Source organism: Anastrepha ludens, chromosome 5 (genome assembly GCF_028408465.1).
Source record: "Anastrepha ludens isolate Willacy chromosome 5, idAnaLude1.1, whole genome shotgun sequence".
Taxonomy (NCBI): Eukaryota; Metazoa; Arthropoda; class Insecta; order Diptera; family Tephritidae; genus Anastrepha; species Anastrepha ludens.
The window spans coordinates 102579973-102724151 of record NC_071501.1 but is presented as its reverse complement, the minus strand read 5'-3'; the positions used below and the strand labels follow the sequence as shown (position 1 = coordinate 102724151).

General features: G+C 36.4%; 6 protein-coding genes across 8 annotated transcripts in view; 2 read left to right on the top strand and 4 right to left on the bottom strand.

Moving 5' to 3' along the window:
* The window catches only part of LOC128862917 (disks large homolog 5), a 21071-nt gene extending 5469 nt beyond the window's left edge, over positions 1–15602 (bottom strand). The window contains exons 1-3 of the mRNA XM_054101742.1: positions 15146–15602; positions 2840–2936; positions 1–2773 (exon numbers count right to left, since the gene is read on the bottom strand). The exon at positions 1–2773 is cut by the window's left edge and continues 1532 nt beyond it. Coding sequence (XP_053957717.1) covers positions 1–2773; positions 2840–2894 — 2828 coding nt within the window. The 5' untranslated portion in view covers positions 2895–2936; positions 15146–15602. The remainder of the gene's footprint in view (positions 2774–2839; positions 2937–15145) is intronic.
* Positions 15603–15992: 390 nt separating this feature from the next.
* LOC128863796 (F-actin-capping protein subunit beta) lies at positions 15993–19224 on the top strand. The gene is made up of 2 exons (XM_054103146.1): positions 15993–16298; positions 16898–19224. The coding sequence occupies exons 1-2, from the start codon at positions 16296–16298 to the stop codon at positions 17723–17725; spliced, it is 831 nt and encodes a 276-aa protein (XP_053959121.1). The 5' UTR covers positions 15993–16295; the 3' UTR covers positions 17726–19224.
* A 4720-nt stretch (positions 19225–23944) lies between these two features.
* Positions 23945–33501, bottom strand: LOC128865267 (transmembrane protein 87A). 2 transcript variants are annotated; one of them, XM_054105422.1, is made up of 11 exons: positions 33394–33501; positions 33168–33320; positions 32991–33051; positions 32837–32919; positions 32514–32756; positions 31237–31407; positions 30886–31169; positions 30384–30593; positions 30182–30302; positions 29970–30123; positions 23945–24238 (listed from the first exon to the last, which is right to left on the bottom strand). In XM_054105422.1, exons 2-11 carry the CDS (start codon positions 33279–33281, stop codon positions 24009–24011), a joined length of 1671 nt encoding a protein of 556 aa, XP_053961397.1. In that variant the 5' UTR covers positions 33282–33320; positions 33394–33501; the 3' UTR covers positions 23945–24008. The 2 variants fall into 2 exon arrangements, with proteins under 2 accessions (XP_053961397.1, XP_053961396.1); XM_054105421.1 differs by having other exon boundaries at positions 33390–33497.
* Positions 33502–33767: 266 nt separating this feature from the next.
* Positions 33768–34739, top strand: LOC128865268 (39S ribosomal protein L48, mitochondrial). The gene is made up of 4 exons (XM_054105423.1): positions 33768–33878; positions 33940–34050; positions 34108–34241; positions 34300–34739. Exons 1-4 carry the CDS (start codon positions 33867–33869, stop codon positions 34604–34606), a joined length of 564 nt encoding a protein of 187 aa, XP_053961398.1. The 5' UTR covers positions 33768–33866; the 3' UTR covers positions 34607–34739.
* LOC128865266 (WD repeat-containing and planar cell polarity effector protein fritz) lies at positions 34737–40372 on the bottom strand. Its single transcript, XM_054105420.1, has 8 exons — positions 39214–40372; positions 38614–38914; positions 37420–37744; positions 36724–37349; positions 36088–36662; positions 35396–36018; positions 35170–35329; positions 34737–35111 (listed from the first exon to the last, which is right to left on the bottom strand). The coding sequence occupies exons 1-8, from the start codon at positions 39626–39628 to the stop codon at positions 34993–34995; spliced, it is 3144 nt and encodes a 1047-aa protein (XP_053961395.1). The 5' UTR covers positions 39629–40372; the 3' UTR covers positions 34737–34992.
* Positions 40373–42675: 2303 nt separating this feature from the next.
* LOC128865076 (mitochondrial carrier protein Rim2) lies at positions 42676–101950 on the bottom strand. 2 transcript variants are annotated; one of them, XM_054105023.1, is made up of 8 exons: positions 101712–101949; positions 100895–101086; positions 56622–56838; positions 56448–56518; positions 53513–53644; positions 49918–50191; positions 49624–49841; positions 42677–46288 (listed from the first exon to the last, which is right to left on the bottom strand). In XM_054105023.1, the coding sequence occupies exons 2-8, from the start codon at positions 100939–100941 to the stop codon at positions 46162–46164; spliced, it is 1086 nt and encodes a 361-aa protein (XP_053960998.1). In that variant the 5' UTR covers positions 100942–101086; positions 101712–101949; the 3' UTR covers positions 42677–46161. The 2 variants fall into 2 exon arrangements, with proteins under 2 accessions (XP_053960999.1, XP_053960998.1); XM_054105024.1 differs by having other exon boundaries at positions 42676–46288; positions 56643–56838; positions 100895–101950.
* Between the last annotated feature and the right edge of the window lie 42229 nt (positions 101951–144179).

The following is a 144179-nucleotide window of genomic DNA, read 5'->3' as shown; positions in this document are numbered from 1 at the left end:
TGAACGCGCTGATTGCCATACTTATCCGGCACCGGCGGCATCTTCACACGCATGTTGGCACCCATTATGGGTGCCGGCCGCTGGAGTGGCTTCGTCGGCTCACCCAATAGGCCCACATTGTCTATTTGTGGCTCCACATACACCGAATGTCGCATATAATTCGCATATACATTATTGCTATTGCCACTGCCGCCATTTACGCCTGGCATGCCCGACGCACTGGGCGTAGGGATAAAAAGCGCCGACGCGGGTATTGGATTCGAATTGCGATGCGGATTGGTTTTGATGGCGTTGCCTGCGTTAGTGATGCTACTCCGCATGTGCGCTTGCGGTTTAGCCTGCGGTGGCAATGGGGGCGGTTGTTCATCGGATGTTTCGCGCTCATCGTCCTTATCCACATTTATGGGACCGGCTGTGAAGAGCGCAAGTGGAGGACGTTTTTTCTCGCGTTGCTGCACTATAGTGCCTGTAGGATTCTCGTGAGTGGCGTTAAGAATATTGGCACGTGGCCAAGTGCCCATACTCTTTGCGGCCGCCTCCTTTTCTTTCTTGCTGCGCTTACCACGACGCGGTTTTTCTGACGAATTCTCACTTAACACCGAGTCCAGCTCTGCCAGCGCATCATGTTCCTGTGTAAAATGGTCAACGTCGGAACCGGGTTTGGAGATGTGTATCTTCTTGAAGATGCTCAGCATTTCCGAGAACTTCGAAGGATGCTTAGCGCTCGTCATACGATGCATGGAATCGATGGAGTCCGTTTGAGCTGATGAGGTGGTCATGCGGCGCTGACCATCGCCGTAACCTATATCCTGCACATTCTTCAATGCAAAGATGGTGATGGCGTCGTTGCGTTCATCGTTCAATAAACTCATGACATCATCCACCGAGTGTACGCCTTCCATTGACTTGTTATTGATGCTTAGCACCCGATCACCCACATCTAGTTCGGGCTCGTAAGCAGCCAAGGAGTTCGGTTCAATCTTCGAAATGAAAACACCCGTGTCCAGGCTCAGACCATGATTCATATTATTCTGCATATTTAGATGCACCGTGTAAAAGTGGCGCTTACTGTGGCGTGTGCGCGACACTAATAACTTACAGCGCGGGGCGCTACTGCGTATTTCGTCTAGCACCATGCGCTTAGTCATGGTTTGGCAATCGAGATTGTTCACTTTGCAAATTACGTCATTCATTTTTAGCTTTCCAAAAGCAGGCGAGCTATTGGTGACTCCACATACCAGTTGCCGATTGTTGCTGTCATCCAATATAATACCAATATCGCTATCCGAGTGGTAATTCAGTTCGATATCCAGCAGATCTTCCGCCTCGTATGTGCTCATGCGAAAACTGCGACGCGACGTGCTATCCATATTTTGATTTTCGATTTGTTCCTTCAACACGTCGATTTTCTTTTGTGCTTCATCCTTTTGCTTCTTTATTTTTTCGCTATCGCGTATAGCCGACAGCAGGTCAGATATTGCTTTGTCACGCTCTTTACGTAGGTTGTCGCACAGTGACTTTACTGAGTCGCGTTCCTGCACAATTTTTTCGCGCTGTGAAATGGCCCAATCACGCACACCCTTCGCCTGCTCGGCATCCTGCAGCGCACGTTCCACTTCCGAATTAGCTTTCTCAAGGCTCTTGCGCAGCTTTTCAACCTCCTTGAAATCATCTTTGCTATCGGAAAACTCTTTCGACCATGAATTGGACTTGAGCAAGCCACGCTTTTGCAACTCGGCATTGGCCTGATGCAGCTTATTTATCTCCGCCTGATATATCAAGTCGTTTTTCTTGTAGTTTTCAATTTCTTTCTTGGCCGCCGACAAATCATCGAACATCTTCTGATGCTCGTGCAACACATTGTCCTTCTCCGAAAGTAATTGCTTTAGCTCATCGTCAATGCGATTGCGTTCCACAGTGATCAGCAGCACTTTCTTAGACTCCTCCGAAAGCAGCGACTTCAACTTTTGTATCTCCTTTTCCATTATATCACGTTGCAAATTGAAATTCTCACGCGATTCACGATAGAAATTACGCTCCTTCTTCACATTATCCAATTCGGCTAGAGTAGAACCAAAGCTCTTTTTATACTTCTCACGCTCCGTTGCAATTGCGCTGCGCTCTTTCAGCAAATCGGCATTGCGTTCCTTGCACAAATGCAGCTCTTCAAGCAATTTTTCACTCTGCTCCATCAACTTTTCGCTCTCTGCACAGCTGCCATCACATTTATTCCCGCCACCGCCACTGCCACCTCGTCCGGTCGATACATCGCTGTAATAGTATGCATTCGGCGTATTTGACGTCTTATTCCCATTCTCACTCTCCAATCGTATCAATTGCCGCTCGAGCTTCGTATTCTGTTGCTTAAGACGCGCATTCTCCGCCACAACATCAATAAACTTATTACGTTCGGTACTTTCCAACTGTGCCATGGCACTAACATATTGCTCCTGATAGTAGGCCACCTGGCCACGCAGCTCTTCACAGCGACACAACGCATCGGCACGCTGGTGACGCAGCTGGCTCAGCTCCATGAAAGCTGGACTGTAAGGTGATTTAATCACATCGTATTGCGAGCCATTTGAAACACTGTTGTTGTTGCCGTTACCACCACCGCCGCCGGCGCTAACACTCACAACTCCGCTGCCTCCACCACTACTATTACCACTATTTTGGCCATTATTGTTCGCCAAATTTGCTGCATTTGTGCTGCCACTCGAATTCAATGACGGCCGAAGTGTACGATCGTAACCAACATATTCGGGACTTTCTTCTGTAGGCGAGAAAATGAAATTAAAAAATAATAGACTTTCAGAGTATAAATTAAAGTTAGACTGACCTTCTTGACTACTCGTGCTCGTTAAAGAGAGATCTCCAGATGCCATCTTCGCCATCACACCATTTTCTCAAGTCACAAGTGCCACTCTTAAAATAAACTAAACGGTGAAGAAAAAAAATATATTAACATTTTTTATTATATTATATATATATTATATATTTTTTCTATTACATAAAGACAATCGTTTATTGCCACATAATAAATGAGCAAATAAAAGATAAAATGATTTCTACAGTTTTAGTAGTAAAAATATGTCCATAACACAAATACATTAATTTAATAGTAAAATTGCCAAAATATATAAAAGAAAATTTTTTTCGCCGAGGTGCATACTCGAATTTTTTTTATATGGCAATGGCTAAAAATCAACGGTATTTGGTAGTCACTTGAAACTCGCAATAGACTAAAATTCAATAGACTATACAACTGCATACCCAGAAAAATTCGAAACACTTTGGTTGAAAAAGTAAAAAATGTTGGTGGAATTTTTGAGAACTTTTGAACAAAGTTTGAAATTTTGCGTTATTTGATTTTTGTTATCGTCTCAACTATTTTTTTTATAAGAAAATAGTGGTGTTTTTATAATTTTACAACGGGGTGTATACGAGAAATAATCGTAGGGGTACATTTTTAGAGTGGTTAGAGCAAATATCAGATGTTTTCAGGTGCATGGGAACTATCAATAACGATAACTATAGTTTGACAGCTAAGAATGGCAAACTGTGTTGATATTTCTGTTCGTTAAACGCCAGAAAAACGCTTCCAAATTGTGGAAATTTGCTTTAAAAAAATTAATCTGTTCGCGAATTCCATTGAACACTTCGTCTTGCAACAAACGATTAATTATAAAATCAATTTAGTGCCAACTTTCTTTCCAGAAGTGGTCCTGTTTATTGGCCCCTCGTTCGTGCGATTTAACGTTTCTGGATTCCTTTTTATGTTGCTATGTTAAATCATTGGTTTATGCCGACAAACTAGCAGCACTTGAAGCATTGGAAGCCAATATTCAAGCCATCATTGACGCCATACGGCCAGATTTCTTAGAAAAAGTAGTTAAAAATTGGACTAATCGAATAGACAGTGTAAACTTGTAGCCGCGGCGGATATATGCCGGGTATCATATTCAAAAAATAAATTCCGTGACATCTACCAGATTATAATAAAAAAAAATTCAGTTCAAAAATATTTGTTTTGTATTATCATTTTAAGTTCTTAAACGCTTAAAGTTCTTAAACGATATAAAATATTATTAATGTTACACCGATTTCTGAAATTATAGCAGCTATCAACAAAGCAAAGACGTCCATCCTCTCTTTTTGATAAGTTAAAACAGGGCGCATTCCCAACATTCACATCATTTTACTCTTTCATGCAATGTTTCAAAGAAACACCTGAAATCATAATCCCAGACGTTTATACCCCAACCGAGACTAGCCATGCGCCTGTTTATGACTTTTTCGTGGAGCAGTCCAGAAAAGAAAGACGCTAAGTTTTGCCACTACACGAACAACAATACTCTCTAACATTTAAACCAATTCAATTAAGCATTACAAGTAATTAACTCAAAAAGGCGAACTTTATACGCCGCCGTACATACATAAGTTGGTTATTAAAAAATTAGATAAAACATAAACGGCGGCGTTTACGTTCGTGGCACTACGCACTGAAGCAGTAAAAATAAAAATCGGAAAACAAGATATGAGAACTTATCTACGCCGCTAGTGCAGGGTGATAGCTCAAGAAGCAACAAGTGCTGTTACGGCGCTAACAACAAATACATAGACAGTTGAAAAATAAAATAAATAATAAATAAAACATTTATTAACTATTGACTTTTCGTGAACTAAATATGTAAGAGTAAGAGTATAATAGGAGACAGTGAACCCCAGTTAAAAACCTCCTTCACTCCTAATTGCCCACTTCTAAGCGTTTAGGAGCTCACAGTCAATTTTCAGACTATCTTTCACTTTCACTTACTTCGTTTATTTAGGAACGTTAGCCTTGAAATCCGACAGAGAATCTCTCTTGCCAACAAGTGCTACTTTGGACTAAGTAAATTCCTTTCTCGACGGAACAAACTAACACTTTATAAGGCTCTCATCATGCCTGTCCTATCGTAAATCGCAGAAGCTTGCACGATGACAATATCCGATGAGGCGTCCCTTGGAGTGTTTGAGAGCAAAATTCGGCGGAAGATTTTTGGACCTTTGCACGTTAGCGATGGCGAGTATCGTAGCCGATGGAACAATGAGCTGTATGAGCTTTACGACGACATAGACATAGCTCAGCGAATAAAGATCCAGCGACTATGTTGGCTTACGGCTCTGGAAGTAATCGAAAAGGAAGACCTCCTCTGTGTTGAAAAGATCAGGTGGAGGACTTAGATTCACTTGATGTGACCAACTGGCGCTAGTTAGCCCGAGAACAATTGGCGTTCTTTGGTAAAATCAGTCAAAATCGCATAAGCGGTTATCGCAACAATCAAGAAGAAGAAGGTTAATGAGGTGAAAAAATACATGTGATTTCTTGGCGATACACTTAATTTATTCAGTCAATTTCCATTAAATAATGCAGCATTTGAACAATACAAAAAAGTTTAGGAGCGCACAGCAAATTTTAAAACTATTTTGTTCGGAGAAATAGACATACTTTTAAGAATTTTTTTAACTTGTTTTTGTTACAAAACTTTCATTGCAAAATATTGAAAATTAAGCGAGTAACAAGGAATCTTCGGAAGCGACACGAAAATAAGTTTTTCTTAGCACTTGAAAACCAAAACAACGGATTAATTTTAAGGAAATATTAAATTTCAAATCAAAATTCAAGCATTGTAGCATCTAAGCATTAAGTTAGGTTAGGCTAAGTGGGTTCTTTTTCACGAGTCATTCGGCGTACTGCGAATATCCGGATGGTAGTAAATTTGCCCTATCAAAAGCCATACAGATAAGACCGCAGGCAAGGAAGGTGCCGTCTGAATGGGACACCCACGCCCGGTCATCCACATCTCCTTAATCTCCTCCATCTCCCCTTATTATTAAAGGGGAATTGCACACTACTTATTTCTCAGGAAAGCGCAGAACAAATAGAGCTCAATTTCTTCGTGGGCTGTTTCGAAAAACCTTTGGCCCCAGTACAATAGACACCGAAAATCCTGAGGATTTCACGCCATTCAATTTTCGAACTTGTAGCTGCGGCCGCCTATGTATGGCGCAGAAGCTTGGACGATGACAACATCCGATGAAGCGACGCTTGGAGTGTTCGAGAGAAAGATTCTGCGTAAGATTTTTGGACCTTTGCACGTTGGCAACAGCGAATATCGCAGACGATGGAACGATGAGCTGTATGAGCTTTACGACGACATAGACATAGCGCAGCGAATAAAGATCCAGCGGCTACGTTGGCTGGGTCATGTCGTCCGAATGGATACAAACGCTCCGGCTTTGAAAGTATTCGATGCGGTACCAGCTGGTGGTAGCAGAGGAAGAGGGCGGCCTCCTCTGCGTTGGAAAGATCAGGTGGAGAAGGACTTGGCTTCACTTGGTGTGTCCAAGTGGCGCCGGTTAGCACGAGAAAGAAACGACTGGCGCGCTTTGTTAAACTCGGCCAAAATCGCGTAAGCGGTTATAGCGCCAATTAAGAAGAAGAAGCTGCGGCCGCCTTAGCCGAATGGGTTGGTGCGTGATTACCATTCCGAATTCACAAAGAGGTCGTTGGTTCGAATCTCGGTGAAAGCAAAATTAATAAAAACATTTTTCTAATAGCGGTCGCCCCTCGGCAGGCAATGGCAAACCTCCGAGTGTATTTCTGCCATGAAAAAGCTCCTCATAAAAATATCTGCCGTTCGGAGGTGGCTTGAAACGGTAGGTCTCTCCATTTGTGGAACAACATCAAGACGCACACCACAAATAGGAGGAGGAGCTCGGCCAAGCACCTAACAGAAGTGTATGCGCCAATTATTTATTTTTTTTTTTAGCTGTGTTAACCGGACATTGGACGGTCGGCAAACACGCAGAAAAGCTAGGTTTACCATTTAATCCTTTCAGAGAAGGAAACTGTTGAGCGCTTTCTCTGTAAATGCCCGGGTTTGGCAGACATACGATTAAATGGTTACTCCTTTTTTCGACAGCCTGAAGCAATGCTCCAACCGAAATTCCATCAACCTTCTTCGTTATATCAATTGCTCTGGTTAGCTGTAGATATCTGCCCGTTGGATATTTCATAATGGTATCAAAACGGCACTTGGGGAGTACCAGACTGATACTTCAACCATTTCACCTACCTACCTGCCTAAGGCAGCATCAGTTCACTGATGATGGGCTTTGATAATTCACAAAGGAATGCTCGATAATTCCCCAGTAGTTTGCGAGGATTGTAAGATAACTCTTCTTGTGCTCTAGGTAGGGTACAAATTTTTCTGCTGATCAGCAACTCAAGTTCTGCGCAATCACGTATTTCGGCACCTCTTTACTTTTCTATGGATCGAACAGCAGTCGTACCTTAAGACTTAATTCAACTCCCTAAAAGGCCAGCTGATAACCGCAGCAAGTCTTTTCCCGAAGAATCCCACCCGTACACGAAACTATGTACATAAACACTTCATAACACCTCACTGATCCTCTCCTTATGCCCACTCGGAATTCTTCACAAATTTATTTGAGGCACTTCAGCAAGTTTTACTGTATGTTCATATGTAGTACGGACTTTCATACTCACTGCACATATGAAAAATAAGATATGTACATATGTAAGTTAAAAATATGGAGAAAAACACAAATAGAATGGTAGATAGGCGGTGAGTCAGTGTGGCACGAATATACCAGACTCAAGGGGGTTGGTAGTAACTGCCCACCAATAGGTTCACTCAAGTTGGCCATGTCAACTAATAGCATACGAAAACTAATTATTAATCTACGCAAGGGCGGTTTGAGTTCCCGTAGAAGTTGATTGAGGTTCAAAATGTATTTATTTTACAATCATTTATGTTTAAATAATTAGTTAATTTCAATGTAAGTGGATTTTTTGTGTTATTTATTACAGTCCACGCAATAGTTATTTACTTGTGTACGGTCTGTTGAATAAAATAAAAAATATTTGAACAAAAATTATACAGCCCAGCGAAGTAAAAATTATTTGCAATTAAAAGGTGTCGTGTTGGCGATTATTGAAAACAAAATTTGTAGTTCAGCGAGTCTGATTGTTTTTTTTTTTTTTTATTCAATTTATCTGTACTGTCTGACTGTCTGAGTCTGTGATAGAATTTTTCAAAGCTGGGATTTTAATTTCCGAAACTGAGATGTTTGAATATTACAATAATTTACCCCAGGCTTGTTATTAAAATAATTGGAGTTCTTCGTACAAGCTTTGGTATGGCCTAGACAGCGACTTCTACCAAATTCGACCACAAAAGTTCCAAAAATTGTATAAACTTTTAGTTTTAGTAAACTTTTAATAAAGGGTGATCAGATTGGAGGTACTTTTTCGAATAGGATTTTTTGACAGATCACGCGTGACCACTGTTAAACTAAATGCATAATTATTTTCAGTATTCATCGACATTTCATCATTGAAAGACTTACTCCTCAGTAACGTTTACATATCTTACAATTGTATGACGAAAATCGACGCTACGTGAAAATTGTTCATCGCGCGCTCAGGACAACTTAGCGATGTTCAGCGATGAGGCCTATTTTTTTTTTAACACATGTATGTATGTATGTAACGGAATCTTTGAGCTTAATTTTCACTGGCTTCTAAAAATCTGATCGACTAGGAATTTTGCACACCTATCAAGGACCGATGACAATGCAGTAATTTGATAAAAGTTTTCCATTATCCTTATTAGGATTGTCAGGATTAATATTTTCTTTTTTTACTTAGATCTTCGGTAGAAGAGTAAGAAAGACAGAGCTAACGCGCGGTCTGCGCATGCCTGCACTCTCCGAGTTACTCTTACTGATTTCGGGAGTCTACGACTTACTCTTTCGAATTCGAACTTGCTCGGGCACGCGGCACTGCAGTACGAATAGAAGGCTAAAACGTTTTCAGGGTAGTTGCATTCTCACTTTGTATAGTCTTTACACATGCGTAGATACTACAAGTCTCATACACGCAAATTTACTCTATTTAAGGGGGGAAGCTGGTCTAGAGCGCAAAAAATGGGCATATTTTATGAATTTATTTTGACTCAACAAAGGAATCAATCGAAAATCTGTGAAATAGGTTTAATAATATAGCTTTCATGGTACAAATACAAAATTTTTCGTCTGAATTAATTTCAAAATGGCCGCTGTCCAGCAGTTCTCCTAAGGCGCCTTTTTTTCTAGTGGGTCCATTGCCGAAGACGTAAACTCCTTAATTTTTGTCCTGGATCAAAAAATAAATTTTTTTTAGTTTCTATATAACAACAGAAAGAGACGTACGTAGGATTTTTTCGATATTTTGTTTTTTCGCGAAATGGTGCACGTTTGAACAAAAAGTTACAATTTTCACTATAAAGAACGACATAAAATTGTTGATTAAAAAAAAAACTATGTAATATAAATAAAAAATCCTACGTACGTCTCCGGAGAAAGGTATTTCGAATGTATTGTCAAAATTTCGTAAGAATCGGTAAAGATTTGTTCGAGTTATGTCTTCGGCCAGTTTAAAAAAAGTGATTTCGAGAAAAACGCGTTTAAAGTTGTAAGTAGCGTTCGGGGCATACCTGCGAGGCACTGCCGTCGAATGAAAAATTTGGGCATTTAGACATTTTTGCTGGCATCCCTCATTTGGTATATTATTTCTAAGACCCTAAAGCACCTTTTAAGACAAAAAAAATTTTTCGATTTTTTCAAAATTCTAGCTTCCCCCCTTAATGTTCATATAAGATGAAATAATTTTCATATAAGATGTAATTTTGTTAATTACAATAAAATAATCAAAATATAAATTTTGAAATTATTTTACGGAACAAAATTTTGGCAAATAAAGAAGGAATTTATCATTACATTAATTTCATTTATAAAATTTTATCGATTAAAGTACAATTCACAACAAAAATGAACTAAAAAAAAACCAAACTGGAACTTTACATCTCGTTTTGATTGTGTCAATATAATCCACGGTCTCCTTTTTCTGTGCTGAGAGTATCTATTCTGTGTCAAGGTCAATGCTGGCCTTTCTTTGAACATATAGTCGGTAAAGAAGATATTAAATATAACACAATTAAATCGAACTATAAATCACTGACTAAATGAAATCAATAATTTTCATTCAGAAAAACAAGGCTCGACCTTTAATCAATGATCTATATGGGAAAATGTATGTAATTAAGTAATTGATTATGTCAGTATATTTTGTTGTTACCTCTCCGTTTCAGGAGTGGGGTAGCCGTTTCTCAGGCTCCCTCCACGAAATAAGTTCTTCATCCCGATTACATCTTTATCACGGCCGATATCTGCATAGCTTTAGACTCACAGTCGATAAGAAAGGAATTAAATATAGCACGAATATATCGAATCATTTATTCACTGACTGCAATGATAACAATAATTTTCATTCATAATAAAAAATAGTTAAAAAAAAAACTAAAAAACACGCTTTTTTGCTAATCGAACTAAAAAGTAAAAAATAAAAAATAGTTTAAAAAAAAACAGAAGTATAACAAAAATTAAGATACAAATAGAATAATTCAAATTAGAGTTAAAAGCGTGGCATACATTTTGCTTCACTTTCATAACCTTCTGTACATAGGTAGTTGCCAATAGAATGATTGTAATATTTACTATATCAAGCATCCCACGCTTTTAACTCTAATTTGAATTATTCTATTTGTATCTTAATTTTTGTTATAATTCTGATCTGAGGTAGTTGACTATGACTGATCGTTCGATTTGCTATTACTTCATTATAGGTCTTTTTGTCATTAAAATTTATTTTCTACTTTTTAGTTCGATTAGCAATAAAAGCGTGTTTTTTTAGTTTTTTTAAACTATTTTTTTTTTGGATTAATGACTACGTTAATTAGCACGATTGCCACATTTGAGCTAAAGAGTAACCCAAAGCCTTTCAAGAACAGTCATTACATCCATTGAAAAACCCCGGTGGTGCGGCCTATGGGCTGGAGGAATAATCGGCCCATATTTCTTCAAAGACGAGGCTGGCGCCATGTAACAGTGAATGGCGAACACTATCGCGCCATGATAAACGACTTTTTGATGCCGGATGCCGGAAATTGAAGCCCGTGATCTCGACACCGTGATCTTCGGTGAGCAATTTATCTCTCGAACAAGAGAATTGCCCACCAAGACCGTGTGCTATCACTCCTTTGGACCTATATTTGTGGGGGTATGTAAAGTCTAAATGCTTTGAGGATAAACCCTCTTTAATTGAGGCATTGAAAGTCAGCATTACTAGAGTTATTCACGAGATACCGGCCGAAGTCCTACAGCGAGTCATTCAAAATTGGTGTTTACGGATAACCGAATTACGACGCAGTTGCGGACAACATTTAAAGTGATTATCTTTAGAAAATACACAAAAATAATAAAGATTGTTTAATCAATTTGAATTTTCGTTGTTTTATTTCATTTTAAAATCCGATAACTCTAAATTTATCACCCTTTATTTGTCCCGAAGAGTGGGCAAAAGCTTTACTCAGCTATGAAGAATGATTCAATCGCTTTAAATAAAATTGGCAAGGCAAACTATTTGAAAAATAAGTTTATTTCAGCGGAGCGTTACCAGGTGGGAGAAATAATGATATGGGCCGAATTCACCTCAAATATTACGGCTGAAATAAAAAAAAATAACTCCTCCATCTATTTTGATGTGTTGACTTTGAAAACGGCACCACTAAAAATAGTTGGGTTATTCAATCACGAGGCGTATACGATAACGGAGACATTTGAACCCAGTCAAGGACTTGAAAGTTGCGATTAAGGGGCATAAGGATGCCATATTTTCTGCAAGCATTACAAAACCTAGTTCTATTAATATGCAATGGATTAGAAAACGATTAGAAGCAAAACTTATGAGTTCTTAAGTAATTTAGTATTTTTTTTTTTCGGTAGATGGCTGTAGTGATCGATATCACTTAAAGTAGCGATCAAACAATTTAAAGTTTATTGTACAGTTTTTTTTTCGATAAAGGCGGAAATGCAAACCAATTGCCGGTGAAATTGTGAATGGTGTTTATATGTCAATAGTGTAACAGCTGATTGTTAAAGAAAATGTTGATAAAATCACAGAAATGAACCACCCAGGAGCTAAAGATCGGCCATAAAACAGTTTTAAATCATTGCCCAAAATTTTTACGCTAAAACAATGGCGCACGCGTTGCACGTATTCGAGGATCGCAAATGGTTGCATGCCAAATCTTCAGCCTGTGTCGCACCACTTCCTATTCCGCCAGTCCGATTTGGCCCAAATTAAGGAAAAGTATTACTTATTAGGTTTCTTTTCTGGCCCATTTTTTAATTTATCTATACATTTTAACAAACAATTAACAAACTACTTTAGCTGTACGCATAATTTAAAAAAAAGGTTATCTGCAAATTTTATATTAAACATTTTTTTATTATTATCATTTATTTATTATAAATTCATATAAATATAATATATTGGACTGGCTGGTCTACGAGGTCATAGTGCCCCCGAATAACAAAGTGAATTAGTTTTACAAAAATTTCCGCCTAATGCTGTTGTTGAGCTCGACTTGTTTTAAAATGAAAAAAAGGCAAATAAGAAATTGTATTAATCTGTAGCTGAGGCTGTTGCTTTCTTAATTTGATTTCTTTATGAACGGACAAGGTCGTGTGCATATTTTAAAACGAAATATCGACTAAAATAAAAGTGTACAACTATATAAATTATAATTTTACATCAAGCGATTTATCTATGTATGTATGTAGCTTTTTTCTGAAAAAAAACCAAAACTTTTGAATTTTATTACTTTTTTATTGAACAATTATTGCAGCATTGAGCTGTATTTTTGCGAATATTAACTATTTTGAACAAAAACAAAAAAACACCAACAACCATATATAATATAAGTAGATGCACACATATAAAGCAAATCAGAAATAAATGATTGCGTTAGCAAGAAACCTGCATACACACGCACTTTGGCAAATTAAAAATATGAGATTAATTTATTTTATTTACTACAGGCCCCAGCAGCAGAAACACAAAGCCTTTGCTTTTTGTTTTATTTAATGTTTTTTTATTTAGTTGTGTTTCTTTGTTGTTGCTTTGGGGCAAATGAACTGTGGTAATACTCAATATAAAATGCAAAAACAAAACAATGCTCATACCCGTGCATGAAAAGCGGCTTAAATCCGGGTAACTGGTTACACACGACAACCAACAACAATAAAAAATTTCAAAACCAACGTCAAAGTGGAAGTGGAAGTTAAAAGATGATGACTATGACTACGGTAACCATACGACCACGGCGTTGATGATGACGATGTTGACCGTTTCGCACGCCACGAGCTTTAATGCGATCAGAAATTAGCCGAAATTCGCACAATCTTCTACAACACGCAATAAACCATAAAAAGTTACAAATTTTAAGTATAAGTATACAAAGCACAGAGTATGCCTATGTATGTATGTACATATGTACAGATATATAGAGCAATGAGTAACCGCACTGCGAATTTAAAAACGTGTCCGTTTCACAATGGGAGTGCAAAGCAAATAAGCAACCACCAACAAGGCTGGTAAGTGACCAACAGTCGGCCGGCCAATCTAACTAACCAATAAACCAGTCAAGCAAACGGCAAAGCAGCAGACGCAAACAACGAAATCACAAAACAGAAATAAAAACAATAACAACAACTACCAACTAGCTGTGGTACTCCGGAGGCGAATAGGCGATGATGCAAAGAAGCACAACTGTTGCGCACACAACACACAATGGTTGAATGATTTGAATGGAGTAACTCTCGTGTAATTAGTAAAAACGAAAATAATTACTAAGTAGTTTATGGTCGATATTTGTATGTTGGGGGAGGGTGGGTGATATTAAGATAATGGAGCGTTGCATGTGGCATAGCACAACTGGGTTTTGTGAATCGAAAAATGTTAAACTTACAGTATTGTGCAAAACAAAAGCAACGAATATGAAAAAACTAATTCCTTTACGACCTTCACAAAATGCACTACAAAACCATTGTTTTTGCTGTAAGCACAGTAACATTCACCATACCAGTTCTCCATTACCGAAACGACCCGGATTTATATACAGCCAATCTATGATGCTGCAACAACAATAACAGCACAATCTTCACTTCAATATTCTCATCAGGGGTTATATGGAATGAAATCGGCTAATTTTACGGACAATGAAGAAGTTGAATTATTTTGTAATTTAAAAATTCTGGCAGTTTTATTTGTATTTTCAATCTTCGTCATGTTGTAATAACCAAACAAGTGTCATATTTCGCTCTGCGTTTTGCAGTATTAGCATCAGTATTATATTTTTTGCACATGCTTTAAATCTAGCTGATCCTTTGGCATGTTGCAGGATTTTGACATACAAAAAACTTTCGACTTAATTCAAAAACGCTCTTTACAAGGAGTTGTCACATAGAAAAAGTACCGTTATTTCCACAAATTTGTTTTCCTCCTAATTTGAGAAAATTCATTACAGAACTTAAAATACACATTTTTTTATTTAAAATATAGAAACAGTAGTGTCGTCGAAGTATTTTTTTGTTTCTTATTAAAAAATTTTAGGAATTGTTAGTTTTTTTGATTTGATAATCAAAGTATATATTACCGAGTGTCTTTTTTACGTTACCAGAATGACCCGGATTTATATTTCGACACGGACTGTCATTTCAGCAGCATTCCCAAAGATATTTGCGAATTTTTTATGCTGTCTCAGCTTTCATTTTGCACAACAATGTATGCTTTGCACATTCAAGTTTGTGAATGCCAGTTGGAACCAACTGAGGAAAGGGGTAACGATTAGAAAGGGGAAAGCTTTCGATGCATATGAGCTTAGCTGAATAATTTAAACGTGCAATGCCTCCTTCAATTAAGGTTTATTAATGTTATTAATATTTTGCAGGCTGGTTAAAATATACTAATATATATACTATACGATTAGACTGAGTCAAGTCTTAAGCAAAAAACCTGGGTGTCCAGAAACAGCTAATCAAATAATTTTACAACATCCATTGATCACCACTATTTGGTTGAAAAATACGAATGCATAGTAATAGCATTAATGTACGAGTCACTCCTACAACAATACTTTCTATGCTATATCATTTATACTTTCTAATTACCAGGATCATCATTGCTATCAACACGTACCTTTTTTGTAGTCGTCCTTTCTACACTACGTTTTTATTTGCAAAGAAAATTTCGCCTTTCACTTTGAACTCTTTCCAAGTGAGCCTACTAGCGCTAGCGCTACGGTTTGCTGCCTTCTGCTGTTGCTATTAAATTTTGTTGTTGTATTTGTTGCTGCTGTTGTCGCTGTTTTTGTAATCTTCTTTCTGCGCTTCTCCACTTTTTTTTATTTTATTTTTCTTAATTTTTTCACTATTTGATTAACGCCCATTTCTCACACCAATTTTCTTCATATAATAACACTTATTCACATTATCTTTTATATAATTCATATACTTTATAACTTTATCTTAGATTTTAACTATTTTCAATCGCGAATTTCACATATTTCTCAACAATAAGGCACTTGAAAATTTTTTCAGCAGAGAAGGTGAAATTTTTTATTGCAACGTACAAAAGTAGGGAAGTAATAAAATAAAAAGATCCAGCACACTGATGATGACAGATTCCCATTATTCGCTTTTTGACAATTGTGCAATTGATCGAAAAATACTGGCAAATTGGGTCAAATGTCAAGACACGTCGAAAGCGCAGAGATGCACGGAATAATCGTTGTTGAAACTGTATGTTCAAATATTTGTACAAATATAAAAGCATGTGTAAATTTTAACCATAAATTGAAAAAAAACTGAATAATGTACATGATATGTTTGATTAATAGATTTTTTCCATTACAGTTATTAAATTTATATTAGTTTTTTTATAATATCATTGAGAATTTGATTTCATTTAAGATTTTAATCATTAACATGCTACACCCTGTCTCAACCTATCATTTTCTTCTTCGCAACAATTTTGTATCATCATTGACAGCTGTCAAAAGGTATTGCTCATTCGCCCACCTCTACTTGAAAAAAACAAGGCCTAGCAAACGTATTAATACACACGAATTCCCTGGAATATTAGTTTAAAAATAACTAAATTTTTAAATTCCACCCACATATTTTCTCACCCATATTCAGGCTTGCGTTTTGTATACGAAATTAGAACTAAGAGTAATCAAATATAAGTGTGTGTTTTGCACAATAGGGCCAAGTTGAAAGTGAAGCAAAAACTCGGAAAAAGAAGTAGAAGCAAAGGGAGATAACGTCGAACTACCGGAGCAGCCAAAATGGTGAGTAATAATTTGATATTTTTGCAATTTATACTAAAAATTGTGGCTTAATGTTGACTATTAGGCGCCATTTAAAACAATGCGATACGACTTAAAACTGGCCTTGAAGGTGTGCCGGTGCACTGCGTGTATAAAAGCAATGGGCAGGCGCAAGAGTGCTACGCGTAAAACCATGCCCATATATGGTAATCGTTCAAGCTAATGTTGTGATTACTGTCGTATTGTAATAGTCATATAGACTTTAGTGAATAATAAACCAGCTTAATGACGATATGCATATGGATCGCTGAAAACCATATTTCGAATTTTGGAAGTCTTTTTCGATAAGTAAGTTCGATGCAGTGTTGTCAATTATTGAATCCTCCGCTTGTTAAATCCGTAGTTCAACCAAAACTACATAAACAATCATGCCAGGTTCTACATTTCCGGAGCGAAATGGATTAATGTTCGGCGGATAATGGTCAAACAAGTTAAGGTTTTTAGAACAAAAACAATAACACAACCTGTCACCTTTTTTATTTTCTGATCTCAAAAATACAATAACCATTTTCAATAACGCTTAATTAATCTATTACATTTATTTCCAATTTTTATTTCAGTCGGACGTACAAATGGACAGTGCGCTTGATCTGATGCGTCGCCTGCCACCCCAACAAATTGAAAAGAATCTTATTGATTTAATTGACTTGGCGCCGGAGCTATGCGAAGACTTGCTTTCATCGGTGGATCAGCCACTGAAAATCGCAAAAGATAAGGAATATAACAAAGATTACCTCCTGTGCGATTACAACCGCGATGGTGATTCTTACCGATCACCATGGTCAAACACTTACTACCCGCCTTTAGAGGACGGTCAAATGCCGTCCGATCGATTGCGTAAATTAGAGGTTGAGGCCAACTATGCTTTCGATCAATACCGTGAGATGTATTACGAAGGTGGCGTATCCTCAGTATACCTGTGGGACTTGGAGCACGGATTCGCAGCGGTAGTGCTGATTAAAAAAGCAGGCGATGGTAATAAAAAAATACGTGGATGCTGGGACTCCATTCACGTCGTTGAGGTGCAGGAGAAGCCTACGGGGCGAACGGCACATTACAAACTAACATCCACAGCTATGCTGTGGCTGCAAACAAACAAACAAGGTTCAGGCACAATGAACTTGGGTGGTTCGTTGACACGTCAAACGGAACAAGACGCCAATGTGAGTGAATCGTCGCCACATATTGTAAACATTGGCAAAATGGTAGAAGAGATGGAGAATAAAATACGTAACACGCTTAATGAAATATACTTTGGCAAGACGAAGGATATTATAAATGGGTTGCGAAGTGTTCAGCCGCTAGCCGATCAACGACAAGAGGTAGCCATGAAGCAAGATTTGGCTGCGGCGATCCTAAAACGTAACGTAAAACCAGAATCGAACTGAATCGCATGTGTAGTGGGGGAGTATGCCAGTGGCATTGTAGACGTAGTTTGAGTTGCAAACGGCGAGAAACGGCAGCAATAGTACGGGGCGGGAAGGAATTAATAATGAAGCGTTGTATAAGAAGTTGTACCAGCAGATATAGAGTGCTTGGTTGGCATGGTCTACATACAAACACGTAGATGCCATTCTTTTAATTACAAATAACAATAAAATTATACAACACAAGCAAGGAACAAAAGAACAAAATCTATGCAATTATATAAAAATTATATAAAATAAACCAAACCAAGTTTTGAAGACCTAATATGAATAAGAAAGAGTAATGAACAGACAGCACGCGCACGCAACTAAAGCGCTTAGTTTAAAAGGTGGTTGCTTACGTTTAAGATATGACAACAAATAAATACCAATCTACAAACTGATTCACAAATTTTTCTATTGCATAATATACCTTTACGATTTTCCTCTTGCATGCATGTATTCATATATTTATAGGTATGTGGGATCACATTTTTAAATATGGCATTTACTTGCGTGTGCATACTGTTAAAAAACAAAAATAATAATAATAATAAATAACCGCATCGAAATATAATGGAAAAAGTAACATTAACACGTAAGCTAAAGCATTTGCGTTATTGTTCAGTAGTGGTGATTTTTTAGTAAACAATTTAAATGTAGCAATTGTTAAACTTGTTGAAATAATTTGAAAAAAAAAGAAACCAAAATGCATTAAACAAAAAGGGAATGCAGCAAAGTTTGAGGGCGAGCTATGTAATTATTAGAGAATATACATTGATGTATCTTAGTTACCAGGCAAAACATTTTATTTAGACGTACATAAATATCCCATGAAAAGAATCAAAATGTATTATAAAGCGCCACAATCTGATTGTCATTTAGCTACTAACAAGAAAAATTCGAAACTAAACAAAAGCACTTCTTGTCAATTGGTTTAAGCGCCCTCCCCGCCCTACGCATTCGTGAACGCCTGTGTTGTATCGTTTATTCTTTCTCTTATTATAATTACTTTTTTCTCTGTCTACGATGGTAAATATACATACATACATACACATATACAATAAATATTTAAGTTACTGTGGATATGTGTGGAGCTCTAATCCACTGTTAATTTCTAAATAATTTTAATTAATATATTTACATACATAAAACTAAAAACAAAAAATAAAGAAAAATAAAAATAAAAACCAAACATCTGATTTGTGTATTTACCATGATAAGTTTATGCATTAGCGGCAATAAAATAAACTCTATTTCTACAAACTATTATAAATATAACTATTTACTTACTGAGCGTACATACATATACATACATAGTTTGCTTTATTACGCGCCTGTATTAAAAAAAGAATTAATATACTTTAACGAATGTCTACATAGTTTCGAGCGTATTAATTTGTATTTGATTTAATTAAAAACCGCAAAACAAATGTGCAAAATTTTATACAAGACACTAATAAAACAATCAAAAAATTAAATTTTAAAATACTATTTTATATATAATATAAATATTGAAAAAAAAAAAATACTGCCAGTCTGATGACTTATCGCATGCAGTACCGCCAGATCCCGGATCAACAAGGCATCAACGGAAACGAGGAACTAAGAAACTACTCCAGCATGCATCTATTTAGAATGTTTATGCTGCTGCAACAACAACAAGAATGGATAGATAAATAAACATTCCCACGGCAGTCGGTTCTATGTTACCGAAACGACCCGGATTTAATAATTTATAACCGGCCAAAGACTATCACTTCAGCCGCATTCTCCGAAAAAGTGTATGTGGTAATAACAAAATTCATATTAACTATATCGATACAGAGGTACAATGTGGTGCTGCCAAAGGCTCAATCGTGGTCGAACTCTGAAAAAAGCTCGGCAAACACTGTTTTCGCATTTTCACTGGTGGTTCCAGGACCGAGCACAGTGCCGGCTTTCGTGTATACGTGGAATCCGGCGGCGCAAAACTACACTTTCCTCTGGGAATGTACGCCTCTGTGTTTCAACCGAAGCTGAATGCTATTTAAGAATCAATGAACTTTGTTGTGGAAAACAGGTTGAGAGGCATATTAGCGACAGCAAAGTCGGTAGACATAATATTCTGAGGCTTTCCTGGTCCCAGCACACGTGGGTATCGCGGGTAACGAGACCTCTCTTTTAGCTAGGGTGGGTTCTGAGACCAAATTCTTTGACCTGGAGCCCGTTCTGCCACTCCCTTTTGCAGACATCAAAGACACGGTTAGCAAACGGGTTACTTCAACCCAAAAGCGAGCTGAGAGAGGCTGCAGATGTACAAAACTGATGTTGTGTGTCATGTCCGACCGATTGTCGCAGATCCTCCTGTCAGTAAGCAGAAGTGAATGTAGGCAACTGTTTGGACTGATGGCAGGCCACTTTCTATGGGCGAAGCACATATAAAGAGTAAGCATCTCAGAGAATGCACTCTGCCCAACATGTGGAGAGAAGGATGAGACGGCAAAGCTCTTTCTGTACGTCTGCCCGGCCTTCCGCTTAAATAAGGCTAGAGGTGTTTGGCACTGATGTGTTAAGAAGTGACCACCTCGGCTCCTTGGCAACTTGTGGTGTACGTTAAAGCGGAGTATAGTGAAGAGAAGAGCGCACAATAGATCTCAACATCTCAGACCACAAATGGATGGATTATTTCCTACTTATTGTAATCCTTGCCTTCTATACTATAATTCGGTCTGAGTCATGAATCATTGAACCTTACCTGCTGCAAATTTAATGGGCTGTATCTACATATGTAACCTCAGGCAAATGATAGTTACAACTCCAACCACAGTTAAGTCTTAAGTTACGACGCACATTCATATCCGGCCAAGGACTGTCGTCTTAGAAGCATTTGTCAAAAATGTAAGCGGAATGCGCTGCTGACTGTGTCTTCATTGTTCATCCATGTATCGGATGTTTTTTAAAGCTTGGAAACTTAAAATGATACAAATAAAAATAAATACAAAACAGAAATATTGTTGGAATGAATTTTATTTATTGTAATCCGGTAGATAATTCCATGGCATTTATTTTTTCAACATGATATCCGGCATACATATGTCCGCCGCGTCTACGAGTTACATTCGATCAGACTACTTTTTCCAATAAATCTGGCGTCAATAGTGCCCTGAAGATTGCAATCAACCGATTGTTAAGCGCGATGTATGGCAAGTTCCGCCGTCCTTGTTGTAGCCAAATGTTATTGATGTTTAGCTGATTAAATTTTGGAAGAAAAAAATTCTATTAGCAGCGCCTTCCTCATTTCGGGAGGAATAAGGACCGATGATGCTCTATGAACTTTGCGAGCTTCTTTATTTTTTCAAAGTAAATTACCACAAATTGGAAGCGGGTTTCTGGCGTAAAACGATTCATCACGACTTGTCAAACTTTATATATTAACTCCTATTTTTCCACGCGGGTAGCATAGGGCCACAAACTTTACTGAACAGAAATGTCAGCACAGTTTGCCTTTCTCAGCAGTCAAATCATAGTTATCGATATGGATAGTTCTTATGCAGCTAAAAAAACACCCGATACATATGTACACCAGCACTTTATAAGGCTCTTATCATGCCGATGAGGCGTCCCTTGGAGTGTTTGAGAGAAAGACTCTGTGGAAGATTTTTATAACTTTGCACGAGTATCGTAAGCGATGGAACAACAACATAGACATATATATACATACATATATATAATTGGCGCGTACACCCTTTTCGGGTGTTTGGCCGAGCTTCTCCTCCTATTTGTGGCGTGCGTCTTGACGTTGTTCCACAAATGGAGGGACCTACAGTTTCAAGCCGACTCCGAACGGCAGATTTTTTTTTATAAGAAGCTTTTTTCGTCACAGAAGTACACTCGGAAGTTTGCCATTGCCTGCCGAAGGGCGACCGCTATTAGAAAAAACGTGTTCTTCTTTTTGGTCATTCGAACCTACGTTCTCTCTGAATTCCGAATAGTAGTCACGCATTCGGGCTACGGCGGCCGCCAATGACAACATAGACATAGCGCAACAAATTAAGATTCAGCGGTTTCGTTAGATGGGTCATGTGCAAATGGATACAAACGCTCCGGCTCTGAAAGTATTCGATGCCGTACCAGTTGGTGGTAGCAGAGCAAGAGAAAGGACTCCTCCCAGGAGTCTCACGTTCCCACGACAGTCGATTCTACGTAACCGGAACGACCCGGATTTATATCCGGCCAAGTACTGTCACTTCAGCAGCATTCCCAGTATACATATCGCACCCTAAATACAAAAGGGTCACAACTCAAAATTTTCCACACTCGAGCTTGACTTGTTTACAGTAGCACAGAAAACAAACTATGTGACATATCACGCTGAAATTTGCCATGTAAGCTTATAACAGTCCTACCAAAAAACAAAAAATTTATTTTTGCCATATGTCATCCGCGGACCGTTTTATTGATAAAGTCTCGTTCATATTTGAGCAGAAAGTACATTTTGAGTTGTGACCCTTTTGTATTTAGGGTGCGATATGTATAGAGAATGTTTATGCTGCTATAACAACAACAACAACAAAGAACTCCTCTGCGTTGGAAAAATCAGGTGGAGAAGGACTTGGCTTCACTTAGTGGCGCGCTTCGGTATCTCGGCCAAAATCGCATAAACGGTTATCGCGCCAATAAAGAAGAAGACTTATGTATACTCGCTTTTCTTAATAGAGATTTGAAAAAATGCACCAATTTATATTTAGATATTCAGCATATATTTATAAACTTTAAAGGAAATAGTATAAATTGAAAAATAAAAATAATAAAAATAAAAGAGCATATTCACATATGTATGTAATTTTTATCTATATACAAAAATACTTATTATGTGTGTGTGTGTGTGTGTTCATATAGTAATGGCCTTTCAATTCTAAATTACATACAACATTTTTAAGTGGGTGCATGTGTTTATGTGTTTTTGTATGCGTATTATTTTTAAAAACTAAAAACAATTATAATTTATAATGCCACAGCATTTTACAGTTATCTAAAACTTACAAAATATTTTACGTCTCGTTTAATGGTTACATAAGCATTTAGATCTAAATATGTAGTACACGTATAAAATGTAGTTTTTAGTTATTGATTTACAACATATTTTTCTTCACTCCTTCCTTTTTTGTCAAATATGTAGTTGTGTACTACTTTTAAAACTGATACCTCGACTAGGCATTTCTTACGCTGTTTTCTTTTTTCTTTTGTTTTTTCCCATCGCTTTTAGACGCTTGCAAACGGTTGATTTATCAACGCCCAATGATTTAGCAAGCTCTTCTTGGGTTTGGCACGAGTCCTCGTTTACCAATTCCCCCAATTCCGCGTCCTCGAACTTTTTGGGCTGGCCAAGACGCTCCTTGTCTTCGGTGTGAAAATCACCACTTTTGAATCGTCGAAACCAGTACTCACATGTTGAAATCGACGGAGTATGGTCTGGGTAGGCCTCCTGCAGCAATTCACGGGCTTGGGCTGCATTTTTTTTCAAATTGAAGCAGAAAAGCAAAGCTTCCCGCAAATTGCGTTTCGACGGCACGAAAGTTGACATACTCGGAGCACGAAAACACTGCGTTGTTTATACTTCAGCGAAATGACAGATACTGATAAACAAAGCCTAGGGATGAGGCTTTGTCATGAATATATATTCAGTATTACCAACGCGATAAAGTGATAAATAGCGCCATCTGTGTGCCACCTTTAAAACTAATTCAACCTCCCAATAGTATAATATTTCTATTAGCATTTGTAGGAACACACATTCGACTGAGTGGAAGGTGTATAGCGAAATATTTGGAAAGAATAAAGTGTGTTGAAAAAAATTGAAAATCAAAGATTTTAAAACTCTTAAGATGTGTGAGAAAATTATCGAAAAAATTGTAAGATGAAAAGTACTTTAAACCCAATTTTTTATATTTTTGCTTACACTTCGCGCATATTTTGCAAATTTACTAGTTTAATTTGTGCATACTTAAATATTTTGTCGGCTTTATATTTGAAACGACTGTTTTTTGCAGTCGTTTATCATTTAATTTAAATAAAGATAAATTAAAAGTTCTTTCAATAAATACAATCAATAATAGTAATGAAAGAAATGCTGCATTTGCAATGCTTAGACGTCTCATGATTAATGTAACAAATATTTTAGCAAAAAATAACATAGAAAATCACAAATATCTAATGGTATTTTGTTTTTATTGTGTGTGTCGTGCTGTTTTTTTTTTTTTTGTTTTCTTACTATAGTCTAACTCTATTGCATTTTCGAAACTTCGAATTTCGTAGTTATAATTTCTTCGTCCGAATCCAAAACTGGCAACGCTGGGTCCGCTATTGATGATGGTATATTATCTTCTACCCAACGCAAATCATCCTCCTCGGTTGTTGTAGCGCGCTGTGAATTTGGTGGAGTTTTGGTACCGCCATTTGTATGGGAATTGCGCATTTTTACGCCATACGCATCGGCGACAAATTGATCTTCCTCTGTTGGGATGGAAATATTATTCACATTTTTTTTTAGACATTTATTAGTTTTTATTTATGTTTCCATAAGAAGGAGTGCTGCTATAGGATGCTAATGGTAAGCACAAGAAATACCATTTATGAAATATTAGAAAGTGTTTTTGAACACAGGGACTAAGCACTAGCGTATTTCAGTAATAGATGTCGTGCGAATGCTCCAATTTGGCCAAATTATTATTATTATTAGGCTACTGCGCACTGCGACCAAAAGAGACCATTCCCATGGCAGCCGGTTCTACGTTACCGGAATGACTCGGGTTTTTCCCGATCAAGGGCTGCCGCCCCAGTACACTAGCCCTGTCTAGTGTATCGTATATCACCCCACCCCTTACGTCACAGGAGCAAACTCTCGCAGCAAACCTGCTCCAAATACTTCTCCTCAGGGCTGGAGTCGAATCCAACCCTGGGCCAGAGGTATTCTACTGCTGCGTCTGCCATCAACGGCTCCACCCGAACTCCACCTCGGTTAGGTGCAATAAGTGCAACGGGTGGAGCCACCTTAAGACCTGCTCAGGCCTTAAGTCGCACAGGGAGTGGTCCACACGGTATGTGGCCACGTGTTGCTCCCGCCAACAGGCGTCTGATGCCTCCACGGCTACCACACCCCCTGATAGGCCGGCACTACCAACCACCACCACAACCCACACCTCCACGGTGAGGAGCCTATCGGAGCAACACAACTCCCCTTTAACCCCTCCTATCCCTTCCTGCTCCAACCCCAGTGCGGGAACAAACCAGCAGCTCCTGGTCCCCCGTACAGTCTGTTCCGTGTGTCAGACCGTAATACCTCGGAATCTGGTATCAGTCCAATGCAATTCCTGCAGTGGCTGGTGCCATTTTCGGAGATGTTCCGGCCTGCGCACCACCCGTGAGTGGACAACTGCCTACGTTGCCCCCTGCTGCAGAGCTCTGCACCCACTACCTCCCCCGGAGGCGCGGCCGCCCACCACCATCAGGCCGCAACAACCACAGTGGATTGCACAGCAGGTCCAACGTAGACAACCCCACGCGTCCCTCACCCCCCGGATTACACTGACCTCACCGAGAAGCTTCAAGCTTCTCCAGTTTAACTGCAACGGACTTACGAGTAAGGTCGACGAGATAGTCGACTTCATGAACCGGCACAGTATCAAGATAGCTGCGGTCCAAGAAACAAAGTTGCACGCTAGGTCATCTCTGATCACCAGGGATGGCTATAACGTGCACAGACACGATCGCGAGCGAGTCAACGGTGGTGGCCTAGCGTTTATAGTCCACCACACTGTGCAGTATCGTCTTATCGATGAAGGAATCGACCCCAGGGACAGCACCTTAGAATGTCAAGGCATAGCGGTCCGGTCAGGCGATTCCGAGCTCGAAATTTTTAACATATACATACCCCCTGTCACCTGCTGCCCGGCAGGATATCACCCTGATATAGGTGCGCTCATCAGAGGTGAAAACCGATTGGTTGTAGGTGACTTTAATGCGCATCACGATCTTTGGCATTCAAGCCTGCCAAATAATCGTAGGGGACAGCAATTGGCAGAGCAGATAGACGACTCGACATTCAGCACAGTGAACGACGACGCCCCCACCAGGGTAGTGGGCAATTGTAGCAGCTCGCCTGACCTAACAATAGCTAGCGCGGGTCTGATAAATAGCATAACGTGGCGACCTATGCTATCGCTTGCATCAGACCACTTGCCCATTATCGTCTCGATCGAGAGACCTGCCGATTTCGTTTCCGCGAATCACCGGTCCTATTTTAACTTTAAAAAAGCTAATTGGGCCGGCTTCACGGAATTCACCAAGGACACCTTCGCCGCTCTTCCCATCCCCACTGATGTGCGCGTCGGCGAACGCGCATTCCGCAAGGTGCTCACAGCTGCTGCGGCTCGCTTCATCCCAGCTGGATGTTATAAGGACATCCGTCCTCACTTCCCAGCAGAAGCAGCCAGTTTAGCAAACGAGCGTGACCACCTACGCCAGGCCGATCCCGGGGATCCCCGCATAAGGGATCTCAATTTGGAGATCCGGCAACTGGTAAATCAACATAAGCGGACTAAATGGGTTGAGCACCTGAAGACTTGTAACCTCACCTCCGGAGTGAGTAAGCTCTGGTCCACCGTTAGGTCCCTGTCGAACCCGACGAAACACAACGACAAGGTGGCTATCACCTTCAACAGTTGTACTTCGTCGGACCCGAAGAGATGCGCGAGCTATTTTAGCCGGCTGTTTACACTGCATCCTCCGGGCGACAGAACCAAACGTCGTGTTACCAGAAGGCTGCACAAACTGACGAACGACAGTGCGCCACTTACTTTCTCCGGTGATGAGGTTCAGGGGGCCATCAACAAGTCGAAATCATCGAAAGCCATTGGCCCTGACGGACTAAACGCGCTGATGCTGAAGCATCTGGGACCCCTGAGAGTAGGATACCTCACAAGGGTCTTCAATTTGTCTCTGGCCACTCTCATCATCCCTGACAAGTGGAAAGCAGGGAGAGTGGTCCCACTATTGAAACCTGGGAAACCCGCCAACCAAGGGGAGTCTTATCGGCCGATAACTCTCCTTTCCCCAGTAGTGAAGACACTTGAAGCCCTCCTACTCCCACTCTTCACGACACATCTGGCCCCAGCCCCACATCAGCACGGATTCCGACGAGTGCACAGCACCACCACGGCACTCACCGCCATAAACGCCCAGATAAATCGCGGGCTTAACCAAAACCGCCCCTGCGAGAGGACTGTCCTAGTAGCGTTGGACCTAAAGAAGGCTTTCGATACAGTCAGCCATTCCACGCTACTAGATGATATTTATCAGTCGACACTCCCGCCAGGGCTGAAGAGGTGGTCCGCGAACTACCTGAGCGGTCGGCACTCGTCAGTGATTTTTCGAGATCAAATGTCAAAGCAGAGGAAGATTAAGCAAGGCGTACCGCAGGGTGGTGTCCTTTCACCCTTGCTTTTTAACTTCTACATCTCGAAGCTCCCCCAACCACCAGCGGGAGTTTCCCTGATCTCATACGCTGACGATTGCACGATAATGACGTCGGGCAATGACATCGATGGCCTGTGTTCCAAAGTGAACAACTACCTCACCGACCTTTCTCGCTTTTTCACTGCGAGGAATCTCCAACTTTCCCCCACCAAGTCCACGGCGACCCTTTTCACCACCTGGACAAAGGAGGTCAAGCTGTCCCTTAAGGTAAAAGTCGACGACACACCAATTCCGACTGTGAATAACCCCAAAATTTTGGGTGTAACCTTTGACAGCTTGCTCTCCTTCTCTGCGCATACAACCGCAATTGCCACTAAAGTCCAAAATCGCAACAAGGTCCTCAAATCGCTGGCCGGCAGCACTTGGGGCAAGGACAAAGAACTGTTGCTTTCGACATTTAAGGCAATTGGCCGGCCGGTTCTAAACTATGCTGCGCCTGTCTGGTCGCCTGGTACTAGTGATTCGCAGTGGATAAAGCTTCAGACATGTCAGAATACCGCCATTCGGACAGCGACCGGGTGCCTCCTGATGTCACCCATACAACACCTGCACAACGAGGCACAAATGCTCCCAGTCGCGGAGCACAACAAATTGCTCAGCAAGCAGTTCCTGCTGGGGTGTTACCGCAGGTTTCACCCCTGCAGACACCTGCTTGAGCCTGAGCCGCCTCCCAGGCACGTCAGGAGCCACCTCCTCGACTACGCTGACGAACTCCAGGACAAAACTGACCGTAACCTACTGGACCGGACAGTATTCAGACAGTCAATAAACGACATCCACCGGGAGACCGTTACCACCTTCATGAACTCCCGTCCCGTGAATGCCGTAATCGGAGTCCAACCACCACCCATTGCAGATGAAGAGCTCCAGCTTCCCCGTGAGACTCGTGTAACATTGGCACAATTACGTTCTGGATATTGTAGCAGGTTAAACTCCTACTTATCCAGAATTGACCCCGACATACCAAACACATGTCCGGCATGTGAAGGTACCCCGCACGACACTAACCACCTCTTCACATGCCCCCTTAATCAGACTCATCTAACCCCCCTCTCCCTCTGGACCCAACCTGTCGAAACAGCATGTTTCCTGGGCCTACCCCTAGATGAGCTAGACGAAGATGACAGATGATATACCTACACTGACAGGGCAAACTATGCTGTTAAAACAACAACAACAATAAAAGAGATCTATTGTGGAAAGCCTGCTGAGGTGCCCTCTATTTTAAGGCTGTTTAAAAGTTTAGCACATTCTGGGGTTTATTGTTCCATATTTTATATGATTGCACATCAATACCACCAAGGTAGTGTAGCCCTTTTCTGCATAGTGCAGGACATTGCCAAAGATGAGTTCTGAATTTTCAGTGTACATTTCACAGAATCGGCAGATGATGGTCTCAGAGAGATCAATTTTGTTTAAGTGATATGTCCGGCTACACTGGCCTGTAAAGTAACCAGTTAAAAGTCTTAAGTCTACTCTGCTCAGTTAAAGTATGATAGCTTATCGAAAATTCCTGTGTTCGGCGTTAGGAATTTTTTCGCTTGTCGATGCCCGATAGAATTTCGCCAGTGTTCAACGAACTTCTTCTCCTTCCACCTTATGAAAATTTCGTTGATGTGACCTTTTGTAAGTCCACAGAAAGGCTCAGGATCAATTAAGAATAAGGTCAAATTATAATCGGATCTTTAGACAAATGGTACAGTCAAGTCAACACTTTAATCGTTCGTCGAACGGCCTCTAAGACTGTTTTCGCCTTATGAAGGGTATTGGAGGTCTTGCACAGTTAAGAGAAATCTAATCTACAGCATGAAGTAGATTATGTTGAATTGAGAAAGTGCTGTATTTTGATATTTGATCTACGTTCTACGTTACCGGAACGACCCGAATTTATTTCGGGCCAATGGCAGTCACTCCAGGGGGAATACTTGTTAAGCTGCTGCAACAACAACAATATTGTAGGTCAGAGAGGTTTCGCTCATTAAACTCCTTTCCAATAGGCGCTACCGATAGCTGAGTTTTAAAGGACAAATTTAAAAAGGTTATCTCTTGTGGATCGTCTTGATTCGTATGCCAGGATTCATTTAGGATTAATAGATATTTAAGATGCATATACAGGGCTGCGCAGGAATGTTTGAGGCTTGATTTATTAAGGAAATAGATTTCCAAGCAAAAAAGAAACTTAAATAAACAAAAACCAATTTGAACCTTTTATTGCTGTTGTAGCAATATACGTATTAAGCCCTGCTCTGTGCTTCACTAACTTTTGTCATCGAGGTCACCTAATGGTACGCCGAGAAAACGTAGTGTTTTTACGCGGTTGGACGAGTTGGATAGGTATGTTAGATGAGATGGGTAAATGGGCATGATCATCTTTTGCATAGTTAACCCTCCGTTGGGCACCTGGGTCTGGCCAGACTGGCTTATTCAACTTTTAACGTGAATTTAACATATTTCTATTAAAGCTAACGACTTGAGCTTCCAGGTAGCTTCCTAAAATTTAATTTTCTATCGATTTATGGATATAACCTTTCAAAAAGGATCCTCGAACAGGACTAAAACAAGCGAGACCCTGGTGCCCAACGAAAGGTTTTCAAAAAGGTGTCCAACGGAGGGTTAATACAAAATTTGACTTCCTATGGCTGGTATTTACCAAAAGCAAGCTCAGCTACCAAAACTACTGCTTATTTGAGCTCAGTTACTGATTACTTACCATCGTCATCCTCATCTTCGGGGGCATCAAGCAACGGTGTGAAGGCATAGCGTTGATTATTGTTTGTGGGGCGCCACAAAATCATAATCACCAGCAATAACACCGAAAAAAGCACATGCCAGAAGGCGGTATCTAACCAAATATTACGCCAAACCTGTAAAACGAATTAAAAATAAAATTTTTCTTCGAATTTCAAATTCACGCCAGTTTACCGGTGTACAGTTTTGTGTCTTGCGCACATGCAATGCATACAACATAAACATCACTGATGCAATCACCGAGAATATCAGTGTGTTTGTGAAGTGTCTATACAACGACAATTTAACCATATTTCTGAAAGAAAAGAAATATTAAGCAAAGGCAAAACAAATTAGCGCATTTGATTGTATGCTAAACGATGCGCGAATTGCACACCTTCTCAAGCGCAGCGTTCTGGTGGTCTGTACCAGCGAGGTGAATATCCACCAGCAAATGCCTGTGTCCAGCACAGCCAAGGGAATGGCGGCAACCAGCTGCTCATCGGTTTTCGTGCTTGTCACACGCAAATAACTCTCAACGCAGGCCAGCACAAAGTAAAGCGCACCAACACCGACCACGCGATGAAGCATTGGACCCAAACGCGGTCTAAAACAAACGAGATGAGAACAAAGAAAAAATTAAAAAATGCATTAAATTATTAATTCATATATGTATATCACAAATGTGGGTGTTGGTGTACTAATAAAGTACACCTTGTTACCAAAATGCAAAAGCCAGCAGCTAATATTTTTGTTATTCGCACGCGAAGCAAAAAACAAAACTTATATAAGCTAATTATCAAGTCATTGTCCGTTAAATGACTGTCTAAAAATCTAAATAGTATTGACACAAGTGTTTGGAAGTAGTTCGCGCTGGATAGCAACGTAGATATACTCACTTTACAATGCCAAATCCTAGACTCATAATAATGACAAGCATGCGAGCCAAGGTGCGTTTTGCGCACGAAACGAATTCCGCCACCAGTTCAGCACCCTGCACGGGAACACCTGTCGTGTTCAAACTGTAGTACTGTGCGTAGAAGAAGGCTTTCTCTAACATGCCCAGCAGTATGACGCCACCAATCCAGAATTGTATGCGCAACAGATCACGCCATTGCATGAACGACACAGAGAGCCAGATAACGCCGAAAATCACATAGACAACGCACATTATGCCATAGAACTAGCGGTGTGAAAAAAGACGAATTATTTTTGTTTTTAGATTATGTATAATATGGGGTTTAACTTACCGCCAACAATGGGTGATCAATGGCTGAGAGGTAACCGCCATCGGGGCCAACAATATCCAGTTGAACGAGCGAGGAAAAGTCTGATGCGTCGGATGTTTTGGCAGCCTCAATTTTCAGTGTCAAATCGTAGATGCCATCTCTGCCGATAGTTATGATAGTTTTTGCATATGGCTGGAGAGAGAAACAAAATATTGAAAAAGCACTAAATACGAAGTTGGCACATTATGACAACTGAATATTTGACTAACTTAAGAATTCGCTAGAAAACGCATATATTTTAAAATTAGAAATATAATACCTATATTATTCGACCAAGGACTGTTGATCAAACAAAAATGCTCTAGAATAGGGGATTTACTAAAGCTTTCTTCGACACAGTCAGACAAACGCTCCTTAGTGGGAATACTAAGATAAGGTTTTCAACATAGGGATCAACTGTCTATGATTTACGTACATATACGTTTTGTTACTTGGGCCGAAAATTATTATTGCTACGCAGTTCGTATTCTCATGAATGTTGGTCTTCCTTATAAATCATAATTATACAAATTTTGGTACCACTGCCACTGATAACTTCAATATAGAGCTGTTTGTATTGTTATAATAGCATGAAAAATTTCCCATACACTTCACAGAAATTCTAGCGGAGCAAGTGCTTGATCAGTGCGACTTATGAATAGTCAAGGGAACAAACGATTTTGAAAGAATTTCTAATATTGTTTACTCGTTTTTAGCGAACTTATAACTAAACTAAGACATTATCATATACCTACTGATAAGTTATTACAAAAACTGTTTGCTAGAAACTTAGTTTAAGCAGGCTACATTAGAGGTTTTGTTTGTTTCTACCCATACCCCATTCTTTATTTTTAATTGCGTTCAAAAATTGTAAGTAATTTTTTTTTTCTTTTTAAACAAATTAAGTGTGCAAGTTCGTCTAGCTGCCGCTAGTCATAACTTCTGTTAGACTTTCTGTTAAAGTTTGATTAATTTTAGAACATATATACGTCTTATCGACACTGTTTTCTTTTTTTTTTCTATATGATAAACATGTCAACCGATAAAAATGTGTTATTCCCACTTTTATGGTATGTATGACACACAACCTGCGCCACACACCCATTTGCACGCATTTTCATATTTTAGGTTTTCTTATCGCATTAGTTGATGAGTGAATGTCAAAAAGCATTGCGAAAACAAAAGTTTTGGATATCATTCATTAACCTAGTGTTCGTAATAGGTTCAACAAATATATATAATATTATATTTTTATTTACCGCTGTAGGATGTTTGAATGTATTCGCTGATTGCAACGCAGCCGTGGCTGGTGATGACGTTGCAGCTGCGCCTGGTGCTTTTGCTGCTGCACCGGTTGTTTCTCGTATTGGCCATGGTTTTTCGGGTAGCAAAATTGGATGCATTGGACATAAGGAATTTTTCGTGTCCATGGTAATGAAACCGGAATCTGATTTGTTTTGCAATTGCAATTGCTGCTCATAAGCATTGTACAAACTTTCGGGCTGTAATTATTAATACATTATGATTGTTTTATAACCAAGGAGCTAAATCATATGGACATAGATTAATGGCATTTACTCACCAAGCGTTTATCATACCAACATGGTCGTTCAAAAAGTGTCCATGTAACGATAACATTTAACTGCTCATGGCTTTCACATTCGACTATGTGGAATCACGGAAAGCGGCTTTAGTTAAAAAATGGTTTTAATATTTCCCAAAAATATATAACTTACTGTGCACTTTTATTTTAGAGTTGGCTAGCAATGGTCGCTGTTCACGTGCCACATTTGCGCTCTGCGGGCAAAATGAAACAAAAGAAACAGATTTTGTTTTATGTTGAAGGAATTTGAATTGAAGATGTGCATATATACATATATTTCCTATATTTCAAATAATATTTTAGTACCTACCGGCGTTAGTATTTTCATAGTTTTGCCAGGATCAGATTTTCCATGCGTCACTGGCACAAACAAAGCCACCATTAGAAACGCTTTCACCACCACCAGTAGTTTTCTTCTCAACATTATTATTTATTTACCACTTCCTTATTTGAGATTTAGATTCTGCAATCAAATTGAATATAATATACATAAAAGTGATTATAATAAATTTTCTTGTTTAGAAATTTATACCAACAATCACAAAATTTTCACGGAAAATCGACGTCAACAAGCAGACTCAGCAAATAGGCAGAACACAAAACGAAAAACAAAAAATTCTGACAGTCTCCTTCGACCGATTGTCATTTTTAACATATTTATATGTGTGTGTGCTAGAAAAAAGCAAAATAAACAAACGACACTGTAAAAAATAATACGATATGGCACATTTTAATAAGATTTGCTTTCCAGGCTTGCGTTGGCTAGAGCCGCTCATAAATATAGTGATTTAAAAGTCTGCAAAACCAAAATCTAGTTCGGACGAATTTTCCCAATATTAAATAAGTTGCATTCCTCTAAAGGAGCATAAACAAACAACAGCTGTTTCATTTTGTCCCCTTTTTGCATGTAAACAAGTCAACATATGTTTTCAGGGCAAACAACGTAGTTTGGCATTATTGTCTGTGACATAACCTCCATTACAAAAGTTGAAGAAAAAATACGACAAATATGCTGAGAAAGGTAATTTTCTTATGATTTTCATTATTAATTCAATAGATAAATTAAACTTTTTATTTTACAGCTGAGTCCACTTGTCCCGCGTCTATTACACACTACTGCAGCCACCGTTAACACAGTTTCAACACGGCAGTACAGCGATGGACGCAGTGTCTATGAACCGGATTACCTAGAAGTACTCGAAAAGTTGCTTCTTAAAACAATGTAATACAAAATTAAATTTTATTTACAGTCATTAAAACCCACATATCCACAATATTCCTGCCTCAATGTGCAAATTAAAGGTTACGATTTTCCGATACTTGAGAGCTACCAACGCTACTTACACAGTGTTGCAGAATACCTAGAAATCGATGTGTCCGATTGGTGTGTATGTCCACAAAAACATAAAAGCAAAAATTACCAAACATCTTCCTTATTTTAGTTACGCTTTGCCCCCACAAACCACTCGTGTACAAAAACTGCGCCCTAACTCAGCTGTCGTCGACGCCGAGTACAAGTTGACTATTTACGAACGCACTCTGCAAATGATTGATGTGGCCGCACCTGTGTACCCTGTTTTCTTTCGCATCGCACAAGCTGCCTTGCCGGAAGGTGTGCAGCTAAGTGTACAAGAGCACTCTGAGGACTTTGAAGAGCGCCGCTATGTACCTGATCGTGATCTGCTCGATTTGAAGGCAGAATTGGAACGCATGCAAGCAGGCGGTATGGGTGGCCCCAAGAAAAAATAATTATCAAATAATTGTTTTTAGTTGTACTTGTACATGGATGGTACAGATAAGCGTACACGTGTACATACGCATATGTATTTGTTGCAGTTAATTTAAATCATAAAATGTGAATAAAAATACTAAATTCAACTTATTTCTAAATGGAATGTACTATTTAAAGCTTTCACTATTGGACGGCAATGGAATTCCTTAATCGACTTTTGATTCATCTTTAGCTAAGAGTAGAAGTCAAACTTTTACTTTTCGTGCTGGAGTGTCAAAAAATGTGGAGTACTTAAATCTATACAGCATAAACCGATGTTTTATTAGCACAGCTTCTATTGCAATGTTTTTATTGTGCTAGCACCTTTAGCGCCAAAGCGGAAATATGAAACAGAGATGATATGTTAAACCACTCCGAAATGGACCACTTTAATGGCTGGTTGCGAAGTAGTGTTCGGTTTGCGCGACTTTGAGGCTTCTTCACGATTATTGGACTTTATTGGCGGACGAGGCATTTCTTCGGCTAAAAAAATGAGCAACATATGAATTGCACTAATTTCAAATATCCATTTCAAGAGTACCTGCTGATAAAGGATTAAAATCTTTTAAATATTCATCGTGGGGATGACACAGTGGCAGACTATCGGCTAGTTCTTTTTTCGGATTTGTTATGTTGCGCGACAAAGGACGTGAATAGCCATTACGTTTCGGTGGTTGTGGCTTTTCCTTACGTGGGATCTCCTACAACGAAAGTGTAAACACAACTATAGAACAACTTCAACAGTATAAATTTGTTTCCCTACTTACTGGCACAACAGCGACCTGTACCGTGTCGGAGAACTTTACTTTATTCTTCTCGCCGGCAGCATTGCGACCATTTCCACCGCCACTGTGCAACTCTTTATGCATACCATTTGTAAGCGGTGTACCATTGCCACCGTTGACCAAATTACCACCATTTTGTTGCAGTTGTTGTGTGGAACTGTTCGATAGTATTGATGCGGTGGGCTTTTTTTGTAACAAACGCTTTTGATGATCCTCACTCGTCGCCGCCAAAGTAGGTGGTATTGTGCCAGATACCAAAGGGTGCTGATAGTACTTTGGTTTATAAATACCAGATTGCAACCCAATGGCAGCAACAGCAGAAGTTTGCGTAAGCACTGGCGGTGGAAGCGATTGCATATGTTTCTGTGGTAATGGCAAGGAGCTTTCAGCCACAACAGCCGGTGAAGCATGGTGCACGAAAGTTGTGGAGGTGGGTTGTGCATGCGCTGAATTCGCAGATGCCAGCACATGGGCATTGTTGCTATTAGTAGGGATCCGTGGTAGCATTGTAGCGGTATGCGGTGGTGTACAGTTTGGCGCCTTAGCATCTGCTGGCAATTGCTGTTGCCAAGGTAACAGGGTAACAGCTGGGGCAGCAATATGTCCTTAAAAAGAGGAAAGTTATTAGAAAGTGTGCTGTAAGAAGCAAATATTGATTTAAGGTTTATATGTACCACTTCCAGCATTATTCAAGTCGCTGCCACTCTTCATGGATAGCTCGGCCAGTGTGCTGTTTGTACCTGTCGCAATCATTGTATTTTGTGAAACCTTAATGTTGCGCAGCGATGGCAATGGGAGCGGTGGTGGTGGCGGGCGTGTGCGCAATGTTTCTTGCGTGTTTTCCATGCGTAGTTCTGGCTTTGGAATATTAATTTTTATCATTTCGGCGTTGAATATTTTCGATTTAAATGATGGCAAGGGTGGCACATAGTTTTTCGAATGTTCTTTTGTGTAGTTGTTGTGTTGTAGTTTACTTCTCTTCAGAATTTGTAGATCGGAATACGTTGATTGCGAGCAAACGGATTCCGAACGATAATCGGCAATCAGACTTAGGTTGCTAATTGCTAAGCCACCTACGCCATTGCCATGACCCTCCTCTTCGTGCAGTATAGTCGCAGCTTGGCTGAAGGCAGCTGTTGAGAATTCAATTAAATTCGTATTTGATTTCGTTACATTGAATAGATCCATAAACAGGTCATAGTCTTCAATATCCTCGGCGACTTCAAAAGCCTCTGCGTACATATGTTTCCTACAAATATGTAAGTTTTTACAAATTATTAATTCTATTAATAATTAATTTTATAACATACCGCAGTAGATAAAAGAAAAATCGTCGTTTCAGATCGAAGACTTGGTCGCTGAACTCATCTTTTGTCTCTTCGGAAAGTTCATCGGTGAATGTCTTTAGCGCTTTTCCCAACAATTCCACTCGCACACGTTTCGCATCGCCACGATAGAAGACATGATTCGCAATCTTGTGCAGTGATATCAAACACATCGCCCCGTATGTTTCCCAGTTGAGCGCCACCAGCAGATTTACCGCTTTCTCCAGTTGATTTAGCGACAAATATTTGTCAACTAAAACATCAGCGGTCAGGCCCGAATTGTGTATATCGCCACGCATACCGGCGCCAGCAAAAAGTCGCAAACAACCTAATGGTCCATGCTCGAAATGCAATAGTAGCAAACAATCGGTTTGCACATAAGGCAATGAATGCTGTGACATATCAGGCTTGCGGCTAAAGGTAATACGCAGCAGTGTTGGTTGTATGGTGAAGTAGTGTGAAAGATCCAATAAATTCAGTGGAGTGACATCTTCGCTCTGCAACTGATTACCCACTGCCGTTAGGGCGAGGTCAAAACATTGGAATTGTGCACGCTCATTGGCGACCATAACAATGCTGCTATCCGAGTGCCAGGCACATTGTGTGGGTATCTACAAGAGAAAGAGTTTGAAACCAATTAATTAAAGCAGATACATATTTGCATAAAAGTATAAAACTTACGATGTCAATTTGTGAGGCAACTTTTGTGACTTGCTGCACTAAATCGTGTAGGCAAAGTTTGCGATCGATCGAGCCCAAGAACAGTTTCTCTTGATCCGGACTGAAGGCGTGACAGCAGATTTGAGTACCCATTGAAATTGATGTGACTGTGGCGCGTTGCATTTTACCGGAGTTTATTTCGTAGGTACATACTTCGGCAGATATTTCACCCTTTCGTGACACTTTCTGCTCTACGGTGAGAATTTGACTTTCGGCTGAACGTAGGAAATCCACAGAGAGCGGATCATTTTCAGACCAACAATACGAAACGGACTCAATTTGCATTCTGAAAAAAAAAAAGAAACTATAAAGATGTACGAACTATACGATGTACGTGATAACTGACCCTGCTCAGGCAAACCGAATCTCAAATGATTATTACAAGAAAATGCTTCGTGTCTATGCGGCTAAGGGAATAATAATTGAATTGGGTTATGCAATAACCTTTAATTCTGAGGCACTCGTAATAGTTATAACAGATTTGAAATATTTTTTAACCTTTTAGACTATATCAACCTTTCGAAGTGGTAATCATAATTACAGATAGATATTCAAAAGTATGAACTACGGCCTTGGGCTGATAAAACAGTGACTACTTCAAGGAACTCTTAACCGATAATGGTTTGCTTTTTAAGTTCATTTCTTCAGAATTAGACGATATGTACCACGAAGAGACCAGCTTATGGGATCAGCTTATACAGTTTTTGAGATAAGAGATATCTTGCATGCATTATACGAATGATACAATCCTAGGTTAGATATGTATAAATCCGGGTCGAGGGAACAACTCGAGCTCTACGCGTTGTGATTGGCCTCAATCATTCTCGGAACTAGAGCTTGTGATACCAGTCACGTACATATGATCAGCCTTTGGCGCGTTGTTCGTAATTTAACAAATTTGTTCTTGTTGTTGTAGCAGCAAAAACATTCCCCACACATGTGCGGGAAGTGCTACTGGAGAGACAGTCCTTGGACAGATATATAGTAAATCCTGATCGTTCCGGTAACGTAAAACCGTCTGTCGGGAGAACGTGTAGAGCCATTTATCTTTCTTGTAATTGTGGAGCAGAATTTTTAACGGACATACATAAATATGTAATCTGGCTGTTGACTTCGTAGGTTAGAATTGTAGGGCTACAATTTTCCTATACTCACCCTTTTAATTTAAACACGTGTATATTCGCCCGATCTTGATCGCGTATCGTTGGTCGCCAAGGATAAACTTCATTTTGTGAGGATTTCGTCCATATGACAAATAGATCTGCACTGCTGTTCACCGTTAGATGTCGTGACAATTTTCGTTCCGACGGTCCCGGTATTATCACATGAAATATGCGCGGATCCATATTGTTAATTTTCTCAGGCCCTTGCTGCCGTGTATTCGGTTTCTGCAAATGCACCACCGTCAACTGGTTCGTGTTGTAGGCCAAGACGATGTGGGAACGTGTGAAAAACGCTACAACAGATATCAGACAGAAAACAACAAAACAAATTAACTACTAAGTGTAAAGCAAAAACAAGTGTAGAAGGAAAAAAAGAAACAAATCACAGCAAAGTTGTAGCGAAATTAATTAACATTAATTGCATGTGAAACTGTGTGAATGCGCGCATGCCCATGGGTATGCGCAAATGCAAATTTCTCCAGCGCGGCGCGCAACACACAATCTCCAGCTCTAGTGGCTGCACACAACCATCTACATAAATACCCCCCCTCCATACCACCAGTTTGTGATATTTGTACATTTTTTTACTTACCATCGGTGATGACTTCCGATGCAAGCTTACCAACGAAGTATTTCTCATAAACCATACGCAGTATGTCACCTGTTGCTGCGTCCACGCAAATGTGCGCAATAATACCATTTGCAAAGAGCAGGAGCACTTGTGCTGCATCTCGCCATTCGGAGTGCACGATTTTATATGTTCGCAGTAATTCCTCTAACCTTTTAATGTTATCCTTTAAGCGACCTGGAGCCTTGCGACTATTTTTCAGCACCGTAATACCACTGCGTCGTTCGATATAGTCTCGCTTAGCGAGCGCCATCAACTCAGTATTCTGCTGTTGAACTTCTCGATTGCGTGTGTAGCGGAAGGCTCCCAGATCGGTTGATTTGATGCGCACTTCATCCCGTAAACTCCACAGATGACACTCACCGAGGAGCGTCAGCATTGTAAGTGACTACAGCACTTACCGCTGCACGCCAAGCAGATAGCACTTAAATCAGTTACTTTTATTACTTTTTTTATTTTTGTTTTCGCAATTTTCTCACATCATTTATCGCTGGACGATTTACCCTACTACACATTATCTCTACACCGGTTGCACATGCCAAGCTCTCGCTGAATTTATGCACAACGGGAATTTAACAAACCACAAGTCCCGGTCGCACTCCCAACATTCGTTAATGCTAATGTTATTCCAAACTTATGGCGAACAAACGGCACAGCGCCACCAGCGATATTGTTGACGTTGTCGTCGTTCTCGCGGTTGGCGTCGGCGTCACTGCCAGAGTTTTGAATAATTTGGCTAATATAACCACTGTATTAAAGCTGGGTGTGTTTGGCTGGTGTTATTGATGTGGTTAATATTGTTGGAGTAATTGTAGTTGTTGCCTTATTGTTTTCAACTACCAGCCTTTTGTTGCCCTACTGATGAGCAAGCTTATCTGCGTCGTGTGGCATGCAGACAGACCTGTTGCCTCTGCGTATTAGAATTCCATACATTAAATTCGATACTTTTAATAGGGATTTTACATTTGCTCAAATTGTTCACAAATTTTGCACGCTTTTTAAAAGTTATACAACAGGTTTACAGTAAATTGTATAATAATAATTGCACACAAATTGACAATCAACAAATATTTGTTACCTTTGCGCGATCAGAGCAAATCGAAATGCAGGGTTGCATATGAAGCTCAGTTAAGGTAAACACTACACTGAAGAAAATTTCAGAAAGGCAAGATCGGTTTTTAAAGCATAACGGGTGAAGTATATCGAAAAATTGTATAAATTAAAATAATTAATGAAATAAAATAAAATAAGGGGCATCAGAGTTATTTATTTATTTATTGAAGTAAAAATGAGTCAACAGAAACAAATTGGCTTTTTACAGACTAATACTGATGTAGACTTCGTAATCATCTGCACATGATCGGTATATGGTGTACTGACTCCTGTCGTTTCTGCGACAAATCCGAGGAGACTCTAATGCATTATCTTCTGGAATGTAGCGCTATAGCGTGGAGAAGTTTGAGACATCTTGGCCAACTGCTCTATCTTAACTTTAATAAGGGAACAGGGTCTGAATCAGGGATTAAAATGAGTAGAGTGCATAAAAGGCCATTAGGTCGAATTACAAACCTCATAAAGAGTCTAGATTAATCTAATACAGATGTTTTAACAAATTACATAATTATCATCATCCGTAAAACATACTAAATCAAATTATTTATAGGCATAATTAAGAAGTTTAGTGAAAGAGTATTTAGAAGAAGCAAAATCAGTCCCAATATATTTGTAAATAGTATTAAATTCTATCAGAACTTGCATGATAGGTGCATTTCTTACATACAGAGTTCTTATAAAGCCAATATTGAAAAAAAATCTAAATTACGAGGCCCTCTAGATGGGGTATTAAGATAGATTCGCGAAAGATAATAATAAAATAGATAGTCGGATTGCAGAGATTTCAAACTGATTACCAGGGGTCTGAATAATATGAGAGTATGAGGTCATGAAATCTTACTGAATGTAGAGCAAAGCCAATGAAAACTTTCTGGATACTTTCCGTTCGAGTTACAGGGACAGGCATGCTAAGGCTGGCAGAGAATAAAGATGAAATTAAAATAGGTAGAATATGTTAGAGCTAAACAAAAAAACGCTTCAAATTGAATTCAGTTATATTGAATCAAGTTAGGATATAGAAAGTAATAGAATTAAGATGATAATGAGCTAAAATATCATGAAGCAAAATATAATAAAATTAAACAATGAAAAAATTATAAAAGTACGAGATATGTATAAAAAATGAAAGAAAAATAAAATTTAAATATCAAATTAACCAAAAACAAAAAAAAAACTAGAAATAATAAGAAAAAATTAACAAAACACATAACTGAATACAGCAATCAATCAAATTAAAACATTAAAAAAATATTACAAATATAATAGGTACGAAATAGCTCATTGCCTCATTCTATTATTTTACAGTTCAAAATTGGAGCTGATTCTGACGACATACCACCTTGATCAAAAAGTTCCCGAAACAATCGCCAGGTGACGCTTTAAGTCAACTGATTTGAGTTTTACTTTTTATTTTTTTTTGTTGGATTGCCACCTCTCTGATTAAGATTTCTACTAATATGTGGAGAGCTCGAGATGAACCAAGACCAAAAAAATCACTTCGTCAGTCAAAAAAGAAAACGACGCCCACGGTTTTTATGGATTACAACGGTATTGTAATTCACGAATATTTCCCAGAAGGTCAGACAGTTAAAAAGGACTATTATTTGGGTGTCATAAAACGGTGTGAGCGTTTTCGTGAACCAACTCGTCAAAAAAGGCATTTTTCGGAAAACTACACGTGGATTTTGCACCTTTTTAACGCATCGTCGCACAGTGCCATCATTATCCATGAAATTGTCATATGACTCCCTGAATTCACTCATATCAGGTGATTTTTTTCTGTTTAATCGAGTTAAAAAACCACTGCGGGGGACACATTTTAAAAGCCGAAAGGAAGTAATGGAAAAATCGAAGACGGCTCTGATGGCTATACCGAAAATAGAGTTCCGGAAATATTTCGAGATCTGGATTAAACGCTGGCATAAGTGCGTTGCATTTGATGGGGAGTACTTTGAAGGCGATAATATTACTTTTAAGGAATAAATTTGTATTTTAAATTTTCTGAATATATTTTATTCAATTCGGACTATATTGTGAATTGCAAAGATCATTGATTTTAGGGGCCCTGCAAAAAAAAGGTGAATTTTTCTTATAATTTTATATTTTGTGTTTTCTTCGCCTGTTCAACTTCGCCCAACTAAAAATGAAAAACTTTAGAATTTAAACTTTTATTTCATCATTTATTTTAGGTGCCTTGCAAAAAAGGAGAAACGTTTTTATTATAATTTTATATTTTGTTTTCTTCGCTTGTTAAATTTCTCCCTAAATTAAATTTCACTAAAAATGCAAAAAATTGAGAATTAAAACTTTTATTTTATCATTGATTTCAGGTGTCTTGCAAAAACAAAAGGTGAATTTTTGTTATACGTTTTACTATATTTTTATTTTGTGTTTTCTTCGCCTGTTCAACTTCCCCCCAACTAAAAATGAATGACTTGAAAAATAAAACTTTTATTTAAACAAAATTTTTATTTCATTTCAATTGTAGGTATTGTAAAATACACTGATTACAAATTAATTCACAGTTCTTTTATTCGCATTCATCGTTCAGTTTTCCAGCTAGCTTCCCAGTTACAATACAATAACATCTTCTGCCTATTAATTTTTAGTTACATCTTTTTTTTCAGTATTTCTTTTACTTTAATATAATTTTATAAGCAAATTTTGCTATAAAGCAAAATCGAAAAATACACGCTTACCACGCTAAAACAATTAACATGAAAATGTTCACATATATATGCATATATAAATGGGTGTGTATTAATTTTATACTTAAATTATGTATTTTTGTATGGAAATATGCATTAAACAGTTAAAAAACATCCAATTTCTATCAACTTAAAAAACACTTAAAAATGTGAATTTCTAGTAAAATTGAAAATCCACCCCCATTTTAAGGGTGGAAAAATGGTGAAAAGGTACATACACGAAATAAGCTTGGCTTAACAAAAAAAAAAACAAAGATGAAAAAATTCAGTTTAATTCTTATGGGCTTCCAATGTTCCTAAACCCTGCCAATTTTAGCATCAACTTTGTCTTGCCTATGTTTAAAACGCGTTATTATTATTTTTGCTGAATTAAACACTTTGAGAAAAATTCAGTAATTAATTTTACCTATGGCTACAGTTGTGCTTTAAGGACTTTGTGGTGTAATATTTAATAAGTTTCTTATATATATTTCTTTTTATTTATTAATCATATGTTATGTTTTTCAAGGCATTGCATTGCGATATTTTTTTAGCTTTTTATTATGCATTTATATACAAATCAATGACTTTTTGGACGACGTTGACTTTACAAGTAACACAAAGATTGTAGAACTGCAAAAAAGAATGTGAGCCTATAAGTAGATTTGCAGATGATTAAACACATTTTTCGTCAGTTATCGAACGTTCTTTTTTTTTTTGTTTTGCCTTTTCTCACAGTTCAGCCTTTGAAAGGCAAATTAATAAAGAGGCAAATTAACCAACATTTCATAGTTCAGCCAAATTAACCAATATTGCATCATTCCCATGGCAGCCGGTTCTACGTTATCGGAGTGACTCGGGTTTTTCCCGACCAAGAGCTGCCGCCCCAGTAAACTAGCCCTGTCTAGTGTACCGTAACTCCAACATTGCAATGCAAATGTAAATATTATATTTCCGTAATTTGGTTAAGACAAATTAAAATGCCAAGTTGCATGTTTTTCAATTATGAATTGTTGTCGCATTCAATTTATGGTTAGCAAAAATTTACGAGATCAACCGAGAGTGATGTCCCTACAACATTCGTGTCTCAGCTACATTAAAGGGCGTCAATTCAACCTATCAATAACATATCCGGTTAACCACGTCAACTTATGGCGTAGTTAATGATTTTTTCGCTAATGGTTAATCGAAATTCGACGAAAAATTTGAGTCAAATAATCCTGATCACGTATCATATGAACTTTTTTCATCTTGTAAGCAAGTTTTGCGAGTCTACTTTTAGGCGTTTTTAGGATTCTAAAAATCACGTTATGACTTCAAAAATTAGCATATATTCAATCACATCTCTTTCCATTTATATAGGTACTATTTACAAAGCATAAATATTTTGTGCCAATTTATACCATATTTAACAGTATACTCAATGAGTAATCATGTTATTTCTTCTTCTTCTCGGTTTAACAATTTTAAAAGCTTATTTGCAATCTAACAATATAGCAGCCTTAATCATTGTTTTCTTTCTCAGTTTTGTTTCAAATGGTGCTTTTTTTGTGAAATATATAAAATAAAATTTCCTCTCAACTTATAAAATTACAAAATAATTTACTTTTTGGTTACGGCTTTTGAATTGCACCCATTTTAATCAATAACTCTTTATGAAATGGTCGATAATTTGCACAAAATTATTAATTATATTTATTATTAAATATGTATGTTTGTTTTGTTTCTTGGAACATTAAAGTAATCACTTACTCTTGCAATCAAACGTATTCTTAACTAACTAAAATGTATATGGCATGAGTATGTATGTATGTATGTATACGCATTGACTGAAATGTATTTGACCTATGAATTAAAAACGTTTATGTGTTTAGACTTGCTGTTCTCAACCAAGTTATATACATACATATTTACATAGATATATATAATGAATGTAAATATATATATAGGTATATATATATATAAATACATATATATATGCATATGATATTTCCAACTAAAATTTATCGCTCTCCATCACTTAGCCACTCAGTTAACTAATAACGTAAATAATTTATAGTTAACAATTAAAGTGGAATAATTAAATTATTTGACACTAACAACTAATATTTTTAAATTTTATGATACAGTGTGCATGTTTATACACACATACGTTTTCATACATTGCTTTCTTTTGTAACTGTTAAGCAATTCAAGTTTAGGTGCGTGTGTGTTAGAGTTTTGGGTTCCATTTAAAAGCACATTGTATGTTTACACTAGTCACTAGATCTATAAGTATCCTATAGTTCTGAGGAAAAAATATAGATCACAACAAATTCAAATATATATATGTGTGTATGTACTTGTAGATGGATAAGGCAAAATTAAAGCATTGAAGTAAAAAGAAGATAATCAAAATTGCAAATAATTGCCATTTTGCATTTGCAAGTAAACGAAAAAGCAACTTTTTTTTAAATTTTATTCTTCTCGAATAGGTTTAACTTATGAGCAGACGTAGCTTTTAGCTGTTGCCCTTCCTTTTTTGTTTCCTAAATGGAATATAATCAAGTGCACATGTGCATGCATATGGAAATGTATATATTGTCATGCGCTCATTCGATTGATCTATTGATTGCTTGATTGTTGTGCTTCATTTGCTACACACACACTCAAGAAATATATGAAAGCAATAATTGTAATAATAAAATTTGCGCGCAAAGCTTTTCATAGCAACCAATTTCCATCTATGGTGTGATTTCTGGAATTTCTAGCTATTCTAAAATAGTTGTCAATTCGTTGTATGCTTTGTTCGCTGGCATTCTGCAGTCTTCGATCGTCTACTCTTAAGCGCGCCTAAAAGCTCACTTCAATTAGAAATCATTTTTTAAACTTCTTATTTAGCCTTAAAGTTGCATAGTAACTTTGTAGCTATAGAAAGTTGTAAAATAAAATACTATGCATCGCACGTATCCTATACATATCCACACACACACATCCTCACACACACACACACTTACACAGTGTATTCCGCTTATGCAGGTGTGTGGTGTGCTCTTGTTGTACTTCAACTCGTTCACATTAAACGGACAATTGTTCCATTTGCTTTGGGCTTTGGGCCGCAAGGAAAACAAATCTAGAAGTCGTAAAATTCATTGCTTTTATTATTGAATCGTCGTGTTAACACATACACGACTGCTTCGTAGGTGGCCATCATTATGGCTGTATTAGGTATCTGCCGCACCAATTGCGTCGCTAAGCCTCTGCAAATAAAATTAAATGAAATTAGAAAAAAATCATTATTTTTATGTATCGTAAATTCTTTATACATAGTTCTCCATGCAACAGCTATTAATTAAAATTTTTAGAAATAGTGGTATGATTACGATTATTATGCGGTTATCTGTTCAACAGAGATAAGATTAGTGTTTATTTTATCCCTCTTCTCCCACTGATTTATCTAAGCAAACCTGACGAAACGGCAGATTTTATAGAATTACCGCTTTGAGATTGTGCGATGTCAACATTTGATTGTACTCGCATAATAAATGCATGTTTGAAGTGGGTCAAAATTGTCAAAAAACAACAACAACAAAACAACAAGTTTTGAGTCGCTCAAATTTGCACTTATTATGCCAAAATTTAGTGGACTGTGCAATAAATTTTTTTATTTTATTTTATTATTTTTAATATTATTATATTGGACGTAAAAATTTTAAATTTCGGTGGAAATCGCTAAAACTTTGTTTTACATGATATTTGTTGTAGAATCAATAGATATCAATCTCTTATTATTATAAAGAAATTTAGCACTGCGACCTGAAATATCTGTCGTGCACACTAACTATTTTATATATGAAAAGGAATATCGTTTGATTGTACGTATTTTAAAAGCTGTCCAACCAATCATTGGATTGTAATGAATCTTCACCAACTTATTGCTAGCAATTGCCGGAAGGATATAGGCAAAGTAAAATTAATTTAAAATAAGGCGGTGTAGCACCTCCCATACAAACCAATTTTTTAATATTACATACTTTCGGAACCGGAGTCTGAATACTGAAATTTGGTACAAGGACATGAAATATTAATACCTTAACAATTCAGAAAAGTGGGTGGCATTGGTAAACAAGGCGTGACAGCCCCAATATAAAACAATTCCTTATTATTGTACACTTTTAATACCATTTTTGGCAGATCATTACGATTTCACAGAGATGTATAAAATATCAAGGCCATAATAACGCCAAAAAGTAAACGATATTGGTAAATAGGGAGTGGCAACCCCCAAACAGACCAGTGTTTGATGTTGCATAATTTCGAAACCATTCAATATCAATGTCTTGATATTCCGAAAAGTGATCGGGAGTTGGTAAAGGGCACAACGAACAAAAAGTAAGTACTGAAAGAATATAATTCAACAATATTTAGTTTCGACCTACACACTAATATCACGGGTTTCTTCAAATTTCATGGCATGTAATATTACGTTATCGCAATAAGAGGAAAACAGACACAGATACATTTATCACCACAACTCGGAAGTACTGGAAGAACTTAGTCATTTTATTAAGAAAAAATCGTTTGAAGTGAATCTACATACGTACATTTATGTATATTGTATTAAAAAATATGCCTCGCAAACGTACAGTGCGTAGAAATAAGAGAAATCGAACATTTCAAAAAAACTAGGAACGAGAATTTAGTAATGAAGCAGATCGACTTCGAGTTGCGCAACTGCGTGCATCAGAGTCTCAGAAACAACATACAGCAATAATAGAAATAGAACGGTTGCGTCCTTCCCGATCACATGCAGCTAAGTCAGAGGATCAACACACAGCCAGAATTTGAGCACGAACGTTCACGAGCTACTCGACCTTGACAAACAGTGCTTTGAATCTTACTGCATTTCATTCTAATGTTAACAATTCCTACAGTTTGCATCCCAGAGTAAACATAGGACAAATGGATGAGGTGTGTGCGCATTGCTATTTGCTTAAGTTCAACACTGAATCAGCAGGAATGTGCTGCGAGAATTGTAGAATTAAATTGCCGAAATTGCATCCACCACCTAGTGCATTGTTGACCTTAGCTTCGGGCGACGTTTTAAACTATCAAATCTTTGCAGAAAATTCACCACACATAACTGTGGGTGCTTTGACACAAATTTCCCAACGAATATTTTTGCTGAGCTCTTCTAATAAAAAGGTTTTGGTACTTCAAATAATCAAGTGACTTCCTTCTTGAAGTAAGAATGCTCAATTTCAAGCAGGTAAACACGCTTAAAGTTATGACCCCATGGTGCTCGTTCGTAACCTGCACCATGATAAAAAAATGGTAGTTTGAATAACGTTTTGGCATTGTAAGATCATAAAAAACAGCAGAATTTTTTTATATATTAAATTGCTACCACGGGAATCATTGTCGACATAATACGACTATTTTGCCGTGAGAATGAGGACACTGCAGAACATTTTCTCTGTAGCTGTCCGGTGTTTTCTAGAATCAGACTTAGGCTGTTGGGTTGCGATGTACTGGGTATGGATAAAGTTCATACTCTTCCTCTTCCGGATCTCTTAAGATTCATCTATGGATCCAACAGATTCGCGAAGGAGTGACCTCAAGCCAATTTTCCAGTCTTACCATCCATACTGTATCTATGACTCTCTATTCCTTCCACAGTAATCTATCCAGGTATAATGCAATGGCCTTCCTAACTGAGTGCTTGGACTTGTCCAACCCCCCCCATATCTAAATTAATCTATACATTAAATTGCTATGTCGATCTAGAAAACACCGATACATTTGTCAATTACTATAGACATTGAAATGCGAAAGAAATTTAAATTAATCTAAATTTATATGTTGTTTGCAGATTTAATAAACAAATAAAAATCATTCGATTGAAACTAAATTGCGCACAAATTTTTACCAAAACTCTCACTCCTGTCGCCACTGCCCATGAGTGGTTAATAAATATACCACTTAACCATTACTCTAACAACTTAGCAATCACGATTAACAAAAAAGGAAATATATAAAAAAAAAAAAAAAAAAAAAGTGAACTTTTTTTGCACTCAAATATTTTAGTGCGTCATCGAGAACAAAAAAACTAAGCAAATAAATCAGCAAGGGGACCAACAAAAGCTTTTGACAGACGGTGTGAAATATGCGCTTCTATGCACGATTGTGTATATACGAATAGACATCGGTGTTTTTTATTGAGATAAACAAAATAAAAATAGACACAACGACGCGCACAAATGTCCAAATAGGAGAGTTCAAGTATTGTTGTAGGTATAAGCATATGTAAATATGTAATGTCATAGCACAATGTACACAAGAGAGCATGTGAAAGATCGAAACGCATTCAGTCGCCGGCAGGAATATCACTTTTTTTCTTTTTTTTTCGCTTTCAATTAATACAATCAGTGGTCGAGGTCAATTTGTGGAAAATTTTGTTTATAAAATCCACAAGCAATGAGAACAACAACTGTACACTTTGATTACAATAAAAGCGCAACTCTTTCACATACTTTCTCTATTTACACTTACGTTCTGCATTTAGCTGAGATTAATATTTCTACATAGTACGCACCTATAAAGTCCAGCTCGTCCTTCCTCTTTCCAGACGGTTCGCAACGTTTGGAAAAATGTATTATATTTATTACCCTCCTCACGCAGTCTTGTACGCGCCACCTCGTGCGGATATGCAATACAAGAAGCAACAGTCTTTGAAACGGCGCCTGCCATCATAAATTCCAGAAAATCTTTTGATGATTTGGCATCCTCGTGACGTGTGTTGTGCATTTCAATCTGCAAGTGTAAAGTTCGTTATATGTGCAGTTTTGTTAAGCACTTTTTCATTTTTTTTTCACATTAGTTCACTCACCAATTTCGATTTGATAAACTCGTAAATGACAAAATGTATCATTGTCTCACAGATGCCGAAGTAGCTGGCTGTGATGCCTTTGTAGAATGCGGCGATCCCGCCTTGCGCATAAACCCGATTGATGCATTCTCGCACGGTCATTTGCACTTTGGAATTATAGTCTAGCTGTAGGCGCGTCTTCACAAACCAAATGGGATTTGTTAGTGAAGACGAGACGAAACCAGCGCTGGCGGCACTTAGTATGTGCACCTGCGGTGATTCGGTTTGCATGAAGCTGGAAGTAAAGAATTATTAAAAATTATAAATATAAGGCCAGTTTTTTTTTTATTTGGAAGAGATAATGTAATCAACAGCAATTGAAAAAGAAAATAAACTACAAAGTCTTACTGCATTGGAATCAAATTGAAAAGCGTCAAATAAAATTGTTGGAATTTTTTGTTATCCGTGTTTACGCCAAATACTCACTAAAGGCGGAGAGTTTTGTAGACAACGAAAACTTCATATAAATTAAAAAATTCTTAGAACGTCTTCTAATCCATTGTTCTGAAGCTTTCTTAATTAGCATACAAGCTTCGTGAAGAAATAATTGCACGACCAGTGGAAGCTTCCATAGGCGGAGTGAAACTCAGAGCACCAGTGCTTTGCTTTGGAATGCTTGTTGCTTGGACATTTGAGCAAAAAATTGAAAGCAAATTTTTATATTCGACCAGTTCGGCGAAATGCCCCATCTATGGGAGCTGCCGGCAAACACTGTTTTTGTTGTGACAGTTTTTTATTATGACTGTGAAGGAAGTGGCATTACCAAGGTTACATGGCTGGCTGCTACTGTTTCACCACAAAGAATAAAGAAACGGTGATGCACAAGGCGAAAGGTGAGGTGACAAGGTGAAATACCAACATCTGATCCTTGACAGAAAGCTAACGTGGAAGCCCAACATTGAGGAGAGGACAAGGAAGCCAGAAATAGACTTGTATGAAAACATGTGCGCTATTGGCAAAAGATGGGGGCCCTCCCCTTGAGTTGTGATTTGGCTCTATAATACCATTATAAAGCCAATTTTGTTGTATGGAGTTCTGGTCTGATGGAACAAACTGGTTTGACATCTTGGCTATCATTTCTTCGCTACGCTTGCTGATATAGCAGGCTTTCATATTAGAAACCTGATGAATCTATTAGTTTTCTCCACCTTACTTTCTTTGCAATGGCATCACAAAACATGAATTTGACTTCTTCGTCCAAGTGTGCCCATTTTAACCTAACCTAACCTAAGTTCAGCAGTTGAAAATTTACTTTAGATAAAAAAATATCTTTAGCGATGGCATTATGGAGGTTACTTTACTGACGCACAGTGGTCCGGCGGCCGGACAAAATTCAATTTTGCAACATTTTTGAAATAAAAATTTGATAATGCAGATGTTTTCTTAAATATTCAAGGCAGATTTCCTGAAAATATTACTTAATTTAAAAAATTTTTCATTGTAGTTTTTTAACTTTAAACATGAAATTGTATGCAAATCGTACTTCATACAAGAGTTTCATTTTCATGTCTGCAAATAAATATTACCATTTGATTGTTAACCAAATATTGAAAAAAACAAAGATAATTGAATATATTAACGGAAACAGTAATAATTCTCTTAAGTTGTGGTACAAAATCCAATTTTTTTTTTGAAATTTCAAAATTTTTGTTTTTAAAAATCATTTTTTCGAATGGTCCACACCGGTCCACTTGAAATCAACATGAGTGATGTAGCCACATATTTCAGCTATGATCTCAAACTGAAACCTGTTGCGCAAAGTTGCGCAAATTAAAAATAATGTAGCTTTTGTGCATTTACCCACAGGCAAAACGTTAAATATGGCTTATGCAATTTTGTGTAAAAGACAGAAAACGACATCACAGACCCCATCAGCATTAAGAGACAACTAAAACAAAACAAAAAAATTAAAAATTAAAAATAAAAAAAAAATTTAAAAATTAAAAAAAAAAATTTAAAAAAAAAATTAAAAATTAAAAAAATCTAAAAACAAAAAAAAAATGCGGAGAGAATAACCTTACCGTAAACCTCCACGTGGTACTCTCTGGGGTCGTAAAAAATGTAAAAATGAACTCACCAGCTAATTACGGAAGTAAAAATGTATTTATAGTATTCAATGAATTTAAAATTTGCTAAAACTAAGGTCAGATTCGTCATCACTGATCCTTAAAACCCCTAAATATATATTTTCAGCTTAATTAAATGAGTTTTTGAATTTTGTCCGCCAACGCCTTCTGGTAGGACCACTGTGTGACGGGGTATAAATAAGATCAATATTTAAGTTCTTCTAAATTTTGTTCTACATATACAGGGCCCGCCATCTATCGTTACGGATTTGAACTAGGTATTATTTGAAGAATGGTAACACTTAGCTGTCATCTGATTTGACAGAAAATTAGTTTTATTCTTCCACTGAACGAAAATGGTTGTATATACGCTTAAGGAACGCTGGGAAATATTGCGACATTACTTTGAAAATTATGGTAATGTTGCAGAATGTGTACGAAAATTACGTAAGGCAATGGGAAGAAGAAAAGCACCGAATGAACCGTATGTGCGTTACTTTGCGAAAAAAGTAAGAGAAACTGGGTTGCTTATTGACAAACCAACGCGTGACCGACCAAAAACAGTGCGTACACCCGAAAATATTGCTGCTGTGGCCGAGAGTGTTCGTGAATCACCAGGAACATCAGTTCACCGTCGTTCTCAACAATTGGACATTTCGGAGACATCATTGAGACGAATTTTGCGTAAAGACCTGGGTATGCCGCCTCGGAGATGCGATTTGACGCCGTTGGATTATTATCTTTGAAGTGCCGTCAAAGACCAGTGTTATGCCAACAAACCAGCAACAATTGATGCACTGAAGACCAACATACGCGATGTCATAGCTGAAATACAGCCGCTTACAATCGAAAATGTGTTGAAAAATTGGACCGATCGTATGGGATGGTGCATGGCTAGCCGAGGCAGCGATATGAATGAAGTTGTGTTCCATCATTAACCGGAAGGATCATACTTCAAAATAAAAAAAAACTGTTTGGAAAAATATTGAGTAGTTTCTTTTTTATAGCATTTTTAATTCCGTAAAGTTATATGGCGGACCCTTTATAACCGTATACCATAAAGCAGGTAGTTCCATTGAATTTAGTTGTTGGCCACGTTATAAATAATTAAAAAAAAGAAATGGCATCGATTACATTTCAGTTTAACAAAAGCAAAAAGCGATGATAGTATTCTTAAAATTGAACGCATAAAATGCTATTTGAAAATACAGGTACCTGAGCATTAGCCTGTGTTATCACAAGCTCTTTTGCATATTTTTTTTAATGATTTTTTATATAGTATTTTTTTTCACTCAGTAGCAATTATTTAGGCCAGTTATGCATTCAGATTACTTTGTGCGCTTCTTCTCTTTTAGAATAGTGTTAAAAAAATTTTATAGAGAAATGTGACACTTTTCATAATAAAGGAAACCTCTACAAAAGCGGTATAAAGCTGAAAATAGAAACCCATTTTATTTGTGCATAAAATATTTTTAGCTTTGTAAACACACCTTAAATTATTTAAGAAATTCTTCGTTTGTGAGTAGGTGCAAAAATATATCGCTCGGGAGGGCGCTACGCCAATGAGATTCGGCCCCAGGCCTTTGAAAAGGGCGCGTGGACCTTCATTTTGTACTATGTGCCTGAAAAAAAATATACAAAAATTAAATGAAATATATAAAATTTTATCATAATAAATAAAACCACTTGAATATTATATGGTTGCCAAATAGCGAAGACATGTTTTTTTTTTGTAACTAAAGATCAAACAAATGAATTATTCAATTATCTTAAGATATGCCCAATCGGTTCTAAATGCATAGTGAAATGCAATAGAGGGAACGAGACAAAAGACACCGAAGTGAATTGTCACTTAATTAGCTATTGCACGTAAAATTAATGCGAATGGTTGGTTATAATGAGGCGGAACGGCGTGAGTGGTAAAAATTTGTTTCTGTTAGATTCTACAGACTTCTTACGACAATTTGACAATTAGTTGCCGGCAAACCAGCGGCGCTCGCGTTTATTCGTATATATCATATATGCATATAATATCCTTTAAGTTCGTTTATTCGTACATTAAATTTTTTGAAACGAACACGAAGTCTGTTTATTGGAAGCGTGACCGGTAAAATTCAAACTTAGAGACACGTTGTTTTTATAAAATGAGGTCCGAGTATAAAAAAATATTTGAAGCAGTGTGTATTGTGTGTATTTGAACAGTGTACACACCCTAAAGTTTCAAAAATGTCAAGTGTATCTGCAGCAAAATATTTGAAGAAGCTATATGATTATAAATGGATGCAGCGGTATACGGAAGTTAAAATCGTTTCGAATTCCCCGGACGAGGCAAAAAAAAAACAACCTCTCTAAATCTAGACCAGCAGATCATTGATTTGCTTGTACAAAGTCGAACTTATCGTTGCGTAAAGCTGAAGCAGTTTCAAGGAAAAGTGGTATTAATGTATCCAAAAACAAGACACGATTCGAGGACGTTTACGTCCAGAAGACCAAAAATTCCGGAGCACATTGAAAAAACCACTGCTCTCATTATCACACATTGAAAAAAAAAACTTGGTTGGGCTAAGGCAAATGCAGAACGGATTGGCGCAAACGTAATATTCCCGATGAATCTTCCTTTTGGGCACATGGGCATACGTCGATCCAGATGTACTGCTGATAATAGACAACTTCAACGAACTGTTAAGCGTCCAGCTAAGGCTCATGTTTGGGACTGTTTCTCCGAAAAAGAATTTTGTGTATTTGTATTTACCGCCAACTTGAATGCAGTTTTAATGAATGAAATTTACCTAAAAACATTATTGCCGTCAGCTGCAAAGGTGTTTGGCAGAACTAGCCGACTTTGGATTTTACAAGAAGACAACAATCTCAAGCATCGAGAAGCCGCAGGTGTGTAGGGTGAATGGGATTGAAATGTTCGATTGGCCTTCCCAGTCGCCTGATGGCAATTCTATTGAAAATGTTTGGGCAATAGTAATGGTTAAAACTCAAAGGGAAACAAATATGGACAGCCAAGTAGTTATCAAGGTAAACTCGGCTTATTTAGAGCCAATTACTGCAGAAATTAACACAAAATATGACCCAAAGATGTGCAGCCATTATATCTAATGGAGATGACTATATAAGTACGTTAAGTAAGTAAGTTTCTTGGTCAAATAGTTTCTAAGTTATGGCGGTCACGCTTCTGTTAGACAGACTGTAGATTAACTTTTCTTCTTCGGTACACATTTTTTGTATTAAATACGTATTTTCAGCGAATAACTCCTTTAACTTTAATTCTAAACCAGTGGCGGTAGGGAACGTGCTATTATAATTGGCTTAATCTTCTTCCGTTTTGTTGCACTATACACCGTCCCGTTTTTTCCATTATAACCAACATATTTCTTACAAAGCGCATTCATTAAAGGTGTTGGCACTAGACCAACAACAATGTTTTGTACGCTTGATTGTCAAAGTAAAGTATTGGCAAAGTAGAAAACAAATAATGAATTCGCCTTGTTTCATTTTAGGCTGACAGTCACATGGACACGGCAAAAAAAAAACAAATCAGCCGATCTACCGATACCACCTTTAATAGATTCGCCTTGATTTCTTGTCTATTTAAGACCCGATTTACACGAGGAGACATCTGGAAGGGAGACACTGGAAATTCTCTTTTCATGTCTCATTCGCGGCCACACGGGCAAAATTGTTTTCGGCAACATTTTGACATTTAATACTTTAGCATCGTCTGGTTCGGATGTATTCTAGCACGCGCTCACATGTAAAGCAGAGAGCGTTCGACAACAGTTTCTTAAATATATGAATGAAAAATGCAAACTGGTTAAATAATAAATAATTTGTTGTTTTTTTTTGTTGAAATATATTTATAAATTCTTATACTTGAATAAAAAAAATTAAATTAAAAATACTTCATATGTAAAATTAACTTGAGTATCTAGAAATGCGGAGAAAAATTAGAAATCAACATAAGCATGTCCCATAACTATTTTAAATTATACCTACTTTACTAGCAAAAATAATCGTGCATTTCCCAAGCAGCGTTCGTATGTTTGTCATCGTTGTTATCTTCCGTTTGATTGAAAACCAACACATAACTTAGAACTTTCTTCCACAAAAGAAGAAAACGAATGAAGCAACTGTAAAAAATTGCTTTAAGATTGGAAATGCGAATAAGAAGCACAAAGCGTGTCGCCAGTACAGGAGACAAATTCCCTTCTCTCTTCCGCGGCCGTCCTTCACCCCCGAACAAAATGTTTCCCTTCCAGATGTCTCCTCGTGTAAATGGGCACTAATTATGCGAAATATGAAGACAACCGCTGACATTTCTTTTGTCTTAGAATTCAAACAATATAAACATGTCATCCCTATTAACCCTTTTATGGTATTGTGTTTTTATTGTATAATTTAACTTTCACTACTTACCTTAAACACTGCACGATACTCACTGACTTTGTGGAGGTGGATGAGATGCCGCAATGTGAGATAGCCATTATCTATAGAGAGTAAAAGCAATGCAATTCAAATATTATTAACAGTTAGAAAACTACTTTTTAATTTATTTTTGAGAAATAAAAATGATTATAAAATTGGTACTACCCTACGCACACCCCCAATCACCTGTGGCTGTGACCTCTTACGCAAAATGGTTGTGCTCAATTTACGTCGCTGTTCGGGTCGAAGCAATTCGCTGGAGCCATTTGTGGAGCCTGGTGGTTCGAGGCGTGTCGGCCCGAGAAAAGCAGTTGAACTCTGTAAACGTGTTTTAACCACTTCTAAAGGACAAGTGACGACAGCACCAACTGTACCGGCGGTTCTAGAAAGAAATAAGACATGGAACAAATTTATTTACATACATACACACATATAATGCAGGTGAAATGGTTGAAGTGCCAGTCTTGCAACCATATATACATATGCAAGTATAAACAAATTTTACAAATAATATTTACAAATATCTGAATGCAGGAGACGAGCTATAAAATTTAATTGGTATCGATATAATTCAACTTTTCCTGAATTGCCAAGTGGGCGGTCTGTTAAGCAAACAGAGAAGCTATTCGCCAAAGCGCCATAAGCTCAGACAAAATTCGTTTGTATTCTTGATTGCTGACGGAAATAAGACGTTAGTGACATTTTGTATCATTTGGTTTAAAAATACGTTTATAAATAACCAGCGCAATTGACGTACGACTCATCGCCGACGCACTTGACCGCCTCCAATGAAGGAACAAACAGAACTTAGTCAAGCAAAAACGAAAATAACTTGCAATTAGTAAATTGTTTCGTAGTTTAAATTTATGGGTTGCAGTATAACAACAACTACAGAGACATTGTATCTGTTGGCAAATAAAATGTTTAAGCGGCGAGCCTTTAAATCTTCTTTGGGTGGCAAGAATAGAAGGGAAAACAATTAAAGAAAAGCAACAAAATAGCACACGCCAGTTGCTTATGTCAGCTATATTCTAAGCATTTTGAAATTATTTTTTTTTAATTTTCTATTGATTATGCAACTGCAGGCAAAAATGGTTGATAATAATGACAGCGCTAGTTCATTTAGAATGATAAATTCCTATTTGCACGTCAAGGGATGTTAAGTGAGTTATGGAATGAGTACCGTGTAAATTTTTAAAGTGAACTAGAAATTATTTAATATTTTTTTAGTTATTAACTAATACTTGGCGTGCTTCGCCGCGTGTCTTATATTTAGATGAGGGCGAAATTTCAAAAATGACACAAAGACATGAATTTGGAATTACAGACACCCAACTCCTCCGCATTGAGTAGAGCCAAATATGAACATTTTAGGAATTCTAAATATGTCATTCTTGGACATTCAAGAAATCGCATATTAATCTTGAGCAAAATTAAACACCCTTTCGGAAGATTTATAATTTTTGCAATTGACGTCGTACGTCAATCATATTTGACACTTCTGAACTAGACAGCTGCAGTCTACAAGCATACAAGTAAGATTTCCGTTACCCAAAATATTTTTCTCTTTTTTAGTGAAAAAGTTACTCAATATAAAATTGGATGAGTAATTTTGCGCCACCTTGTATTTTTTTTTTGAAGTGGTAGAATATATATTTGAGCAAAGTCAAATATTTCACATACAAAAAATTGCATTCATAAGTAATAGGAATTCGGCAGTTCCGCCTACAGATGTTTTTTTGTTTTACAATGAAAAATGCGCTACATATACTTCATAAGAGGTGTGTTCAAGTAAAGTGATTTTTGAATTTCGCGGGCAACGTACATCCGTAAACAAAAATATACTGTTAATGATGTAATGTAATGATTTTTCTAAATATACTCGAGGGTTTTCTTCTCCCCAGTTCGGAAATTGTGTGTGCTGACAAATCCATTCAATGTGAAATGAGCTTCATCATTAAAGATGATTTTGCGTCAAAACCAAGCATCATGTTCACGAAATTTCTGCCATTATAATAATCTGTTGGTTTTAATTCTTGTGTTAATTGAATTTTGTAAGGATGTAAATGAAAGTCTTTATGTGAAATCCGCCAAACGTTGAGTCATCGAGGTTGAAAGTTGTTCAGCAAAACGTTTTTCTTTCATGGCCAAATGCAATTTTCCGAATAGATAAAATTCACAGGGAAGCCATATCAGGCGAATACGGTGAGTGATTGATGGTTAAAATGCGATTTCTAGTCAAAAAATCATTCACAAGAGTGGATCGAGGAGATGGTGCATTATCATACTATAAGCGCCAGCTTCCTCCTTCGCGATATTCAGGGCGAATTCGACGAATGCGATGCAACAAACGCTTCAAAACGCCAAGATAGAAAATACATTGACGGTTTGGCCCATTGGCACGAACTCCTTTGGAATCGTAAAAACAAATTAGCATCGGACTTGATTTTTGATTTCTCCAAACATGATTTTGTAGGTGGTGCCTCGTCTGGGGATGTTCCATTCGGCACTCTGACGGTTAGTTTCAGATGTTGGAAACACCACCGTTTCATTACTAGTTACAATCTCTTCTCGCCTCTTTAATGAGGTCTTTCGAATGTTGAATTCTGAGCAATTTTCGGTCCTCAGTTAACTTGTGCGGAACGAAACGTGCACAGACCTTTCGTAAGCCTAAATGATCAGTTAAAATGAGATAAATCGATGTTTTGGAGTCGTATGCGACTTTCTATGATTAAATGAATTTCAAAGATGATTTCGGTGCATTTTTGATAAATTTACAAACAATTTCGATGGAGTTTTCGGCGGCCCGTATGTTCATTGTCATTTATGTCCTCACAATCTCTGAAAGGTGAAAACAACTCATGAACTCTGGCACGAGATAGACAATGATCAATTCAAATGTTTTGTTAAACGTTTTACCGATGTTAAAACAAAATTTGATGTTATCTCTTTGTTCGAAACTCATTTTTGTACCGGTGACACAAACATACTGACACTTTAGACGCAATAACTTCGCTTCCACTGAACCGAATGTCACCAAGCTTTCACTGGAAGTCAGTAACTTCTAACGCGCTAACTCATTAAAAAGATGGGGCCATCAAAAATATTTGTATGACGCTAGTCTTGTTTATTTTGAACTTCACCTTGTATTCTCAACAGAATGTCCAGTTCTTGGTGTGCCAGTCCTTTTCCCAGCCTCGACAAATCAGTTTCTTGAAATTTTTTCACCAACCATAAAAAAATCACAAATTTTGCGATAAGTTGTTCTTAAAGATCGACCATTTTCGTAATAAGTTTCAATAATTTGGACGCGTTATTCAAATGCTTAAAATTGAAGTACATCTGTCTAATTGACAAATGTCAAAGATGACATAGAAAAAGGTACCATCTAAGAATTATTCACTATTAACATCTACGCCTCACTTTTGTAAGACCCTTCTTTTGCAGGAAAAATTTGTTTAGCGCTTTTCCCGATTGATCATCCCTCACTCTCCTTCTCTTGTGAGACTTAATTTGTTTAATAGTTGTATAGATTTGTGGTCGAAAATTGCTCGAATGCACCTAATAAATATCAACTCTCTATAACTCTATAAGTTTCTCTGATTCGCAACCAGTTGATACCAAAAGCTAATGGCAGAAATTGGGTCAATATTTTCCTCAGTTGACACAAAAAACCTGCCTTTCCCAGTCATATGGTTAATTTTTACCATTCTTGCTTTTCGAAAAAGTGTGACCAATCATATGGAAGAAACCCTATCTCATTATTCTGGTGGTGGAAATAATTTTATAAAATAGTTATAAAAGCTCAAGGTACCAAACAAAATAAGCGTTGATACTCTACCCCCTACCATTTTAATTTTTATATTTTTCAGTTTAAAGTTAAGTCATTTTGAATAGAACACTTCTGACTGAAAACTAAATAATTTTATTTATTTGTCCAGTGAAAGCATGAGCTGTGTATGTAAATTATACTATTACTCCAATTAGTGCAAGTCATTAGACATTATAAAAATTCCGCTATTATTATCAGTAGAAATTACAAATTGCAAATAACAATGGCACTCCAGTTATGGCTATTCGTGCAATTCACTGCCTCCCTCTTAGTTAATTAATATTTTATCTAATTCAAACAAATAATTATGACGACTAAATACAATAATTGAAGTTAATAAGGTATTAAAATAAATTGTTTTTGTATTGGATGTCAGCAGACCAAGAAGATGACGGCAGACGATTGGCTGAAAAATTACGAAAAGCGATGAATATGTAAATCGATAATTTCCACTTTTCTTTTAATTCTTTACTGTGAGGTTACGCAAGTGACTAAGTGACAAATTTATAACACATAAGTTAACTTAATAATACTGTATTTATAAAAATAAAGAGATGCTTGGTTAACCAATAAAAGTCTTGTTGAGTGCACGCGTTACGTTTGTTTTTTTCCTTTATTCCGGGCCTAGCAAGCGATATTTCAGAAAATGCTAAACGCGATTTAGAAAATTCCACAATGTATTATTGTGTACTACAACCACTTCCCGAGCACCAAAAAATTGTTTCTCTAACCTTTGCGAAATTTGCGATTCTCTCGTTGATATCTAATGTCATTCTCCAATGGATCTTTGAGAAAGTTATAATCTACAAGTTTATATTTAGTCTTATTACGAAGAACTGTCCTGACAACGATCGGGTCGGCATCGATGTGCTCAATGATAATGAGAAATGCTCAAAATCCTTCAACAGCTTGTCAGACATTTTATTTGCTAAATTAATTATTATAATTTTTTGTTTTCCTTTTGTAGCTGGGGCGTCACGTCATTTGTAAATTATTATAATGTTATAGGATTATTCAGTGAATTAGAAAATGAGTTCATTTTGCTATTATTATATTATCTTTAAAAGCAAAAGAAAAAAAAATAGAAAGAACTCTAATTTATTTATGGCGCTTCGCATTATTTTTGAATCAACTAGAGAATCAGATTTGAGATGAAGTTGAGAATCAGCTTTTTCTCAAGTTGAGAATTGCGTTTTTTTTTTCAAGTTGAGAATTGGGACATTTTTAAGTTGAGAAAAACTGTTTTTCTCACTAAAAAATACCCTTTTGTATTAAGAATGACAAGATACTCAGTTGGAGATACTATTAATAAGGAACGTCAGAAATATAAACGAAATACCTCATTTCTCAAACTCATCCTAAAGTTAATCTCAAACCTATAATGTTTATTGGGTAGTTTACGAATTGATGGCACTTAGCCAAATTATGAACTTAATTTTTTTTCAAGTTTGGGTAATAAACAAGAATTGTTCATTTATATTTTACACCGAAATATTTACATACATCCATACATATATATTGACATATTAACGTAGCTGAGATATTGTACAGTTGCATGGTTTGATCAATAATAAACAAAAGAAAGTTCTAGTGCTTTAAGATGGCGTACGAGTAGAGCGGAAGGTGGAGGAGAATAGAAAGTAAAAACAAATTTTGCTTGACTGAATAGTCAAGTCAAGGCAAGCCATAAATCAAAAATATGTAGATTAATTGTACTTGAATGAATAAAGAAATTATGTAAATACATAAGTATGAATAACAGGGCATTGTCCATCTCGCACTAAAACAAAAACAAAAAAAAGTCAAATAAAGCAGCGGCGAGAACTACTATAATTGTTAACCATAATATTATTTTTTTGTACTTATGACAGTCGGGACTAGGGGGGCTTAACAACGTGACCAAGCGCAATTACTCCTAATTGACACAATCAAAAATATTATATGTGAATGGATTTGTCATAAAAAGGTTTCTCATCAAAAAATATAGACTCCTTTTCGATTCGCCACTTCTCTGCTGGCTATGTTTGAGCTCTGCTCACTTGACGAAAAGTTTGCATGTGAAAGCAACAACAAAGTCATTGATCAAGATTCGTCGCTAGCGAGTATGATTTCGCCTCATACAATTGGTATAACTAATTATTTTCAATGCTGGCAACTCTCTTTCATTAGGGATATACTTAAGGTGCTTCAACGAATTCAGCAAATACTCTTTTGGTGTTGACCGTCGTGCTCACAAACGGCAACTCCGTTACTTGCAATTATTTATTTTTGGTCTACAGTCCACCAACCACATTTAGCAGAACGAGAACGCAAAGGGTGTTGACACGACACGAACATTACAAGTAATGAGTTAATGCAACAAAGGGAAACACTGTACGAACGTAGTTTTTGGCAGCTTTTTTCCAATGGTACCAATATTTATTTATGCCAATTGGTTTATCTATTCATCACTTGCTAATGCTTGGCGAATCGAAGAGGCCTTATCTGGCATTTGAGGCAGCAAGTAACTGGCAATATCCTAGCAATATCCTAGGAGTAGCTTTGACTAACTACACAATCAGTATTTTATGTGGTTACAACAACAACAAAAGCAAACATTATTTGAAAAAAAAGAAAACCATAAAACTTTTAAATAAAATTATGGTGTTCAGGAGCTCTATTCTGCTTTCTGAACTTTATATTAACGTAAACACTAAGAAACACGGTGATGGGTTTCCTCAAGGTATTCTCAAATGCCCTGCTAGCCAATGCTCCTTACTTTGCGTAAAAATAATTGTTTTATTTTTCCTCGTTTTAAAAAAATAAAAAATTTTTTAATAATAGTAGAGGCGCTATGCTCCGATGATGATGATGGTGCGTAGCACATTTAGCTCTGCAACAAAGCAAATGAGCAAAAATTGACAAAAGCAGTTCTTTAAAAATAAAAAAAAGCCTATAAAATTAATCTGCTTATGCGCCAATTTTGAATAAGTAAAATGGCAGACAAAAATTAGCAACGAAGCGCTAAAAATTTCACTGCCAAAATGGTAGTTTTTATGGACTTATGTAGTTGAGGAACACATAGAAACTCCATCACTGCTCCCAAAATAGATAGCGCTTTTGTAAGAGGCATACATTGGAGGAGTAATAAAATGTTTGCTTCTTACTAATCGGTACTTTTCAGACACAATGTACATACAGATAATATGAGGCATGATTTATTTAGCAAAAGTTACTACCGTAGCGCGATTTTTTTTTCATAGCGATAGGATGGCAAGAGAAGAAGTAACGAAGCAAAAAAGCGAAATTGACGTTTCCGTGTCATATTAAAAAAAAGTATAATACAATTTAAATTTAACTCCCAAAACAGTAATGTAAATAAAAACCAAAAAATACGCCCTCTAAGAGAATGAGAGGCAAATACGAGCGAATTGACGTGCCTCATTTTAGACCTGTGATTCAACAAGCATCACCCGTCTCATTCAAAATCAGCGATATGTCGGTGTCACTGAGCGAAAAAAGCACAACATTTGAACAAAAGCAAATGCAAAAACTGACTTAAACCGGTTTGTATGGGGTTAAAACGCTACTGATAACCTTACGAATCAAACCGGCTTGGAATATGCGCTGATAACATTAAAATCCCGGGTAAATTTACTTAAGCTGTGGAAACAGCCTAATCACCGGCCAGGCCAACGAGTCGTCAAGCCAAATCTAGAAATAGCACAGCAGACGGGCAGATCGACGATTGACGTACATATTTAGTTACACTTGTATGCGTATTGAACAACGCTCAGGGAATTATACTCTTAATTCGGAAGTTTTAAAGACAAAATAAAATTTATAAATACAATATATTTATATAAAATTTCACTAATGAATATGTGCTTCACAAAATGTGGTACCAGACAGATAACGTAATCGGAGAAGAAACGTGAGGTGGAAAAAGTACAAATCACATGTTTTATTTTAGTTTATTTGTAATTGCTATTGTTATTGCTATTCAAGAAGCCTCCAGCCTAAAGTGGTGTGTGGTAAATCAAGCATACGGCTTGCATGCGAAAACTATTTACATATATACATACATATGTATTTACAATAGGCGTCAAAAAGGAGATACGATTTTTGCTTTTTGTAAGATTTTGAGAAGAAAATAAACAATTATTAGTTAAGGGTAATTAAAAATTACAAAAAAAAATAATAATTCGACTCCAAATAACATACATAGGCACTGCTAACACAATGGACCCTACAGGTCTAAGTGAAATATTTTTACTAATATTTTAATCGGCCAGCACTATCTAACCTAACCTCAGGGCAAATTAAGCAGGTAATACAGTAGAGCAACTGATATAACTGTTTTTTTTAATTTTTTTTCTGGTCTCTAAATTGTCATATTTTGTTTAAATTACTGCATCGAAGCGCAAAAGTAATCATCCTTCCGGAAGATTTATAATTTTTACAAATGACGTCGTACGTCAATCATATTTGACATTTGTGAACAGAAAAAGAATGTAGTGCGTAAAGGTCAAAATAAAGATTTTCATTACTCAACATTTTTTTAATTTTTTTTTTTATTTAGTACAAGAAATGGAGACCGTAGAGGTCAAAATAAAGATTTTCATTACTCAAAAAATTTTTTTTATTGGTCCGCCGAAGCCGAATTGGAGCTTCCCATAAAAACCATTTGCCGTTCGGAGTCGACTTAAAACAGTAGATCCCCCTCCATTTGTGGAACAACATCAAGGCGCACACCACAAATAAGAGGAGGAGTTCGGACAAACACCCAAAAAGGGTGCAAGCGACAAATATATATATATTGTATATATATTAGACTGGCCGCAGCTTGTATGAAGACAAATAAAAATTGAAAATCCAAAAGTTTTCGGGTCGTAAAACATGAGGTTAGATGCAATAAAGAACGGTATATTTTTTCAGCCCGATCCGATGATGTCTAACCGTGCCCATTTGATCCCAAAGTATGGAAAATTTGAAAAAATCACAATTTTTACTAATTTTTTTTCGTTTCCAATTTTTTTGTTCGAATTTTATATTTATTGATGTGATGCGATTTTAATTAATGATCTTGTTTACTTTATTGCGGTATGGCCCAATTTATATCGCGAAAACCACCTGACAAAAGGCGCTTTCAGCACACATAACTGATTAGTGATACGTGGAAAGTACGTCACCGTCAGTTGAGTAATAGAAAATTCCCACGGCGCAAGAAAAAAATTGTATTAAAAAACTTAAAAATCTTTACGAAGAATGGAGAAATTTACAAAAACATTCCAAGACTCCTAACGAGAAGTGTCGTAAAAATGAAGCAGAGTTCAAGGATAAAATTGAAAACTTCATATTTGACATTACAGCCATGGATGCCCTAGGTATAATGAAAATGCAGGAAGATAAAGACTTTCCTTTGCTCCAAAAAAATAGAGAACGTCCAGGTAGTATGTATGGTGCCGATACTGTACTCACAAGAAAAAAAAAACTCAAAGAGCAACGAATGGAAGAAGAAAGAAAGCGCGTTGAAAAGCATTAAGTTCATACTAAGTTTATTAAAGTTAAGCTTTACTGGTTCTTTTTTTTAATATTTGATCCCATTTGAAGCTAGTTATGCTCTTGAAGTCTCTGATACCGAGGATGCTGAAAAGGATATTTCAGCTGACGAAGAAAATGCAGCAAAATATATAAATGAAGGCGAAGATACAGATGGAAGTAACATTAATTTACCACCGAAAAAGGCAAATCGAAGAGAAATTAGTTTTATTGATGATAGAATGATTGCATGCATGGACAAATGTAACCTCTCAACAAGAGATGCCATGCATTTGGTGAGTGCAACGGTTGTTGCCTTCATAAATACCATGCAAAATGTTAATGGAACGCCGTCAATAAAAATGGAAGATTTAATTCTTAATCGAACAACATTACATTCGATGAGGAGAGATTATCGTCGCAGACAAGCTCAAGAGATTATTAATGGATTCAATGTAATGGTTTTACTGAATATGTTTATAAGATTTTGGATTCTTGACCTTTCTTTTTACTTGTTTGTAGATTCCCGACGTTTTTGTCCTTCACTGGGATGGCAAGCTGCTTGCAGAAATCCGAGGCACAGAAAAGAAAGATAGATTGTCTCTCGTTGTCACAAGAGAAAATATGGAAAAACTGCTGGGGACACCAAAAATTGAAAGTTCAACGGGAGATGCAATAGCTGCAGAAATACATAATTTGTTGTGCAAGTGGAAGCTCGATGATTTAGTGGAAATTGTATCATTTGGTATAACAGCTGCTAATACGGGAGTTAATAATGGAGCAGCGTTCTTGCTTGAAAAAAGGTTGGGCCGAAATCTACTTTTCGTTCCCTGTCGTCACCATGTTAGTGAGTTGCTAGTCAAAGCAGTGTTCGAACTAAATTTTGGCAAATCATCAGCACCGGAAGTTCCCTTATTCAATCGTTTCTCTAACAGCTGGAAAAACATTAATTCTCAGTCATTCAAAAGTGGAATATCGGAAAATTAAGTTCCTAAAGTCTTTACAATAGCTGAAGTGGAAATATTTAAGAATTTTTGTCTAACTGCTTAAATAGTCACCACACTCGTGCCGATTATAAAGAATTACTACAACTATCGTTGCTCTTTGTTGGGGAAGACGTACCAAATTTTTCACAAGTACGGTCACCTGGTGCAACATCACACGCAAGGTTTATGTCGAAGTCCCTATATGCCTACAAAATGTTTCTGTTTCGCCAGCAATTCGTGTTAACGACTTCAGAGATAAAGAGTCTAAGAAGCGTTTGTATTTTTTTAACCTGCATATACGTTCCATATTGGTTTCGTTGTGTGGATCCAATAGAATAGAATATAAATGATTTTATTTCATCAAGAACTAAAACATTCTTTACCCACTTAGGAATTGAAACAAGTTTTTTGGAATCAGATCCTTCAACATGGCAAGAAAGTGAAGACTATATAGCGGGAAAATGAATTTGTCAGCATTTGTCTGTAGTTAATGGCGCTGCAGAGAGAGCATTGAAATTCATCACAGACTACAGCAGATCGCTTACTTATAATGAAGAAGATAAACAGTACTTACTGCAAGTTGTTGAGCACTACAGGCAATTGTATCCGTCTTACACCAAAACATCTCTCATTAAATAGACAATCTAATTCTTTAATTAAAATTTTATTAAATTAAAATAAATTATATAAATAAAGTTAAATTATATATATACTAAGTATATACATATTAAATTAAATTAAATTATATAAATTGGAAACAAAAAAAATTTTGTAAAAATTGTGATTTTTTGAAATTGTCCATACTTTGGGATCAAATGGGCACGGTTAGGCATCATCGGATCGGGTTAAAAAATTACACCGTTTTTTATTACTCCTAACCTCATGTTTTAAGACCCGAAAATTTATGGATTTCCACAAAAAAAAAGTTGCGGCCAGTCTAATATATATATATATTTAAAAGTTAATCGGAAACAAAATTGGATGATTGAGCTCTCGCCCTGTAAAAAATTTTTGTTTGTTTGTTCAATGTTGGTTGGTGAAGCTAAAAAAATTTGTTTTTCTCTTAATCACAGAGCTTTGACCACATAAATGCATGCTGCATTTTTGTTGTTTTTATTAAATATTTTTTTAAACGGAATATGTTTGCGTAATTGAGAGAAACAAAATGGTTGATGCTAAAAATTTTAGTTGGTCACAAACGACACAAGACTGCTTAACAAAATGGCGAGAGAAAAGTTTAACCGGTTTACCGGACTAACGGCACTATTTACTTGAACAACGCGAAACAAACTGTCTAGAAAAAGTGTTCGTTGAGCGATACAACTTACATCAACACAGCGTAAAAAATAGCCAGAGAAAAATCCTACATCAACACAACCAATGAAAATGGATACGAAAAAGTTCGCATATGTGTTTATCATTTTATATATACTTTCTACATGTGATTTGCCAGTCAACAAAAACTGCATTACTGCAACATTTGCCAGCAATACTTTCTGTTGATAACACAGAGATCGCGGCTAATACACAACCAACTTCAATGCGTTTTAAATGATATTCTTGCGTGGACAAAAACATGGCAAATTAAGCTTAGCGAATCGAAATCAGTCCATACAAAACCCTCTTATAATAAAATAAGATGTTTTCTATTGTATCTAAATGGCGTCGAAATACCGTATCATAACACGGCGAAATACTTAGGCATGACGCTAGATGCTAAGCTTAAGTGAAACGAACACAGTAAGAAAAAAAGAGAACTTGAAATCAAATACAGAAATCTCTATTGGCTCATGGGCAAAAGGTCGGGGTTATAAATATTCAACAAAGTCCTGCCGTACAAGCAAATTCTGAAACCTGTAGGGGCATATAATTTCCAGCAATGTAATGCACACTCAAAGATTTCAGAATAAAGTGTCGAAGTGCGCCGTAAATGCTCCATAGTATATCCGCTATAACGACCTTGAACGAGATCTTGGCATTGAATCAGTCGCGACCACAATACAAGTGTATGTATGCTAAGTCACGCATGGATAAACTTCAACAGCATAACAACAGTGAAGCTGCGGTACTGTCTGCCCTCCGCAGTTGGAAGGCAAGACTTAAATGAAAGAAGCCCCATAATCTCCAGGAGTAAAAACATTTCCCATTAAATTATTTGCTCAACAAAAAACGTCAAAGCATATTGCTCGATAGTTAAAACATGTATGACAAGTTACAATGTTAATAATAATAAAAATATATAAAAAAATAGGCGTTAACTCACACTTGACACTCATAGTAAATATAGTATGTAGTAGAATATCATTTAATACGCGATGATAGTCAAACGTCACTCGCACATTTGATACTTGATTGATTGAAATTATTTTTATGGCATTTTACTTTGTTAAAGTTATTACATTTTTTTGTAATTCTAACATTTTATTTGTGTGATTTTACAAATGCATCGTACGATCTGTGACGTCATTGGTAATTCAATATAGTACAAATACTTGCATATATGGAAAAAAGCACCGCGCTACTGGTCAGTTTTGCGGTTTTTTTCGCAACAAAACGAACAAGTAAGTGCAAAATATCTAAATTGCAATTAAATTTGATTAATAATTTTAAATACATACAAACAATGCACTTGCAAGTATTGTGTATGCACATCTCGTTTAGAATAAGTAGGAATGCACTTATGGCGCTCTGCTCACTTGAAATTTGCAAAATGCGATTAAATTCTATACAACACCCATTCCCATAATAAATATGTTAATCAAGCTAATTAAAAATGTGATTGAAATTTTGCAATTTCGGTTTATTATTGTACGAGGGTCACTATTCATATTGTGAGCGTAACAATAAATAAGAAAATAAAAAACACATAAAATACGTATGGATCTATTAGCTATCAGCTCCCATTATCATATAGACGCTTCTAAAACATTCGATTAAATATTCTCAATATTTTGTTGCACTAACCGACACGAGCATCTGTTTGAACTTTTATCAAATGATATGGCCTCCAACGAGCAAACATTTTTTTACTATTAAATTATCACAAACTGAAACTAATGACTAGAGCAGCTTCACGAACCCAGTCATTTAACAACGCTCTGGGATTATCAACAACTCGTGACTTTCACGAATTTCGTTCTTACGCCAAGGACGTTCACTTCTAAACTCGTTTTACTAGCGCTTCTCAAAGGCAAATCATGGCGATTCATCGTCGACAGTGGGGGTAAGGGTAACTTTATCAATATTAAATATAATAAAACCTAAGACGACAAATTGATTTAATTTTTGAATTTTTTCCCATGCTGATACACTACTTTCAACCAGGAACTTCACATCTGTAAGCAACATAAAACGAGCACAATGCGCAAACATTCTGAACGAACTTATAGCCGAAACTGATAAACTTTCTAGTAGAAATGTCGTTTGTACCTAACTGACCTAACCTAAGTTTTGTACCTAACGTAAGGGTTGGTTGCCAATACACACAATATAAATGGAGTTTACATTAAAAAAAAGTATAACGAAATAAATTTAAGTCAGGAAGCCCGTCTTAACTTGTTTTTTTGCTAGTAAATTGCTTTATTTTACAAAACTAAAAGCATGGCATTAATACATTATGTTTCGACTTGACTTTAGCAAAATTTCAGAAAAAAAAAATTATAATTGTAAAAGTTATTGCTGTTTGTCTAGAGCCCGTTTCTCCAGAAGTCCCTTGTGGAGATCATCACAAGTCCTTGGATAATCTTGTGCCTGATCGAAGCTTTTTTTCAAAATTAACAATATGGCGAGAGAAAGACCGACAATTAATTGTTAAAAAAAAATCGACATTTTGAAAAAAAAAATCCTTCGATCAGGCACGAGTTTTTTATGTTTTTCAATGGCAGTATACATTTTATTGAAATCTACCAAGCGGTCACAGTGATCACCAATTCAAAAAACATAGTTTTGAGAAATAAAAAATACCTTTAAAGTTTAGCGAACGGTCCGGAGCGCCCTTTGTTAATTGTTGAATAATTCGAAAAGTATTTGTCGGATTCACCTCAAATTTTCACCCAATATTTTTAAGATATTACACTTTAAGAAAATGCAAAAAAATGGCATTTTTTGAAAATTGTGACTACTCCTAACACCTTAAAAAATATTTACAAGACCAATAAAAAAAATCTTCTAAAATGAGTGACAAAATGCTAAGCAAACCTCATATTGATAAGTTTTGGCAATATTTTTATAATTTTCTTTTCATCTTCATTCTCTGACAAAACCCCATATTTATCCAAGTTTAAGAGTCTGTAGAAAATTCTTATAAATTCTTTTTCAGCAAAATTGAAAACATTTTAATCAGAATTAAAAGAAAAACAGATATGCAGTTTTATAACTCGTTCAATTTTAGTAAAACAAGGTGCAAATTTGAAGTGGCCAAAACACTCGTTCATTTTTGACAATTTTTCTCCTTGACGGTGTTGCGTATTTTCTCCATATAACGAATGATTTTTTTTAATTTTTTTTTATATGAAGAAAATGTTACCTAAACCCCGCATCCACATTTGTTTTTAAATTCTTAACTAAAAAGTTGAAAATTTTAATGAAAATTTGTTGAATTCTTAATATTACAAAAAGTTTCAAATTTATATAAATTTTACATTAAATAAATATTTTTTATGATTAGATTTTCCGTGGCAAAAATACACTCGGAGGTTTGCTATTGCCCATTAAACAAATATTATTTACATAAATTTATAGAATGAACTACATTTTTCAAAAAAATAATTGAAATTCAAAATATATAAATAAATAATCAAAACTTGTCGAAATGTGGAGCCCTTAAAAGTTTTCCTCTATCTTTATATTTGTCTTATTTAATTTTTTTTGCAATCCCCTCTAAGGCCCACACACTTGGCTCAACGTTCCTGCCATTATTTTTAACCCCTGAAAAATCACCGCTTGCTTCTGTATCGGTGATAAGAGACGAGTCACTTGATTTGGATTTTCTTCCCTCCAGCCGTATGGTGTTGCCTCCTTTAATTTAATTTAATTTCTTATCAGACCGGTCCAATAATTCACTGTAGTACGATGCCGAAATCGTCCTTAAGGATTATTGAAAAAAAAAAAACACGGGGTTCCCGGTAACGCTTTTTTCCACAAAAAAGTCAATAGCAAATTATTGTTCGAATTGTTCCTTTTACTTTTTTAAGTTTTTATTTTTTTTTAGAACAGACGGTCAGTCTATTAGTTAGTCTGCAATCATGTATGTTCTCGTTTGGCAGATGGAAATACGTGACGGTAATGTCGACTTCCCTCAGCAAACCCAGCAGACCTCAAGCGCTTGTACTTATTGAGGACTCTTCGTTTGTATGTAGGTACCTATGTGTATATGTATGTATAATTATACCGAAATGTGCGCCGTTAATTAAATTATTTACATGTAGCTTGTTTACAAATGTAATAGATAAATTAAATATTTTATTTTGCATGAGGTACACGATTTTTTTTTAATAGAACGATTACTCTTGTAATTAGTCTTAAAACATATTTATTTTGCATAACAAAGTGGACGTGAAAAAAATTTAAATTATAGAAACAAATTTTCCTAAAATTGATCCGAATTCATTTCTGCTACACACAAAGTTTCTCTTAATAGGCAGATTTGGGAGATACTACAGCCCCTAGCCAGTGAACTATGAACGATGACTATTTGTGGTTCTTTTTGTGTTTTTTTTTTGCTAAATACACTCTTAAAATCATAAAAGGAGTAAAAACTTATTGATTGCTATTTCTAAGTGAATAAAGTAAGCAAAAAAGAATTTGCCTCCTGAGAGGCGCTCCCAAAAAGCCGAGTCAACTAAATAGATATTAAAAAAATAATACTTAATTTAGTACAAAATTAAAAACTCTTCCGCGAACTATTTGTTAAACATATTTAGAGTTTGAAGTATAGTATTGTCAGATATATGCAAAAATTTCAACGATTAGGAAGTGTAGATGATTTTGGACTGGATTTTCACAGAACAGCAGCGACACAGGATTCGATATTCTACAAAAGACTTCAACTGTCATACAAGGTAACAAGACTTAGCTAAAATAGAAACGACAGGAGCTTTGATACACTGTTTTGCGACGAATGCGATGCAACAAACGCTTCAAACAAACAAATGAGCATCGACTTGATTTTTGACTTCTCCAAACGCGATTTTTTGGGTGGTGGCTCGTCTAGGACCTTCCATTCCACGTTTCACCACCAGTTACAATGTTGTGACGGAAGTTCTCGTCTTTTCTCGCCTCTTTAATAAGATCTTTCAAATGTTGAATTCTGAGCAATTTTTGGTTATCAGTTAACTTGTGCGGAATGAAACGTTCGGTTTTCGGATTTCGGTTTATTTCTGATAAATCTACGAACAATTTCGATGGAGTTTTCGGTGATTACAGATTTTGGGAGACCCGTATGTTCATTGTCATTTAAATATGCCCTCACAACCATCTCTAAAACGTGTAAATCACTCATGCACTCTGGCACGAGATAGACAATCATCGCCATCAACTTTTTTCATAAATTCAAATGTTTCAGTAAACGATTTACCGATTTTAAAACAAAATTTGGTATTAGCTGTTTGTGCGAAACTCATTTTTATACCGATGACACCAACATACTGATACTTTAGACGCAATAACTTCGCTTCCACTGAACCGAATGTCACCAAGATTCCAACGCACTAACTGATTGAAAAGATGGCGTCATCAGAAACATTTTTATGACGCCAGTCTTGTTTATTATGGACTAGTAAGGTGCCAAATATCTAATCAAAGTTTCCATTGGCCCGGCGACTATCCGAATTCGAATTACTATTATAATTTCTGTAGAATAAGTATGGCCATTGCAAGCCGTGTAATTTATAAAGTGACAAACTTTTCAAAGATTTTTATTAAACTGCATTTTGATTTTCCTTGCGAGAAACCGCGCAGTTGCACTTATTTTCAATAACCGTCGCGTGTTGTCCGACCAGAGGTGTCATTAAATTTTTCATTCCGCGCTCACTTGCGCTTTTAAAAAATTTAAAATAATCGTTTATAATAAAAAAATATATAAAAAGTATAAAATTTTGCCTCAAGAAATGGAGTAGCCGATTTCTAGTTTACATTTTATATTATTATTAAATTAAATAATTAGGAAAAACAAACAAAAAGAAGACAAAATATAGAAGACGCAAATAAACGTCAGGATTGTAAATATTACTCAGCTGATATGATGGCTTTTATCGTCTATTCACAATGGAGTTTTGAAAATTATTTTCTAACCAATTCGCAATGATCGAACTACCCGAAAGTCGGTCAACCGCTTAAATGCTAACCAGACATTGAAAAAATGGTACCTAATTTTTAAAAGAAAAACAAGCTATTCAAATATTTATTATAATTATTGGGAAGTGTGAAATTTATTGTTTTACTGATATTTCGCTAATGAAAAAACTAATTGAATACAGCTGTGGGGGAAAAAACTTAGGTGTTACAAAAGTTACATACCTACATATGTATGCATATATGTGGCAGACGATAGGTATGATAATTACCGAGAAAAACAAACTTTTTAAATAGGAATTGACACACAAACACATGCATGTTTTCCTACCTATGAACCCGTGTGCATTTTGCATTTCCGTTATGCAGAATGTTCTAATTCGCAATTCGCTAAAAAAACCACACATATTTACAGCGGCGAGTTAGTGGCTCACATGAATCAGGTGTCACTTTTGCGAAAGTGGTTAAATATTTATGAATAAACACACAAGGTTGCGTTACTTATCATTTTTACAAATTATCAGATGCAACGTATAATTGTGAGAAAGTGGATTAAAGCTTCTGCATAATTTATGACTGAAAGTAACTAATAGACAGACAGTTAAGCGCAGAACGTATTGGAATGTTCTTAAGGGGCACCCCCATTGTGTAACACTCTTGCAAAATCGATTTTATGCATTTTGCGAGTTTCTGCTTTCAAAAATGTATAAAAATGACTTATAATAAATGTATAATGAAAAATTTATGATACGCATTTTTAATGGTTTATAATACATTTATAAAGATTTATAATAAATTATTAGGTTCCAAGTTGGAACAAAGGACCAAAATAAATTATTAAAAATTAATAATAAATTTATAAGTGTTTGTACTAAATTAATAAAGATTTATAACAGGTTTCTGTCGAACGACAACTTTCAAATGCGGAAATTTTTATCGAATCTTGTTTTAGTATTGTACAAAATGGCGCAAAATTAATCATCCATTTTTTTAATTAATTTTTTACTAACTGCATATAAAATATATATAATATATAAATAAAATATTTTGAGTGAAGAAATCTTTATTTTGACTTTTACGTTTACTGTCTGTTTGTATACTGCAGCTGTTTAGTTCAGAAGTGTCAATTATAATTTTGCGCCACCTTCTATTTGCACCTCCATACATTGGACACAGTTTTTTGATTGCATGGAAAAATTCATATTTTTAAGCGTAATTTGAAAATTTTCTTTAGAACTACAGAGTTTTGTTAGGTTTTCATTTTTGGTGGTTGGTTTATGTACAAAACACTTTTCTTTATTATATGTTTTAACGGCATCATTGCAGCATCGCACAAAGTTTCGAAAAAATGAATAAGCTTGCTGAAAATTGATCATTTTATCCTTACTGCGCATAAATCACTTAGGTATACCTAAATTTCTTCTCTTCCCTAGAAATTTCAAAACATTCAATGCTTACTTTTCTTTTAATAAACATCTAAAAAGCAACTATTTCTTGGGCAATCATACCATTGTGTGCGCCAAAAGCAATGTGTTTATTACCTAACCTTTTGACGAATACAGTTAACACCTCCGAAGAGACGACGCTTAGAATATACAATCTTGAATGAGTGGTTTCGAGAAACCTGAAGGCGATCTCTAGGCAAAGGCAAAAGTAGTGCTATATGCGGTCTACTTTCTTTTCAGAAATCAAGCCTGGCGACCATATGGCCAATGTTCCAGTAGCCAATGGTCAAGGCCCCTTTGAAAATAAACCTCAGTAACTTATCTGTTCAACGATAGTTGTCAAGAGAACGCTGCATTCTACAGATATCAAGGCTAACCCGCCTGCTGTTAATAGCTATTCTAGTTATAGAGTCGTGCTTGAAATCTTTTGCTCGCTTATTAGTCGTCTTCCTTGCTTCTCGGAATACTACCAAATATATCCTCGATACTCAGTGTATATGGGAACTGTATAAACATTCTATTAGAATTTCTCGTAACTGACCTTAGAGTTTAGATTGCAGCTTTAATGTCTACAACTCAATCACTTCTTTAGGGAAGGAGTTCAATCGTGCATACTAACTTTGCTGGGTAGTCAAGTGCGTAGATCTATGAATGGATAACAAATGGACGCAGAAGTCTTCACGAGAATTAGTGGTGCCTCAGTTGGGACTTAAAAAACATAAGAAAACAAAAACGAAATATAAAAAAATATAAAAAATAACGAATATAAAAAAAGAATATTAAAAAAAATATATAAAAGAAAGAAAAAAATATATATTTAAAAAAAATAAATATATATATACTAAAAAAAAATATATTACAAATTTTTTTTTTTATATATTTAAAAAAAAATATTGAAAAAAATATTTTAAAAAATATAAAAAAAAATATTAACACTAAAACTAAAAACAAAAAAAAAAACATTTAATGAAAAATATTTAAAAAAAGTTTGAAAAATAACAACAATTAAATTTAAAAAGGAATAAATGTACTTTTTACAATTTATACAATATTTCGGCAGAATAACTTAATTTTCATTTTCATAATGTCATAACAGCACGATCAAATTGGTAATTAATCCAAGTCCTCAAAATGCCTCAAAATAATTATAGGGGATAATAGGATATAGATAACAGAGGTTATGTCACATATAATTAATTAAACTTATTAACTGCATTATCCTCGCTCTGCCTTTTTACCCTACTATAAGTACAATATATTCCCCCAAGGGTGATAGATTTACCAGGCTTGCTCTTTAACTATGGTCAAAAAGAAAATTGTGAGAGGAATTTTGGCCGCCACGTCATTTGGGGATTCGGCAGCTGAATTCTGCACGATCATTTTACATATATTCAAACACTCGTCCAATCAGTCGTTGTTCAGACAGCAACAAAGTGCCAATGATTGATTTTTTCGTGTATCACCAACACAATCTCAGTTATTTTGTGAACACATCCCAGTTGACGGCAGCCCACCAGCTGATTCTGTCAAATTCGCTCAGAGTCGAATAACGGTATGTTAAAGAGCACACCTCTAAAAATCTGTTCATCATGATATTCCCCTCAATAAATTTCTTCTTGTGGGCAATCATATAAACTATTTTTAGGTCATTGTAAAGCTCTTGCTGTTCATATAATTCAGTGAGTTAAAATCCAACGTTTGCAAATTTGCTTGGATTTTCCAATTGGCGTCATAAAACAAACATAAGCGCGATTTAATAAATTGCATACCCAATCAGTGAAAGCAGGTTTATGACAGGTTATAACTCACTGTTATCGAAGCGCGTGTAGCGTGCCTACTGTCATCAGAATAAGCGAATCGACAAACCGTCTTGTGCCTAATGGATGAACAGCTTTTAAATGCTTGTAAATGCATTTCAATCTCATGAGCAATCCAAATTTTTTTTTTATAATTTTATTTTCATGTTTTTGAATTGCCTGACTCGAGCTATTAATAGCCGAAAATTGATGAAATGCATTAATTGCAAGAACATATGTATGCACTTGTAGTGAAGTCACTGTTATTTCTTATACGAGTAATGCACGGCAGCTGTTGTATGAGGTGGCGTAAATGGGATATGAGTAGTGCAATTTGTTGTAGAGCCATTCGGAAATGGTTGTTGACATACAAAGCGACCAACTAATTGAATCATTTGTATGTTATTCTGATTGTAGTTGTTATTGCGTTGCAATTGAAAATTGGTTATTAGTACTTGACTTTGAATACGACTGGGCGGATTTGCGTCAAAGGAAAACGCAAAATATGAGAATTGCGTTTATTTACGATAACCTGAAAATGTATGCACTTAACAAATTCAAATTTTTAATATTTAATATAGTGCAAAAGAATTTTAAAATGGGTTTTCTCAACCCAATTATCTCAAAGCACAAATACAAGGTGGCGCAAAATTAATCACTCTATGGTAAGATTTATAAATTTTGCATAAAAAAAGACAAAATAAAGATTTCAAATCAAAATCCTTTTTTTTATTTAGTAAAAAAGTTTTTCACATTGTATTCGGCCTGAAAAAAACAATTTACAAGCCAGTCTACATAAACAGTGTAAATATACCGTACGTCAACGAGGCAAAATATCTTGGTATAACCCTTGATGCTAAACTGCGTTGGAAGGCGCATGTCAAGAAAAAGCGTGAAGAGCTGGAATTAAAAACAAAAAACCTTCTTTATCTTATTGGCAGACACTCTATTCTGTCAACGAACAACAAACTACTGCTATATAATCAAATACTCAAACCGGTCTGGACGTATGGCATTCAGCTATGGGGATGCTCAACCGAATCTTGCATGACTATTATCCAACGATTCCAAAATAAAGTGTTGCGCAACATCGTCAATGCTCCATACTATGTGAGAAATGTCGACCTCCATCGTGATCTTGGTATCTTACCCATCACTGACGTGGCGAAAAAGTACGCCATGGCTCACAGACAACGTTTAAGTACACATGTCAACGCTGAAGCATTGGCTTTGCTTCAGCCAAATACTCATCGTCGGCGGCTCAAGCGTAAAACAGTTTTAGACCAGATGGGCACCCAGTAGCAGATGTACCTCATATATTTATACATTCATAATGAATTTATGAATATTGAGTCATCTTAGTTTTTTCCTTTTTTAATATATATGTTCAATAAAAATTGCTCGTTAGTATCTTTATCTCGTCGTACTAGTTGTAATTTCTAAACGTTATTCTGCTTATACTTTAAGATGCGTTAATAAAAAATAAAAAAAAAAAAAGGAAAACAATTTAATGACTATTGAAAATGTAGTCTCTAAAAGTTTGAAATTTGAAAAACAAAGTTTAACAGTTTGTAAGTTTAAACGAAATTTGGCAAGATCAAATCAGCTGCCCTACTAGTACTGCCTGTTCAATGTGTCTTGAATGCAATACCTCACTTTAATTTTTTATCGCTTCAAAGAATAAAAAATAAATGAAAAATGCGCAAAAATGGCGAACTATGTACTCGCGCATATTTTGAATGGAAAAAAATGTATGTCGATAGAATTTGACGTATTTCGCTTTTGATTCATAACCTACGATGGCATAGACCACAATGGGCGTTTATTGAGAGCCATGCAGATGGTGCATGCAAAGCAATTAACGTCAGCAGCGGTAAAAATACAGGGTGTTTCAAATACAAGATATTTTTTTATGAACGAAACAAAATTAGAGAAATCTTTTAAAATAGTATGACAATATTTGGAAGTATAAACATTTGAACTATTTATGGAAGACGATTTCATTCATGTGGCTGCCTCAGGTTTCTTCGTAGTTAGCGCAAGGAGACCAAAGATCATCCATGTGCATATCTTAAATTCAAGTCGGTAATTATGATTCTGTCACCGAAATGTATTTCCAACAGTATTTTTAAATAAAAAAAAAGAACAATGATACCAAAATGCATGACAGACTCTCACCCCAGATGTATGATAGTAAGGTGGTCGGCATAAAAATGAGTCCATATAAAAAGTATTGTAGTTCCAATTAACGAAATATTTAAAAAAATGACTATCTAAAATTTTATTGATTTTTCAAAATAATAAACCATTTAAAGCTGTGACATCGGTGATCTTAAACCAGAATTCTCCCACAAAGTTGTTCAAGAGTAAAGCAACTAATTTTGTTTCTCGTACGCGAGGTGACGGATTAAAAAGTGAATATGTATTTTAAACGGAATAAAAATTGAGTGTCAAAATAACACATGATTTTAAAATTGATTGTGATTGCACCACCCTATAAAATTGCACACAAGGGGGACCAATGACTTCTAATATTTCAAATTTTCATTTAAGCGATAAGTAGCAAATACTAAATTTGAAAGTCGATTCCTTTAATGAGGCCAATCTCAGCTTTCCACGTCAAGTAAATTTTTAAATTCAAAAATTCTGGAAAAAATAGTCGAACTGGAATCTGTAGCCGCTTTTAACTAGATTAAGCAAACGACCGCGTTTTTTCCATTATCAAAAAGAAAAGTGGCGAAAGTATATAAAATGCGAAAACATAAATGAAATAAAAAGAAATATGCACTTATTTAATCACACCAAGTGTGACAAAAAGAAAGAGGAATTCAATAAAAAAAAGTAATCAATCTGGATTAGACTGGTTAGCAAAATAAATAGATTATAAGTACTACATCAGATTTCAGTTGAGGTTAGGAGCTTCATCTATTATAAAATGCGCACAAAGATAAGCAGTATTTTTGATGAGTTCATTTAGAAATATATCAGATAACATAGCTTGCAAATTCTCAGTGTAAATTATCTTTATTTGCAGAACTAAATTCATTCATTAATTTTCTAGAACTAAACCCTCTAGTTATACGTTTAAGTACGATTCCGAAATGCTCAGTGCACTCCTTTTTTCAAACAATACACAATACAAAATATTTCAATGGTAGTACATTTCAAAAACGTCAACCAAAATGTAAACATTGAAAATTTTTTTACTGAAAATGACTATAAAAATGGATATACAATGAAATACAAATAATTCAATAGAGTTAAGTCTGTACATCGCAGAGCTGCAGCAGAATTTCAATTTTTTTAATCAGAGTTTTTCTAAAAATACAAAACTGCATTATACCCATTTAATTTTTGTATAATATCGTGTCAGTGCGTGTGTGTTATGTATTTTCTTCCATGTAACGAAAGTATCATTAAATAATACGAAATCTAAAATACACAAGATCGCCAGCAAAAAAAAGATGTCAAAAAGCAAAGCGAGTTTTGAGTCACTTCAATCTGCATTTTATTCAAAATTCAATAGGATACAAAACTGTCTACTCGAAAATTTTCCAAAAATTGTAAGGTTTGAAATTTTGACGAATTTCATGTATATGGATATGTTGTGGTATAAAAAAATAATGACGTATTAACTTAATATTTAATTTAATAGAAAAAAAAGTAAAAAAAAAATAAAATCAAATAAAGAAAAAATTAATTAAAAGTACTGAATACTGCGAAATAAAATTAAATAAAAAGTATTAAAAAAATCAATTTAAAAGATTAAAAAAAAATGATGTAAATAAATTAAATAAAACGATAATCAAAACTTTGCAAAATACTGCACTGCACTGCTATTATTGTGAAGAGCAATTCCCTGTTGTATGTCCCTGCCTTATTTACATAGTTAATTTTTTGTTTTTTATTTATATGAGTCATCCACTGTTATGCACTTGAAGGTGTGGCCAATATCAGACCGTTAACCGGCTCTCAGCGAATTTGAAAGAATCACCTGATTGGCTGACCTAGCCGGGGTCATGACAGCGGTTTGTTTACAAAAAAAACTGAGATTGTGTTGATAATATACGAAAAAATCAACAGAGTCTGAACTTGTGTTGCTTCGTTGCCGTAAGAACAACGAGTGGTTGAACGAGTGTGTAAATACGTGTGAAATACGAATCCCCCATGACGGGGCAGCCGAAGTTACTCAATTTCACCATAGCTGGCGGTCGAACCTTCTAATCTCTCCTACTTGCTTTATGAATATCTCTCGTCATCTCCTATAAAAAAAAACCCCCAGCAAATGCGTTTCCAAATTGTGGTCAGTTCTTTTTAGAAGAAGCGGTTTGATATAGTTTTTTTTATTTAATTTCTTTTTCTTTCTTTTATTTTTATTTTTGGAATTTTTTAATATTCTCAGTTCACCTAGAGTCGCGTTTAAAAACATATTTGAAATGTAGTTGCTTGTGGCAAACTTGAAACACTCCTTCTTCTCCTTTTTCGATAATAATTTGTACGTATTATTTACTTGATTTCAGTGCAAGGCGCTATTTACTACTTCTCGTAATAATACAATATTATATTGTAATAATTCTATCCTATGCCAGAACTATACAATATTCGCATTTTTTATTAAAAATTTCCATAGGTTGCGTTTTATTGTCAGAATTTGCTCTGTTCAGGCATTTCATTATGACCTTAATTTTTTAAATTCCGTTTATTTTAATTTCTTAATTTTTTTTATTAGAAGAATTGATTATTTCCTTAAATTTCCGTAAATAGTCGTGTGAAAAGATTTAAGTTATACATAGCATAAAAGTGAATTGTACAATAAAACGTTTGTGAGGCAGCAGATAGCACTTTCCCTCTCATATGAAAAAATGTCCCTCTCAATAAATGAAATCTTTAATAAATTTTGCTGTCATCAGCTTCATGTGAGAATAAAATTGTTATGCCAATATTGGAAAGAAACGATTATGGGGGAACAGATTTGTGAAGGGTAGCAGCTTTTCTCTCATATGAAAAAAACTTCCTACCCAGCCGAATCAGGATATAAAATATTAGTTATATGAAATAAATATTTTGCAAAAATTGGATCCGCTTAATCGTACTTGAGTGATGTGTTTTAGAAAACTTGAACTTAAACCGATCAAAAAAGCATACTATTGGACACAATCAATTAGATTTTGAGGCTCTATTTCAAATATATTTTTCGAATGCTTTTTCTGGCAGGAAAAGATTATTAAGAAAAAACACTTCTGCGCTTCGGGAGCGACATAAAATTGTAGAACTCTTCATTTGTCGAACAGTAACAAGACACACTGTAGAAATTGTAGTGGTACTGGACCTTCAGTGAAAAATATTATGAGCAATATCATCGAGAATAAAATTTTGAATAAAAATTAAAAAAGAGGTAGGTGATCATAAATACCTGGTTTTCTTATGGCCAATTTCAAGTGGCGTGCTTAAGAGTCGAAAACCTTTTGATTTGCTGCTTTGTGCATAGAATGGGCGAAAATATGTACATTCCATATTGGGATAAACGCACTTCTCTAGTCACTTAAATAGTGAACTTAACAATTTTTCTTCTTAAATAGCATAGCTATGTATGCCTGATATCGGCTAATACCTCATAAAAGCGTATAAAACATTTCAAAGTCTGTCTCATTTTGCATTACTAATTATTTATGTAAACACACAATGCATTCCTGAGTACTGCGAAATAAATCAATGAACAGCACGTTTCGCTGTCAGTGAGTGCAGGGGGATGCAAATAAATGAAAAAGTTAATACGTAAATAGCAGAGAGTCTGAAAAGGTGTGAATGTTTGCCCGGCGAGTGCACTATTAAAGTGAAACAAATATTGCAAAGGGTAGAAAAAACGTGGTAAATAACGTGTTGAACTCAAAAAAGCGGAAAATTGTTCTACGGCGCCTATTTGCTTGTCAATAATGTTTGTACATTTGCATGTACTTCTTGCGTATTTAGCTTTCACTCATGTGGAATGTGTTGACAGACAGTCAATGCACTTGTTGCGTCATCATGCCAGAACGCAGAAAACAATAAAATGGAGTCAGACAAAAGTAAAGGCAAACTGCCGCAAAAGATATACCTAGTTATTCAAGGCGTCGAAAGGCCTGCTGCGGCCATACCATTACGTAGTATGACCCTTACTACTCTAGAGTAAAACATAAGGGCTCAAGAGTCGTGTTGTCCCATGTTTCTAATATCCTTCACTACACTTACAGGTGCGCCTTGGCATGCCGAATACTCAAAAGTACATCCCTTCATTTTATGGCTGCATGCCCGAGAAATTAGAATCGGAACCTTAAGCTTCAAACTAATAGATGATATGACGCACGAACAAATTGTATACCGTAAGTTTAAGTAAACTTGTTCCAATTGGATAAATAAAGTAAAGTGTTGTGAAATAAAATACTTGTTGGTATACTAAATTAATAAGAAAAATATAGGTGTCTTTGTTTTTTAATTTATTTAAAGTATAATACAAGGCGGCGCAAAATTAATCAGCCAATTTTATTTTTTAATAAAATGTTCACTAGATACAAAAAAATTATTTTAAGTGATGGAAATCTTTATTTGAGCCTTTTCGCGCTCCAATGCTTGTCTGTTTTCATACTGCAGCTGTCTAGTTCACAAGTGTCAAACATGATTGATGTACGACGCCATTTGCAAATATTATAAATCTCCCGGTAGGGTGATTAATTTTGCCACACCTTGTACATTACGCTCAGACGCATCAGGAAACACATATAACTCTTATTTAAGTCCATTACTTAATATTTAGCCACTTTTTTACACATTTACACATGAGTGGATACGAGATTGAATTATAGGCAAGCTTTCAAAAATAAATGCAATAACAATGCGAAATGTACACGAATGCTTTAACAAGAGATAATAATAAATTCATATAACAAGCAAATTTGACTACACGTGCTATACATTTTCACATCAGTTTGTATGTAAGAATGCACAAAGAACGTGAATGAAAGCGTAAATATGCTGATAATTACATTGAACCGAGTCAATGTGCTAGAAAAAGTTTGTGACACCCAAAAGTGGACGAGCGCACATACATAAGTATATACTTGTATGTACATATGGTTAATTTACATGAGCGTGCATATAATGTAGCGAAAATAAATATTCGGACACTAGAATAAGCAGTTGCGTCCCTTATTATCACCACAAATTTTATACTGGCATCGCCAAATGCAATTTCGGTAGCAGATAAAAGTTTGAAATTAAGTCGGTACAACGAAATAATTTGCATTTTTGTCTGAAATTCATCAAAAATCTTGATTGTTTGATCAATTTTTTGGTCGCCTGTATTCAAAAAATTTCTGAAAAGATGGTGCTATTAGTTCTTTTTATTTTTTCTATTTTAAATTTTTTATATTTTTGTTTTCTATTTTATTTATTTTATATTGTTGTTTTCTATTTTCAATTTTTTATTTTATTTTTTTTTTTTTCTATTTCATATTTTTTATATTTTTACTCCATTTCATATTTTTTCTATTTTTTCTATTTTATATTTCAAAATTTTTTTTGTTTTAAAATTTTTGTTTTTAATATATTTTTAATATTTTTGTTTTCTTTTTCAGCTATGCTATATGTACTAATATGTGCCTCAAATTTAAATCAAATAAATTTTGTCTTTTTCTTCAGAAATTCTGTTTCACCAAACTTCTACAAAGATCGAACTCAGACAAGGTTTGGATCTCCTCTTTGCCATCTCCGCTTTCTAAATTTACCACAGCTTCTTTGATGGGTGGAGGTGGATACTATGTACAAGGTCGACAAGGTATATTGTCGAAATCTGGGAAGATAGCACCCCCAAATCTTTTGCCTAGCATGTCATCTAATGACAACATGAACACCCAGTCACCGGTTCTTTTCCTAAAAAGATTAAGTTTAGGTTTCTAGAAAATCATTTTCATCCACTCAAACTTCGAAGTACTATTTTTAGCAGAACGCTGAACGGTTAAATCAGATCTTGAATTCCATCTTCCATCTTCTATGGAATATTTTTTTATGTAGCAGTTCATCAAACTCTGTCAGTAGTGTAGTCACTAGTCGATGCTCGTTTCGACTGGTTGGGTCCAAAGAGAGAGAAAGTGTGTGAGAGAAGGTGAGTGGGTTTGAGAGCGCGTGTGAATAGGTGGTTAGTACCGTGCGGGGTACCTGTAAATGACGGGCATATGTTGATAATGTCGATTTCAATGCCTTGTACAATATCCCGAACGCAATTGTGCCAATATAACGCGGATCTCACGAGACAGTTGAATCTGAAATTCGTCTGCGAGCTCCAGTGGTTGGACTCCGATGACGGCATTCGAGGGACGGGAGTTTAGGAAGATGGTAAGCGACTCCCGTCGTTGTTTGTCGTTTAATATCTATCTAAAGGGTTTTTCAATAGGTGTGCTTCAACTTTTTTCCGATAGTTCGCCCTCCCAACGCAATATTTTTTATTTTTCGCTTGTCATTTGTAAACTTCATTAGTATACATTTCATCATGGAACGCTACACACTTGAGCAACGATTGCAAATCGTGCAAATTTTTTATGAAAATAATCGTTCTGTTGCTGCTACTTTAAGAGCATTACGGCCATTTTACGGTCCATTTAACAAGCCGTCCCGTTTTGGGGTTATGTGAAGTCATTGGTCTACAGGAACAAGCCGGCGACGATTTGTGAGCTCAGAGCCAATATTGAACGCGAAATTGCTGGAATTTCGGCCGATTTATGCAAAAGAGTGGTCGAAAATTGGGTTCAACGATTGGACTTCGTAAAACGTGCACGCGGTGGTCATGCAAAAGAAATCGAATTTCATACTTAAATGTATATGTTCAAACTCGACAATAAAAAAAAATTAGTTAAAAAAGTCAAACCGTTTGTGTTTTATTCAAAAAAGTTCAAAAGTTGAAGCGCTCTTACTGAAAAACCCTATATAATATATGTGTACTGTTTGACCCAGTAGATGTGTTTGTTTTTTTATGTCTTCAACAGGTTACGTAGAACCGACTGTCGTGAGAACGTCCACTCATCGAACCTTCATCGTGCTGGATACTGTCCTCTTCATTAACCTGCGCCTCGGTCTTGCAATCTGCGAGGAATATATGACGGCGTACTTGTCAGATCCTACTTCTTCACTTGTTTCCGAAATTGTACGTTTTTCCTTCTATGGGAACAAATTTTTTTCTTTCATGATTTTAACCATTTAAATTAAATCTTTTTGTATACACAGCGCCTTTACATTCCACGGAGGAACGAACGATTTGACAAAACCGATTCCTTCAGAATATATGTATATATAGTATATACTAGTATGTATGTATAGGTAAATATTTATCTTCATTCTGTTGGGCACATCTACGTTTGATATAAAACAAAAACTGTATGAAAAAAGTTTTATAATTCAACTCACAAATAACAATGAAAGAAATAAAGTCTCATAGATTAAAGTAGAAACCACAATAAATGAAAATCAAAGTGTCTAATCAGTAAACACATGAAAGCGATTACAATTGACAAAACCCAAATCACTTGCCCACCCCACCGCTGCACTTTTTACATGGCGCATAGCAGTGCAATGACACTAACCTCAACAGCTGCGCCAGCAATAATCGGCCAGCCAACCAGCAACGACGTATCAATCAAGCACCCATTTCGGCTGAATCGCAAATGGTAACGCGTTCGCGCTCATTCATTAGACGCAAGCAAACAAACAAGTTTACCATTTACTCGTACTGAAAACATTGAATACTACGTATTTATAATGAAAAAAGGTCGTCAACAACCAATGCGCATGGAATTAATCATTTCTTCAAGTAAAATTTCTAAACATTATATTAATGAGATATATGGTATAGCTAGTGTCTTTTGGCTTTTCCCATAAATGTTGATGTTCTTATTTTGATTTGTTTTTGTCGCCATGAAATTCTTGTGCAACTGCCAATACCATTAAAACACACACATAAAAATAAATACAGTCGTTGGGGCCATATGTTTAGACGAAAACAAAATTTTTGTGTAAGCGAATTTCTCAATGTTGCTTTTAAATTAATACTGAAAAAATGTAATATATTAAAATAGACATTTATATTTCGTGTTTGCAAACTTACAACAAACGGGAATGCAAATGAACAAACATGTTGTCAAATTTTTGTATTTAATGTTTATATATTTATATTTTGTGCCTGTTGGTGGTAAATTATATTACATTGGCAGGCCAAGAAGTGAGCTCATGCAGACTGAATATGTACGCGCTGCTATTATAAAAACTTTCAAATGTCGAGCCTAGATGTGGTTTTAAAATAAAAAGTAAAAATTCTGATTCTTAGAGGATTCATGGTTTTTTTTATTCTAAAAATTATATGTGAAAAATTACATCATTTAAAAGTTCACCATTAGCAGGTCTAGAGATAAAATCCGTTAAACAGTCGATTCATGAATGCCTAATTGTTGCGAACGTAGAGATGTCGATGTTGAAGGTTGTTCAGCAACACTTTGCGCTACAACAACAGTATTCTCAACAGAATGTCGAGTTTTTCTATCCTCTACAGAAACAGTTTCTTGAATTTTTTCAACAAGCTTTGAATTGTCGCCTCATTCGGACGATTACTTATACCACACAAATCAGGAATTTTGCGATCGACCATTTTCATAATAAGTTTCAATATTTTTAACGCGTTGTTCTATATATATCTGTCTATTTGACATTAAAAAAAAAACTTAATCTGAGCTTATTCCTAATAGGTGATGCTGGATTAGAGATATTTTCAAAAATTTTACGACAGCTTAAATAACAACTCCCACCAGTGCAAAATTACGAATTCCATTTCGATATCGATGAAAGTCCCTATTTGATCGCAGGAAAAAGCGTAATTAATTTTATTACGAGAATACGACTGGAATCATAAATCGGTGATTGTCCAGAATTGGCTCATTTGAAATTGCCCGCATTCGCCTGACTTGAATTTTATTGAGATAAAAAGAAAGATTAAGAAATAAAACATGAAATTCCATACCAATCTAACTGGCATATCAATTTTGTCCATAATCTGATTTATTTTCTGTTAAACCCATTATTCGAGTCTAGCTTCTCATAAACTTTCCTGAACAAATTGACAAATATATAACAATAAACATTTTTATAAATGTATGAAGCAAATATTATTTTTAATAATAAAAAATTATTTGAGCAACAAAACCATACGTTTCTATTTCAAATCCTCATTTTTAAACTAGGAAAATTAAATAGTCTGCCAAAGTGCTCATTGAAAACCAATTGTCGTCCAAGGAGTTAATTTCAATTATTTTCTTTTTATTCCATTATTCTATTAATCTCATTTATTTTCTATTAATCCCATTATTCTGTTAATCCAATTTATTTTCGGTTAATCTCAAAATCGACTGCATCGTTTTGGCAGTGAGTCACTGGTATTGTTTTTGAAATATTGGAAAAACAAAAAACATACGTTCAAATTCAAAAAAGTCAACCCCCTAGCCACTAAAAGCTCCACAGTAGTTAGAATTCTCAAGTCACTGTGTTCTCATTTGAAATAATAAATTTTATTGGCAAGTCATGGCAACGTTTAAAGCTTGAATTTCTGCCCACAATATATGTATAAATATCAGATTAGACTTTACTTTTTGATGACATGCCAGTATAAGTAAATACGTGATTTGTGATTAAATAATTTAATTGAAATTAATTTGAAAAATAAAAATAAATGCTCAGCATAATATCGGGTAGTTTTTTTTTTAACGTGACTTTTTAACGTTTTTTTATATGGCAAGTTTAAACTACATGAATTTCTCATTCATTGCAGCAAGCCTGTTAAACCGAGCAAATAATAAATATCTAACCCCCTCAACACTCGAGTTAGGATAAAAATATGCATCTACTATATCACATATTCAGCCAGTAGTACAAATCAGTTGAATGTATCAGATACATTAATTCATGACTGCCTACAAACTGGTCCGAAAGTAATCGACACATGTGAGCCATGTGTCGGATGGTTAAAAAAATGGTTCAAATTTTGAATTGTTCTCCATGTGGCAAATTTCAGGCTGACACTGTTAATGTGGTTGTTGTACTAATTCATACAGCCCTGCGGAAGCGATGTAGTCACCGGGCGTCATCGTCTATTTCATCTAACGGTGGATCCAAGATTTCATGCTGTTTCGGCGGGGTGAATCCAAAAGGAGAAGGGTGTTAGGTGAGTGGGGTAAAGAGAGCATGTGAATAAGTGGTTAGAGTTCTGCGGTTAAACCTGATATGATTAAAAAAGCGCTTAAAAAAATTGAGAAAATGAAAATAAGCAATTTTTATTTAAAGTGGAGGATCTTGAAATGGTATTGATTAGTATTTAAACGATTTTCAAGAAATTTATGTGGAGTGACAACGCACACAGTTACTGCACTGACAAGGCGATGCCATTCAGGTAGAAAAGTATTGTAACAATATTTTTCATCCTAAATTTTTTTGTAAATTTTGTGTAATTTTTGGTGTAATAAAAGCCGTAAATCTTCTCTTCTTCTTAATTGGCGCGATAACCGCTTACGCGATTTTGGCCGAGATTAACAAAGCGCGCCAGTCGTTTCTCTCTCGTGCTAACCGGCGCCAATTGGACACACCAAGTGAAGCCAAGTCCTTCTCCACCTGATCTTTCCAACGCAGAGGAGGCCTTCCTCTTCCTCTGCTACCACCAGCTGGTACCGCATCGAATACTTTCAAAGCCGGAGCGTTTGTATCCATTCGGACGACATGACCCAGCCAACGAAGCCGCTGGATCTTTATTCGCTGCGCTATGTCTATGTCGTCGTAAAGCTCATACAGCTCATCGTTCCATCGTCTACGATATTCGCCATTGCCAACGTGCAAAGGTCCAAAAATCTTACGCAGAATCTTTCTCTCGAACACTCCAAGCGTCGCTTCATCGGATGTTGTCATCGTCCAAGCTTCTGCGCCATACGTTAGGACGGGCATGATGAGAGTCTTGTAGAGTGTTAGTTTTGTTCGTCGAGAGAGGACTTTACTGCTCAATTGCCTACTTAGTCCAAAGTAGCACTTGTTGGCAAGAGAGATTCTACGTTGGATTTCAAGGCTGACATTGTTATCGGTGTTAATGCTGGTTCCTAAATACACGAAGTCTTTTACAACCTCAAAATTATAACTGTCAACAGTGACGTGGGTGCCGATACGCGAGTGCGCCGACTGTTTGTTTGAAGACAGGAGGTACTTCGTTTTGTCCTCGTTCACCACCAAACCCATTCGCTTTGCCTCTTTATCCAGTTTGGAGAAGGCAGAACCAACAGCGCGGTTGTTAAGGCCGATGATGTCAATATCATCGGCATACGCCAGCAATTGTACGCTCTTATAAAAAATTGTGCCTGAGCGATTAAGTTCTGCGGCTCGTACGATGCTCTCCAACATCAGGTTAAAGAAGTCACACGACAGCGAGTCACCCTGTCTGAAACCTCGTTTGGTATCAAACGGCTCGGAGAGGTCCTTCCCAATTCTGACGGCGCTGCTGGTGTTGAGCAACGTCATCTTACATAGCCGTATTAGTTTTGCGGGGATACCAAATTCAGACATCGCGGCATACAAGTAACTCCTTTCCGTACTGTCGAATGCAGCTTTGAAGTCGACGAAAAGGTGGTGTGTGTCGATTCTCCTTTCATGGGTCTTTTCCAAGATTTGGCGTATTGAGAATATTTGGTCAATGGTGGACTTTCCAGGTCTGAAACCACACTGATAAGGTCCAATCAGTTGGTTGACGGTGGGCTTCAGCCTTTCACACAATACGCTCGCTAGAACCTTATAGGCGATATTTAGAAGACTAATCCCGCGGTAATTGGCACAAATTGCAGGATCGCCCTTCTTATGGATTGGGCAGAGCACACTTAAATTCCAATCGGCAGGCATGCTTTCATCCGACCATATTTTGCATAGGAGCTGATGCATGCACCTTACCAGCTCCTCGCCGCCATGTTTGAATAGCTCAGCCGGCAGTCCGTCGGCGCCCGCGGCTTTGTTGTTTTTTAGCCGTGATATTGCTATTCTCACCTCGTCATGGTCGGGTAACGGAACGACAATTCCGTCGTCAACGATTGGGGTATCGGGATCTTCACATTCTCTATGACATGCGCTGCTGTCACCGTTTAACAGGTTCGAGAAGTGTTATAGAAGTTTAAAACTTTGTCCAAAATTACAAAAAAAAAATGTCATCAGGATTTCGAACTTTTTGCAGCTTTTCACACATTTTGTAGTAAATTTTGGTGTAATAAAAGCCGTAAAAATCGAAATTTTAAACTTTATGCAAATTTTAAAAAATTCATGGAATTTTCATACGGATGTCGAACTTTGTGCTCAAATTTTTTAAATATTTCTCCCGCATGCAATGCATTAAATTAGCTATAATTAAGTTGGAAATTGCTAAAAAATCGCGCTTTTCTTGTGAACATTTTGCTCAGAACTTTTAAATCTTTTTTGGAACCCATTTAATTTCAATGCAAAAAAAATTAAGTTTGATAATACGAGTAATAATTTGTTTTTTCTTAATTTTTCTGCTGAAGATCACTGCATTCTATGAGTTCAAAATTAAAAAATTAAAAAAAACAAATTTTGCATGAAAAACATTGTAAATAAATCACTGTGCCAAAACTTTTTTGACTTTTGCAACCTCCATATTTCAAGAACTCATAGGCAGTGAAGCCGGAAAAGCTGGAAAAAATTTCGTCAAAAGGAAAGTACGAAAGCCTTATGTTGTTGTTGTTGTTGTAGCATAAATATTCCCCATATATGTACGGGGAATGCTGCTGGAGGGACAGTCCTTGGCCGGATTTAAGCCCGGGTCATTCTGAAAACGTAGAGCCGACTATCATTAGAACGTAAAAGTGTCCGATATAGGCATTTGGTTATGGTATATTAAATTATTAAACGCATAGTCTATAACTTTTTTAAAAATGTAAATACCACAAATTAGATGTAATCAAATAATAATAATAAAAACCTTTTCTCCAAGTTCAAACGTGGGTCAGTGCAATGCCACAGTGAACTAGTTCTGCACTGAACGCACGATGGTCTACCTCATTATGAGATAAGCACATACACATTCACGCATCCACCTATTTGCACAGTTATTTGCATGACTGTCATTTACGATTATTTAAAAACACACATTATCCAGTAAACGGGGGGCTCGCACACTACTTATGCAAAGCAAGCAAATATGTACATTTGTGTGTATATTTAGATAAGTCATTAGAGGACTCAAGTAGCTCGTAAAGAAAATAGCGAAGGTTAGAGACGTGCGCTCTCTCAGATTGGTTGACTAACTCATTGATACGTGTTTGTGTGTGTATATTGAGCATAAAAATATTTCAAGAACTACCACTTAACAAGTATGGCATATTTAAGATTTTTTTTTTGTGTGTGTGTGTTAGAGAATAAGTATATTCTCAAGTGCCGAATGTAATACACTCGCTTTTGCGTAGTAAGATTACGTTTGAGGGCTTAAAAATAGTTCATCTTTTGGGTAATTCCACCCAAATATAAGTGCAAATTTTTTAAGCTGCTTTCCAAAACATTTGGCGGATGTCAAGGTAAAATTACTTTTTTCAACAATTTTCTAGAATTCATAGAATGTCATGTTTGTGTTTGCATACATTTGTGCATGCTAATAGAGATAAGAAAACTGATTTGCTAAAAAGTGATAGTTGATGAGGGTCAAGCGAAATTAAATGCAATCAAAATAACAAGTTATTGAACCACACAAAAAAAAAAGGTTTTGAAGGTTTTTCGGAATTTCAAATGGATGGAAATGAATTTATATTAAGCGCATGTGATTTTCAATTTATTATGAACTTTTGAGTTCTTACGTTAAGCGTACATTTTCGAGCTGATAAACTAATATAACTTTAAAATAATTGTGCCCACTTTTCGAAATGTAATTCGCCTGTACCGAAACTACGGAAAGGCTGGTGTAAAAATCCACTAATTTGTTAAATGTTCAAGGCTGGCAATGCCGGTAAAAATTACCAGCTGTTCTTTATTTACATTACGTTATTTAATTTCACTTCGACTGACCTTACATAAATTAGGATTTAAAGATATCGGCTAGAGACTTTAACAAACTTGTGAAAGAATTAAAACGTGTTTATCGACATGTCAAAGTGATGCCATTTTATAAATGTTCAGTCTGAATGTTCGGAATGAACTTCGAGATCGCTGCAATCATGACACTATTATTGAAGCCGCTCTAACTTGAATTATAGGATATTTTTTGTCAATAATTGAGTGACACCCATCTTTCCCAGAGTATACCACTGCGCCTACGCCGAAGTTGGTCATTGGACTTCGCTTCACATCTGAAAATGTTTGAAGTTAGAAGTGACTATTAGTTGATCTCTACTTTTATGGCCGGTTGTTGTTATTGTTGTGACAACATAAACATTCTCCATACCTGTACGGGGAGTGCTGCTGGAGTGACCGTCTTTGGACGGATATGTATCCAAGTTGTGCCGTGGGAAAAGTCGAATGCCTAATTTCTCTACAGTATCAACTCTCTCAGTCTTATGGGTTTATAAGCCATGATCAAAATAATAGAAACGAAATAGAACATTTTTAACCATTTTTGACTAGTTTTCTTTCTTTTCCCTTGGCAGGGCTTCAAAGAATAAATTTCGTTTTATTACGTCGGTTGACAGCCTTGCAGCAAATGTTAAATTAAAAAATAAATAAATATTGTCCCCTTACGTTCAATATTAAGCTTCCAGTCTAAAGTTATAGAGATAATACCAATGTCGAAGGACGAAAACTCATAAATTTATATTTATATATTTCTTTTTCTAACCCGCACATGTCGGTTAGTCCAAAAAATGTTCAGAAATGGCTGACAGCGCTTCAACCTTTTTATTAAAAAACAAAAAACGTGATATGATATCAAGAATTTCCCAGCTTTTTATAATACATTCATTTCAAAAATTTAAATTTTAAATTTGGTAGTGGGTAGAGGCTACTGATAGCGTGGGTGATTTTATTTTGGTATTTATTTAGCATTATTCAAAAAATTATTATAACACAACGAACATACATCGGTTAAAGTAAGAAAGATGGCCTTACTAATTGAGGCTATTTTAAAATTTACATAATTATAATAATTCTTGGCATTGGTCTATCTTATTCAGCATGGCGCCATGGGTTACATTTTTGTTCGAAATAGTAGCAGTGACTTATGGAAAGCCAAACAGAGCAGAATGCTGATCAGATCTTGCCGAAGATCGGGTGAATTGGACACCGCAAAGAAGTCGAGACGTGTTATGGTAAGCGCAAGGTGGTGCAAAATGAATCACCTAATCGGAAGATGGCGGCCGCCGTAGCTGTTGTTGTTGTTGTTGTTAACAGCATAGGTAGCCCTGTCAGTGTAGGCATATCATCGTTCGTCTTCGTCTAGCTCATCTAGGGGTAGGCCCAGGAAACATGCTGTTTCGACAGGTTGGGTCCAAAGGGAGAGGGGGGTTAGATGAGTCGGTTTGAGGGGGCATGTGAAGAGGTGGTTAGTGTCGTGCGGGGTACCTTCGCATGCCGGACATGTGGTTGGTATGTCGGGGTCGATTCTGGATATGTAGGAGTTTAACCTGCTACAGTATCCAGAACGTAGTTGTGCCAGTGTTACACGGGTCTCACGGGGAAGCTGGAGCTCTTCATCTGCGATAGGTGGTGGTTGGACTCCGATTACGGCATTCACAGGACGGGAGTTCAAGAAGGTGGTAACGGTCTCCCGGTGAATGTCGTTTATAGACTGTCTAAATACTGTCCGGTCCAGTAGGTTACGGTCAGTCTTGTCCTGGATTTCGCCAGCGTAGTCAAGGAGGTGTCTCCTGACGTGCCTGGGAGGCGGCTCGGGCTCAAGCAGGTGTCTGCAGGGATGAGACCTACGGTAACATCCGAGCAGGAACTGCTTGCTGAGCAATTTGTTGTGCTCCGCAACTGGGAGCATTTGTGCCTCGTTATGAAGGTGTTTTATGGGTGAAATCAGGAGGCACCCGGTCGCTGTCCGAATGGCGGTATTTTGACAGGTCTGTAGCTTTGTCCACTGCGAATTTCTAGTTCCAGGCGACCAGACAGGCGCAGCATAGTTAAGAACCGGCCGGCCAATTGCCTTTAATGTCGAAAGCAACAGTTCTTTGTCTTTGCCCCAAGTGCTGCCGGCCAGCGATTTGAGGACCTTGTTGCGATTTTGGACTTTTGTGGCAGTTGCGGTTGTATGCGCAGAGAAGGAGAGCAGGCTGTCAAAGGTTACACCCAAAATTTTGGGGTTATTTACCGTCGGAATTGGTGTATCATCGACTTTTACCTTAAGGGACAGCTTGACCTCCTTTGTCCAGGTGGTAAAGAGGGTCGCCGTGGACTTGGTGGAGGAAAGTTGGAGATTCCTCGCAGTGAAAAAGCGAGAAAGGTCGGTGAGGTAGCTGTTCACTTTGGAACACAGGCCATCGATGTCATTGCCCGACGCCATGATCGTGCAGTCGTCAGCGTATGAGATCAGGGAAACTCCCGCTGGTGGTTGGGGGAGCTTCGAGATGAACAGCAAGGGAGAAAGGACACCACCCTGCGGTACACCTTGCTTAATCTTTCTCTGCTTTGAAGTTTGATCTCGAAATATCACTGACGAGTGCCGACCGCTCAGATAGTTCGCGGACCACCTCTTCAGCCCTGGCGGGAGTGTCGACTGATAAATGTCATCTAGTAGCGTGGAATGGCTGACTGTATCGAAAGCCTTTTTCAAGTCCAACGCTACTAGGACAGTCCTCTCGCAGGGGCGGTTTTGGTTAAGCCCGCGGTTTTGGTTAAGCCCGCGATTTATCTGGGCGTTTATGGCGGTGAGTGCAGTGGTGGTGCTGTGCACTCGTCGGAAACCGGGCTGATGTGGGGCTGGGGCCAGGTGTTTCGTGTAGAGTGGGACTAGGAGGGCTTCAAGTGTCTTCACTACTGGGGAAAGGAGAGTTATCGGCCGATAAGACTCCCCTTGGTTGGCGGGTTTCCCAGGTTTCAGTAGTGGGACCACTCTCCCTGCTTTCCACTTGTCAGGGATGATGAGAGTGGCCATGGACATATTGAAAACCCTTGTGAGAAATCCTACTCCCAGGGGTCCCAGATGCTTCAGCATCAGCGCGCTTAAGCCGTCAGGGCCAATGGCTTTCGATGATTTCGACTTGTTGATGGCCCCCTGAACCTCATCACCGGAGAAAGTAAGTGGCGCACTGTCGTTCGTCAGTTTGTGCAGCCTTCTGGTAGCACGGCGCTTGGTTCTGTCGCCCGGAGGATGCAATATGAAAAGCCGGCTAAAATAGCTCGCGCATCTCTTCGGGTCCGACGAAGTGCAACCGTTGAAGGTGATAGCCACCTTGTCGTTGTGCTTCGTCGGGTTTGACAGGGACCTAACGGTGGACCAGAGCTTACTCACCCCAGAGGTGAGGTTGCAGGTCTTCAGGTGCTCAACCCATTTAGTCCGCTTATGCTGGTTTACCAGTTGCTGGATCCCCAAATTGAGATCCCTGATACGGCCGCCGTAGCCGTATGGGTTGGTGCGTGACTACCATTTCCGAGTACGGAAATTTGAAAAACAGTAAAATATGGAGATGCTAATGTAAATGTCTGGAGGTGCTTTTCATATAATGGACAGGACTATTGCATTAAAGGGTGATCTGCTGTGCAGTCACACACTAAAATGGCAATGCTGCTAGAGCGGACCCAAAAAATTGGTTTCCTTGAAATCTACATATCATAGCTGGCAAGCGAGCTCGGTGCCGTAGCCGCAGTCTAATCCAAATTGTCAAGGCAGCTTCTGGCCAGAATCCTTTAAATGTTAAAGAGGGGCATAGTGGGAAGAGCGGTGAGAGAAATTCTTCGGTTATCAGACCAATCAAGAAGAAGAATAGTGTTAGTTTTTATTACAACTAAAATGCTTAGATACTTTCTTAGATTTTTATTCAGTTAAAAAAGATATAACTAACTGTATTTTTGAATGATGGGTGCTTGGTTCATGCATTTAAACATAGAAACATCAAATGAAAAATAAAATATAACAGTTTTCTTTATATAAAAAAGTTTTTTATAAAAAGTTTTTTATAAAAAGTTTTTTTAAAAAAGCTTTTTATATAAAAAAATGAGTAGTTTTTAAATACAAAAAAATGTTTCTTAGCATTAAATTAAAAATTAAATACTGTTTTAGTATAAATTATACAGTTCTTTAATATAAACATGCCCATAATTGTTTTCCTCAACTAAAGTTAAATCTTTGGCACATGTAACTGCTATTATTTCGCACACAGTTGTATACGTACATACATACATATCTTCATATGAACAGAAGCTATGCACCAACCCCGTAGCAAAAATATTTTTTAAATTCATTGATTCTTTTTTTGTGATCTCCCAAGTTATTGTAGATAAAAATAGCGCACCAGCACTGAACAGCAAAACACACAGAGCTTGAAGAATGTATGTAAAAATAAATTGAGAAAAACATATCTATATGTATGTGTATGTTTGTACGTCTGACAAATGTTGCCAGCGATAAAATTAAAAACAGTTGAAGAATATAAACAAAAACCAAAATAAAAGTGGAAAATTAAAAACAAAATAGCGAAAAAGGCACGCCGAAAATGGGGAGAATAACAGAAGTTGAAGAATGGCAAAAAATACGGTTAACAAAACAATGAAAATAAAATGTACGTTACACCGGTTGTATGCCGATTTCGTCTGTTAGGTGTGTCTCATACACTGCATACATTGAAATGGAATATGGAATCATTGTAGTTTTATTTTAATTCAAAAAATTTTGAATTAAATAAATGAAATAAAATGAAATCATGATTGATTGATTTTTTAATTTTACATTTTGTTACTAACAACTTTGTTTCATTTCATTAAATCACTCATCCAACACCTCTCTCCCATTGGTCACACGCTGTCGCTGTTGGCCCTCTGTTTCCTGGATCCGTCGTTAGATGAAATTGACGACGACGACTGATGGCTCCACGGCACTAAGTCGGGGTTTATGCCACAACAACAATAACAACATTGTGCCATACTTTGTTACCAAACCGTCAAAAATGGAAAGAAAAAGTGATTTCACTTTATAATGTTGAAAAAAAAAATACTCTGAGCGTCAAACATTTTTTATGAAAAAAATTTTCAGTGACAAAAATATACTTTCTTGTTTGCCATTGTCTACCATGGAGCGTATGCTGTTAGAAAAACTTAGCTTGATGCTGAAAATCTTATACTCATCACTTAATCTTCTATATACTACATACATAGTTGCACTAAAGCGCGTACTTAGTTAACAAATGTACATATGTTGATATTCATGCATATAAACTTTTATGTTTTTTTCAAATCTTATCAACGCGATATGAGCAAAATATCAGCTTTTTCATACAATATATATGGAATTTTTAATATTTTAGCATTATCAGATAAACGATAAAATCTCGCGCTCATGTGGGTTAGTACTGATATACAGTACCTACGTAGATTTGGGCCCATAACTCAGACAGTCGAGAGACCGCATGTTTGTGTACCCCACACAAACAATTGTATGGTCAATGTGTTTTCTTATCTTCGAACAACTATTAGGTTGTGATATTCTGATAAGCAACAAAATTACGAGTTCATCAGTGTCGCAAAAAAAAGGAAAAAATTGTACGGGCCAAATGTATTATTCCTACTACCAACCAAAGGCAATCCATTTTAAATTGTGGCACTTTCACTGCTCAACCGGGTGATCAAAGTTGCTAAATTCCTTGACGTCACTATTCTTAATTTAAAAAATATTTTTTTTTTGTTATCTTTGTTTTTATTATCACATTATTTTTACCTACTTTAGTCGATTGCAAAAACTATTTATAGCTTTTGTTATAAATTCATTGCCCTCGCACTCCACTTATCCCAAACCGCTTCTTTGTTTTTTTTTGGCAACACGCGAAGCAGGCGTGCTCAGTTTTCCATTTCTCTTTAACAAGTGTTTTTTAAATGTTGATTACATTTTATTAGTATGGGCTAATTATTTTTAAACAATTAACCTTATTTACCCTAAATGAGGTTTAAATGTAGTTTGCATACTTGCAAAATTTTAATTCCCAAAGTTTGGAGTTGTTTTTTTTTTTACTTTTCGCGAGGAAAAAAACAAAAATTAGGTTGCATGCTGATTACGAAACGAGTACTAACATTTTTTTGCACTAATTAAAAATGGACGTAATGCCGAATATCTCCAAACACAAATCAAAAATAATTGAAAATACGTAATATACATATGTATGTATTAACGATTGCCGTTAAATGTAGGAGAGTAAACTATGGAAAGTTACACCCAGTAACTTCAGATTGTTTACCGTCGGAATTGGTGTACCACAACTTTCAGTGAGAAATTGACCTCCTTCGTACAGGTCATAAATAATATCGCATTGGATTTATTGGGGGAAAGTTGTGTTACTTGCAGTGCAGAACCGAGAAAAATTGGAGAGATAACTGACCCTTACCGGCTAATATGAATCTGCTCTTCCACGGTATATCAGCGAATGGTATGAAGGATGTTGATGGACGTTTCAACGACAGTCGGTTCTACGTTACCGAAACGACCCGGATTTATATCCGGCCAAGGACTGTCACTCCAGCAACATTCACCGTATGTAAGTATGGGGAATGTTTATGCTGCTACAACAACAACAAGGATGTTGATTCTATCTCAACCTGGACAGAATTGTACAAAAAGATGCAGCTAATACTACCAAATTTGCATCCGTTACACTAGTATGTTTATGTTTATAATTTAAAAATTACTTTGAAACACATATAATGGTTTTTCTTAAAATCGCTATAAATCACCGATGCATAGCTGGAAAACGAATGCCATTTCCCCAATGACACACAAATAATTTCACATTTCAAGGCTATTCAGCGCTGCTTATGTGTTTTGTTCTTCCTTTATCATAGTTGTTGCCTTACTACATCGCCTACAATTATTTGCTCTACATTTGTATAAATGTACGAATAAACAAATAAAATTCTCAACAGGGTTCGTTTAAAGGCCACTCTGTCTTGCCCCCGCACAAACTAGTATTGCGAGTGTGTTAGTATATTGTCAAAATTAATCAGTGTTGCAATAGTTTAGATTAGGTTAGGTTATGGTAGCCAACAATATACAAAAAAAAAAATATTAGCTTCACCGGCAAATCATGCTCTTCTAATGAAAAATTTTTAAACGAGTTATGTAAATATGTACTCTATTGCATCATTAACATGTGATTGCACTTCCAGTTTGCCAATTCTTATCTGAAAAGTATAAGCCATTGTTTCAGATAAGAGCTAGTTGTTGTTGGCTAATAGGATAAAATAAAGGCAACAGGACTTTTATTCGCGTCGAATTTGTAATAAACACACGTAAATATAAATAATTGGGAAATTTCCATTTGAAGTAGAAGCATGCGCAAATACGATTGTGTGTTTATGTATGTATATGAGTAAATTGTGTGTAATAATTACTTACCCGCCAGCTACCAAATGTATGAGCGTATCACGTTGATTCTGGGACATAATCACACGATAACTTTTTCCGCACTTTTTGAATGTACAATTTCAATTTCAATGCACAGTGAAATAGAGAACACAAAAATTATGCCGGCTGTTGCCGGTTTTTTAACTTCTTTAGTCGTTCACGGCAAAAGGAAAAACAACAAATCTGAATAGCAGATAGGTTTTATTAGGACCGGCAAACAGAGTATGATCACAAGTCAACAACAACAACAGACGACACGTTTTCGAAAACGTTCCCGCAAATGTACCCTTTAATGGCTGGGAATTGTGAAATTGCGCAGCGGCGCTTCACGCGGGATCCGCCGAGAGGTTACGATGACTGTGGATACAGTTCGTGCGCGTAAATATGCCAAGTAAAAGACGTATTACACTACACACATGCCGCTTCTTTCATTTGCCACTGCACTGAATCGCAAGTGAATTGTATGACCACTATGCAGTGTGTGGGGGGGCGCAACGTGCACCAACAAATATCATTAGGTGCCGCCCGCTTCACGTTTTGCCTTGCCTTTATCTTTTATAACTCTGAGCTTGGAAGGAAGATTATTATTACACAAGAGATTGTGAAAAAACACTTCCTCCTGCCGCGCTTATGTAATACACCCCTTGCTCACAGGGTCGTCCTGCTTCACCAGATTTTATCCTTCACCTAAACAGCTTTATTTTTCAAAACGCAGCGAAAAGCGTAACAGATTATTGTACAGTGTTTAAGCTAAATGGTTATTTTGCACAAATTTCAACAGAATATTCTAGAAAAATTGCAATTTTACATATATTGAAGAAATGTGCACAACTGGTTTACGTTGTAGGCGCAGAAAAAGTTGCGTTTGCTATGCAATTTTCTCTTCCACACGGTTCGTTTAACTTCGTTTTATATATTTTTTATGATTTTTTTTCACTTTGCACTTTTAACGAAAATGTGTTCTGTATTGTTGCGTTTTGCGTTCGACATCAACTCTTGAGGAAGGTGAATTTTCCATTGAAATATATTTGAGCTTTTCGTTCATAATAACAAACGGCAGCGTACAAACGTAACGTGTAGTTACTTGTCCACACGTTATGTAAAATCGTGGCAATCGAGATCTGACACAGGGTGGTAGCAAAGAACTTAAAAGTAAAAAGGTTTTAGAAAGCAACTAAAATATGACAGAGAAGTGTGATTTGTTTAGCTACATATAAATATAATTTTTATTGAAGAGAACGCAGTTATGCCAGTAATTTAATTCATAGGATGGAAGTTTAGCACTTTAATTTAGTAATAACTGTTAATTGATTTCGCGAGACGGAAAAGTTGGAGCACAAATCAATTAATCTTTGATAAATAAATGTTTGTCTCAAAAATAACTTATTCGTTGCTCAAGTCATACATATTATTCAAAATGCTTGGTTTTTACGTTGCTTAATAAAAGTGATTCTAAAGATTTTTTTTCATTGATCAAAACTGTTGTTCACAATTTTTTGACCCATCCTAATAACCAACTGTCCGTGGAGATGTAGCGTTAGAAATATCGAACAGTGGCACCATGAATGCCTTGTCTAATCTATAATTTCATTTTTTTTTAAATTTAGTGTTTTATTTGTTAGCATATAAACTGTTTGAAATTTTGATATTCGAAGCACCAAATTCCAAAAGCAAAATGCATGTAAAAGTTTTTACTTTAGTGTCACCTCTCTCTTAGGCTTAGCCCGACCTTGGCTTGGTCCAAACACATGCATTTAAAATGGAGGTTAACAATTTTACTTCAAATTCGAATTGTTCACGATCCCCTTTTTATTCTGATTGGGCGTAAAAGGCAATTACAAACTCGATTACATAAATTTTCCGAGTCGCTCCAAAATAGTATAATAAATTTACATCTCTGTTAAAATGTAAAGAAAACAACGCTCTATTTGTATAAACTATTAAGCCAAGCCTTCATAATTTTTGTTGGAAGACTAGATTGTTATTGAGGTCTACTTCTAAATTTCACAATAATGCAGCGCCATCTGCATCACTTTAGCAAAGACACACGCCTTCCTTTATTCGTATAAGCCATTCGTTACGCTAATATAAACGTAACGTTATATATGAGAATGTCATTGCACTTAAAGAATACAATAAACTCATTTAAAACGCGACAAGCGCTAAATGTCCGATAAGCAGTTAACGCTACACCAGAGCAGCTTGATACGAAACGAACAAACCCATTGGAAAATTCAAATCGGAACGACAAAATAGCCGACGTTGACAGTCAAGTGCGCCGACGTCGGAGATGTTGGAGACCGAACCCAATACACAAGTGATACAAACACTAGGCATACGTCGATGTCGATGCTGACGGCGACAGCAACAGCAACATTAAACGCGAACGCCGCGAAACCACTTGTCAAAGTTTGCACTTTACAGAAAAATTCTCCAAGTCAAAATTGGAGCTCAATGTGAACGGATGTGGATGAACGGCGAATTGCGTGAAATAAATTTTACTCCAACTCATGTGTGTACAATAACCAAATTGAAAATTGAAGAAAAAACAAAAACGACTATCGAATGAAACAAAAATAAAAAAAAAAATACGAGCAAAGTTTGCAACTACGCAACAGCTAAATTATTTGGGGGAAAATTAAAAGTTCAATGCGATTTGAAATACGTCAAATATTGACAACAACAAAGTTCTTAATTGAAATAAAAAATTTCAAACTAGAAATAAATTTTGTATAAATTTGTACATCGAATGCAATAACCGAACAAAAAAATTGAAAAATTTATAACAAAATTTAAGTGTGATTCCACAAAATTGCCAAATTAAATGAGTGTAAAAAGTGGGGAATTTAGTAACTTTAAAGTGCAAAAACAAGTGTGGAGCCAAACGTTGGAGATACACGTAAACATCGGCCAACAACAACAACAATACCACAGTGTATAAGCACAACAACGAACGAAGCACCGACAATAACGCGCGGCCCCAAAAAAGCGGCGGTTTGGTGAAGAAGAAGCAGCGGCAGAGTAGCAGGTAAGCAATTGAATGAGTTTCAGGGGAGGCAAATTCTTATATCAATTAGCTTAAAATATTGCAATTAAATACATAAATTGCATTAAAATATTCGCTACCCCGTCTTGTTGGGTAGAGCGAACGTACTTCTTAGATGAAAATAGGCAAGGTGCGGGTCGGAAAGTATGATAATCAGATTTGAAAGGGGAGTCAGCAGTGAAGGGCCACGTGTGCTACGCAACCAAGAAAACGTTACGTGAGCGAATGGAGCAAAATGCAAGTGAATGAATGGGGAGAGAGAGTGAGAGAGAGAGCGAGAGCATCTGTGTTTGTGTAAGTGCTTTTTACTTCGCGAGAACGTCGACACGAGCTGAACAAGAAGAAGAAGTGTAGATAATGGAATAGAATTGATTGAAAAAATACCAGCGGCAGCAGCAAATACCGCCGCAGCGCCGTCATATGGATGGAATTTGCCGCAACTGCGCCGCCGATACTGTTTGGCTGCGTTTTTAATTTTTTGCTTTTGTGAACTGTGACTTTTTTGTGACTGTATTGTTTTGGAATGAAAAGGGGCTGGTATTCACATACAATTAATTGCCAATCATTATTATCAGAGTCGTTAAACATTCTTCAATTATCGTAGGCATTGAAAGCGGTTATTCATTTTAAAAGTGATAAAAGATTCTCAGCTTTTTGGGATTCGAGGTGTTAGGCTATAAATTAGAAAAGCTCCACGAATACCACTAACTTCATTACCTTCTAACTAGCTGGCCCTGGAGCGCCCGTAGACTAAAGCCATCTTTGCGATAAATTACTTCAAACCCATATTAAAAGGAAGCTATGCATAAGTAGTGTCCACAACGATTTTAATTTTATGTTTGACGTTATTTTTAATCAAAATTAAAAGAAATACTTATAAATTAATCGCTTTCATAACTTTAAAAAAATAGAGCAAAACAAACGGTGAAAATACAAGGAAGCTTGAAAATAAGATCGCTCGTCTTCGTTTTGGCAAAGGATAACGGTCCAGGGTTAAGTACATAATTTTGGCTATTTTCATATTTGAGTTACACGAGTAGTCTCCTCTCCTGTAAATGTAATATGTAGCTAGTTGCGTTTTTGTTTATGATTCCATTCGCTTAGCAAATCTTTGCAGCCTCATGTGGCTCATCAAACGGTAAATTGAAAGCGTAAATAGCTAATTGCATAATTAATTTTCCCATAAAAGTTTCACTTTGAATGAATGAATGAAAATGAAATTTGCACTTCGACTTCATCGGCCTTTGGTGCCCTTACTCATCGTAGTAGCTCATCCAAACCCAGTTTCCTGAATAAATCAAAGATAGAGCTGGGTAGGGCTGAGCGTACATATGGTATATGCCTTTCTTCCTGCCTCATCCGGCGTTACATTCAAGATGAAGATGTGCTCGAGTCTCCGGGGACTGGTTGTAGAAACGACAGGCATCAGTCGACGGGTTCAGTGCGAGCTCAGCTATCGGTTTACCGCATCTTCGCTCTGTGGCAGTTGCGGAGGCTTTTCTCTTCCTGTCTACCCTATAGCGGTATTGGGACTGCTGAGCCGCCGAAGCTGTTGACCAGGCACATTCTTGGGCCGTTGCTCCACAAGTTGGCGAGCTGCATGTAGGCATTTTGCCCTCTTTTAGATAGCGTAGGTGCCTTTTCACTTCCGCGTCACTCAACCCAGTTCTGGGATCATCCAACACGTCAGGATGTCCGGACGATGGGAGGGTTTGGGCGTTTGCCCCTCCTTCCCTGGATTCAGAGTGCAGGTGGGGCTTATGGCTCCTGCTCGCAGAGGATGACATCCGATTTCGCTGCTTGGATACTTTTACTAGGATTACACGGATCGGTTACTAGCCAGACCAGTATCAGAAGCCAATTATGTTGATTGCCTGGCAGTAACGGTGACGGTGATCGCTGGTGTGAACTGGTAGATTGGTAACTAGCTCGACTCCTAATAGCAGTTTTTACTCTGTGAAGATTTCATCGTTTTCCCACTTTGGATGCTGAGTCTGTGGTGACGAGCCCACTCGTTCCCGAAGTAGGTACATGGTAGAGGGTTGATCATCCTCGCGGTCGTGTTCCTCGAAGAGTGACACCTCCGATTACGAGAGCCCCGCGAGCTGGTTTTCACCCTGATTCCTCAAACTGCCCTTATTATCGTTATTGTTGTTATTATTATTTATTTGTTTTTGTTTTATTCGTATTCGTCTTGTTCGTACGACTGCCTGCTTGACGAGACAAGCTTTGGAAAACGCATTCGGTCTGCGGTAAGGCCACAATTATTCCTCAATTCGGACGGGTGTTGAGGAGGCGACGTTATAATACAGCCAATTTAACCTCCTGGCTTCAAATCATCCAATGGTCACGGTGGCGCATGACACACGGGGCTACACTTTACAAATGGGTTCACGTTATCTGCAAGGCTCAATAAAAATGGAAAAGGTCCCTTCAGCTATAACGCTAAAAACAAGTAGTAAAATATAAAAAAAAAAATTAAATCCCAAAAAATGGTTATTATTTATTTTCTCTCCAAAAAAGTTGCAACCTTAAATTTCGCCTTCCAGATGAATGAAATAATTATAGCATATCACTTCTAGCTTTATTTATTAGGATATCTCAATAATAACGTTATCAGCGGTATGTATTAATACAATTTTGATGAAGTTCATTATTCACTAACGTTTTTAAGCTTTTAAATTTTCATGGCATCAATCCCTCATTTGTTTGAATTTCCTCTTTGGAGAAAAGTTAACTAATTGAAAAACTGAGTACCATATAAATCACTTAGTAAATCTACCGGTAAATGAAAATCAGCTTTACATGTACATTTGCCGCTCATCTTCACATATTTTTTAAATGCAGAAGCAAAAACAAAATTCCAAGTTATGTGGGAAATTTTAACTACAGCGCATTAGAGGCACCTCAATTTGACCTTCAAAACAAAAATGGGTAAATACTGTCAAAAGTCACCCACCGTGTGTCACATTTTCAAATCACGTTGTGTGGTTACATGAATGAGCCAACGGCAACACGACTGCCTCTACATTTTGTATGCCCAAAGGAACACAGGAGCACCACAAAATATACTAAATAACCGGTAACTGTAAAATTTTAACGTGCTGCACATACTTTTGTATGTACAATGTGTGTGTATTGTGTTTTTGGATGATATGCGTGGGTGATGTGTTTTGTTACCACTTCACACGCCACTTGGAGGCGCGCATTACGTTGTTGGTGCAACATTTTTTCTTTTTTTTTTTTTGTTTGGTTAATAGAAACAAAAAAAATGTATGTACAAAAAACCAAGTATATTTTGGAAGGATGTGTCGTAGTGCGACGTCCAGCAATATGAGTGATCGAAAATAATATCCATAAACATAATAGCTTGGCCGCCCGAGCCATGCAATTTGACACTAATAACTTTTGAAGGCATGGAACTACTTTTAGAATATTGAAAAATTTTAATTTTTAAAAACCTTATACATTCAATTATTTTTTGTAGAAAAATTCCATAAAATTGTTACAAGGGCTCACTTCAAGAACAGGAATATGTTTGTATACAATTTTTGTTAAGCTGCCGTAGCGCCGTTCATTTCCAAGTGCATACAGTGCTGTTAAAAATAATAGCAAAGTATTTAATCCACACCACTGTAAAAATTTAAACAAAAATCAACTGGTACAGGGTGAACTTATTAAAATGTTCATATTTTTGGTTGTAGTTGTAACCGCATAAAACATTATTTAAAAATTACTGAATTACTGAAGACTATCGTTAACCAGATTAAAATTTGGGTTGGTCCGAAAATTTAAAACCGACTATCGGGGAGGGAAATAGAGTAACTGAGGAAATGAGAAACTGTGACATTGCCCGCTCGGGACACCGAGTTTCATACTATGCGATCATATATTTAGTTGGATAGTGGATTGTGGATCATTTGATTGGCATGTTCTCCTTCTTCATAAGTTTATGCTTGGGAAATTGGGTTTTTTTATATGAAAAATGTGAATCTCTCAGATTAACTGGGAAGGAAAGCGAGAGAAGGTTCATCATTCCGAAGCTATTTTTGTTATTTATTTATTTATTTAACTTACGCCGGGTATAACTCGCTTTTGCCTAAGCCTAAATAATACTTCATTGCTTATTGGTTTTACCATAAATGTACTTAATGACAACACATAAACAAGCACTAGCCTAGCGTATAGGTGTATGTATTTTAAGACCATTTTTTTGACCGCAAAAATTAACTTTTTTTAAATTGGAAATTGACAATACATGGCTGCATAATTTGATGCGTAACTACCACTCGATAGTGCCCGGGTGCAAAACTCGTAGTGGCCACCAACCACCAAAATTATGGAAAATGTTTTCTTTTAAAAGCAGTCGCCCCTTGGCACGTAAGGAGATACCTCCATGTGTATTTCTGCCATGAAAAAAGCTCCTCTCAAAAACCCCTCTGCCGATTGTAGGCGACATGAAACTGTATAGTATACCCCTCCATTTGGGAAAAATATCAAGACGCACACCACAAATTGGAGGAGGAGCTCGGCCAAACAATCAACAAAGGTTGCAAGCGCCAATTATTTATATTACATATACATATATGAGTATATTTGATAATACATAAACGTGTGAACTTAATACTTTTAAATCAAATATTCAGATTTCTCCTTATTGATTGGCACGACTTACCGACTTTGTTGTCATAACGCATACTTTTGACCCTGCAATTACACGGGCATGAAGAGAGACCTAAAAGTTGTTGGTTTTGTTTGCTGAAAAAGGAATTTGATTCCAATGTGTGTTGTTTAAATGGGCGGAGGTCGATATTATAGATAAAAAGATATGCATGGAGATCTGACGTGTATATGAGTAGTATAATAAATATTGGAGTGCACTATTGAGTGCCGAGCGTGTTTTAGAGTTTCTTGTTGGGTCTGCTCTTTGGCGCTTAATGGGTGCGATAATAAGCACACAACAACAACTACATACGCATAACCTACATGCAAGTTGCTGATGTTGTGAAAGAAAAGATTTTGAAATATATTCGTATATGTCGATGCATACATATGTATGTACATAAAGTATAAAATTAAATTTTTATGTTTGCAAAGATAAGGCAAGAGCAAAAACAGTCATAACCAGAACATGTCGAGTGAACTGCGTTAAATGAGTAAACATAAATAACATTGTCAGCGCCAGAATTTCTTGTACGAATACCCTGATGAAATGTAATCAGCCACGCACTACATACTTCTTCGTATGTCAAATTGCTTATTCAGAAAATGCAAGCCATATGAGTTATCTAAGAGGCGTCCAACAACACATGTCAATGCGAGATTGGTAAGAGTGACGCATTCGCTGGAGTTTTGAAGAATTTAATGGTGAACATATGCGTGTGTGTATGAAATATACGCTGGATATGTAAATAAGAGACTATTGATGAATCTAAAGATTTTCAGCGACACATTTGAAAATAAATATTACCAATTCTTTCCGAATTTGTTTTCGTTTAGTCGAAAGTGCCTTGGCTCCATTGAATTCCTCTGACAGCGATTGTGATATCATTCGATGTGGCGATATTTCATTCATTATTCTCAGTTTTGGAATAGTACCTGAATTCATGGGCATAGGATCAACATGTGCTTCCAAGCTAACCTGCTCTACTGATTGAATAGTGAAAAACATGTAGTTGGCGTGCGAATAGATATAAACTTGGAGTGCCGGAAGTTTTCACTAAGGTTCCTTCTGGTGATATTTGAGGACATGCATTGTATGGGGCTATAAGTTCCCGAAACCATTATTTTTGTTGTTGTTATTTTTCAGATAAGACATGAAGGACTACGACTTAACTCAAGAAAAAAAAAAAATAGTTATTGCCGCTATATATCCAAATCACATCGATTTAAAAATCTCTAATTTTTTTAAGAGCGCTCGTTTATTTCGTTCATAAGGTTCGATGTGAATTGGGTGCCACAGGCGGCGAAGCAAAGCTTTTTTCAAAATGCAAAATACTCAAGGAACGTTCCAACACTGTCCGATCTGCAGAGTTTATTCAACAAGTGCAAGCGATCATTGACGAGGACGCTTCAATACCAATGAGGGCTCTTGCAAGGGAGCTTACTGTTTTTGAGGTTCTTATCCGTCGAGTTGTTTATGCAAATATTTGGCTTAATTCCTACGTTATGCGCAGAAGACAGTTTATGTCAGTCACGTACGAGAACACAGAGTTATCCGATCAAAACGCCTTATAAACAAAATGCAACTCCATGAAGCGCCTGAGATGATTTTGTTTTTTTCTAACGAAACAAATTTTGGAACAACCGCAGAACGTTCCCACGGCAGTCGGATCTACGTTACCACAACGTGGTACGTGAATTACTGCGTATGGGGCGTAGTTGAGTGTGAAACCAATAAGCATCCTCATAACACCATTTCTCCTCTTAAGGCTGCAATTTCAGGACCCGGATCGAAGAAGTTATTGCAGTTAATGGAAATTTTATTGAATGATTTTATAGATATACATATAATGAACTAATGCTGTGTAAAAAATTTGTGAAGTTTCATTAAATTCATTTATTTATTAAGTTCAAATTAAAAGCTTATAAGTTTTACTCCCCAAGTTGGCCGTTGTCTTCAAATACCGTACGCACCCTGTATATAAAATAATCCACTGGTACTGTTTGTTCAACTTGGCAAAAATTGCTTAAAGCTTGAGTTAAACCTAACTGATGTAGGCAGAAAATTTAAAAATATAAATTAAATTGCTCACCTAAGGTAAGGCGAAATAAAAAAAATTCTTTGCCAAAATTTGTATGCAAATTCATTCTAAACAAAACTCCGTGAAAATACCCCGAATAGTGGAAAAAAATACCTTAATCTCTTCGATCTGACCGCATTTTAAGTGCACGCGAACTTCCTGCTGCCTACAAAATCGACCAATCAACCAACCAATGAATAGACTTGATGAACAGCTTGTCTGTTAGCCTGTTAGCCGACCAAGGCTTATCGCTTTCCATGCTTTAACTCTGTTTCGTGCAAGCTGATGAACATTTTTGTGCTTTGTTTCTGTTTCTGCTTTCGCTTACGTCTGCAGGATATTTTCAAGTGGCAAGAAAAACAATTGCAGGCACTTCAATAATAACGGCACACAACAAAACAACACCCAACAGCCACCACCAGTGACAATAATAACAATAATAATGAGGAATAAAACGCAAAACAAGTGCAAGGAAAGAACAAACACAATAACAATAACAAAAGGGTAGTGAAAAATACATGAAAATAAAATATGCGCTGGCACAGCAGTAAAAAAAGTAGAAGCACAAAACCCCAACTTAAACGCTGTTGGGAACAAAAACAATATCGGACACATTGACAATAACATACAAACTTGCATACTTAAGACTTGCGTATGCGAACATAACGAAATTATTACGCTAAAACACCCAAAGCACAGGGTGCTCAAACATTTGTCTCAAGGAAATATGTTTGCAAAAAGAGTCGAAAAACTCGAAACTCCATCATTACTTTTGAATTTGTTGGTGCTTTAACTTGAGTAAGATATATTGACGCTCAGCAAATTATTGCGATCTTTCACAATTGAACCGTGCTTTGCGTATTTTTCTTAAACTATGTGAAGATTAAGTAAAATCGGTATTTTGTATATGGATGCTGATTGGCAGGAAATGTGTTTTTTTAACTTGTTAAATAATTTTTAAAACATTTATATTAAAAATTAGGCTGGCGCGTACACCCCTTTTTTGGTGTTTGATCGAGCTCCTCCTCCTATTGTGGTGTGCGCCTTGATGTTGTTCCCCAAATGGAGGGACTTACAATTTCAAGCCGACTCTGAACGGCAAACATATTTTTTTTATTTTTATGAGGATCTTTTTCATGGCAGAAATACACCCGGAGGTTTGCCAATGACTGCCGAGGGGCGACCACTATTAGAAACAACTTTTTCTTGATTTTGGTGTTCCACCGAGATTAGATTTGATAATTGAAATAGTTTAAAAACAGTTGGCAATCGTACTCAGACATAACTCAGTAGTTATGCTGACTTTAAGATCATTCGATTGATATCCATATTGCAATCTCAAAAAAAAAAATAAAAATAAATGGTTACATTATACTACCAATATTTTCACATATACTCGTAAAACCCCTACCGAATAATTTTTTTTATATTTTGTTTGTTATTCACACATACTTATGTATATCAATATATTGTATTTTAACATTTAAGTTTACTATTTAAGTAGGAAATTTCTGTTGAAAATTATGTGGCAACCCTGTTGAAAAATATTTCGGAACTAAAGGTGGCAAATGTACATATCTTTTATTTGTATAGTTTTGTAATTATATAGTTATATCTATATTTATACTTAACTAACACGTCGCATTCTTATATAAAAACAGGTATTACACCTGTCTAGATAAATTTATAGACGAATACTTTTTATGAATAAAAATTGCATCCAAATCGCTTTTTATTTTACTATTTCATTTGCTCGGCACAATCTTGTGCTTTAAAACGATAAGGGGAATCTTCTCAATTTCAGCAATGAATCTCCCTTACTTAGAACCACTGAATTTTAATGAATAAAACACTAAACGAGTTCCTTCTCAAACCTAAAATTTACTCTGCGCCCCTCTTAATATTATAGAGGGATACCAGATCTCATAAAACTGGGCAAAAATCAAAATAAATTGAGTTTTGTTCATTTGATAAAACTTAAAAAAAAAATCTTGTATTTTTATAATTTTTACTACCCTGTACTTAATCTATTCTTCTCTGTAGCTGCTCACTGTAAGCCATCAGCTTTGTAACTAACAGTCCTCTGTTGTACTTAGTATATGTGCTTGTGTACATATATCAATTTCCAATTTCGCTTTCAAAGCGTCGAACTATCAAGGACTATAATGTGAATGTAGGACAATAATACAATCGTACACAGGCACACAGCGTGGAACATAGTAAACCTTAAGGATATGCAGAGTACTGTGTAGGAAAATCTAAGCTAGTGTTGGGATTTATTATTTATTCGTTGAGTAATAAGTTGTTTGATTGTGATTTCAGCTCACATATATCAGGGTGAAGTCGACTTTAGTAAACGTAGGAGAATAGGTGATCTTCTATATACATAAATATGTAGCCATATTTACCCTTTGTGCGGGGTGCCGATGTCTACCACCAGAGCTAAACGAGAGCGCACGCAAGCTGTAATTTTTTTCTTAAGCTAATTGATTGCGAGCTTATTAGACAATCGCCCGTTTGAAACCAGCGAATTTTCTTGCAGGGATGGTTGAACATCTTTTTATATATGTATGTATGTATATATAATATGTAAGAAAGTGTGATTCGATCTTACTACATGAAAGCGTGAAAGTGTATTTTTGTTGTTTCCACATTGTTTGTGATACACGTATAAGGGAACAGATAGTCATTCACTTAGTCACTTCCTACAAGTTACAATAAATAAAAAAATAAAAGATTTGCTAAACACACACAGTCGGTACTCACAAGCAACTGGTATGTATTTGTAAATAGAACAGAAGGGTGTAAAGTAATTTGCTAGCAACAAATACCAAACGAACAACTTTGTCTTTACACTCTTCCCTCAGCTGTGCTGTCTCTTAAGCAGTGAGAGAAGGAAATTGAACTAATGCGCTACATGGTATGAGTTGTAAATTGTTGTTGATGAGTTGTTTCTATTGTTGTGAACTAAGTTCTATTACACGCATAGGTGCTTATAAGTTGGTGTGGAATTAGAGGAGGGGTCGTTCGAAACTCATTTAGGCAGTGTTATAGAAAAAAAAAGTATGTAAAGCATGTAGTGAGGACATTGATGAAGAAATAAATAATTTCTCTTTTGTGGAATAAATGGGTTTCCCCAAAAACACAAACGGATTTAAAATTAAATATAGCATGGTATAAGTATAAAACTGTAGGTCTCTACGTTTGTGGAGCAACTGCAAACGCAAACCACAAATTAGAGGAGTAGCTCGGCTAACAGTAGCTCCAAACAGGTGTATGTACCAATTATATTTATACATATACATATACATATACATGTGTACATATGTATGTAGTTGAGTTCAGTGCTCATTCAAGTTAAATATTATACAGGTATCCCTCGTATAACGCGATAGTTACGTTCCAGAAGAATTGCGCGTTATGTAATTCCGCGTTATCTAAAACATAGTTTTCATATAAATTTGGGGGTTATGTTCCAATAGGTTTTTTTTTTTAATAAAATACATACAAAATAACAGATGCACATCTATTTCAACTCAATACTAAAGTTCAGACTTTATAATATAATACAATTGAAAACACAAAACAAAAAATTTAAAATCAAACTAAAACAAATTAAAGGTTTATTAAAAACTTTATTGTTATTCTTCAAACTTCATATGGTAATTAATCTGTTTCACTGTCTTCAAAGATCTTTGCACGTGGGCGTTTTGGGGGAGCAATAGCTTCATCAGAAGATATTTCTTCAACATAGTTTTCGCTATTGGATAAGAAACTAGTTGTGGGACCTTGTGGTTCTTCTACTGGTTTTATAATTGCAAAATCTGTTATCAGTTTTTGGTGGGTGGTTTTTTTAAGCTCCTTTTCAATTTCGTAATAAGGTGCTAGATTAATATCTATTCTATCTATCTAAGGCAAAAAAGGGTAATTCTCGGTTTACATTAAAAATACATTACATATTATAAATATGTGGTACGCAAATTAGTGTTACCAGATTTTATAATTATGTATTTTCCCCTTCGCATTATATAAGCCTAAATTTCGCGTTGTACTGAAACCTAATTTTTCCAAATCGCGTTATATCGAAACCGCGTTGTATAAGACCGCGTTATACAAGGGATACCTGTATTTATATTATATATATGTACATATGCTTTCCTTGAACTCCTTGTGTAGGAAAGGGCACCTGACGATTCGTTAGCTATTTAGCTGCTAGCCCTCCTATCCTAACTTGGTGATAGATGAAAACCGCCTACAGCTGCAAGTAGGTGTTTTGGTTCGCGAGTGGTATTTTATTACCTATCTACCTTGCATATCTGCCGAGCGTTCTCCTATCCGCCGCCTGAGAACGGGACCGATGGGAGACAGGCAACTCCACACAAAAGTTATACCAGTAGTTATTTTTTGTTTATTTTTGTTTGAATTATATACTAACATTCCATTCTTAACAACGCTTTAGAATCACTGTTTTTGAAAATAAATTTTATTAAGATTAAATAAGTATTACCGCCTGCTAGTGTCTGCGGGATTCCTATTAAAGACATACATATATGTAAATATTCTAAACAACTTGTGCCAAATGGATTCTCTCTCTTGTCAAATATATCTGGTTAACTACTGTAACTGCCGCAGCATTCCTGAAAATGCGAGAGTTGTTGAGTTAATTAATAAAATAAGAGAATAATGATAATATGAAATGCATTTTAATCAAAATATGTAGCGAATACACCGATAAGAGTTTAACTCTACAAAATAATCAACAAAGCGGTGAAACCAGTCGTTGCCAGTGAAAGTGACGTGGAAAATTAGTGTGTAAGCTTGTATGTGCGTTTGAGTAATTTCTGATTCGTGTGTTATAGATAATGCAAACATACTTATGTATGCATGACCATATACAAGGATGGCATATTTTATATACTTACATACATATACGCACAGAGTACAAACAGCTTTTGTATTATTTTTTTATATGTAAATATATATTTTGATAATTTTTATTTTTAGTTAATGGCTAACTATTTGAAATAGCTTATTAAAATTATAGTTTTTCGTAAATATTCTTTATAATTCTATATATTTATTTATAAATTTTGCTTGTTTTCGTTTTACATATTTTTTATCAAGTAAATATTTTATTTATTATTTTTATTTTTAATGGAAATAAAGTATAAAATATAATGAAAAAAAAATAAAAATTCTCGTGCTTTATTTAGCTTTAATAACGGCTTTTATGGGCCCTAACATTCTATTAATTGAATTTTGTAGTGTTTCTCCTGTATTTCTGTTATCCCAAATTTATTCACAGATTCAAATCCTAGGCTTTTTCTTTATTTGAGGAGTGTGCGAAACAGCAATTCCCCTGTAGCACTACTTTAATTTAATGAGAATACATAAGCGCGCTTTCGGTTATACTTTACAAGTGGGCATTTTATTTTTCATTTCATGTTTTTATGCTTTTGCTTAGTCTAAACTTAACTAACGGCTTTCTTATAAAATATAACGGTGGGTATGTAAATAATGTTATTTTTTATATATAGGTATATGTATGTATGTATAAGTAATATTATAATTTAGATACAATTTTTAACATTATATTAAACTCAATATGGGAAATTATCATAAAATTTCATGTTGTATCAATAAAAAACAATAATCATAAATTTATTATGAACTAGCAAACCCGGCCCCCTTCGCTGGGCACACTAAAATAGAATAGATATGGTTTAGAACAGAAAATATATAATTTTCATTTTATTTATTTCTTTATTCTTTGTTCAAGCGCTTTGGCATAAACAATATTTTTTGTTTTTCTATTTGTTTTTGAGTAAATATAAAATATAAATTGAAAATCAGGAAAAAAGAAGATTGTTTTTAAATTTCAAATCAACGCATATGAATAAACAATCGTCTTTTTTCCTGATCATCCATGAATTTTTCGTTTCAATTTATATGTTTTATTAAGCATTGGAGCTTTTTTAACCATTATCCATTTATATTTTTCAAAAAAAAAAACGAAAAAAATTTTTTTTCCACGAACACATAATTTCATTCGGATTTCACATTAAATTCTCAAATTTCGTAAGAAATTATTCAATGTTCCAAAATCCACTCCAAAAAAATTCACAAACAATTTTTACATGTTGCACTTATGTTTTTTCCTTATGGCATCCAAATCAGAAAGAAATATTGACACATTGTAACTCACACTGTCAATTTGACAGTTCAGTTCCGCCCCAAGCGTTAAAAAAGTAAGCGACATTATGGCTTGTTCAAAAGAACGCTGTACCCGTTGCCAGTGCTCCGAATTACAACCAAACTTTACGAAACCCATTTTCAATACTTACTTAACAATGTGCGTAAGTTTGGTTTAATTCGGTGCAAAGACACGGCGGGTCCACGTTTTGGCATATATTTCGAGACCCTAGTCATCAATAGGTATGAAAGTTACCCCGTATTAAAGCACTTATCAACAGCTTTCATTTGATATCCATATTGTACAAACACATTCTAGGGTCCACGTTTTGGTCTCTATCTCGAGACCCTAGTCACGGAGCGGATGGAAATACTCTGAACTAAAGCATTCACCAACAGCTTCCATTTGATACCCATATTGTACATACACATCCGAAGGTTACCTGGGTCCACGTTTTGACCTATATCTCGAGACCCTATCTACCAATAGGTATCCAAACTATACGGAAACCATCTTCAATACCTCCTTAACAATGTGTGTAAGTTTGGTTTAATTCGGTGCAAAGACACGGCGGGTCCACGTTTTGGCATATATCCAGACCCTAGTCATCAATAGGTATGAAAATTACCCCGTATTAAAGCACTTATCAACAGCTTCCATTTGATACCCATATTGTACATACACATCCGAAGGTTACCCGGGTCCACGTTTTGACCTATATCTCGAGCCCTATTTCCAAAATCAAATATAATGCATGTTACTCGTGGATGATGTAGCTTTCGAATGGTGAAAGAATTTGTAAAATCGGTCCAGTAGTTTTTGAGCCTATTCATTACAACCAAACAAACAAACAAAGTTTTCCTCTTTATAATATTAGTGTAGATTATAGGTAAAGCAAACACCCTTTGTCGTAACAGCTAATTTCTAAGAAATTATTTTTTACCTTAAAAAAAAAAAGAAAAACCATGCCCGGGTCAAAAAAACCAAACAAACGGCTAAACGGCTAGCCGGTGTGATTCCAACCGCTCTATCGATTTCCAGTATATAACTGCATTGCTCTGACTCTTTTTGATAAATACATACATATGTACATACACGCATACATAATAGCGCACTGCTGTTCCGTTGTGTTCAAGTACAGCCGTTAGTTTTTATCTGATAGACTAATAAGCAAGCGATTAAGCAAATTTAGTACAGTAATAAATTAAATTAACTAAAATTCGATAAAGATTCAAGCGCGATAACTAAGCACAAGTCATTTTCTTCGACACAACGACACAACAACAGGAGTACTGATTGATACTCCCATTTTGATTGGTGACAGGATAATTTGATCAATTGCTTTTGATTAGTAGTCTTCAATCTAAGAATCAAATTGGCCTCACGTAGTCGTCGGTAATATACATAATGTAATTTGTTATTACATCTATTAGGACTAGCTACCCAACACCATAAGGGAGTTCACAAGTCATGTTGTGGGTCGTATTTGTTCTATTTTGCTATTGATTAGATCGTGGGAACCATTTCTAGCGTCATTACTCGCAAATGTCACTCGCAGGAAAAAATTCTACCACAGGGTCCGGCATTCGAAGTGTCTGCTGTCTGTTAGTTGGCTAAATGACAGCCCCGAGTATTGTTTACAAGCGCACGGAAGCATTTTGCCGAAAGTAAGCGCGAAAAAAGAAAATCAGTTCTCTCGCCATTTGATGAAGTGCCAATCAAATGGCAAAAGAACTGAAAATATTTGACCATAGCACCCGCCGCATACTGAAAAATGATCTCAAAGTCAAGCCTTACCAGAGCCAAAAGGCGCATGATCTCACACCAAAGCAGCAACAAGTCAGACTTGAGGGAGCGAAGGAGTTGCTTCGCTTGGCCGAAAGCGGTAAATTTCCGAACATTGTGTTTTCTGACGAGAAAATTTTTCAAATTGAGCAATTCGTAAACTCACAAAACGATAGGGTTTATGGCGGACAGTTCATACTAGAATTTGAGTCATCGATTGGCCACCAGGAGGCAACACCCGCCACAGGTAATGGTTTGGGCTACTACTATAACCGCAGATGGGCGTCTCATCGTTTTCATCGAGCCTGGCATCAAGGTAAATGCGAAATATTTTCGGGAAAGTATTCTGGACGTTGCTTTGAAGCCGTGGGTAGGCAAACATTTCGGTGCTCGAGTGAACCAAAAATGGCTAAAAAACAACGTTTCGAACTTCATATGACTCTGTCAGACGCGAATCCGATGGATTATTCTCTTTGAGCCATTTTGGACAGCAAGATCCGAACTAAAAGATTCAGCAGTCTCGAGGCGCTGAAAAAAGTCATTGTCCACGAGTGGCCCAAAATACCTGCAAGTCACATTCGGGCAGCTTACGATTCGTTTCTGGACCGTCTCAAGCCCATAGTCAAGGCAAAAGGTTGTTATATCGAGCAAAAGTAAATTGATTCTTAATTTTGTATTATTTTCACACATTTTTTCTTTGAATTGAATAAAAGTAATTTTCCAAACTAAATTTATGGCCTTTTTATTTGGTTACATTTCGAGTGCCGGACCCCGTAAACCATTTCCTTAAGAATTGCTACTTCTTATTTTATACGTGGTCGAGCAATTCAAAGTATGAATTAGTGCTTCACGAGAAACGAAACATTATTACTCCAACACTAACTTATCCAGGGAGAGGAATTTAAAATACAGGGTGGCGCACGAATCGTGCTACAAAAACAAAACGTAATAACTTTTTTTCTAATCAATGTATTTAACTTTTTGTTTTTTTATTGTATAGATAATTCAATTTTATTTTATGTAACTAATTAGTTTTGAAAATAATAGAACGTAAATGACCTCCATGCTCATTCACGCATATGCGACACCTGATGAGAAAATTGTTCATTGCGCACTGAAGGGTTGAAGTCGGGATCGCCTCAATTATTGTTGTGATGGACTGCTTCAATTCAGTCAAATTACTTGGTTTTGCTTTATACACCTCTTGTTTGAGATAACCCCATAAAAAAAAATCTGGTGCAGTGAGGTCAGGTGACCTTGGGGGCCAGCGGAAAGTGGAATTTCTGGATATCAATTTATTTCTAAATTTTCGTTGGAGCTCCTCCATAACCGGTCTGGCTATATGTGCAGTTGCTCCATCTTGCTGGAACCAAATGCTGTTAAAAGGGATACGTCTTCGCCGCAGTTCTGGATAAAAAAACTCCTTCAACATGTTTAAATAACGGTCCCCATTTACAGTCGCTGTTACACCGTTTTCTTCGAAGAAGTATGGCCCGACAATGCACCTTGATGAAACTGCGCACCACACTGTGACTCGTTCTGGGTGCAGTTCCATCTCATGGAGTATTTGCGGATTTGATTGACTCCATATACGGCAATTTTGCTTGTTTACATTGCCGTTTAGATCAAAATGGGCCTCATCAGACATAAACAAGCAATTTATGAAGTTGTTGTCTTCTTCGGCCATTTCAATAATTTTTTGGCAAAATTCCAGGCGAATAGGCAAATCCAGAGGGTTTAATTTGCTTGTGATTTGAACTTTGTACGGAAACAAGTTTAAGTCATCATGAACTATCCGCTGCAATGACCGTCTGCTAACTCCAATTTGCGCCGACAAGTTACGAGTCGAAACTCTTGGATTTGCCTGAATTGACGATGCTACAGCCGCGATTGTGGCTTCGACCCGAACATGGGGATCTCGATGGTACGGTCTGCGTGCGATGCTTCCAGATTCAGCAAACATGTTCACCAGCCTCATAATGGCCCATCTGCTCGGGGGAGTGCCGCCAAACTCCCGCCTAAATTCCCTTTGGACGGAAATGATGGACTGCAAAGCATGGTACCGCTGCACTATCCAAATCCTCTTTTCGGTATCCCAAGCCTCCATTTTTTGTAAATCTAAATACTAATCTGCAAAATAAAAAAAAAAGCCGATTACTCACACAGAAAAAAAGTTATTACGTTTTGTTTTTGTAGCACGATTCGTGCGCCACCCTGTATATACATACATACATAATTTTTCATTTTGAAAAAAAAGATATGTTTTACTTTTGCTCTCTTCCCTTTAGAGAGCCCTTTATTAAGTTCTCGTACATCACATTACCTCTTTTTTATACCTGAGATTATTTGAGACTATACACGCATTCACATATGAATACATGCATATGGATGCACATTTCAAATTGTGAAACATAAAATCAATTGCTACAAAGCAACAAAAACGGCTATAATAAATAATCCCTGACATTCTGTTTTATTCAAGAAATGGAACACAAATGCAAGAACTCTGATGTGCAAATGTGTTTACATATTTAAACAAGTGCGTGCATATGCATTTGTACATATGTACCTATGTCTATCTATATGAGCACTTAACAGGCCGTATTCGAAACGATACATTCTGCTATATTTAAATATTCATAGGTACAAATACAAAACTGCATAGTTACATACGTACGTATGTATGTATGTACTTGTATTTATGCACTTTTGTATGCATACAAATTATGAAAGTAAATGAAAAAAAAATGTCTAATATTGTCGCAAAGCACACACACGCGTTGCTGTTGAGGGACATGCTTTGTGAAAGCAATGCTAGACAATAATGTTATGAGAGTGAGCAGAGCGAAGAGGGGCAGGCTAAAGAGAATGTGTAAAAGAACTTTTGTGCAGTGAGTGCCTTTTGTTTTTTACAACGTACGCTTTACCAAGAGTGCCAAAGAAGTTACAAGTTTCTATAGTAGATGTAGACATCCAGACACGTTCTAACTACATACAGTGGTGTGGAGAAATGAAAATATGTATTATTACAAATTAATTTAATTACCATTAATGTTTTAACTGTATAGGAATCATTTGTTGCATATAACTGTAATTTAGTGCAGACGTAATTTTTGCAGCTTAATTTAAGTCAACATGGAATGAGGGATAAGCGATTAGTCAAAGCTCAATTTACCCTAAGAAATTTAAGAAGTTAAATATTTAGTAACTCAGTTGTTCCTGTCTTAATTTAACTTATCTAAACTTAAGATAAATTATCTGAACTGAAATTAAACTAACTTAACTTAAAGAAAATTGAGAACCTGTAGAATTTAAAGCCCAATTGTCTAGCCCTAACTCGCTTTAACTTATTTGAAGTTAGCATATCTTAACTTGATTTAAAATTTACTGTATGTACAAATAGCATAAATGCTTGAAAAACTTGGAGAACTTTTGGCTTTAGATTATTAAGTTGCGGGATTAACTTGGTTGAAAGCGGTAAGCGAATTTTTTAATTTAATTTTATAAGCTTCCAAAAATATTTAAAATATGTGTGAGAGGCTATTTTCGCGATACGCCATATTTGAAAAATATTAAAAAAAGTCACAAATTTAAATATAGATATAGATGCCAGATGCCCGCAAATAATTTTGAATATGATTTTATTTGATGTGGCAAACAGGTAAATAGCTCGAAAATAATGTAAAGGATCTTCTAAGTGATGCCTAGATGTCAGTACTGAATAATTGCTGGGCGATAACTTTTTTTTAGTAACCTCGTCGTAGTATATCGTAAGTGCTGTAGCCTGCCATCCCAGAGGTTGTGGTTTCGAATCCCAAGTGAAGCGCGGTTCTCGCACTTTTCCAATTTTATCTCTTTCCCTGTTTCTACGAAAAAAAAACAAATTCCCTCCTCAACCACAAAAACTTTTCCTTTCCATCCTTACTCCCGCTCAAAAGTCAGCGCATTATTTAAATTGTGGCTGCTAAAACAAGCAAAAACAAAGGAAAACACACAGTTACACGTTGCATCAGTGGCGCCAGCTCCAAGCAGTAAAGAAGGCGTTGTTCCTAAGCAACGACAGGTGGGCATTCCTACTACTTAGGACTAGTAGCGGCAGGCTAATCACCTACCCTGTCACAAATCAAAATATATTGACGAAACCATCGCAAGATTGAGTCTTGTCGAGGCCCTACGCTCCCGAGAGGAGTGAACAAGGAACAAAAAAATTTCTTATTTAATCTTTGACATTTGTCAATAACGATAAAAAAACGCGTTAAAATTTTTGATACTTATGAAAATGTTGGATCTTTAAGAGCAACATATCGTAAAATTCGTGAAAATAATCGTCCGAATGAGTCGACAATTCAAAGGTTGATGAAAAAACTTCAAGAAACTGATTCTTTCGAGTATAATAAAAGCATTGGCAGACCAAATACTGGATATTCTGTTGAGAGTATTGCTAATGTAGCGTTTGAGAATATTGCTAATGTAGTGTTGCCGAAGAACTTTCAACATCGATATTTCAATGAAATTAGGCATTAATGAATCGATTGTTTGGTGGATTTTACCTGTAGAAGTGCTAATGGTGAGCGTTTAAATGATGCCAATTTTCACATATAATTGTTGAGAGCCGTATTTTGAAATATAACACTTTTTACATTTACTTTTACGCGCAGTTAGATCCGTAGTAACACGAGCATTTAGCACTATTTACGTGCTATGTTGCCAAATTTCTTTATAATTAATAAAAATATTTTGTAAATATTTTTCTTATAAATTTTGATAAACATTGTAAGTTTCCATTAGTTTTGCCACCACTATATATTGGCATGTACATAATTTCTATGTACTATTACATATACATACATACATATATGTACATATATTATATGTAAGTGGCTTGTAATTAAATTCAACCAGTCTAATGCGTTCTCGAACAACCCAACTCGAAGCAATAATGGCAAAACACAAGTGGAGACGTGCCTAAGTTCGTCCGGGCGGAATATAACTTTATGTACTTAAATGTATGTAAGTAGGTATACCCAGCGCATGACTTAAAATCATGTTTAGATGAGACGATAACCAACACATGCATATGTATGTTTATCAATGTTATACTTGAGTTGGAAGTAGTGGTACTTGAGTTGCAGCTATTCATCAAACAAAAACTTCCAAAATTTCTAAATACAGGAATGTTAGGAATTTTTCTAAATTTGTTAGGAATGGTTCAGGAAGTCAGGTCTATGGGTATGCCCATTCGTTTCTGCAATCACCTTCTCGTTTCAAAAAGTTTTTTTTATTCCGCCAGCGATTTCTTCAAATTGGAGAACAAATAGTAGTCCGAGGGATCGGAGGGAGTCAAATCTGGAGGATAGGGGGGATGTGAAACGAGTTGGAACACTTTTTCCATTAAGGGGTAACACCACTGTACACGCGTAAAATAAACACGATTTTAGAAGAATTTTTTTGTATAGAAGGAAAGGGAAAACAATCACTCTGATTTGGGAAGTTATTACTTATATACTAAAATACAAAACTACAAAGTTTGATCGAAAAATTTTACAAAATGGCGGCATTGGAGACATTTTTGTAATGTGGTTTCTCTTGAAGGAGCTCCGCGGCACGCAGCACAGAGGGTGCAAATTTTAATCTGGAACAAAGAAACATTTTTTTTCTTAATCTAGATAAGAATAGCTAGAGAAACACGTAGGGGATTTAAAAAATATTTATTTTTGTGGAATTAGCAAGCATTTGAAGGAAAAAACTCTATTTTGTACTAAAAAAACGGCACTTAAATAATTATAACAATCGTTTAAATTAATCTATCGAAAATCCCCTACGCTCTTCTCTTAAGAAGGTTATTATACAGACGTAGTGAAAAACCTGATTAAAAATATTTAAAATTGTTTGAGTTATGCTGCGTGCCAATTTCAGAAAACGTGTTTTGAGAAAAACGCGTTTAAAGTTTGGAAATTTGAAGAAGTCGTTAGGTAGCAGTCACTAACGCTTGGTTAAAAGCTTCAAATATTTATGAAATAAACTTCGGTAACGTATAAAACTTTTTGTTCTGTATTTTAAAAGGTTCAGAGAATGTTTTAAGCTTATAAAAAAAAATCAATTTTTTGAAATTTCTACAGTAGTGTTACCCCTTAATTTTGCGACCACAACTGCTACGCTGTGAGCTGGTGCGTTGGCGCGATGGAAAAGGAAAATCACTCACCCGACTTCGTCGATGCAAACGAAAGCCGAACACAAAGAAATAGACCGATCTGGTTGAAACTTGGTTACACACACTAAGAGATGTTACTAACTAAACATAACCTCGGTATGTGCCAGTAGTGCCATCTTTCTAATTTTACACGGAGTTTTCAAATGACAGTCGTATACCTGAATCTGCCGAAGGACTAGTTTCCTACGGACCTGAAGCACGTTCTGGAAGTAATAGGCTATGGCAACCATGCAAGTATAGTTATGTATGAGTATAAAACTTGCGCTGGGTATAAAAAAGCAAGTAATCTTAAAAAGTAAAAAAAAGTAAAGCGGAGAGAAAGTTTTGAAAATGTGAAAGCAAAAAGTTATAAAATAAAATAAATAAAAAAATATTTGCAAAATTTGTAGTGGATACGTAAACTTAAAATAAAACCAAATCAAAAAAAAAAATAGAAACTACTGGGAAAGTTCCATTTGTTTCAAAACTTGAAACTTCGTACATTCTCCGCTCGTACTATATAAATAAGTTAGTGCAGAACTTTTGAGGAACCTGTTTGATAATGGGCTAATAAATACCGTATTTTCTCAATTGTAGTTGGTACTTTGGTACTTTTATTGTTGGGCCAAATACGTGCGTGCACGCCTCTCCACACGCCTCTCCACATACATACATACACACTATACATACATTTGCATAAAGGTTTCATACAGTTTCCCATCTAGTTTCAACAATTGAAGCAAATTTACGCGATAATTAAATTGATTGGCGGAAGAAAACAAATGGTTGTAGCATCTCCAGTTCTGATGCTATTCTGAAAGGAAAATATGTACGTGAACTGGTGAAACAAAGTTCTGCGGCGTGTGCTGGCTGACATCGGTCTCCAGAGTGAGACAAAGTAGCAAGGCAGAAAAGTAAAGGCCATCAATTGTTAATTTAATATATAATATTAGAATAAAGTGTCCTGAAGCATCACTGGTATACAAGGTGACACACAATTAATCATCAAATTTTTGTGTTTTGTTTGAATAACCTTTTTCCTAATAAAACAAGTGATTTTGAGCGATGGACATCTTTATTTTGACCTTTACGCGCTCCATTGCTTATCTCTTTGCATACTGCAGTTGTCTCGTTCACACAAGTGTCAAATATGATTTACGTACGACGCCATTTGCAAAAATTATAAGTCTTCTGATTGGGGGGTGATGGAGTGTGGATTTTGAGACACCTTTTATAACAAATGTTCGATCTTTTTTATGTGGAAGAAAATGCGCATTACCGCCAATAGTCTCTACAGTCCCCTTCTCTTAAAAGTTCCCACAGCTTTTGCAATGGGGTTTAAAAGGTAACCCTAGCTTTTCCGCGTGTGTGCCGATCGTCCAGTGACCGGTAAACACAGCTACGAGTTTGGAAATTGAATGGCGAGGAGTCCAAAGGTCTTTTTGAGTCCTTTGTATATCGTATTGGGACCAAAGGGATTTCGAAATAGCACATGAAGAAATGGAGCTCCTCTTTTCTGCACTTTCCTGAGAAATAATTTGTGCTGTTCCCCTTTAACAACTGTCAAGGGGATGCCGATGACCGGGTAGGAGGTCTCTGAGGGCAATTCAGTCCCCTTCCTGACAAGCTCATCAGCAATTTCATTTCCCTCTATGTTCCTATGTCTTGGACTCCAGATTAAAGAAATGTTACCTGCACACCTAAGAGATTTGATCTCCTCCGTACAAGAGTTGACAAAATTGGATCTGCACCATGGCGTCGTCAGAGCCTTAATCGCGGCTTGACTTTCGGAGAAAATGTTAATATCTCCCTTGCCTCCGCGTTCCCTAAGCATTTTCGATGCCTGCAGGATCGCAAAGACTTCTGCTTGAAAAACACTAACAGTGTTCGGCAGTTTAAAGGAGATAAATAAATTGACTGATTTAGAAAAAACCCCTGCTCCGACTCCCGATTCCCATATTTTTATAAAAAAAAATAAAAATTACAAACTGAAATAGGTAACATTTTGCAATTTATCGTACTGCTATTATTGTGATCCGTGCTGTACATTCTAAAATTGAATTAAATCAAAATCGGACTGTAAACACAACAGGTATGTCCATGAAGCAAATAATTTGTAGCAAGTTTTGTTGTTCATGTATCCAAAAAACTTGCAAAGTAGGGGAAAGTGAGAGAACAAAATGTTATTTCATTGAGGGGAAGTTGCAAATTTTTACTGGATACATTTTTACTTGTAAGAATTTGCAAGTGAGAGAAACAGCTGATCTCAAGGTTATCGAAATACAAATCGAAAGCATTGAAGGTATATTTTGTGTTTTATGCTTGTACTTATTAACTAATTTGGCGATATATACATATATATATATTATTATATAAGTACAATACATGCATAGACGGAAGCAAAGAAAATATGAAGAAAGCTGTGATTGCCACAACAATACAATTGCTAATGGAATGCCCTTCATCTTCATCTTCTTCATCCACGACGATGAAATGGAACAAATTATAGTGGACAAAATAAGTGCATGTGATGCTTAAGCGCGTTATTTTGCATTTTATTTGCCTAATTTTTTAATTTAATACGAGGTATCTCCCAAGTGACCATCGTTTGCGTTGCATTTTTGCTGATTGGACTCATATAGATGTATTGGAAAAAGTAGTCAAAAATTGAACTGATCGAATAGACAATATAACTCGTAGCCGCGGCGGCCATATGCCGGATTTCATATTAAAAAAAAGCCCCAGAAAATTATCTACCAGATTATAATAAAAAAAAAAATCATTCCCACAATATGTCTCTAATGTTTTATCATTTGATTGTGATTGACGAAATTTTACACAACGCAATTGCCGGAAATCCCAGAAGAGGTATTATGCAGAACCACCACACCGTGGAGTATTTAAACGATATGGATTATACTGACGACATCGTACTTTTTTCAAGTAAACAAAGCTGAGTGATTTACGCGAGCAATCTTTAAAATAAGGATTGAAGATAAATATTACGAAAACCAAATCTATAAATATCAATGCTATCCAGTCCAATAATATCACCACTGCTGGCCAACAGATCGACTGTCTTGGAAGAATGTCTTGGAAGTCAAATTATTGCAGATAGTAGCGCCCTAGCCGATATATCAGCTATGTTAAACAAGACAAAAGCAGCCTTTGTATTGCTTAAAAACATATGGCACTTCAAGCGCCTTACTGAAGAAACTCAAATCTGCATTTTTAACTCAAATGTTAAATCTGTTTTATTGCACGGCTAGGAGTCCTGACCAGCATCACAGAAAATAGCATCCAAACTGCACTCTTTGGTAAATCGATGTCTTCGTAAAATAACGCGCGCTAGAAAACTGGATATGAAACATTGATTTCCACAGACGATGTGACGAGATCGCAATAAATATTGAAAGCCGTAAGAGGAAGTAGACCTGGTTTGGACATACTCTTAAAAAGCCACCAAGGAATACCAGCGATGGAACCCTTAATGGCACAGGCGCACGGGACGACCCAAAGGATTCTGGTGACGCAACTTGCATGAGGATTTATAGAGCTCCAGAAATACGACTCTCACCCGGACGTAAGCTAAAGAAAAATCCAAGGTTAGAAGAAAGTGGAGATCAAGCCTCATAATCGGCGTATAAGAAAACAATAATAATAAAAAGGATTATCATATTAAGTTCTTAAGCACTTAAAAAAATAAAATAAATACCCGATACTACAAAATACTGTTGATTTTTACACTTTATATACTAAAAATGCATATCAAGAAGTTACTTGAAAATTCTGAATAAAAAGTTGAAAACTTCGATGATAGTTTTTTGAAATTTTCTAAATTTTTAAACTATATTTTTGTAAAAAATTAACGAAAAGAGTTTAGCATGAAAAATATTACGAATATTTTAAAAAGGTAAAGTGACTTAATTATGCGAGCACAAGTGTACTTATGTATGTATGTGTATAGATTCTTATACTTCTTATACAGGATTTACGTGTGGCATAGAATCAAAGTATGTAATTAGAAAATTCCTGAAACTAACAATACAATATTTATTGAATTAAATTAGATTGCCTACATAATATTTCATTTAGCTATTATTGAAATCAACCTTTGTTGAACTCAATTGATTTAATTAACTCTCATGAAAAAATATTGTTACAGAATAAATGTATTTATGATTTGCTATCTGGACTAGTTTTGTAAAAAGAAAAATGGAAAAACTTCATCTGCCAGCAAACTTTTTTTACCTGAGTAAGGTATACTAATTATAAATAAATTTTACATACTCGCATGTCTTTCAAGTGTATTTGTACTCATGTATGAGAATAACCTATTCATGCCAGGCAAGTCTTTACTTCCGTCCAAATTGGTAAATACGTGCACATACGTATGTATGTGTGTATTGTATTGTAAGTTGCTCTCTGCACTGAGATGGCAAGGTATTTGTGTGTGACACTTTTTGATGTCAAGTAGCAACTACACAACAGCCGCGGAGTCAGCAACAACAAATCGTACTGTCTCATATTTATTTTCTTTGCTTCTGTTGCTCTTTGGTTACCCTGTAGTGAAAATTTGTATTAATTGGGCACTACCCACTACTGGTGTTCTTTTGGCAAATGTGTATTAGTTTGATATTAAGCTGAAGCAGCTTTTCAGCAGTTTAAAAGTTTGTCTTCTTTATTTATTTATGTAGTATTATTTATTAGTCTATGAATACAAATTTCTTACAGACTAATCACAACGAAAAGTAGAATAACATGATTTAAATACCTAAAAAATAGAGTATAAAGTAATTAAAAATACGCACCTTGGAGATCTAGTTGGATAGTATTAAGGCTCGAACAAGAAGAGAAAATGGCTTTGGGTGATGAAAAGGTAAGAAGCTACGAAGATTGCACTGTGGTATATTGAAATTAATTATTTCCAAAAAAAATTAGCAGTCAATACTGCCATTGATGATGTTTTAAACAAATGAAGGCGAGCGAACTAAACTTCTTATTTCCAAAGACTTTAGGTTAATCAAAAGCAAACGAGATTGATATATAGGAATTGGAATAATGAACGTAGAGTGTATTTAAGAACAATTTTTAGGGTCCTTTCAAATCTGTTTATGTATTATAGATTTTATGACTTGGCTTCCAAATGAAAGTAGACTATGTATTTCATATTGAATCGAATGAAAGGCGTGTATGATAATTTAAGAATGTAAGGGTCAGTGAATTCTGAATTATTTCGCCTCACAAACACTAACACCGTGTAAGCTTTCAAAATATTATGACTTATATGTTTATGAAATGAAATGAAAAGTAGAGACGCAAGATCTTTAATTGCATCCAAACTTTGCAACAAAACTGTGGTATGAAACTATAGGTCTTTCTTAGAGTAGAAATTCTCTCAAGCGCTGATATGTGTGGATTATAGTTGTTATGTACATATTATATTAGAGTGGCTCAAAACAAAATTTTTTTTCTTCATGCTAATTGTTAAAAATTCAGCAAATATCGATGTCGGCATTTTCTCTTTGCTTTAAGTTCAATGGGGCGTTAAGTGAGACCGCGAGCATAAATTATTGTTGCGGGGGATAAATTATTGCTGAATATTAAACATTGATAAAGATTTCCATCGCCCAAAATCATTTTTTTCTTATTTATATTAGTAAAAAAGTTATTAAAAAAAATTGGATAATTAATTTTGCGCCACCTTATATAAGTAAGATTTTTCGAAATATTGGTTGAATTTCTGTTCGAGGCACACTCATTCCGAAAGTATAGAAAACTAATTGCAGCTAGTGGGAAATCAACTTAAATTAAGTTTGGCCAGTGGCGTTTCCTGCAGGGTGTACATATACACATGCACTTATCTCACTTTGTATTTTTCTGTTTTTTTTTTCTTACCGCAATGAACTCGTCTGCGGCGAGCGTTCGCTGCTTTTGTGCGTATGTGTCACACTTTTGTTTGTGCATCCATGAATGCATAGGAAATACTGACATATGTATGTATGTACATTCATGCGTTTCAAATTGCGTAAGTAGAGATTTGTTGATGCCATAGATAGCGGCGCCTATAATTGGCAAGTCATTGACCTGCATTTGGCAGAAATGTCTATTTCGCGCTTTTTTAAATTTTTTTTTCACATGCGTTATTTGTTTTCTACCTTTCATGTCTATTTCATGTCCAGCTGCACTACCGATGCACTAGGGTGCTAAAATTTGATTCACATAACAGTCGTTTTTCGTGTGCTAAAATACTGTGAGAAAATGGTGAAAGCAATCGACTTTGGGCTAGTGATATCAGAAGAAAAAAGTAGCTACATACATCTCCACAAAAGTTGTTAAAAATAATATTACTTTGCATGCGCTTCCATGTATTTAAAATGGGTATACCCCATGGTGGCGGCCGCCGTAGCCGAATGCGTTTGTACGTGACTACCATTCGGAATTCAGAGAGGGTTCGAATCTCGGTGAAACACCAAAATTAAGAAAAAGTTTTTTCTAATAGCGGTTGCCCCTCGGCAGGCAATGGCATACCCCATGGTGAAAATAATTCAGAAGGTGTGGTCAAGATCAGACCGTTAACCGGCTCTCAGCGAATTTCAAATTATCAGCTGATTGGTTGATGTCACTGGGGTTATGGCAGCGGTTTGTTTACGAAAAATCTGAGATTGTGTTGGTGATATATGTACGAAAAATTTGCGCCTAATTTGCTTCGTTGCCGTCTGAACAGCGACTGATTGGACGAGTGTGTGAAATGAACGGACAGAATTCGGCTGCCGAGTACTTGATAACGAGCCAAATGTGCTCGAATTTTGTTTTTCAGCACAACAGATTGGCTAAACCTATTAACCTATCATACTTAGGTATAGCTGACAAATAACCACACCCACTCACCTAACCCCCCTTTTCCTTTGGACTCAACTAGTCGACACATACTGTTCCTGGGCCTACTTTTAGATGAGGTAGACGATGACGGGCGGTGACTACACCGTACTGACAGGGCACGATGAACTGATAGAACAACAACAACATATTTGAGTTCTATATAGCCAATCTCAATTTAATAATATAACATTTGAACAATATTTTCCTTAATTTTAATTGCAAATTTTTGAAAACTGAGCAAGTGACGGTAAGTATCCAGAGGTACTGTGAAAAAAATTATTTTGTGGAGTGCCAAAAATTCTCGTTGATTTTTGATAATTTTTTCCCCCTAGCGGTGCTATACAACAAATCCACCGCATTCATATGGAGAAAATGTGAAACATCGTCAGGGAAAAATTGATCAAAAATCAACGACTTCTAAACCAAATGCAAATTTTGTTATACTAGGCGGCCGCCGTAGCCGAATGGGTTGGTGCGTGACTACCATTCGGAATTCACAGAGAGAACGTAGGTTCGAATCTCGGTGAAACAGCAAAAATAAGAAAAGCATTTTTCTAATAGCGGTCGCCCCTCGGCAGGCAATGGCAAACTTCCGAGTGTATTTCTGCCATGAAAAAGCTCCTCATAAAAATATCTGCCGTTCGGAGTCGGCTTGAAACTGTAGGTCCCTCCATTTGTGGAACAACATCAAGACGCACACCACAAATAGGAGGAGGAGCTCGGCCAAACACCCAAAACGAGTGCACGCGCCAATTATATATATATACTATATATTATTGTATATATATATATATCATCTTAAAGTTATAAAGTATAGAGGCCATATGCTTTTTGTTCCTCCCTGGAACTACAAGAAATAATAATAATATGTGTTTGAAATTCTACAGTCTAACGCTGCGCTTCATATACGATCATATCAAAAAGCTTCAATCCTATTAAGACAGGCATTCATTCAGTTATCCCTTGTGATCATTATATGTTTGGCTCGGCTGTGACTACGTTTCCAGTGATGGTTCGATGCTCGGAAGCACCTTCAAGTGTTTTGCATTGCTTAATCAGTCGTGAGCTCGGCTATCCTCCTCCCTTAAAATTTGGTGTCGCAGTCGTCTTAAAGGTGCCGTGACTTGCAAGACTCCAGCTTTCAGTAATACACATTTTTTCTTCTTTTCTTTTTTTTTTGTTTTGATACATAAAAATTAAAAAAAGGGGCAAACTTTCAATGGCAATCAAGTAAATGCCAAATTTCGCATAGAGTAATTTATTACTGACAGTCATAATAACAAAGAAAAAGTCTTCCGCACCCTCCTACGCATCTGCTTGCGAACTTTTGCACCTCTTTGTCATTCCATATTTTGCCACTTTTTCAGTTTCTAGTTATACATAAGTATGTACATACATTGTACAATTTTAGTTTTTTCTTATCGTGTGGTGGTGCAGCGCAAAATGCCCAACAAGTATAATAACAACTGGCCAGCCACGAATTTCTACTTTTATGCAGAAAATTTTACTAAAACATGCAAAGTGAATTAAGCGGCTGCGTGGAATGGTGAGAATATGGTATGAACATTTTTATTGTGGTTGACAAGCACGAAAATGAGTTTTTCTATGTATGTGTTATTTATTATGCAAATAAATTTAACTTAATAACTGAATTGTGTAAAAACGGTGAAAACATTCGAAGTTAGTCGGAAGGTTAACACATTTTATGGAATTCCGCTGTGCGTTAAATAAAAAATGTAATTAAAATACTTGTGCTAAGCAGTTTTTTTTATAATTTAAAGACATTTCGCTATAACTGAGCTGCTTCTCTAATATTCGCACTATTATCCGCAGAAGTTTTATCTGATTACATTTGCCATGGCCGAAATGCGGTCGATGGTTTATCACTGCTTGCTGAGGTTAGACAAAAATTTGAATTATTTCTAGCATAAGTCACAACTGACAGACTGCATCACTATAAGCAGATGTAATAAAAAAATATGCTTATAAAATCTCAGATATCGTCATTAATTGCACATCAGCTAAATGCTACGTACTCGTAAACCGACCGCCCATGGTTCGCGTTTTAATGGCGCCTGCTTTGCTAATTGGACCAACAATTTGTGTGTACGCAATATTATTAATTTTATCAAATGCCATCAAAATATATTTCAGCGTATGTATTGAGCTGAGCTGAGGTTGGAGAGAGGCGCTAAATACATATAAGACGCGACAGAAATATAGCTCAGTCTAAGCCATCAAATTTTGAGGTCTTGTTTCTAGGCAAATTTCATATTTTTTATATTGTAAGAAAATGAAACAATTTAAAAATAAATTGGTAAATAAAGTTGTAAACATTACAACAACATGAGTATTATAAATTTTGTGAAAAAATAAATCACATCAAAAAATGAATAAAATTGGACGATTAGCGAGTAAGAATTGCCTGAACTTGAAAAGATCAGTGGATGAATCGAATGCCTCAGTGGTTTTATTTTATTTTGTTTTTTATGTATAGGGTTTTTTAATAAGAGGTGTTAAAGAGGTTAAATGATCGGATGTTTATTTCATTATAAAGAGGAAGGTATGCCGTTAATAGTGGAAAATAACATCAGGCAAATGACCACCATGACAATGACCATTGACGGGCGGCCGCCGTAGCCGAATGGGTTGGTGCGTGACTACCATTCGCAATGCACAGAGAGAACGTAAGTTCGAATCTCGGTGAAACACCAAAATTAAGGAAAACATATTTCTAATAGCGGTCGCCCCTCGGCAGGCAATGGCAAACCTCCGAGTGTATTTCTGTTGCCGCTTAGAGTCGGCTTGAAACTGTAGCTCCCTCCGTTTGTGGAACAACATCAAGACGCACACCACAAATAGGAGGAGGAGCTCGGCCAAACACCCAAAAAGGGTGTACGCGCCAATTGTATATATAAATGACCACCACGACCACGCTTACAGGACAATATCCTTTTCATAAAAATTTCCATAACCGAATTGCAAAGTGGCTGCCCTATGTCCTCGATAGCCACACGAATTCCATCTTTGAGGTCTTGAATCGACCCTGGGCTGTTGGTGTAGACCTTCTCTGTCACGTGGCCCAAAAAAAAAAGTCACAAGGGGTTAAATCACAAGATCTCGGTGGCCAATTGTGATCTCCTCGAGAGATAACACGGTCCGGAAACTTTTCCCGTAAAAGATCAACGGTTTCGTTGCTTGTGTGGGACGTAGTGCCGTCTTGTTGAAAACAAACAGTGTCCAGATCCATAACATCCAATTCCGGCCATAAAAAATCGTTAATCATCTCTCGATAGCGCAATCCAATGACCTGTAACACCTTTTATTTTTTGTATTTTTTTATATAATATATATATTTTTTTTTTTAATATTTTTATAATTTAATTTTTTAATTTTTTACTTAGGTTAAAGTATTTAAAGTTTTTTTATTTTCTTCAAATAAATTCATAATACTGTGACAAGTGACGAATTTTCGGCAATTATCGTTGGCAATACCCAGAGCATGAGATACTAAAACAACAACATGACTGCCAGATGACAGTACAGAAGTTGCCACATCTGGAAAATGCGAGAGTTGTTAAGTCCGTGCTAATAAGTTGTGTTGCCATTACTTTGTGGCTTTTATTTAGTAATCCAGTGATCTAACTCAGAGGAATTATAGAGATACGTTTATTAGGAGAAAAACGTAACAATACCTTCGTTTGGAACAAAATTGAGAAAGTTCAGAATATTTGAGCGTCTGTTGCTCCAGACCGAGTTTCTATACCTTATTTTTTCTTGATTGGCGCGATAACCGAGTTTAACTAAGCGCGCCAGTCGTTTCTTTTTCGTGCTAACCGGCGCCAATTGAAAACACCAAGTAAAGCCAAGTACTTCTCCACCTGTTCTCCCCACCGCAGAGAAAATATTCCTCTTCCTCTGCAAGCATCAGCTCCTACCGCAATGAATACTTTCAGAGTCACTGGATGTTTATTCGCTGCACTATGTCTATGTCGTAGTAAAGCTCGCCTACGATGTGCAAAGGTCCAAAAATCTATGTAGGTTTTTATACCTGCTTGATTTTAAAGCGTTTTTCTGAAACCTATTATTTTTGAAATCCGTATAAGCTTTAACTCTAAATGCACTGGCCATGTGGTGTTGAAATGATGCACAGCATTTCTTCACAAAATTCACCAAATATTAATCAAACATTAACGAATTACCTTTTTTTTCGAAATAATCTTTTTCTTGTTCTTTTGCTCCCAAGTGTTAAGACAAATGTAAGAATCGAGAGATACCTCGAGAAAAATTCTCTTTACCAAATTCATTTGAATTTTATGTTTTTTTTTAATGATTGTGCTGCAAGATCTGATGTACTCTGCAAAACAACTTTTTTTTCGGAGCACCTGTGGATGCTTACAGTCACTTGTTCAATATTTAATATTTTACAATGAAAATGTAGAAAGAAAATTATATTTTGGAAAATAAGAAGAAATAATATTAATAAAGGGCACAAAAAAGGAGCTTAACACGCAAATCAAGCTATCAATAATCGATAAGATGCCCTATAAAAAGCCATAGAAAAAAATTTTCGCGCACTTTTTATCCGGCCGAAAGCGTCTTCTATTCGCCAAGCGTTAGCGGGTGGCGAATAGTTGAAGTAACAGGTATAAATAAATATACTATATGTTGGCAGCACTGGAAAAGAGCTGCCAAAAATTAAATTTGTTTGAAAGCACTTATTGAGTATTATTAAGACCACGTTCATATATGGAAATATTTGCTGCCTCTACTCGTTACTTGTGAGGCTCGTGCTCTGTCAACATCCTTTGTGTTCTCGTTCTTCTCAATGTAGTTGTAGATTAAACACTAACAATTGCAAGGTGTGTGAACACCACGAGAACATCAAAAGAGAATTCGCAAAATTGAAGCAATAAAAGTTTCTCTGTATGAACGCGCTTTAATGAGACTTACCTAAGATCAGAAAAGAGCATTGCCAGAAAATGAAATGAAATATTAGTTTTATAGCGCATAATCATATTCGCTAGCAGCGAATCTTGCTTTTGTTGCTTTCACATGCAAATTCTTCTTCATGCGAGCAGAGAAGTGGAGAAAAGAAGATACCTTAATTGTCCTATATTTTTGTCGTAAACTTTTTGCTGTACTGTATGCGCCACTAATGGCTTCCTGGCTAACACATGGTCACAGAATTTTTTATTTGAAAGCACTTGATGCGTCATCTTGATATTTAATAACGAATTGGCATCATTATTATTTGGTTGGGAAAAACTTTAATTACATCATAAAGATTTTAATAAATTTCCAAATAAATAAAAAATATTTAAAATTTTCGATCTTTTTCCTTTTTTTCATTCCAGTTCTTTGTAACGGCATCAAAGCAAAGGTTCTGTGCGAGCGGTAAGTCAACAATTAACAACGCTTGTCAATTCAAATAATTTTGTTGCATGGATTTGTGACTTTCCCTTGATGGAGTAACACGCTCACCACTATCTACACGTCACTCTAACATAAATTAACTAAATAAAATGAAATAAAAAGAAAAAAATTACATTACGAGCTGATGCTGATTTGAAAGTTTAACTTTATATTAGTCCAATAGCTTTCTGTGCTCCTTTTTGGCTTTTGCTCAATCGCCAAGCCAACTCCTAAATGCAGTAACTAGCAAAATTTCAAAGGTAAGGTGGTCATGAAATGTGTTATCGCCGCACCTTGAGAGTTCAAGAAAATCATCATATGAATGACAGCTGAGAAATCAATATTGTTGTGGATGGATGAGGTTAAAAGTGAACAAGTGAATGGCTGGTAGTTCTTCGTTTATAGTACAATGAAATGAATCCATAAACCTACAGCTGTCATCGGCGATAGTTCACATCACGTATGAGCAGTTTGTTTTGTAGGTTAAATTATGTTGCGGAGCTGCATTTACGAGTGTGCACGTATGTATTTATGTCTGCAGTTTGTCCCTTTGTGATGTGGCTTCATGTGGATATAAAAGCCATACTCCGCCTTTAACCAACGAACCAACGAACAAAACTCTGCTGCTTTGCTTCGTCTGTTCTTTAAAATGGGATTTCCACTTATTTATGCATTCCTTTGTAAAGTGCAATGTAGTTACAGATTGGGTCACTCATTGTTTCAGCTACTTTCTTTTTCTTCCGATATTTTCCAGGAAGACGGAAGAACATATACCGCTATTTGAAAAAGTATCACAGCTCTAGCAGCCGGAAACAAGACCTAACATTAATGGTGGGTTTTTGCAAATAAGGAAAAAATTATAGGGTTTTGTTTGCAAAGGAATATTTAAAAAATATTAAAGAGTGAAGAAAGCGGCAGCAGAGACAATCTTTGAAGTCGCCTTCATGGACGGATTTCTTGTGAAATGATAAACCTGGGGCGATAAACAAAAAATTGTATAACCTGTATATAACTAACTTTGGAAGGAAGTAGGAACTTCGTTACCCTCTGCTGGCTAGGTCATGTTGTAGGAATGAACACAAACCCACCGGACTTGGAAGTATTCGATATAATACCTAAAGGAAGAGGACAACCTTCACTACGTTTGAAGGACCAAGTGGAGAAAGACTTGTCTTCACTTGACATTCCCAACTGGCGTCTGTTAACACGTCAAAGAAACGACTGGCGCGTTGAACTCAGACAAAATCGCTTAGGCGGTTACTGCGCTAGTAAGGAAGATGCATAACCAAAGTTATTTAATTGGTGGTCGATATGACTGATATTGGGCAGGCAGGGTTAAGTGAAAGCATGTAAAAATATTCCTTTTTTATTGTAATATTCACGCAATTTAATAATAAGCGCGTGTTTGGGAGAACGCTATTTCTATCCTGCGTCATAGAGCCATCTGAAAAAGTCAAGTTGGTAAGGCTGACACTTCCCATGCCCTCTGTTAGCTACGACACGAAACTTCTTCGATTTGCTTGTAGTACTTACTCGTAGTACACAGAACGTGCGAGCTTGGATCAAAGAGTAGTTAGTCAAACTATAGAATTAAGAAATGTTATGGTATCATAAATCTAAGGGAAATAATATATTTCACATAATTACGGTAGAGAGAATACCAAAGGTGTGGCCTACATCAAACCGCTAATCGATTTTCAGCGACTTTGAAGCAATCAGCTGATTTGCTGACGTAACCGAAGAGGTGACAGCGGTTTGTTTAACAGAGAGGTCGGCAAAAACTGAGAATGATTATGTACGAAAAAATCAACGCAGCAAACGCTCGTATTACGTAGTTGCCATTCGAACAACGACTGATTGATTGTATTCACCTAATCTAACTTTACATAGTTTGTTTTCATTTCGTTCGCCACTCTCTCTATTAAATCCCTTATGACGTAGCAGCCAAATTTTTTTTATTTTTTCTTCTGATAACTCTTTTAAGGAGCATAAGACCTCTACAAAGCTTCTCTAACGTGCGCGATTATGCTATTGTCTTAGCTTTGACCCAGCTTGTGCTAATGGAAAATAAGTCATGCAGGATAGATCTTTTCTAGGTGTTCTTTGGCCGGTCGGGGTTTCTGCTTCCCTGAGGACTCCAATCTAAGGCAGTTCTTGTGATGCTGTGGGGCAGTTTTCTAAGCGCTTCGCCTATTCAACTCTATTTCCTGTGTGTTATGTTAGCTGGCGTAAGATGGTCTCCAGCCAAAATTACTTTCACAATTTTGTTTCGGATGACTAAACCTTTTAATTTACATCATCCTTTGTAAAAATATGTATACTCGTGATCAGAAAGTACCGGGAATGTTTAAATAAAACAAAACAGAGTTAAATTTCATGCAAATTTATTTTATCTCCTTCAAAATATGACCCGTCTAAAGCAACACGCATGTGTCAACATTTAACCCAGTCCTCCATGCACCCCATGGTAGGCCGACGAATGGATGGCCCTCAGCTCCTTCGTCGCATTCTCTTTGATCTCCTCTATCGACTGAAATCTCCTTCCACGAAGTGACAACTTCAACTTGGGGAAACAAAAAGAAGTCGCACGGGGCCTTATCAGGTGAATGCGGTGCTTGCACGATGGTGTTTGGTCAAATAATCCAACACAATTTGGGCTCGATGCGATGGCGCGTTATCATCATGCAAAATTCAAGAATTGCTTGCCCACATTTCTGGCCGTTTGCGACGTACATCATCTTTCAAACGCTTCAAAACGGATAAATAATATTCTTTGTTGACTGTGTGGCCCGATGGAGGGTACCCATGGTGCACTACGCCTTGGCAATCGAAGGAAATAGTCAACATCACCTTCCCGGTATTTATTGATCACAGCGTACATTTATAGGTGCGGAAAGAGAAAACGATAGACTGACCAACCCTCATCACCGAGGGCTTGTCTATTTCCCTAGATATTTTACATGAATTTCTCAATAACATTTTACTTTTAGTGATAAACCCCGTTCTAATAAAAAAATTTAATATATTTTTAATTTTCTCAAATTTTTTACATGCTTCTTGGCTTAATATCAAATCCTACGTCTAATGGTTGAACTAGACGTATTTTCTATACTAAGGACATAATCACTTTTTGGCGCCAAGGACTTTATATTTAGGAAACATTTTCTTCGATCACTGGAAATACAGATCATATGCAACTAACATCCTATTTGCAAAAATGTGTACATATTTTATCATTAAAATTTACAGAATGTTGATTTAATGGGAAATTATATTAGTTTCGAATGTATATTTTTATTTTACGTTTTCAAACGAAAAGTATTTGTTCCCTTAAAGAAGATAGATTCCCATTTTTACATCAATCCTAAAAGAGCATGGACAAAACAAATGCAACTCTTCAAAATAGTTTAAGTAACACTATTGTAACGGTACTTTATTCGTTGTCTTTGGTTTATCTGTCACTCAAAATAGCTTGTATACTGCATATAATATAATATCAACCGTTCCTGCAAATAAATTAGTGTGTTTATTTAAATAAAGTTTCGCGGTTTTGATAATGGCAAAAGACAAATTTGGAATTGAACTTCGGAAGAGAATTATTGCAGATTTTCAGACAGGAATGACACAGAAAGGCATATCTGCAAAATACAGCATACACAAAAGTACGATTTCGCGAATAATTAAAAGGTATGTTACAAGAAAAAGAGGTTGCTGTTATTCACCGAGGAGGGCGCACACGCAAAACCAGCCAAAGGACAGACAACCTTATAGTACAACTGGCAAAAAAGAATCCTGAAATTGTTCCAAGACAAATAATAAAAGACTTAAATTTGCAAATATCCACGAGAAGTGTGCGTAGACGCCTTTTGAAAGCTTCACTGCGAGGTTGCCGTCCTGCACTCAAACCTATGATTTCAATGAAGAACAAGGCAAAGCGTTTGAAATTTGCCAAGGAGCATCTAAATTGGCCGATCAGCAAATGGAAAACAGTCCTTTTCAGCGATGAGTCAAAATTTGACTTGATAGGTAGTGATGGAATGTCTTATGTGAGAAGACCAGTGAATAAACGGTATGCTCCTCGTTATTGCAAGAAAACGGTTAAGCATGGTGGAGGCAATATAATGGTGTGGGGCTGCTTTTCTGCAAATGGAGTTGGACCATTACATAAAATTAATGGAATTATGGACCCCTATGGCTACAAAAACATTTTGGAAGACGTAATGCTGCCATATGCTGAGTGGGAAATGCCAGTGCGTTGGGTCTTCCAACAGGATAATGATCCAAAACACACGGCAAAATATGTAAAGCCTTGGTTTACCGAAAATAAAGTTGATGTTATGGAATGGCCACCACAGTCCCCGGATCTCAACCCGATTAAGAACTTGTGGGAACTGGTTAACAGGCGGATAGACAGGACTAGCATTAGAAACGGCGATAAACTTTTTAATAAACTCCAAGAAGCCTGGAAAGCGATCCCGATGAAAACCATTGATAATTTAATTGCGTCAATGCCGAAACGATGCGCCGAAGTCATAAAATGCAATGGGTTTGCAACAAAATACTATTGGGAGGTTGAATTAGTTTTAAAGGTGACACACAGATGGCGCTATTTATCACTTTATCGCGTTGGCAGTACTGAATATATATTCATGACAAAGCCTCATCCCTAGGCTTTGTTTATCAGTATCTGTCATTTCGCTGAAGTATAAACAACGCAGTGTTTTCGTGCTCCGAGTATGTCAACTTTCGTGCCGTCGAAACGCAATTTGCGGGAAGCTTTGCTTTTCTGCTTCAATTTGAAAAAAAATGCAGCCCAAGCCCGTGAATTGCTGCAGGAGGCCTACCCAGACCATACTCCGTCGATTTCAACATGTGAGTACTGGTTTCGACGATTCAAAAGTGGTGATTTTCACACCGAAGACAAGGAGCGTCTTGGCCAGCCCAAAAAGTTCGAGGACGCGGAATTGGGGGAATTGGTAAACGAGGACTCGTGCCAAACCCAAGAAGAGCTTGCTGAATCATTGGGCGTTGATAAATCAACCGTTTGCAAGCGTCTAAAAGCGATGGGAATGATCCAAAAGCAAGGACATTGGGTCCCGTACGAGTTGAAGCTGCGCGACGTCGAACGGCGATTTTTTACGTGCGAATTGCTGATCGAGCGACAAAATCGGAAGGGTTTTTTGCATCGGGTGGTGACTGGCGGCGAAAAATGGATCCACTACGATAACCCAAAACGCAAAAAATCATGGGGTTTGCCCGGCCACGCATCAACGTCGACGGCCAAGCAGAATATTCACGGCAAGAAAATCATGCTCTGCATTTGGTGGGATCAGGTCGGCGTCGTATATTTTGACGGCGTCCAGAATTTTGGAGAAACGGCATCCGGAAATTGCCCGGAAGATGGGCGAAAGTTGTAGCTAGCGATGGCCAATACTTCGAATAAAATATTTTGTACCGTTTTTTCACAATAAAGCCCCAAATCTTCGAAAAACACCTTTAAAACTGATTCAACCTCCATAGTTTCACTATTTTTCACGATAGCTTTCAAAAAGTTGCATTTGTTTTGTCCACGTACTATTTAAGTTGTGTTATAAAGGTAACATTTTTTTTATATCTGAATTAATTTTGTTTAATTTAAAAATATAAATTAAAAGTGTACATACCAAACTAAAATAAACTAATATAACTTTCAATCAACATTCTGTAAAGTTTAATGGTAAAATACAAACAATTTTTCGTAAATACTGTGTTTGTTGCATATGATATGGCCCCCACTGTGTGTCGTAAAAATTTGTTCCAGCTTCGAAATTTGTTTTTGCTCTTTACCCTTAAAATGGATCATCATAAAGTGAAGGATTATTGCTGGGAACTCAACGGCACTGTATGAACTTATTTAAAATACAAATATTGCTTTGATTTTCATAAATTCTACTGCCTTCCGCATTCTGTACAGTTTTTAGCTTATGTTGGCATTTTTACATTTTTATTAACGCGCAATAACAGCCACCTACACAATATTGCTATTTACACAAAAAGCAAAACCCTTTAACAATTTATTACACTCGCAATATTTTCTCTCTACCTTAACACTCTTTATTACGCCACATTTTACATTCTTATATATTTTCACGTTCGCTTTATGGCGTAAATGTGCAGATGCCGCCTCGTTTTAACCCTCAAAGCCAACAGTTGACACGGACGAAGCCAAATAATGATGGCGACCCGTCTTTAAAGAGGGCGGTGGTGATATTGTTGCTATTGATGTTTCTTCTTCTTCTTTTTTTCCTTTCGGGTAATATAATGTCTTATTGTCTGCTGTCGCCGACATTGACTGCTTGTTTCGCTGCCAAATTGTCGTACAGGCTGAACTAATCGGCGGGTATGCTTGATATTTTACGAGCTTCCTTCGTTCCCCTTTTGGTCTTTTGTATGTTTTTATTTATTATTTTCTGCATTTTTATTTTGGTAAGCCAATTTCACATGAATTGCATTTTACATGACTGGAAATGTGTTGTGGTTTGGCTTGGCTGTGCCTTTACTTTAGTTTGACATTTGGCAATTAAGGTCTTCGTTGTATTCTGATATGATATCTTGTAGGTAATATTCGTCGTCCATTTGTTTGTTTCATTTTCTAGATCATTGATGGGTTATTGATTCGTCGAGATACGTCTATAAAAATTGGCAACTATCTTGATTACATGTCAGACGGAATGAAAACGTCTGTGACCGACAAAAATAGCGCAGGCTTACAGATTATTTGTTCAAAAAAAGCAAAGATAACAGACACGCTCATCAATCGCTAACTTTTCAGTTGTATTTTCAAATTAAAAGATTAACAAATTAATGCAGAAAATCAATTAAAGGAGAGAGATAAATCGGTGAAAGCGGTCAGGTTGAAAGTTTGAGGGAATTTATGTCATATTTGTATAAAAAGATGAAGAAAGCTGAGCTGTATATATGACGCGCATTCTTTTAGTTGATAAACAAAGGCAGAGTCACATTTACGCAGGTCATATTTAAGT

Excerpts from the sequence above, each read along its gene's own strand:
- LOC128865268 (XM_054105423.1), top strand. Across the intron at positions 34,051-34,107 it reads ATGAACCGGATTACCTAGAA|TCATTAAAACCCACATATCC; the intron begins GTACTCGAAAAG and ends TTTTATTTACAG. Across the intron at positions 34,242-34,299 it reads GAAATCGATGTGTCCGATTG|TTACGCTTTGCCCCCACAAA; the intron begins GTGTGTATGTCC and ends TCCTTATTTTAG.
- LOC128865266 (XM_054105420.1), bottom strand. The coding sequence starts at position 39,628 with ATGCTGACGCTCCTCGGTGAGTGTCATCTGTGGAGTTTACGGGATGAA. Across the intron at positions 37,745-38,613 it reads CACGTGTTTAAATTAAAAGG|AATGCAAATTGAGTCCGTTT; the intron begins GTGAGTATAGGA and ends TTTTTTTTTCAG. Across the intron at positions 36,019-36,087 it reads CTTGAATAATGCTGGAAGTG|GACATATTGCTGCCCCAGCT; the intron begins GTACATATAAAC and ends CCTCTTTTTAAG.
- LOC128865076 (XM_054105023.1), bottom strand. The coding sequence starts at position 100,941 with ATGTCCCAGAATCAACGTGATACGCTCATACATTTGGTAGCTGGCGG. Across the intron at positions 56,519-56,621 it reads TGATTGGGGGTGTGCGTAGG|ATAATGGCTATCTCACATTG; the intron begins GTAGTACCAATT and ends TACTCTCTATAG. Across the intron at positions 46,289-49,623 it reads GGACGAGCTGGACTTTATAG|AGGCTTAGCGACGCAATTGG; the intron begins GTGCGTACTATG and ends TTTTATTTGCAG.
- LOC128865267 (XM_054105422.1), bottom strand. The coding sequence starts at position 33,281 with ATGTTGAGAAGAAAACTACTGGTGGTGGTGAAAGCGTTTCTAATGGTG. Across the intron at positions 33,052-33,167 it reads CTATGAAAATACTAACGCCG|AGCGCAAATGTGGCACGTGA; the intron begins GTAGGTACTAAA and ends TTTTGCCCGCAG. Across the intron at positions 31,170-31,236 it reads TTGATCACCCATTGTTGGCG|TTCTATGGCATAATGTGCGT; the intron begins GTAAGTTAAACC and ends TCACACCGCTAG.